The following is a 144,179-nucleotide window of genomic DNA, read 5'->3' on the forward strand; positions in this document are numbered from 1 at the left end:
TTCTCAACTTTATATGAAAAAACAAACAAACAAACAAACAAACAGAATTTCCAAAAAGATCTTGTACAACAACATATCATCTGCAGGTATCTCCGTCCCTTATCTCAAGCTGTACTACAGAGAAATAGTAATAAAAAGTGCATGGTATTGGCACAGAAACAGAATGGTGGAGCTGAGTAGGGGAACCAGAAATAAACCCACACAACTATGGATACGTGATATTTGACACAGAAGCCAAAACCATTCAGTGGGAAAAAAGATAGCATCTTCAACAAATTAGGCTGGTACAACTGGATGTCTACATGCAGAAAAGTGAAAATAGATCCATATTTATCACACTGCACAAAACTGAAGTCCAAGTGGATCAAAGACCTCGACACAAAACCATACATGTTTCAGATAGAAGAAAAAGTGGGGAAGAGCCTTTGAACTCATTGGCAGAGGAGACAACTTCCTGAACAGAACACCAACATCACAAGCTCTATGATCAACAATCAATAAATGGGACCTCATGAAACTGAAAAGCTTCTGTAAAGCAAAGAACACTGTCATCAGAACAAAACGACTGCCTACAGATTGGGAAAAGATCTTCACCCCATATTTGACAGAGAACTAATATCCAGAATATATAAATAACTAAAGAAGTTAAAAAACAACAAATCAAGTAATACAGCTAAAAATGGGGTACGGAGCTAAATAGGAAATTCTCTGTAGAGGAATATAGAATGACAGAGAAACACTTAAAGAAATGCTCAATGTCCTTAGCCATCAGAGCAGTGCAAATCAAAACAATCCTGAGATTTCAATTTACACCTATCAGAGTGGCTAAGAACAAAAACTCAAGTGACAACACATGCTGGAGAGGATGTGGAGAAAGGGGAACCCTCCTCCATTGCTGGTGGGAATATAAACTTGTACAACCACTTTGGAAATCACCTTGGCGCTTTCTCAGACAATTAGGAATAGTGCTTCCTGGAGATCCAACTATATAATTCCTAGGCATATATCCAAAATATGCTCAAGTACACAACAAGGACATTTCTTCAACCATGTTTGTAGCAGCTTTATTTCTAATAGCCAGAACCTGGAAACAACCCAGATGTCCCTCAGTTGAGGAATGGATACAGAAATTGTGGTACTTTTACACATTGGAATGATACGCAGCAATTAAAAATAAGGAAATCGTGAAATTTGCAGGCGAATGGTGGGATCTAGAAAAGATCATCCTGAATGAGGTGTCCCAGAAGCAGAAAGATACACATGCTTTATAATCACTCATAAGTGGATACTAGACCTGTAAGAGAGGAAAAACATATTAAAATCTATACACCTAAAGAAACTGAAAAAGAAGGAGGACCCAGGTAAGTGGATCAAACATCACTTGGAAAGACAAAATGGAAGGACATTGGAAGAAGGAGAATACAAGAATCAGGACAGGAGCCTTCCACTGAGGGCCTCTGAAAGACTCTACCCAGCAGTTTATCAAAGCAGACGCTGAGACTCATAACCAACTTCGGGCGGAGTGTAAGGAAACCTATGAAAGAAAGGGGAGTTAGTAAGACCTGGAGAGGACAGGAGTACCACAAGGAGAACAACAGAATCAAAATATCTGAGCCCAGGGGTATTTTCTGAGACTAATACTCCAACCAAGTTACATTCGTGGATATAACCTAGAAACTGTGCTCAGATGTAGCCCATGATACCTCAGTATCCAAGTGGGCTCCCTAGTAAATGGAAGAGGGACTATCTCTGACATGAACTCAGTGGCTGGCTCTTTGACCCTGAGGGATGAGCAGCCTTGCCAAGACACAGAGAAATATAATGCAGCCAGTCTTGAAAAGACCTGATAACCTAGGGTCAAATGGAAGGGTAGATGGACTTCTCCTATTAGTGGACTTGGAGAGGGACATGGGAGGAGATGAGAGAGGGAGGGTGGGGTTGCGAGGGAATGAGGTAGGGAGCTAAATCTAGGATGCAAAGCAAATAAAATGTAATTAATATAAAAAATAAAAATTAATTAAACAAACAAAGACAAAATACTTGGTCAATACATTTTTTTCCTTCTACATCACTTAGTGTTGTTGGTATAATAATCTGGGAACATGAAGGGCTGTCCATAGCAGCAGGCACTGGTGGCCCATCTGTGTTGACTTCACTTGCCAAACCCACTGGCTGTTGCTGTCCCTGAGCTTCCCATCTCCTCTGGAGCTGATCCAACGCTGGGCCTTCCTATAATTGTTGCTTCAAGACATGAACATATCACATAGGGTAGATTTTGAAATGGATAGCAGTACTTTCTTCCAGTAATAAGAGTATGTTTCCTCTGTACAGATATGGGTTTGCTTCTATTACAATCCATGATCAAAGGTCATAGAATTCCATGTTAACTATGGTGAGACCCAGACTCCAGCTGGAGACTGAAGGACCTTGAGGAATGCAGTGGCCTTGTGCTTCCTTGGCAATAATACACACCACATGTTCACATTTCCTTCAGACCTTCCTTCCTGAATGTGAGTAATAAGACTTCATTTGCTGAGAGACAGAATAGATGGAGGGCACCATGCACAGAACTCTCCATTTCATAGTGGCCTCAAACTCAAGCACACCAAACAAAAATTGTCTTATGTACACTACTGACAAGGGAAATTTTTACTTGCAGATTTAGACACATGTCTGTAGAGATGAAGATAGAATCATTATCATTGTTGTTAGTTCTAAAGGAGTGCATGCTCCACCACTTTCCCAAAGACAAAGAAATTCTATGGCGTTAAGCCATCAGAGAGATGCAAATCAAAACGACCCTGAGATTTCACCTTACACCCATCAAAAAGGTTAAAATCAAAAACTTAAATGACAACACATTCTGGAGAGGTTGTCAAGAATGGGGAACACTCCTCCATTGCTGATGGTAATGTAAACTGGTACAACCACTTTGGAAATCAATCTGGCACTTTCTCAGACATTTCGGAATAGTGCTTCCTCAAGACCCAGCTATACCACTTCTAGTCATATACCCAAAATTTGCTCAAGTACACAACAAGGACATTTCTTCTACCATGTTTGTAGCAGCTTTATTTGTAATAGCCAGAACCTGGAAACAACCCAGATGTCCATTAATGAAGTAATGGATACAGAAATTGTGGTATTTTTACACAATGGACTACCATTCAACAGTCAAAAACGAGGAAATCATGAAATTCGCAGGCAAATGGTGGGATCTAAAAAAGATCATTCTGAATGAGGTATCCCAGAAGGAGAAAGATACAAATGGTATATACTCACTTATATAGACCTATAAGATATGATAAACATAATGAAATCTATACACCTAAACAAGAAAGAAGACCCACGGTAAGATGATCAATCCTCACTTAGAAAGACAAATGGGATGGGCATTGGATGTAGGAGAAAACAAGTAACAGGACAGGAGCCTACTGCAGAATGCCTCTGAAAGTCTCTACCTAGCAGTGTATCAAAGCAGATACTAAGACTCATAACCAAACCTTCTGCAGAGTGCAGGGAATCATATAAAAGAAGGGGAGTTAGTAAGACGTGGAAAGGATAGGAGCTCCACAAGGACCAAATATATCTGGGCACAGGGTCTTTTCTGAGACTGATACTCCACCAAGGACCATGTATGGATATAATCTAGATCCCCTGCTCGGTTGTAGCTTGTGTTAGCTCAGTAACCAAGTGGGTTACCCTAGCAAAGGGAACAGGGACTATTTCTGACAGGAATTCAATGGCAGGCTCTTTGACCTCCCCACCCCTCAAGGGAGGAGCAATCTTGCTAAGCCACAGAGGAGGACATTGCAGCCAGTCCTGAAGATACCTCATAAAACAGGGTCAGATGAAAGGGGAGAAGGTCCTTCCCAATCAGTGGACTTTGAAAGGGGCTGGGAGGAGATGAGGGAGGGAGTGTGGGATTAGGAGGGAATGGGGGAGCAGGATACAGCTGGGATACAGAGTTAATAGAATGTAACTAATAATAAAAATTAAAAAAGAAAGAAGATACAGATGTCTCCCTAATGTTTACTTTTGCACTAGGACTTTGTATGTAATCATCTCACCCACATTATGAGGCCAGAAAGGATGATATGACTAAATTTAAATAGTGGATACTGATGAAAGAATGAGTGACTCACTTAAGTACACAATAGATTCTTATTGCACTTCAATACAGTATTGTAATCTCCCTAGATCCGAGATCCGCTCTAGCCTGATAAATATATCACATCAATAATGCAATGGTCAAGCCATTAATAGTTTCCATCACATTTCATTTGCACACTCTATCTCCTTAGAGCCATTCTGGGATTTAATGGTAGCATTCCTATGTGAGCTGGGTACTAATGTTGCCATGCCAATTAAAATTCAACACGGAATAATGCTTTTCATTTTTCATTGTTTGAATATGGAATATAATTCTGTGATGTTTAGTGAAGGAATTCTATATTTTTGTTCACTTTATTGCTAGTAATAGTATAAATAGTAAAATATATGTGGTACACAAGAAAGAAAAGGAATAATGACATAATCCCACCTGCAGAATTAGACACTTAGCAACTGGATTTTGAGAACAGTGAAACTCTTAATGGTTAAGAACACAGTGGGTGTATACTTTTTCCATGTCTTTTGCTTTTATTATGAGAAATATGATGTGATTGCTATTATTTATCAATCCAGTAATTTATTCATTATGGTGTTTCCAAAATTCCATTTACTGATTGTTGCTCTTAGAGCCTGTGCTGTTGGTGTTCTGTTCAGGAAGTAGTCTCCTGTACCAATGAGTTCTAGTGTTTTTCCCACTTTTTCTTCTCACTGATTTAATGTGTCTGGTTTTATGTTGAGGTCTTTGATCCACTTGGACTTTAAGAGGACCACCAGCTCAGTTGATAACATTATACTTAATGTTTATTTATTTAAAGATTGGAAACAAGGATGGAAAACTATATTGTCACTGTCTTATCCTACAAGTGAATGATGACAACTAGCTCTGCTTATTCAATTGTGGTGCTTGTTTCCATTGACCTAAAATAGATTTTTTACTTTCTTAATGAAAAAAAAAAGATACTCTTTGGCTATGCCTATAAATAAAAATTTAAATTAATATTTTTATTCTTAAAATTTATTTATTATTAATTACTGTTTATTCACTTTGTATCCCAACAGTAAACCATCTGTAGTGTAGCTTTTGTGACCTTGTCAATAATTGATGTGTATCAGTTTGTTTGATCGACTTAATATTTGCTGCATATCTGGGACACTTATCATTTTAGTTAAACCTTAATTTTACCAATAATGTGTTGTTAAAGGACAACATAACAATATCATAGATACAGTTTTGTATTGTCTTTAAAACAACTTCAACTGGAAACCGATAAGGTTTTAGTGTAAAAAGAACTTATGGGCTTGTTCTTAAACACTGAGTCCAAACTAATGGCACTGAATTGGAAAGCACTGAAGATACGTAGTTGCAAAATGCCTGAAAAAAGTGATTCTGTAGGTCATACCCTCCATTTTGATGGACTGTACAGCTTTCTTTAGATTCTATGCTTCCTCACCCTGGGTACAATAGCTGCTTCATATTACTCCTACAAGCCTTTCCTACCATGATGTACTATCATTTCTCAAATTGTAAACCAAAATGAACTCTCCTTGCCAAGTACTTGATCACTACAAGAAGAAAATGACTCAAGAGGGTAGCATGAAATTATCTGTGGGAAAATTTATGCTTAGTTTTTCTGTTAGGAATCTTAGTCTTATCTGTCAATTCTATAGATACTGTGTCATCAGCTTAAGAGAAGAAAAATCATTTATTAGAATTTGCTATTTCCTCATTGGTTAAGAGAGTGTGTTTCTCTTGCTGAGGATCTAAGTGAGGTACTCAAGAACCCTCATGATGGAATTTACAAGCTGTAATTCTAGCTTATTAGATCTCATACCCTCTTCTGGTCTCTGTGGGCCAATCATAAACATACAGCATATGATCACAAACATATAGCATACATTAAGAAAAAAGAAAATCTTTACAAATATCAACTTTATTGAACAATAATAATAGTACGATAAGGTGGATTACTAGAGTCATTAAATATTTTTGTGTTTCTCATATAGTATCTTAATAATTTAAAATTTTCAAATGTAAGAGTCAGTTTGGTGTTTAAATACGTAAGATGTAAATGATGTTTCATGTAAAGTTTGGCTTCTAACAGTAATAGGTGAAAAACTGAGTTTAATTCTAATTTAACAGCAGATGTTTTCATAATCTTCAAAAGACCCCAATAACATTGTTCTCCTTTTCACATTCTGTAACATATCTGCAAGCACAAGCTTATAGTTTCTGGTCCACACTTCTTTTGTTCAATTTAACTCAAAGTATGTTTTTATAAATTAAGATTTTTTTTTCTACATTCTGCTCTCATTGTCACTGCAAGATAATCAGATGTGGTTCATTAAGTTAATAACTATTCACATCTTAGGTTACTTCCCCAATTTATGTGATTACTTGATTTTCTCCTCCAAAGATTTCTATAGATTTCTCAAATGTCTGTATCTGTGAAAATTTTATTAAGATAGTTTGTAGAATTTCTCAGGAATGTTAATTAATTTGTTATTTATAGTAATGTTCTGGCATATGTGTTTGCCATGACATGTTTTTTTTCTGTTTCTATGTCTAAAGCATATACAGCTATCTAACTCAAAGTCTTTGAAGTGTTCGTTTTTTCCTGAATTCAGATATTCTTTCCTTGATATATTGGCTCATTTTCAAATAAGATTTTAATATCTGAATTCAAATCCATAATATGGTGGCTATATATCACTACTTTATATAATTATATATGGCAGAAGTTCAAAGGTGCTCTTTATTATAAACTTACTAGAAAATTAAATATTTATCTTATTTTGTTTAGAAATATTTTTAACATTCTGAGATTTTAGAAATATTTCCCTTTTAGAATAAAGAGTTAGAAGCCAGAAATTGATTTCCATAGGAAAAAAGAAATATGTTTCATCAAAGAAGAATTATAAAAACATGTTCCAATTTATGCTTGATGAGACTTCAGAAGGGGTCACAGTATTAAAGATGTTATGATTCATAAATTAAAGTTTCTAGGTACTTATTCCTTAAAATGAAGACTTCTGCTGTGTGGAAGATGATGCTTAAAGAATAAAAAAATGGCACAAATAGGGAGAAATAATTTGCATATCTGTTAAAAATTGTTTCTAAAATACAGTAATCCAAGATCTCACCATTAAAATGAGTAAGACATTTAAAGACTGATTAAGAGGTGTAAAGAGATAGCCCAGCAATGAAGATAAACTGAAGGATAATAACCATATGAGGGACTGTTCAATATTATGTGGTATCTATGAATTAATATTCGATATTACCATCCACCTACTAGGAAAACTAAAGTCCAAAATACTAAGAAAAATAAATGCAGAGGATTACAGAAAATTAGAAAACAGTACTCACTGCAGGATGGAATGAAAACCATACAGGCTTTTTGAAAGTTTTTTTAAATGTTTTTAAAATTTATTTATATTTACTATTTTTCTTTTTCAATTAAGTTTTTATTTTCTACATTAATTACATTTTATTCTCTTTGTATCCCAGCTGTAGCCCCCTCCCTCATTCCCTCCTAATCCCACTCTCCCTCCCTCATTTCCGCCCATGCCCCTCTCTAAATCCACTGATAGGGAGGTCCTCTTCTCCTTCCATCTGACCCTAGCCTATCAGGTCTCATTAGGATTGGCTGCATTGTCTTCCTCTGTGGCCTGGTAAGGCTGTTCCCCACTAAGTGGGAGGTGATCAAAGAGCCAGCCACATAGTTTATGTCAGAGACAACACCTGTTCCCCTTACTAGGGAACCTACTTGGACACTGAGCTGTTATGAGCTACATCTGTGCAGGGGTTCTAGGTTATCTCTATGAACTGTCCTTGGTTGGAGTATCAGTCTCATAAAAGACCCCTGGGCCCAGATTTTTTAATTCTGTTCCTCTCTTTGTAGAGCTCCAGACCCTTCTAGGTCTTTCTTTATCTCTGCATTCTTTCAGAAGATTTCCTGTACTCTGTCCAAAGTTTAGCTATGGGTCTCAGCATGTGCTTTGATACTCTGCTGGGTAGAGTCTTTCAGAGGCCTTCTGTGGTAGGCTGCTGGCCTGTTCCCTTTTTTCTCCTTCTTCTGATGTCCATCCCCATCCCATTTGCTTTCTGAATGAGGATTGATCATCTTACCCAGGCTCCTCCTTCTTGCTTAGCTTCTTCAGGATTTTATTATGTTTATCCTATATTACATATCTATTATCCACTTATAAGTGAATATATACCACGTGTGTCTTTCTGTTTCTGGGATACCTCACTCAGGATGATCTTTTCTACTTCTCATAATTTGCCTGTAAATTTCATGATTTCCTTGTTTTCAATTGATGAGTAGTATTGTATTGTGTAAATGTACCACAATTTCTGTATCCATTCCTCAGTTGAGGGATATCTAGTTTGTTTCCAGATTCTAGTAATAAAAAGTGCATGGTATTGGCATTGAAACAGAATAGTGGATGAATGGAATTAAATAGAAGACCCAGAAATAAACCCACAGACCTACGGATACTTGATTTTTGACAAAGAAGTCAAAACCACGCAATGGAAAAAAGATACGTTCTTTAACAAATGGTGCTGGTCTAACTGGATGTCCACATGTAGAAAACTGCAAATAGATCCATACTTATTACCTTTCACAAAAGTAAAGTCCAAGTGGATTCAAGACTTCAACATCAAACCAGACACACTAAATTTGTAGAAGAAAAATTGGGAAACAGCCTTGAACTCCTTGGTACAGGAGACATCTTCCTGAACAGAACTCCAACAGTAAAGGCTCTAAGATCAACATTTTGTAAGTTTTAAAGTAAAATTGTCCTTACTAGAAGATCTCGTTAGTGTTTGCCTATTTACTCAAATACCTTATGTCAAGAATCTGTATATTATTTTTATATTTATTTTATGTTATACGTATTATATGTTTTCATAATTCCTATAACCAAAAGCCACCAAGATGTCTATACAAAAATTAATGATATGTGGATATACTATAGGCATATCTATACAATAGGATAATATTTAGTGATTAAAATTATAATTAAGAATCAATTCCTGAAAAGATATGAGAAACCTACATGAAAATTACTGAAGTATAGAGTATAGTAAACTGTTCATACTATAAGAGGAGATCAGGGAAATTAGTTGGAAAATTTCAGCAGATGCATTTCAGAAAAGTGAATAAATTCTGTATAATACAAAATTGTTGAGAAGTGACACTGTAACTGTCATAATCAGTAGACAAAAAAATGCAAGTGGTAAACTTTATTTCATGCAAACTGAAAATAGAATTCACAGCAATGTATGGAGGAATTAGGGTTCTTTGACTGTGTGCTTGATCCTATAGCTTGGGCAGGAAATCTACAATATGAGACTAGAACACTTTAGAAAAAGAAAAAAATTAATTGTGCACAACAAACAACAAGAACCCAGCATTAGTGAGGTGATTCCAGGGTGACATAGAGATCAACCCAGAATTCTAGCTGGTTATAGGTAAAATAATTTGAACAACAAGTGCAGCATGTGATTAAAGAACCAGTGAGACACCTCACCAATAAAGCCGTTGCCTCCAAGCCTGACTGCCTGAGTTTGAAACCCAGATCCACATAATAGAAGGGAGTACCAATGCCTATAAATTGTCCTGGACTCCCACAGTCACAACATGGCGGGTACGTACCCATCTACCTACACAACACATAAAAAACAACCACAGGATTAACATGTGATGTTAACCCAACTTACGACACGAATTTACATAACTAAATGCTAACATAAATATGAACAAATCAGTGAAGAAGACAGAATTTCCCCACGAAACACATCAGAATTCTAACTGTGGGTGCTGTGCTTGGGGAAGGGGTCGTGAACACTCACTCATTTAGTTTGAATTGTACTTAGTGGAGATAAAAAGGCAGTGCATATGTATGCATGCATATATACACCAAATACTAAAAATAATAATAGTAATAATAAATATGATAAATTTTTCAGTCAGAAAGTTAAGATCTATTTCAACAGTAATACATTGTGCTTAGAGACAGTATCTATCATAATTCAATAAAAATTACCCTTAACTATTATGTTCTTCCCCCTCAAACTCAAAATCACACTATAGCTATAACTAAAAAGTATCAGGAGGACTGGAGAGACAGATCAGAGGTTAAGAGCACTGTCTGCTCTTCCAAAGAAGCTGGGTTCAACTCTCAGCACCCATATGGCAGCTCACAACTGTCTGTAACTCCAGTTCCAGGTAGTCTGATACCCTTACACCAATGTGCATAAAATAAAATTTATAAAAAAAAAGTATCAGAAAATCTCAGTGCAAGTTCTTGATTAATATTACTCAAAAACGTCATGTCATGAAAACAAATCTGCAGAAACTGTTTCAGCAAAAGATGATGTGTCCAGGCACATGACAATAAAATATTATCTGGATTCTGGTTGAATTTTAAACCAGAAACAAATATAAGGGAAAACAAATGAAATCTGGATGACATAAAATTTCACAATTACAGCTTAATATGTTTCATTTATTATAGTAAACATACTATACCATATGACTATTTATTTTTATGAGGTGTGCATGATGTACATTAGGTGCACACAGGCCGTGGTGTGTGTTTGGAGGTCTGAGGATAACCTTGTGGAGTTGATGCTCTTCTTCCACATTTATGTTGGCACTGGACATGGAAGGCAGGCTGCAAGGCAAGCACTTTACCACTGATCCCTCTTGCTGGCAGCATATTATGTGAGTAATATCTAGCACGCTAATAATAGGGAAAACTGCATGGTCTTTTTTTTTTTTTTTCTCAAGACATCTACACCATCATCAAATAAATAAGGCCTATCCTTAAAGTCTTTTTGACATTTCAGCATATTTTTAGTTGAGTGTGTTTACTGGCTGGGGTCTGCCCTGCCGTTCCCCTTCCCTTAAAATGCCCCAAAATTATCTAGTATTGCCTCCTTTGTTTCTTATCTTTTTCCCAAATATCATGTTTTCCCCACAAACACACAGCCCATATTTCAATGACCTAAATAATCTAAAGTTGTTGTTCTTAGTCTTTCTGATAATTTATGTATGATGTCATTGTATCATCATTATGTATGATGTCATTGGGTGTAATTTTTAAGGTAGTATGTTTTACTGATCTTCTTCACTTCTGAGATACCTCAGAGCATATAATCAACCACTGAGTGCCAAATAAACATCTCTGAATCCTGTCCTCTCTCTTCTGGGATTCAAACTAAATTAATAACAGGGCATTGTTGGCATTTTTATCTCTATTTTATTGGGTTCTTAGATATGTACTTTCCTTTTAACCTAATTCCACCCTAATCCCTTTCAACCCTCCAACTATATGCAGGAGAGAAAGATTAGAGAGGAAGGGGAGGCCTGGACCTTCCTGCAGATTAGGAAGGTAGAGTTTTGTGATGTAGGTCTAATCTTCATTGTCAGAATATCCAGCAGTCCAGCAAACCAGAAAACCAGCAAACCAGCAAGCAGTCCATCTATCCAGCAAAGCAAACACAACAGCAGGATGTACCAGAAACAGGATGGACAGGCCAGCAGCATGGGTTGGGGCAGCAACAGGTGAGCAGCAGCTACCATAGCCCCTCTCAGCCTCACTTATACCCTCCCCAGAGTTCCCAGAATTAACTTACCTTCAGGGGGCAAAGATCATTCCCCTGGTAGTTCACAAGCAAATCATACTCAATTTCAGTGAAGCAGTCTCTTATCCCACACCTGGATTAAAACAAAAACATAGTCATACAGTATAACTAGATATTTTAAAGAAAATAAAACTCACACTACAAGCCATTTGTATGACAGGTTGTCAAGTTTTTTCTTAACTCTTCCAAGTTAAAATGGGAAAACTTCTACGGACTTATTTTACCTTGCTCATTCTTTATTTTTCCCTCTCCAACCTTCTGTTAAAATTACGTTGTGTAATTGCTCTAAAATGAGCTTATTTAATTTATTATGCTGCTCATTTGACTCATTTGCGTGTGAGCACATTGTCTTCTGTTTTACTAGTTTCAGTTCTTTCTGTTCCATCATGACTTATTTCTTTATTAACTGTCTTTCTAAATCCCTTTCATTCTTTGGAATGAGTTATATGAGTTTGTGCTATAAGATCAACTCTCTCAGGAAATAACTAACATTTTCTTAATCCATAATATGTATGTTTGAAAAGAATGTAAGTTACAAATGAAATGCTTGTCGGGAGAATTTTTAGAAGACAGAGATAAATAAATCTTAGCCATAGTCGTTATACAAATCAGGATTATTATTTGCCTATTTAAATAATGGTAGAAGTCACTTAAATGTTCCCAAAACTTGCGTATCCAAAAACGGCTTTTTACATGTTCTTCTCTCCCCATTAACACGGCTGTTTTCTGATGCTGTGTTTGACACAATAGTTTTAATCATATATTGCATGTGATTCTTTTCTCTTTTGCACATTGTGGAACATCAGCTGCCTCCTTCAAGATCGTGTGACTGCACAGCCTACTAACTCCTGACTTTCAGAAACTCCCTCAATGTCACACAGAATAATAATACAGGTGATTTACACATATCCGCATTGACAAGTGTTAAAATGATACCCCTTATAAACTCACACACGTATTTCAGTACTACTCTTGGAGACCTCTACTTCATGGCCTTTCCCGAGTCTGGGGAAACAGAAGGGATGATCCTTACTGTGCATGATCTCAAGAACATGGTAGATGTAAAGATCATTAGTCTAAAAGAGACTCGAATTCAATTGTAAAAAATGTAGCAAAGCTAATTAATAAGAAAGTAGAATAACTGTATAGGTTCAAGGAAAGAAAGGAGCCTGCAAACAGGGACTGTAAGCCAAGTCAGGAATAAGCGTATGCATAGGAGGTGTTAAAGCTTACCCAGAAGAAGGGATACATGTACAGATAGCCAACAGAAATGATTTATATATGAAAACACCACAGGAAAAACTATTACTTTGCATTCTGATTTTAAAAGCTAATAAAAAAGAATTAATGATGTTTGGAAATGCTGCTCAATACGACTTGATCCATTTTAGGTTAAATTTTCTCAGCATTAAAATAAGAAGAATGTGGTGATTCTTATTACATAAGCATATAACAATAGATTCTAGACATGAGCCTTCTGTTGAATACGTTAATCTATGGGGAAAATATACACTTAAAAGCAAACGGCTTTAAGGAAAAGTATAATTTCTTATGCTCTTGGTCTCTACTTGTTAAGGAAAAAATACACTCATTAAAAAAAATCTTTTCATTTGTTCTTTGTGAACTTCACATCATATATCCCCCTCATCACCCCTGCCCTCAGACCCACTCTTCACCTTTGCAACCTCCCCCTTACAGAGAAAAGAAAAAAAAAATCATTGTAAAAGCTGAGTGTGTCACAACATCTCCTACAGTACAGTGTTTTGTCACACTTCTCTGTTTGAAAATTTTCATTGCAATGACTCATTGGTCTTGTTTGAGGCCTCTGGTTTCTTCTACTCTATCAATACTGGAACCTCACTGGGATGCCTCTTGGATATGCTGTTGTAGCCCTGCGTCACGGAGATCCTGTAGTTTGGATTTGGTCTGGCTCTTTACATAATCCAGAAGTTCACAGATGGGATATATGTTGTAGTGTCTCAATTTCCTGGATCTGGGCCTGAGAGATATATGAGTTGTTCAGCCCACTGGCTCTTCTGCAGTCATGCCCTCAAGGCTGACAACAACCTCCCTCCCCCATCCCCACTCCCGCAACCAGGCCCAGCTGGTAAGGGTCAATTCTCCCACTCTCATGATCCCCAGGCCAGCTCTCCAGGATAAGAAGCCTCACTTACAAGGATCTAGGATGTCCTGTTGCTTAAAATGAGATTGTGCAGGATCCCACAAGATGTCACTCATTGTTTCAGCTTGATTCATCATTACAAGGAAAATAAAGCCTTAAAACTACATTGAAAAGAATATATGTTAGGCGATAAAAAAGTTATGGTTATTTGCTAATAGAACATTTTGTATCTCTACGGAACGATTGTATTAATATAAAAATAAAATACAATCTCAAACTAAAAAAGCAGAATATAATATGCCTTACTATTTTAGCAGCATAAATTTTAAAATAAATTTCAAGTAATAATTGGTATAGTATATATCCTTTCGCATCTATAACCACACTTGTTATTACAATAACAGTAAGTTTCTCTTGAGAAATGAAATCCTGGTAGGTACTTTAGTTAAATGTTGGCCTTTGATGTTCATGCATTTAATGTTGCAGGCTTTGAGAACTGGCATGAAATACATGAAATGTGTGTTATATACAATATTTTGTGATTTGAAGGAAACAGAAATTGAGCAGGATATGGTTTTCAAAAGAAAGTATTGGGACTTGTCTTTTCTGGAGTTTATGACTGACATTATAAATGCCCTAAAAGAGGACCTACACCCCCTGCTCAGAGGAAGACATAGGCAGCTCAGTGTCCAAGCAGGCTCCCTAGTAAGGGGAACAGAGGCTGTCTCTGACATGAACTCAGTGGCCAGCTCTTTGTTCACCTCTCCTTAGAGGTGGTGGTGAGGGGTTTGCAGCTTTTTCAGGCCACAGAGGAAGATGATGCAGCCAGCCCTGGTGAGACCTGATAGGCTAGGGTCAGATGGAAGGGGTGGAGGTCCTACCTTATCAGGGGATTAGGAAAAGGGGCATAGGGAGAAAAGAGGGATAGTAGGTGGGAATAGGAGATGAGGGAGGGAACTACAGCAGGGATACAAAGTGAATAAATTACAATTATTTAATTTTTTTAAAAGACTTACTGAATTGGGACTTAGTGAAGGAGGTCTTCATATTTTTTCCTTCATCTGATCCATGAAGACTTACTTTTGAGAAGAAGTACAGTGGAAAATAAAGAAAAATGAAATGAAGCCAAAATAATTCACTTGAAGGGAGCTATCAATGGTGATGCTCTCAGTCAACACAAATGACACTGGTTTTTGTCCAGCCTCTTTCAAGTAAAAAATGTTGCTCTGTTTAAAACCACTGACATGGTGACACTGAAGTTACACTGAGGTTGTTTTCTCCCCTTGTATCTGTAGCACTCACACCATGAAGCACTAGAAAATGCACAGTGGTTGCTTATGGTCACTAGAAAGGAACAAAAATGTCTTTAAGGATGTGAAAAGATTTTAGGTAAGGAATACCTTCCTTCTAATTGTCTAAATAAATAAAGTACTTCTTATATTCCATCTTTCTATTGTCTAATTACTCAACTTATTCTAAATATATATAATAATCATGAGGCCAATGAGTGCTTTTTATTAAGCTTTTACTTGTAGAGTTGATAAATACAAAAAAAACTTGACTTAATGTTTATTTTTTATTAAAATTCCTTCAAATCCCACACATTTGTTTTTCTTGTATGCACACAAGCTTCTTGCATTAAGTGAGGCCAAATAATATGCTTTCTTTTTTTTTTGTATTTTGTATTTTTATTTTTATTTATTTATTTTTTCAATGCAGTTTATTCAGGAACCTTGAACAATCATCTGACCCTGGGGAAAGCCAGCCCACAGCTTAAATAGCCTCTGGGTAGTCAACCCCAGCATGCCACATGGGCAATGCAGATAGGTCCACATACTTGGAAGCAAGCCAGATCCTCAGCCTTAGCCAAATGTGGAATTGTTGGTGACAGAGAGCACTCACCGTCCGGAAGGTGGAAGGCGGAAACCAGCTCCATCTTTAAGGCATAGCATTCCGCAGCTCTCTACAGTTCCCCCTTTTTGTTTTAGACGCATCAGGCAAGAGTAGAGGTCTGATCTCTGATATTAGAAATAAATTGGGACTTTGTACCGATGTTTAGGTGTCATCCACCCAAAGAGCATCAGACCTGTCTGATACCTTTTTCTCAGAGGCGGGACCTGGGGCATCAACCCACATGCAATCAGACATGCTCTTCTCTGGGTCCAAAGCGGCTGACCCTGAGTGCAGTGCTTAGCCTCGCATCCTGAGCGTAACATTTTAGCTTTTTATGGTAGCCAACCATGCTTGGGGAGACTGTTCTGCTTCAATGGCTGTAAAGGCCTGAATGATCATGGCTGCATCACGCTGTTGTGAGACTCTAATCTTGCATATATACCACAGGCAAACCAAGGAGACCAACACCAGAAGGCCTGCTAACGCTCCCAAGCCTGCCCATTCCTTCAGATGATTCATGGCTGCAGCAATCCATGATGATAATCCTGTGGCTAGTCCTGCATCCACTCTGGTAGAATTTACTGTGACAATGGCCACTCTCAGCTGCTCCATCATAGTATCGAATTCTCCAGTCCAATTACCTAAAATATAGCAAGACAATTGTTTAGAAAGATTTGCAACATGGGAAAAATTCTCATATTGTATGCTAGTGACACAAAGTCCAGCATATTTTCATTGACAGCCAAGTTGAGCAATTTGCCATAGGGTATCAATTTGCTCCTGCACGAGGTCAATCCTCTGATTGAACACCATCAAGCTTCCTTTTAGTTGAGCATTAGAAAACATGGAGTTAGTCAATTCGCATGGAGCACGTCTCGCCCCTGGGGGCAATGGTCTCCTGAACCTACTCAGACCTCGGACACCACCACTGCTAGTTCTAGAACTGATGCAGGATGTTCCAACGAGGGGGTTAAGGCTTCTCAGAATATTTCCTATAAGCCCACACCTGTTTGTTTATATCCCCCATTTTTATTCATTATTAGCCAGATAGAGCCAAGTAATTGTGGTAATGATATTTGCTTTTTTGCCCAATGCTGGAATGCTAGTAAATTTAGGTATGCCCTGGTTACTCGCATGCCTCGCTGGGTGCCTGTGCCCGTTGATGCCCCTCACACTATGACTCTCTTCAGACAGAAAAGGGATCTTGGAACTACAGCCACCATTATTACTGCCATCTCATTGGCGGCTGTTGGAGCTACCACCGGGGCATTAGCCATGAGTCATACTGGGAAGACTGCTCAGACCCTGAATAATCATTTAGCCAATGTAGCTCATGCCTTAGTTGTACAAAAAGGAATAATATGCTTTCTATCCTGAGTGGCATAATTAAAGCAGAGCCAACCTCTGCAAGGAGTATGTAACAAAGAAGCACAAAGCAGTATTCATCATAAAAGTTTGCAATGCCCAATGCAGAAAACACAAGTAGTGAGGAGGCTGGGGCAGTTTGATGGCCATTAGTTCCACGTCAACCTTGACTAAAGTGTGCAGGCTCTATGTCATAATTAGCTAACTAATGAATTAATTAATAGATTATGAAAAAAGATTCCTTAGAAATTATGAATAGTTTGAGAATGAAATAGCATTAATCATTGAGCATCAGACAATCTTCAGTGTGACTGCAGACATATTAAGGCTGACCTTAGTAAAACCCCTGTGTGGACCAGGATGTTAGATCTCTATTCCCATGCTAGAAAGAGAGAGAACATAAGAAAAGCACTTCCCAGTGATCGTTACATTGCTGAAGGGAAAACAAGCAGGCAATGCACACATCAACACTGTTTTTATTTTGTATAATGTTCTGCTCAGTGATTCAAATTTCCCTCTGTTTGAGCAGTTGAAACCACCAAGAGCTTAGTGCCTGCGTCTTAGTGGTCTAACTCTATCATAGTTGAATCCCATACATTCAGAACAGGACAAACAAGACCAAGGAAAAAATATAGACAAAATGTCATGCTTTGTAAAACAATCTCACCTTAATGAACATTAAATAGCAGTGCAGGTGTTAATGGGTCCAGGAAGAGTATCTAGGGCTGTTTTGTTTTTAGCTTGCAAGGAAACAATTAGAAATTCTAGATTATTGGCAGTTTCAGAATAAGCAGTCAGGGTAGTGAGAATACATAAAAGAAAACTCTCCAAAAAATTCTAGAGCTTTACCTAAGGCAGTGGAGCTAGTAATCCTAGTAGTACAAAATCCAATGATAAAGTACAGGTCTGATAGACGACAATCTGAAACGTGGTAGCTCTCTGCTTTTCATGAAATCCAGGAGGAAAAACATATTCATCTGTTGCATATGTCTTCATGAAGAGACCATTATGCAGACATGTTTAAAGGATTATGTACTCTCACATCCTTCACTGACTATAACATGGTTAGCTTAATAATCAGTGAACACTTTACTGGCAAAATAGGAAAACTGTTGACTGCCTCCTATGTATCAGCAACTAGACTAGCATTGGCATAGCAGTACCCTTCAGTCCACTGCATGGAAGGGGGCACAATAGCAGAATCACATTACTGATGGGAAAACAAGTTAGAATAGTTATCTAACTTTCCAAGTCCACATTGTACCTAGTGTTGGAGCTGTAATTTGAAGCCAAGTCTGACTATATAATTTAAATCTGCAAAAAGCACAGATGTCATGTACACTCATGAATGTTACAGAGATCTTTTTCTGTTTCTTGCTGAAGATGCAGCCATCCCACACTCTGATTATTATTATGGTCTTAGGATGACTGTTTTTATTTTAAATAAACAGCTTCTTTTAGATTTAAAAAAGCGATTAGCATCAGAGAGGCAGATGGTTGTCCTGCCATTACTGTCCATCTAAAGGGAAAAAAGTACGTAATATATCCTATATTAGTCACACAATGAGTCACCATCTCAGCCTTCCATTTTAAAATTTCTTTCTCCCCTCACCATATATTAATACTTTCTGGTTATCTGACTGTATGCAGCATCAGCAAATAAAATGACATATTTAGAAAAGAGTTAGGACATTCGGAAGAACTTCATAAGCTCTTAGTCATGCCTGACGCATTACACAAGACTTCTTTTCAATGACTCATTTAAATGGCCAGTCAGAAATATGTTATACCCCACTTACTCTCTCCGGTGTAAGTACTAGATCCACTTTGGTGGGCTAAAGACAAAGAGAAGTAGAAGAATGCGTCAAATTGTTACATATGTTTTGGCCCAGTTACTATAATCTCATGATCATTTCTAAAACCTGAAAACTTAGGATCACAGCATTGGGTTTGTAGCATTTCTTTGTCCATTGTTTAGTAACAGTGGATTACCAGAAAAGGTACTGAGTGGGTGCTACTTCTTGGGCTAACTCTACCTGTCTACGGAACGGAACTTTTGATATTCACCTGACATATTGCAGTATTGGACTGATTACAATACGATGCTGTTAGTGGTGGTGACCCAAATTTTTCTTCCCAAGTTTTGTTGCTGATTGGCCTGGAGAGGATAGAGATTGTGCTCTAGAAGGAACATTACTTTTGGTGTGAAACTGAAATCTCTCACACAGAAAACAAAAGTATGTTATAGTGTCTGGATTAGTTTGCTCAGTAAAATAGTTCATACTGGGCAAGCATAAGGATCTGAGTTCAATCACAAGATCTACATAAGAGTGAGGTATGGTAGTGAGCAGAGAAAAACCCAGGGCTGAGAGTCAGATCATGTGGGTCTTAGGTGCTTTTGAGCCTGTCAGTCTAGCCAAATCCTTGAGCTTCTTAGTCAGTAAGAAACCCCGTCTTAAATGAGGTGGAGACTTCTGTCCTGTTCCCTATTTCCTCCCTCTATAGATAACGATGTCCATCCCATTTGCTTAAATGAGGATTGATCATCTTACCCAGAGTCAACCTTATTGCTTAGCTTCTTTAGGTGTACAGATTTTAGTATGTTTATCCTGTATTGTATGTCTAATATCCACTTATAAGTGAGCATAAACCATGTGTGTCTTTCTGCTTGTGGGATAACTGATTCAGGATGATCTTTTCTAGTTCCCACCATTTGCCCCAAATTTCATGATTTCCTTGTTTTTAATAGATGAGTAGTATTCCACTGTGTAAGTGTAGCACAATTTCTGTGTCCGTTCCTCAGTTGAGGGACATCTGGGTTTTGTTAGTCTTGTCAAAGCCTAAAGTTTTTGTTTTTTCCTTCATGCCTCTCTACTGATTTTAACACCTGAAATTTTGCACTCTGAGAGTGTGTTTCTAAAGGTCTCTTCTTTGTAATTTTAGCTTCTGCCTGTGAATTAGACATGTTCTCTCTTGCATGTACTTCCTGTCTTTGCCTTTTAGGACTCTTCCCAAAAGCAGGAGAGAAATGGCACATCTTTATCACTACTGTAATCCAGTGCACCATAATAAAACCTTTTTGCAAGAAAATCAAGTCTGCTTTTTTTTTTAAGTTATTGGAGTTGAGCACCACAGATATTTCTCCAAATAAACTCATAACAGATCCCCTACACCAGGTACTTTTATGCCAAGGTTGCATTTATAAGTCTGTATCCTTATGGGAAGAATATTTGTAAAAGAATACCATAAGATATTTCACAATGATGAATGTTATTATATTTTTATTGTGGAAATGGAAACATTAATGTTCTTGAAATATGATTACAGAGAATTATATACACATACAATTCCACTATCACTGGTACATGCAATCTTGGCAAAATTTGAAGGATGTTTGTAGATTTTATCATTATTAATGTCCCAGGGGTTCTCATTCAGTATGGATAACATCATAGTTACGCAAGATGTCCAAAACTTAGTTTTGTTTCATGTTAGTGTGATAAAAATACCTTAAGGAAATCAACTTAAGGGAAAAGATATTTATTTAACTCATGGTTTCAGGTCTCATTGCAGAGAAAGTCAGGGCAGCAGGAATTTAAACTGTTACATCACATGACACCCACAGAGAAAGCAGAACATGATAAATTGATGCATGCATACCAGCACTCAGCTTGCAGTATTCAAACTTATACAATACAGAATCTCTTGCTGAAGGATTTGGTGCCACCCACAGTGGGAGAATTGTCTCACTTTAATTAATGTAAACAAGTCAGTAAAGAACAAACATACTCTAGGTATCTATCTAGGCAATTTCTCACTGAGATTCTCTAAAAATCAAAATTATCATAGGGAAAAATATTAAGAATATTCAGGGCCTCTTGTCATTTTTTACATTGTCTTGAAAGTAAGTACTGTTGTTGTCAAATAAGAGAAACAGAAAAATATTTGTGAAGGATGCATTCTAACTTTAACATTAATTTAACATTAATCTGAAGCATCAGAAACATACATAAACCCAGATTTTAAGTTTCTCTACATTCTTTCATATAGAAAATCTTCCCATTTTCATATAAGGTTTTGTGTTGTTCCTCTCCATCACGTTTGCTCCATCAGGGGTTGTTTTCATGTCTGTCCCATGTGACCATTGTAGCCCATGCATCTTAGTTGCTCAGATAAGTCGATCATTCAAGCAGGAAGAATCTTTCCTTATCTGAAAGCCTATTGAATTTGGATTACATAACAAGTATTTTAGTTATTTCTCTTATCACCATGGCCAAATAAACAAAAGAAACAAAGAAGGAGTGATGTACTGTGGCTTGTGGTACAGGGCATATTGTCCACTATATGGCAGAGAAAGCAGGTGGCTGAGGAAGACTTTCCCTGACTTCAGGGTCTTATAGTGAGGCTTGTTATATGACACCAGACGTGAAGTAGAAAGCATAGACTCAACCTGGAGTTGACTTAGATGCCTCAGATACACATTTCAGTGATTCTCTTTGGCAAGACATCCCGCATCTCAAAGTTTCCTCAACCTTCTGAACTGCTTGTGGCTCAGGATCTAGTCATAAGTTACTGAGAGGGATAGGACATGTCTTTATGCATTAACATTCTTCCAGACGTACTTTACCTAATTTGCCTATGAAAACCCTCATGAAGAATTCTGTTTTTGGTAACTTATCCAGTCTTTTGTCATTTCAGAGGCTGATCATTAATAGACACTCACGAGTATGCTGCAGAGTTATGAAAACTACTATCAAATTAATATGGGGACAGAAGATTTAAATGTTGACAAAACAGGCATTCTTCCAAACATTTACAGAAGTATCATTCCTCTAAGAACTTAAGCATAATAAAGCTACAATTTCTTAAATCCTGTCTATATAACAAAGGATGCTGAGATAAATATATACATAGTAAAAACCAAAAAACAAAACAAAAACATTTCAGAAGCAAACATTATACATTTCTCCAAAATTAACTCAACAAAGATTTTAAATGTAAATGTAGGATTTTAAAATATAAAATTCCCAGAATACAGCATAGAAGAAAATCTTGATGAGATGGAACATAACAATGATTATTTTTATACATATACAAGAGATCCAAAAATCTTTGAAACAAAATTATTACATCTGAAAATGTATGCTCTGACACAAGCAATGCCAATAGATGAGACAAATTATAGTTTAAAAAAGGACTTGCAAATGACCAATTACAGTACTTAATCCAAATATACTAAGAATTGATAAAACTAAGAGGAGTACAATTAAAATGTAAATAAGGAACCTAAGCAGATTCTCTCTTCAGAAAAGACATCTTCCTGTCAAAAGTTCACATTTAATAATACTGGTCTTCAATGTGTAACACAGACTGGTCTAGCATTCAGGAACATCTGGCCTCAGGTTTCCAAATGCTGGGATGACAGGCAGACACTGCTACACCTGGTTATTACTTTTTAAAGTGAGTGTTCATTATGTATTGTGCTTTGTAGAGTGCTTTTTTTTTGTATTTAAGTATTGTATGGAAATACCGACTAAACAATTTCTTATTAAATTTTGGGCATTGTAAAAAGTGTATTTGCTTTCACCACACTCTTCTCAACTATAAAGAAAATCATCTTTTCATATTCTTCTGCAGTTCCCCATGACTTAGTAATACCTACTGGGAGTTATGAGAAGTGCCGCAAGAGAGGAAAAAAATAATCACTTTATTATTTTAGTATTCTAAACAAGTTTAGTAATTTTTTAATCATTAAAGACAGAGCAGTTTGTTCCCTTGATGAAAGTGATTCTAAAATTCAAGCTCATGGTGAGGATATTTATGAAGATAATACAAACCTATTATGGGGTTGATGACCCCAAATCCCTGTTCAATCAAGCCTTTTTGTTAGGGAATAAAAATGACTCATTTAATTGTCTAAATAACAATGTAGTATTAAAATGCAACACTGGAAATAACTATTTGTGCATGTTCTTTAAGGTAATTGTGAATCAGAAATGTTTTATGGAAAAAAAACTAGTTGGTTATGGATTAGTGAAGAAGCAAGTAATTCTTGATCTGAGCTACACCATTCTGTAGAGACACAGCTGAGGGCTTATTCATCCCCAGTGTCATAACTATTTGGATTGCTTCAAACACAAGGACTATAGGAGACTGGAAAATCTGCTGTCAAATTTGAAAGACATTTTCTTGAATTTTACTTAACTTCTTTGGTTCATGTTGACCCATATGTGTAATGGCTGTGTCTTAAATCAGAAAAAAAAATTGCCTTCATTTCTGAGATACGTTTCTGAGATAATATGAAATAACTGGCAAAGAATGATGTGATCAGTTAACACATTTATATATGAATGCAAGTACATAATCTGTTGGTGTTAAATTTTTAGTAAATTCAGAACATAATTTAAAAATCCATGTGTTAAATTTAGATTTATTATAAATAAACAACAAAAAATACCAAGTCTAGTCTGATACGACCAATTACAAAGGTACAGTAAAAACAAAACCTGAAAGGAATTGAACTCAAGTATAGGTAGGAATTTCTATGTAGCTAAAATAATTCTCAACAGCTGGGTGTGGTGACACACACCTGTAAATTCCAGAATTTGGAGGCAGAGGCAGGCGGATCTCTCTGAGTGTGAGGTCAGTCTAGTCTACAAAGAGAGGCCAGAACAGTCAAGGGTACACAGCAACACCCTGTCTCAAAAAATAATTCCCAACAATAATCTGAAAGTATATGAAGATTTAATACATAATATGATGATATGTTGAATTAGTGAAAAAATTTAATATTGGACCCATTAGTTGTTTTAGTTTTTCAAAGGTAAGAGCATAACTAATTTTATAACTCAGGATGGTCTCAAAAACACAATGTGCCTGCTAGGACCTTCAGAACACTGGAGGTGTACACCACCAGATCTTGCTCAGAATAGTAATTTATGCCATAGACTAGTAAATTTTCCAAATAGGTCAGAGAGAAAAAATGAACTTGAATACAGAAAAGGAAATTTGTAGAATTCCTGAAATTAAACATAGGTAGTATTTTGTATATCATAACGTGGTTAAAATCTTCCTATCTGTGCTTATATCTAAATATTAGACATGAGCTAAATGATAACCAAGTTACAATCCATAGACCCATAGAGGATAGGCATAGAGGAAGGGACTAGGTGTGGTGGACACAAGGATCTCCATGGGAGGGGGAAATAATATAGATTTTATGGGTTGGGAGACTGAATGTGAGGATCAGGTGAGAAGGGGGAAAGGAGACAGGACTGAGGAAGAGAATGAGGGAGAGACAGAATTGCAGGGTTTTGAGAAGGGTATGAAAACCCAGCTGTGAAAATATCCTGTAATTTATGAAGGCGATCCCAGTGCAGTCTCCAAACAATGCAGGAGACAGAACTCCAGCACTCCATCTCTTGTCACCAAGCAAACCTTCCAGTTATGGGACTGAGTTTTATCCAGTTGAAGTGTTGGCCAAAAGGGCAGCACAGAAATTGTCACGCAACCTAAGCTGCTGCCTAGACAATCAGTTGTTCTCTATAAACTGGCAGTGAGGCTTCATTGCTGAGGACAACTTTCACTCACCTCTTTGAACATGGAGAGGTTGAGTCAGTGCCTACATAGGACAACCTTCATTCTCATGTTCTAGAGTTTATGACACAGAAAAGTACTCCAGAGACTACCAAAATAAAAACGTAAACACCAGTGCAACCACAAAACATTTGATCAACACTCTGTCCTGTATCCGATATAAGCTCTTACAATGATTGGCACAGCCCTTATGGGATTAACCAACTGATGTCTGATTTGACTAAAGGCTCACTCCAAGAGACGGCACTTGTATACCTGACACTTCTTTGGTGACCAAGAACCAGAGACTAGATAACCCATAAACCTAGGATAAAACCAAATACATCTATTAAAAAAAATAACAATAAAGTGACTCCTAATAATATTCTGCTTTATTCATACATCATAGCCTTATTCAGCCATCACCAATGAGGCTTCCTCCTACAGCAAATGGGAATAAATATAGAAACATACAGCCAGACATTATGCAAAGAGAGAACTTGGAACACATGGCTCTAAATAAGATGTTTCCATCAAATCCCTCTTCTTAGAGAAGTCACAAGGATTGTGGAGCCAGAGGGAATAGAGGACATCTGGAAAACAAGATCTCTAAATCAGCTAATCAAAGGTCATGTAAACTCACAGAGACAGAAGCATCAAGTACAGGGACTGCATCGGCTGGCACCTGGTCCTCTGAGAAAATAGTATGGCTTTCAGTTGAGTATTTTTATGGAGCTCCTGAGTGTCCCCCTGATTATTGTGCCTTTTTCTGTTGGTTTGCCTTATCCAATTTTGATGCGTTAGTTTGTATTTTATTTTATTTTATTTTATTTTATTTTATTTTATTGCTGTCTCTTAGGAGACTGTTCTTTTCTAATGATAGTCAGAAAGGTTGTGTATCCCAATGGGGAAGAACTTGGAAGAGTAGAGGGAGTGAAGGATATATTTGAGAGAATAATCTATGTTTAATAAAAAGGTAAAAAATAAAACCTTCCTTTCTGCAACATACAATCTACGAGTTAGTGTATTGTCAGTCTAGTACTTGGGCAGATGTTCATTTTTATATTGAGAACTCATTGGTAGTTCTAACTTACTGCAAGCCTTCTTTTAAAATCACTAACTGGTATTCACTTCTGACAAACTTTTTACTTTTATCCATTGAAGCCATCAGTTTTCTTCATCAGTATGCTATAATTTCAAATATATTTATTTTCATATACTAAACCAACGCTTTTTTAGGAAGAAATTCAATCTCAATTACAATGAGTTATCCTTCTAAAATAGAACTCTATTTGCTTTTCTTATATCTCTCCTGTCCTTCTTCTATCCATCCCTCCCTCCTTTCGTTCATCTGTCTATCTTTCCTTTCTTCCTCCTTCCTTCTTTACTTTGTACCTTCCTTCCTTCGTTCCTTCTTTCATTCCTACGTTTGTTCATTCATTCGTTCCTTCCTTCCTTCTTTCCCTCATTACTTCCTCCTCGCCTGTCCCTTCTTGGGCCCTATGTAGGTTGCTACAGCTGGTAGATGTTCATTATTGCAATTTGCAGGTCCTAGACAGATATCAGTTGCACACTACTCATCCTCCAGGAACCACAACCTTCCACTCCACCTTCCTAGATGTCTCCAGGGCCATGTAGTGGGTGACATAGATATCATATTTTAGGCCAGGCACACAGTAGTCATTATTCTTAGCACTTTGACAGATTAGGGTTTCAAATTTAACAGTCACTCATTGCCAAAAGGGGATTCTTAGACTGACATTGAAAGATTCATGATCTGTGTGTGTAAGAAGGCAATTTAATGGATGTTTACTTGTGAAACCATCAACAGAAGGTTCCCCACACAGAACTTGTGACCTTCCTATAAAAAGGCTTTTGATCAGTTCAATAGTACCAGACATATATCTCAGTCATGTAGCGGACCTCAAATCCAGTCAGAAGATATAGTAGTTACCCCTAAACATCCTTTCCACTATTGTACTCGTTAGGGATTTTTGTCAGTAGTTGTTGAAGTTTTCCTGTGGAGACATGAACAAATGTCTATTTACCACACATGAGACATGAATACCACACCATAGATGTGATTTTTATCTAAGTGTATATAGTGAGCTAGAGAACTTATTGGTGTTAATTACCAGAGTTTAGGTTAAGATTTGTCTATCGGGCTATGTATTTGACTCAGCAAAATAACAACCTCAGCATTGGGTCATGATTTATGAAAGCTTCCTATCTATTTTTTTTCTTTTTTGGAGTTCAGCTCACATGATATTTAGAGTCTCTTCTCAGTAGCAATTCCAACTGTTTTGCTACTTTGAAAAGGAATTTTGTAAATATTAGTGTTCTTGAAGCTTTCTGAACCTTATGAGTTACAGTAGCTTCTCTTTTTGGTCCAGGAGAGGATGTTTAAAGGAAATAGGTATAAAATACATTACCTCTTGTTTTACTTCTTACATTACTCTTACCCATTTTTATATATGGTCCTCAAGCTTAGAAAGGACAATATAGATTTTTAACTAATACTTTCTGCTTATGACTAAACATTATGGTGCTATGTCACAACTGTCACTCATTTTCAGGGTGAGTATATATGAATCTTTGTATCTATTACAAGAAATCCATAATTCTCTTAGTGACTGAAAGAACAAGGTAGCATTATTGATTTGTGAGTGTAAATACAAATATTTATAGTACAATTTGACAAGCACATCATGGTTATTTATTAAAATAGCATCTGCTAAACCCATCAAAGCCTATACACTCATCCACCTACTGATCTAAAGATTTCTGCATTGGCTCACAGTACCAGATGACAGTTTCCTCCTGTATAGCTGGCCATAAATCTGTGCAAAAACAGTGTGGTTGCACCCATAGCAGCCATGTAACTGTTGTTCAAGTATGGCACAATTTGCCTGATACACTGAGACTGTAGCAGCTTATGTACATAGATGGGCTAAAAAAATAAAAAAATAAATATAGAAAGAAAGAAAGAAAGAAAGAAAAGAAAGAAAGAAAGAAAGAAAGAAAGAAAAGAAAAAAAGAAATCTTAGAAGCCCATATTGTAAAACTCAGCATTAGGAAAGCCAGCCAGCAGGGAAAGAGCTTGCAGCTGAGTCCCAGCTTGTTTTGTCCATGCTCTGCACCAAGATATATGGTATGTTAAAATAATTTTACTATGTAGCCTTACGTTCATTCAATGGCAGTCATAATAGCCTAAGTATTTGTGAGACCTTAGGGACATATCTGGCCAATAACTCATAGGGAGGCAATGCACCCCTGGTTTGAGAATCTATATGTAATAATATTAGTGTTCCTGGAATTGCCCATTTTTACTCAGGCCAGGTAACTGTGTTCATACTTTTTAACAGATTTTTTTTCTTTTTTTAAATTTATTTTAGCCAGTATCCCAAATCTGTAAGATACCTACAGGATAGCACTCTGTAAAGTAGGTTTTTATTTTTATTTTTTTTGACAGAGAATGGCTAGGACCTCGAAGGCTCGTTTCTAACTATTCTAAGCAAGTGTCAGGTGATGTTCAGTGACTAAGCAAACGCTTAAATGAAACGTTTGCTGTGCTCAATACACCACAGCAAGATCTCATCACTTGATTAGCTGTTTCATCAAGAGAACAACTTTAGGTATGTTGGCACGAAAAGGAAACCCCATTTTGCTCTCCACAGTGGCTATCAGTGGTAAGATATAGTGACCCCAGGATGAGGGGGCCGGATGGCTCATAGAAAATTACGTTAAGTAATCTTCTCTTGATAGTTTTGGCATTTTATGACTCAATCACATGCTAATTTAAGCCACTCAGACACATCAAAACATCTTTAAATCTTAAAGATGATAGCTCACCATGGGGCCCAACAAATCTAATAAAGACCTATACAATTTCAAAGTACCTACCGAACTAATTTTTATCTTTTCAGAAATCTCCCTAAAATACAGTCTTTTTTGGTCCAGTTAAAAGGGAACAAACCACTGCTCTCTTTGTGTCATTTATCTCAGTAATGTCCATGTTCCTTCTATTGTCCACTAGTCTGATATTTATGGTCCTCTCAGCTGGTGATAGCCAATTGTCTGTAACAGCTAATGGATCAGCATGCCATGGACTGATTATTCTCTCAAATTCTGCAGCATTTGTGTAAAAGAAGGACCTATGACTTAGCTTCTTAGTTTTCATGACAGATATCTTCTATCCATCCCCACGGCCTGTAGTTTCATAAGCTGTAAGAAGCGTTTTCTGCCATATTTAAAAGACTCTCCAAATATAAACATTCAGATACCTTGTTATTATAGTTCTCTGAGTTGGATCATTGTTACAACAACTATCTGAATAGTCAATCATGCATTCACATTCAAGATTTTAGCGAACAGCCATTCGCTAAAAATCTCATTATTCAAAGAGATAAATTATCTCATACCATACAGAGAAAGATAGCCTCTGTGTGAGATTACCTCTAATAATGCTCTAATTTCAGATAGCTTAGCCCTAGTCACATGTCTTGACACCCACCTCAGGATACGTGTAACTGTCACTTCAACAAGAAGATATATCACATTTTTCCTCATAGAAAAAATAGCCAAGTTATGATTACACTCATAGATGCTCAGATATATCAGCCTTAGTTGTATGTCTCATCATCCATCCAATGTGGCATATATATGTTTTCTATTTCACCTATTCTTGGTTTTGTTGGTATTTGTTTGGGAAGAAATTATATTGTATGATACTTCCTTGGAAGACATAAACAAATATCTGTTCTCTCCACCTATAACACAGAGAGCAGATCAAGAAAATTATTTAACCAAAGTCTGATTCACAAAAGTAAACATATTGGGGTTACTTAACAACAAACACACAAACAACAAAAACCAACCAAACAAATTTAATGAGGCAGTATTTGCAGAAGTTCAAGTGACTCAAAGGTAGCTACATTACTGAAACATTTTCTCCTACACAGGTAAAAATTGTAAAAGCTGAATCCATAGGCACTTCAACCTATAGGTTTTCTTATCTTTATCAGCTGTTACCACTTAAAGAGAGAGATTACGCATCTTGTAAGTTTCAGGAGCTTACTGAACCTCATAAGTTGTATGGGTTTCTTGAACCTTTTCATAACTCATAAGTTATGAGTTCCACATCATTTTTTCTTTCCTCAACAGGGACTTTTCCTTATTAAAGAAAATGTATATATAACAGTAATTGTTTTTTTCTGAAATATTTTTTCTAGTTTAGAAGTTAGTTAGCTTATTTTATAGAATGAGTTAGAAATGACCACAAATTCAACTAAAAACATTTCCACAGTTAATAATATCTGTTCTTTAATCATTTGATAGATGTATCTGGTGTCATTTTCTACTCCTAGAATTTAAGTTAGAATACAAAGTTCACTGATTGAGCATTTGCTTAGCATTTTGTTCAATCTCTAGCACAGCTTTTAAAAATGAGAAAGAGGAATAGAATGATTACGAAAAGGAGAAGAAGGAAGGCTAGAAAAGGAAGACAAAGATGGAAATGAAGAAAACAATGACTGAATTTCTTTTAAGACTTTAGTGATGACATAGACAGACAAATATATGATACTCAAAGATCAGTAAACAAGAATGCTCTGGAGAGCATTCTAATGAAATAGTCAAAGGCAAAAACAAAGAGAATTTTCAAAGTATCAAAGACAAAGTGATTCATCACTTACAAGAAAATTCCCATAGAACTATTAATGGATTTCTCAAAAAGGAAAAGTAACCTCATTATTCTAACTCATAAAACTTAGTTTAATAACCAAGTACTATTATATTACAAAAAGAAAAAAAATGGGATAATTTTCACTTTTTTTTTCATTTTTCCTCACTTATTTCTTTTATTCACTTAACTTCTTGTAGCCCCTTCCCTCCTTCCCTACTAGACCCACCCTCTCCTTTCCCTCTTTCTTTTTCATCAGAAAAGGAGAGCCCTTTGTCCCATCCACTCCAGCTCATAGAGTTTCAACGGGATTGAACTTGTCATTCTTCCCTGTGGCCTGTCAAGTTAGTCCTGCCAGGGAAAGGTGATCAAAAAGCTAGCAAGTGAGTTCATGCCTGATGCAGTCCCCATTTCCTTTACAAAAGGACCCATTTGAAAACTAAGATCCCCATATGCTATGTCCTTGTAGGGACCCTAGGTTCATTTCATGCACAAATCTTGGTTGATGCTTCAGTCTCAGCTTCTGGTCCCTGGTGAATTGATTCTGCTGTTTCTCTTGTGAAGCTTCTGTTACTGCCCAGTCCTTTTCTATTTCCTCCCACTATTCCCCAAGACTCCCTAGGCATTGACCAACGTTTGGATGTGAGTCTCAGCATCTGTTTTGAAGCGCTGCTGTGTAGAGTCTCTCAAAGGACAACTTTGACAGGCTACTGTCTACAGGATTAGCAGAGTATCATTCGTAGTGTCAGAGGTTGGCACTCTCTGATATGGTGGGTCTTTGGTTGGGTCAGGCATTGGTTGGGCATCCCCTCAATCTCTGTTCTATATGCTCTATGTTCATTCCTGTACATCTCATAGGCAGGGTAAATGTTTTGGGGTTGTGGGTGGATTGGTGTTCCCTGACCTTTACTAGAAGACTAGTCTACTTAGAGTTGTCCTCTTCAGTCCGTATGGTCTCTGCTTGGATACTCTTCATATCTGTCCAGGAATCTACCCTGACTTAGGTCTCCAGCTTGTCACAGAGCTGTCCCCACACTCAGTTTCTCTTTTCTCAAAAGGTCTTCTGTCTTATTGCCTTTGCTCTCATCAGGTCTGATCTCCACCCTTTTAACACTTTGTAACCCTCTCCTACCTTGTCCCCACTCTTCGCTATTACCTCCGTCTATTCTATGCCCCTTTCTGAGTGAGTTTATGTAACCTCACTTGGGTCCTCTTTATCTTCTTTGGGTATGTGCCTTGTAGTGTGTGTATCTTGTACTATATGGCTAAAATCCACTAATATGTGAGTGCATATCATGTGAGTCTTTCTGGGTCTGGGTTACTTCACTCAGGATGATCTTTGCTAGTTCCATCCATTTACCTGCAAGTTTCATGATTTCTTTGTTTTGGGGAGTATTCTATTATGCAAATGTGCCACAATTTCTTCATCCATTCTTCAGTTGAGGGGCATCTAGGTTGTTTCCAGATTCTGGCTATTACTAGTAAAGGTGCTATGAACTTAGCTGAGCAAATGTCCTTATTGCATGGTGGAGCATCTTTTGGGTATATTCCCAGGAGTGGTATAGCTGGCTCTTGCAGTAGCACTATTCTCATTTTTCTGAGAAAACAGCAGATTGATTTCCAAAGTGGTTGTATAAGTTTATATTCCCAACAACAATGGAGAAGAGGTTGCCTTTCTTGACACCCTTGCCAGCATGCGGTATCCCTTGAGATTTTTATCTTAGCCATTCTGTGAGGTGTGAGATGGAATCTCAGATTAATATCTTCTTCATTTTTATTTTTTAGAGACTTGAATTTCTTGTCATACAGGTCTTTCACTTGTTTGGTTCGAGTTACACCAAGATACTTTATATTATTTGTGGCTATTGTGAAAGGTGTAGTTCCCCTAATTTCTCTCAGGCAGATGTACATTTGTGTACAGGAGGGCTACTGATTTTTTTTAATTAATCCTGTAACTAGGCACTTCGCTGAAGACGTTTACCAGCTGTAGGAGTTCTCTGGTAAAACTATTTTGGGTTGCTTATGTATGCTATCATATCATCTGCAAATAACAATAGTTCGACTTACGCCTTCCTGATTTGTATGCCTTTGATCTCCTTTAGTTTTCATTTAGTTCTCCATACCTGTTTGAGTGAATATATTGAACAGGTATGGAGCAAGTGGGCAGCCTTGGCTTGTCCATGATATTAGTGTAATTGCTTAGAATTTTTCTCCATTTAATTTGATGTTGGCAATTGGCTTGCTGTATATAGCCTTTATTAAATAGGGGTTTTGTATCCCTGGTTTCTCCAAGACTTTCATTTGAAGAGATGTTGGATTTTGTCAAAAGCATTTCCTGCATTTAAATAAGATGATCATTGATTTTTTTTTTTCTTCTAATTTGTTTAGATGGTGGAGTACATTGATGGATTTTCATTATTTTGAACCATCACTGCCTCCTGGGATGAAACCACTTGATCATGGTGAATGATGTATTTGATGTGTTCTTGGGTTTGGTTTGCGAGTGTTTTATTGAGTACTTTTGTGTCAATGTTCATGAGTGAAATTTGTCTGAAGTTCTCTTTCTTTGCTGAGTTTTTGTGTGATTCAGGTATCAAGGTGACTGTGGCTTCCTAAAATAAATTTGGTAATGTTAGTTCAGTTTCTGTTTTGTGGAATAGTTTGAGAAGTATTGACATAAGCTCTTCTTTGAATATCTGGTAGAATTCCGCTCTAAAACTATCTGGATATGGGCTTTTTTTTTTTTTTTTTTTTGGTTGGGAGACGTTTGATGAATGATGAATGCTTTTATTTCTTTAGGAGTTATGGGACTGTTTAAACTGTTTACCTGGTATTGATTCATCTTTGGCATGTGAAATCTATCCAGAAAATCTTTCATTTCCTTTAGGATTCCAATTTTGTGGACTATAAGCCTTTCAAGTAAGATCTAATGATTTTTTTGAATTCCTTAGTGTCTGTTGTTATGTCACCCTTTTCATTTCTGTTTTTATTAGTTTGGATACTCTCCCTCTGCTTTTTAGTGAGTTTTGGTAAGGGTTTGTCTATCTTGTTGTCTAAAGCAGCTGAAAAGCAGCAAACCAAGTAATCCAATTAAAAGTAGATTTAACATTTTTGTTTGACTGATATAATGATTTCTTCAGTTAAATCTTCTGCATATGTGATTCTCTCTTCCATGTCTTGTATTCTGTTGGTGATGATTGTGTCTGTGTCTGTAGTTCCTGTTCTCTTCGCCAGGTTTTCCATCTACATGAGTTTCTCAGATTGTGTCTTTTTATTGCTTCTACCTCCATTTTTAGGTCTTATACAGTTTCATTCATTTCCTCTTTGATTGTAGTTTCTTTAAGGGATTTGTTCAATTCTTTCATTTGTTTGAATGCATTTTTCTGTGCTATCTTGAGGGCTTTACTTTCTTCCTTTAATGTCTCCATCATTTTCATAACCTCAGCTTTAAAACTTTTTTTTTTCTCTTTGGGTGTGATAGTATCTCCAGGATTTGCTGTAGTAGGTCTGATGGTTACCAATGGTGCCATATGGCTCTGGGTTTTGTTGTTTGTGTTCTTACACCAGCCTCTAGTCCTCTGGTTGACTCTGTTGTTTCCTGGCCTGATGGTCCCACTGTTGGGTCATTGGCTGTGTCCGATGTGGGCCAGGCAGCTGGGAAACAGGAGGAAAGACCTCAGAGCTGAGAGCTACTAGGGTGCCCCCCAGGCATCCTTGGGATGAGGGACAGGTCATGTGTCTAGCTCACCTCTGTTGGGTCCACTGACTCTACTGGGCTCACTGTTTCTGACCAATTTATACCAAAAGTTTGGCAAAGAAAACAACCAATAATGACATCAAACCAGTAGGCAGCATATTACTAAGTGAATGAATATATGAGACTATTTATTATGTGTTATTATGAGACAGTTATTATGTGTTGTGTATGTATGTACACATATGTCATATGTGTGTGTGTTTAGTCTGTGTAGGTAATTTTTATATGCTCTTATGTGTATGAATGCACACACATACATGTGAATGTTTGCATGTGGAAACCAGAGACTGCTGTTGAGTTGAGCACTATTTTACTTACTAAGGTAGCTTCTCTTACTGAGCTCTGAGTCCAACAATTTGGCTACATCTTCTAAATAAACATGGATCTCATGTTTCTGGTTCCTGTGACTGGGATTAAGGTAAGTATCCATGTTTGTTTGTTTGTTTGTTGTTTGTTTGTTTTGTTTTGTTTTTTAAAGCATGTGCATTATTAATATTTTTAATTTTGCTGGCATGGCTTAGAAAGAAGCCACTGCTGGTTCCAGTATAGCTGCATTGACTTTTCATGTGATGAGTCCTATATTGAGTAAATGAGACTAAGTAGCCAACCAGCTCAGTGAATGCACACAGCTCTTTGCTGTGCTATCAAGTAATGTAACCTTAGACTGCATTGTCACACCATCTAAAATGTCTAGCTCTCTTCGTAGACACTAAAAGTAACTGGCTTTGTCTCATTCAAGAATACCAATAGCTTAAAACAATTCAGTACTTCTGAGAATAACAGAAGTGCCCTTACCATTGAAGCTTAAGTTGAGAACAACTGTGAAGGCCTGGTCCTTTGTTTGGTTATCAGGATCTTGATTGAGAATATTTGAAAAGCTTGAAGATAATAGCTAGAAAACATGATCTTGTTTTTTTTTTTCTTCTTGTTTTCAATTACAGACAAGAAATATGAAGCTAAAAGAAATGCTTATAGGTATAGTCTAGGTTTCAGAAATAAGAGTAATAATCAGTTTCATAATAAAATGTCCAATTAGTGAAAGACTCACCTCTTCAACACCCTGTTTAAGACAACTATGGGCAGAAATAATGAACAATAATACAAAGAAAAACTTTTTCAAGGACTGTTCTAACTTAATTTCTGTTGTTTGATAAAACAGCATGGCCACAAGTAACTCATGGAAGAAAAATATTTATTTGGCTGACAATTCCATGTACCAGTCCACCGTTGAGGGAGGTCAGAGCAATAAATCAAGTATGATGGTAAAGCAAAGGCTGGAGAGATAGGTCATTTCTTAAGGGTACTGTCTTAATCAATGTTCTGTTGCTGAAGAGACAGCATGGCAACTGCAACTCTTATAAAGGAAAACTTTTATTGGATCTTGCTTACAGGATTAGAGATTTAGTCCATTATAATCATGACAAGAAACATGGCAATGAGTAAGCAGGTATGATGCTGGGGAATTAGCTCAGAGTTCTACATCTAGATCCACAGGAAGAGAGAGAGATTGGATCATGATTGGGCTTATAAAACCCCCAAACCCAACTCCAGTGACCCACTTCCACCTACAAGGCCACACCTCTTCCAACAAGACCATCCCCCCTAATCCTTGTCAAGTAGCATCATTATCTAATGAGCAATCTTCCAAAGATATGATCCTATTGGGGACCATTTCTATTCAAACCACCATAAGCACATACCACTTTTACAGTGGAACAGACTCCAGGTCCCAGCCTGTAATTTGTACTGTTCACAATTGCTTGTAACTACAGCACAAGAAAGTCTGATGTTGTTCTCTGGTTTCTTTGCATACCTTTCACTGGCCTGTAAATACTTACACACAACACAAACATGAATACAAATACAAACACAGATAGACACAGCCACACACACACACACATATAGACCGATATCCAGACACATACCTACATACACATAATTAAAATAAAATGATATTAAAAATAACTTAAGAGAGAAACCACAATTGAATATTTCATGCTGGCTTGCTTGAAGGATCATGCTTCTCTACCTTTCTTATTCAACTGAGGACCACATGCCCAGGAAATATTACCACCCACAGTGGTATGGGCCTTCCTTCATTGATTGACAATCATGATAATCTCTAAAGATAAAACCACAGTCTGATCTGATAGAGACAATCTCGCAATTAAAGCTAGGCAATGGCTAGTTGACAATTAAAGTTCATTAAAAGAGGGAGAGATTGATATAAGCTAGGCCTTAAATAAATTCTTTCATATATATAGGTTAAAAACTCTGATCTATAGATTATTTATGAATACTGAAATATTTAATATTACTTTTTCTTTGTATGAAGGGGTGAAGGAACATGAGTAATTGAATTTTCTTGATTGAAGTGATAATTTTTGGTACAATTAGACTATATACAAATATAGTAATATATTTTTGAGGTAAAAATTACCAACCTTAATTTTAGATTAGTTACTTTAGTTCACTTATAGCATTATTCAATAATTATATTAAGTATTATGGGATAATCAAATATTTAATATCCAGAAAATATAAACCACTACAAAGTTTATTTGGTTTTAGAAGTTATACAGATTGATGGCTCATATTTTGGTCCCATTTGAATAGAGATTGTGTATCCCAACACTTTCTCCTCTTAATTTTTTATCCAATACACTGACATGTCCAACATAGAGACTGAATGTTGTATCAAAAAAAAAAAACCCACAAATAGATTCTCATATTCAAGTGCCAGAAAGCAATGAAAAACAGAAAATGAGAGGAAAATATACAAATATTCAATGCTCTGAAGCTAAAACAGTGAACTGTAAGAGAAAAGTCCAAGTCAGGATCACAAAGTCTTCTGCAGGGTCACAGTAAAGAGAAAGGTTGAGAATAGAATCTCTGAAAGAGAATTTAGGCAATTACCTGTACACTGAAATACACATTTCAAAGTAGCGACTGTTAAGATTAATATTGATTCTCACCTTGACAGTATAAAGAATCACCTAGGAGATAAGCCTCTTCGATGCATTGCAGGCCTCATCTATATTAGTGGAGCATTGACCTTTGCTTGTGAGGGATTATTTTGATTAGGTTAATTGATGTGGGGTGTCTTATCATAAAAGTGGGCAGCACCATTCCCTAGGCTTGGTTCCTATACTGCACAAAGAGAGAAAACTAACTGAGCATCATCAATAATTTCTCTCTGCTTCCTGTGGATGCAGTTCTACCAGCTGCCTGAACCAGCTACCATGCAGACTCCCTACTCTGATGTTCTAAACCGCCAAACTGTGATCCAAAGTAAACCCTTCCTCTTTTGACAACAGCAACAAAAAGTAACTAAAACCTGATTTTAGCAGACTTCAACTTGTATCACACAGAGCTGGGAAGAAAAACGAAGTCATTCTTGTCAAATCTGAACATGTCAAGAAACTAACGAAACTCACTGAACGCAAGAATTTGGAGAGACCGTTTAAGCATTTACTTGATAGCAAATGGGAAGTGATTCTAGAGAAGTGATGATTAAACAAACAGATGGGCGAAACAAGTAGCGACATGCACAGTTTAAACAAACCAGCAGAGATAGATGTAGTCTTAGAAATGAAACTATCAAGAATGCTAAGGTTTACAACATACACCATGGACAGAAGCACAAGTTAATATGCATAATTATAAATAGAACAGTATGCACACATGTATTGTCTTTTAATCTCTTAAGATTTTCTTTTATACTCAGATTTCTTTCATGATATTCATGCATTAGAACTTGAATACCAGCTGTATCTTCACATTGCATGTAGTTGACACTTTAAAAATTCATTTTAAGTACCGCCTTAAATATAAAAACCGTTAAAAGAAAGCAATTCCATATTTCATTCACCATATTATCACATTCTATATTAGTGAAATTACTACTGCTACATTCTTATAAACTCGTCTGCCGATTTTTTCTCTTCTTAGTTACAAAGTTTTAGGTGATGATCTGTTTACCATGTATCCTCAGTGCCTGAACCACTGTAAGTATTAGTGGATGGGCAGACAATAGATTAAATATCATGATATGTATTGTGCTTTTCATAAATATGCATGCTACACATAATATGCAAAAAATACCATCATACCGTTATTGTGAAACTTTATGGATTCTTGAAAGTAATAATATGACTGAAAAACAGAGGGGCCCCTTGTTTTGGAGAAATTCAGTGCATAGGGATGAAAGAAGAGTGGTTTCCGAGGTCTGAGTAGGTTCAGGAGACCATTGCCCCCAGGGGCGAGACGTGCTCCATGCCAATTGACTAACTCCATGTTTTCCTCCACTTTTGAAAGTCATTTAAGGTTCTTAAATTATTTTTTTCCCTTTTTTTAAAAAATTTTTCATCAATTACACTTTATTCATTCTGCATCCCCCCATAAGCCCCTCCCTCCTCCCCTCCCAATCCCACCCTCCCTCCTCCCTCTGCTTGCATGCCACTCCCCAAGTCCACTGATAGGGGAGGTTCTCCTCTCCTTTCTGATCTTAGTCTGTCAGTTCACATCAAAAGTGGCTGCATTGTCCTCTACTATGGCCTGGTAAGGCTGCTCCCCCCCAGAGGGAGGTGATCAAAGAGCAGGCCAATCAGATTATGTCAGAGGCAGTCCCTCTTCACATTACTATGTAACCCAATTGGACTGTGAACTGCACTGGGCTACATCTGTGCAGGGGTTCTGGATTATCTCCATGAATAGTCCTTGGTTGGAGTATGAGTCTCTGGGAAGTTCCCTGTGTTCAAATTTTCTTGTTCTGTTGCTCTCCTTGTGGAGACCCTGTCCTCTCCAGCTACCACCACTGCTAGTTCTAGAACTGATGCAGGATGTTCCAACGAGGGGGTTAAGGCTTCTCATAATATTTCCTATAAGCCCACACCTGTTTGTCTATATCCCCCATTTTTATTCATTATTAGCCAGATAGAGCCAAGTAATTGTGGTAATGATACTTGCTTTTTTGCCCAATGCTGGAATGCTAGTGAATTTAGGTATGCCCTGGTTACTCGCATGCCTCACTGTGTGCCTGTGCCCGTTGATGCCCCTCACGCTATGACTCTCTTCAACAGAAAAGGGATCTTGGAACTACAGCCACCATTGTTACTACCATCTCATTGGCGGCTGTTGGAGCTACCACCGGGGCACTAGCCATGAGTCATACTGGGCAGACTGCTCAGACCCTGAACAATCATTTAGCCAATGTAGCTCATGCCTTAGTTGTACATAAAGGAATTAATGCTCAACTAAAAGGAAGCTTGATGGTGTTCAATCAGAGGATTGACCTCGTGCAGGAACGAATTGATACCCTATGGCAAATCGCTCAACTTGGCTGTCAATGAAAATATGCTGGACTTTGAGTCACTAGCATATAACATGAGAAGTTTTCCTGTGCTGCAAATCTGTCTAAACAATTGTCGAGCTATATTTTAGGTAATTGGACTGGAGAATTTGATACTACGATGGAGCAGCTGAGAGTGGCCATTGTCACAGTAAATTCTACCAGAGTGGACGCAGGACTAGCCACAGTATTATCATCATGGATTGCTGCAGCCATGAATCATCTGAAGGAATGGGCGGGCATGGGAGCGTTAGCAGGCCTTCTGGTGTTGGTCTCCTTGGTTTGCCTGTGGTATATATGCAAGATTAGAGTCTCACAACAGCGTGATGCAGCCATGATCATTCAGGCCTTTACAGCCATTGAAGCAGGACATTCTCCCCAAGCATGGTTGGATACCATAAAAAGCTAAAATGTTAGGAGGAAATCATGAAATTTGCAGGCAAATGGTGGGATCTAGAAAAGATCATTCTGAGTGAAGTATCCCAGAAGGAGAAAGACAAACATGGAATATACTCGCTTATATAGACCTAAAAGATAGGATAAACAAAATGAAATCTATACACCTAAAGAAGATAATCAAGAAAGCAGACACGGGGTATGATGAACTATCCTCATTTAGAAAGACAAATGAGATATGCATTGAACGTATGACAGGAGTCTACCGCAGAAAGCATCTGAAAGACTCTACCTAGCAGTGCTCCAAAATAGATACTAAGACTCACAACCAAACCTTCGGCAGAATGCAGGGAATCATATGAAAGAAGGGGAGTTTGAAGTGGAAAGGATAGGAGCTCCACAAGGACCAAACGTATCTGGGCACAGGGTCTTTTCTGAGATGGACACTCAACCAAAGTCCATGAGAGGATAAAACCTAGAACCTCTGCTCGGATGTGACCCGTGATAGCTCAGTAAGCAATTGGTTTCCCATAGTAAGGGGAACAAGGACTATTTCTAACATGAACTCAATAACTGGCTCTTTGACCTCCCCACCTCCCAAGGGAGGAGCAGTACTGTTAGCCCACAGAGGAGGACTTTGCAGCCAGCCCGGAAAATACTTGACAAAAGCGAGTCATATGAAAGGGGAGGAGGTCCTCCCCTATTAGTGGACTTGGAAAGGGGCAGGGAGGAGATGAGGGAGGGAGGGTGGGATTGGGGAGGGAATGAGGGATACAGCTGGGATACAGAATTAACAAAATGTAACTAATGAGAAAAATAAAATTATGGAAAAAAAAAAAGCTAAAATGTTACACTCAGGATGCGAGGCTAAGCATTGCACTCAGGGTCAGCTGCTTTGGACCCAGAGAAGAGCATGTCTGGTTGCATGCGGGTTGATGCCCCAGGTCCCACCTCTGAGAAAAAGGTATCGGACGGGTCTGATGCTCTTTGGGTGGATGACACCTAAATGAACATCTGTACAAAGTCCCAATTTATTTCTAATATCAGAGATCAGACCTCTACTCTTGCCTGATGCATCTAAAACAAAAAGGGGGAACTGTAGAGAGCTGCGGAATGCTATGCCTTAAAGATGGAGCTGGTTTCCGCCTTCCACCTTCCCGATGGTGAGTGCTCTCTGTCACGAACAATTCCACATTTGGCTAAGGCTGAGGATCTGGCTTGCTTCCATGTATGTGGACCTATCTGCATTGCCCACGTGGCACGCCTGGGTTGGCTACCCAGAGGCTATTTAAGCTGTGGGCTGGCTTTCCCCAGGGTCAGATGATTGTTCAAGGTTCCTGAATAAACTGCATTGAAAAAAAGAAAAGATGCTTAAGAACCCAAAATAAATTAGGTTTGGTGAAAAAAAAAAAAAAAAGAAAAGAAAAAAAAGAAAGAGGAAGTGGTACAGAAGTAGGAGGCAAACCCTGAGAAAGGAAAAACTTTGTACCTAGCTTTTGAATCTTTCAAAGAGCAAATTGTTGGAGACCAGAAGGACCTAGAAGGGTTTTGTGAGTAAAAATTCAGTGATTAAGGAGCTGTCATCTTAGCAGCATGTTCACTAGCACAGTGATAGTCCCTTCCAGCGACCACGCAACCTTCTGCCTACCTCATCTTTCAAGTAAACGTCATAGTGAGATTTCTATCACTGACACAAAACACGACCAAAGATAACTTGAGAGGAAATAAACTTGGCTTATTTTCTTTATTATTATTATTATCATTTATTACAATTTTTTCTATCTGTATCTCAGCTGTGGGCCCCTCCCTTGTCTTCTCCCATTCCCATACTTCCTCCCTCTTCTCTCTCTATGCCCCTCCCCTCCCTAGTCCATGGATAGTTTATTTTACAATTCCAACTAAATAGCTCATCATAGAGGGAACTCAGAATAGAAACTTAAGCCCAGAACCTGAAGGCCTGTTTTCTTCTTTCTTTCTTTCTTTCTTTCTTTCTTTCTTTCTTTCTTTCTTTCTTTCTTTCTTTCTTTCCTTCCTTCCTTCCTTCCTTCCTTCCTTCCTTCCTTCTTTCTTTCTTTCTTTCTTTCTTTCTTTCTTATTTATTAGTTAATTTATTCACTTTACATCCTAATCATAGCCCCCTCCCTCCTCTTCTCCCAGTACCACCTTCCCTCCCTCTTCACCATATCCTCCATCCCCTCCCCTTCAAAATAGAGGATCACACACACATACACACACATGCCTACCTTTCCCAGCACATCAAGTTGCATCAGGATTGAGGGATTCTTTCTCTCCTGTGGCTTGGTGAAGCAGCTCCACCAGGGGGAAGTGATTGAAAAGCAGGCAACAGACTCCATGTCAGAGACAGTCCCACTCCACTTTCTAGGGGAGCCACATGTCGTCCTAGCTACCAATTGTCTACATGTGTGTAAGGGATCTAAGATGAGTCCATGCATGGTTCTTGGTTGGTTCTCCATAATCCTCCCCTGTGTCTTGGTTAGTTGGCTCTGTTTATCATCTTGTGTTGCTCCTACCCACTCTGGTCCTTTTATCCTTCGATCATTCTTTTACAAGATTCCCTGAACTCTACCCAATGTGAGGCTCTGAGTCTTGGCATCTGCTTCCTTTTTATTCTTATCATTTTAATTTTATTTTTAATTTAAGTTTTTTTTAATTTATTCACTTTACATCCCATTGTAGTCCTCTCCCTCATCTCATCTCATTACTACACTCCTTCCCTCTTCCTTTCCTCTCCTTCTCCCTAGTCCTAGGAAAGGGGGAGCATACTTCCCTTATTAACTGACTTCAGCCTATCGATTCTCATCAGAACTGGCTGAATCATCTTCCTCTGTGGCCTGGCAAGATGACTGTACCAGGTGGAAATATTACCAAGGAGCAGGTAACACATACCATGTCAGAGGCGGCCCCTGCTCCCTATACTAGGGAACCTACTTTTAGACTGAACTGCCTATTGGCTACATCTGAGTAGTGAGCCTAGTTCCTCTCCATGCATAGTCCTTGGTTAGAGCATCAGTTACCTCAGGCCCCCCTGGGGTCAGATTTATTGGCTACGTTGGTCTTCTTGTGGAACTCCTGTCTCCTACAGGTTCTTCTATCCCTCCACTCTTCCATAAGACTACCAGCACTCTGCTCAAAGTTTGGTTTTGATTCTCAATATCTGTGTCTATCTAGTCAGTGGAGTCTTTCAGAGGACATCTATGGTAGGCTCCAGTCCTGTTCTCTCTCTTCAGCTGCTTCCAGTGTCTATTCTCCTTGCCCTTCTGAATGAGAATTAAGCATGCTCCCTAGGGTGCTCCTTGTTACTTAGCTTCTTTAAGTTTGTGGATTGTAGTATGGTTATCCCAACACTTAAATACACAACATCATTACTCATCATGGAAATGCAAATCAAAACAACTCTAAGATTCAATCTTATACCTATCAGAATGGTTAAGATCAAAACCTCCAGTGACAGCACATGCTGGAGAGGTTGTGGAGAAAGGGGAACCTTCCTCCATTGCTGGTGGGAGTGCAAATGTGTACAGTCACTTTGGGATGCAATCTGGCACTTTGTCAGAAAATTGGGAACAGCACCACCTCAAGACCCAGCAACAACACTCCTGGGCATACAACTCAAGGATGTTCTGCCATACAACAGAGATATTTGGTCAACTATGTTCATATAAGCTTTATTAATAATACCCGGAAACTGGATACAATGCAGATGTCCCTCAAAGAATGGATAAAGAAACTTGTACAACAACAAAATAGAATACTATTCAGCTATTAAAAACAAAGACATCATGAAACTTGCAGGTAATTGGATGAATCTGACAAAGATCATTCTGGGTGAGGTAACCTAGACTCAGAAAGACAAGCATGGTGTATACTCAGCATCTGTTTCTATCTGATGCTAGGTGGAGCCTCTCAAAGGAGGCTGGTATCTGCAGGCATTATAGTTGTTTTTGTTTTGTTTTGTTTTTCTTTCCCAATTTTTCAGTAATTGATTGTATTTACCAGGTTCACTCTGATTTCCGTTGTTCAAGTGGTTTTAATCTAGTATACAGTCAAGATGGAGCCACAGATACTTCCTTAATCATTGTCCTTTTTAAAGGAAAATGTTCTATATATGAGCTGAAGTTCTCCATCAACATCCTCACTCAGGCGAACTCAGAACTGACATTTTCCGCCATGTATACACTATGCTCTGGAGTTGAAACATGCTGTTAGAAGCATTCTATTATGTTTTGTGTTAAATCTCCATAATGCACAATGTTGGCACCTACTGATAAAAATAACAGGAGCAATAATAGCAATGGCAGTCAGAAGAGTAATTGGCAGAGCAAGCATAATTAGCACTGTGTGGAACACGGCCGACAAGTCTACAGTGAAGAGCTGTATTGATTTCCCCATGTGTTTTCTTATTTGCTAGCAGTTTTACAATGCATCTACATCAAAGGAAAACTCTAATCTGCTACTTCAATTTCTTCTTCTTAACTTCGGAAGGTCAGAGTATTAACACAGAAATCGATCCATGTACAGTTAATAGCTGACACCCAAAATATAAATTTACCTGAGAGTAAAATCAGTTAACACAACTCAAACATTTGCGTTTTTTTTTAAAATTTTTATTGTTACCTTCCAGGAAAGCTAGCTTAAAATTATCTCATATCAACCAAAAATCACTGAATTTATGGATAATAGTAGGCTGATATTTTATCAATTCATATTTGGAAATAGGAAAAAATTACCTTTCTTTGTATTATTAATTATTCTCTTGTCATAGGCATTGATGAATGTAGCAACCTTTGAAAATAGCCAGAATGAGATAATAAATAACTATTCAAAAATATTGGCAAGCTTATCAAATTAATCAATTTGGTTAATGACAAAGAATGACACTTGAACTTGGCTGTTTAGTTCTAGGCTTTGGTATAGTCTTCAACTCTATGGTCACAGTGGACAGCAAATGAATATCACTCAACTTACTCCTTTTTAAAATCTCCATCCCAGATTCTTTCTTCTAAGTTTTAAACTGGGTACTACTTACTGAATCTTCTATTACATCTTTAGGATACTTCCTCCTCTCTCACTGTAGAGTGCTGCTCTCATATACAGCAAGTGGTTTCCAAGGGCTTACCATCAGGTCATGAACCCCACTCCACCAAGATTTGTTCTGGCTGTATCACTTCTCTGATAATTGTCATTACTGTTCTTTTCCATCGTCTAAAGGTTACAATTTCGTCTTATTGGCAAACTGCATTTGTGAAAGCTGTCTTTAAAAAAGTGCATTTCCTTTCAGAGCCATCTGTGGTGGACTCGTGTCCAGTTCCCTGTCTTCTTCTGCTTCCAATATCTATCACATTTGCCCTTCTTAATGAGGATTGAGCATCTTCCCTAGTGTCTTCCTTGTTGTTTAGCTTTTTAAGACTATAGATGTTAGTATGTTTATCCTATATTATATGTATAGTAACCACTTATGAGTGAGTATATACTGTGTGTGTCTTCCACTGACCAAGGTATCAAAGCAGAAGCTGAGACTCATAGCCAAACTTTGGGCAGAATGCATGGAATTTTATGAAAGAAGGTGGAGATAGAAAGACCTGAAAGTGACAGGAGCTCCAAAAGGAGACCAAAAGAGCCAAAAAAAATTTTGGCCCTGGAAACCCTGCAGAGACTGATACCCCAACAAAGGAGCATGTGTGGAGAGGACCTAACCCCCCTGCTCAGATGTAGCCTATACACTCAGTCTCCAAGTGGGTTCCCTAGTAAGTGGAACAGGGACTTTCTCTGGCATGAACTCAGTGGCAGGCTCTCTGATCACCTCCTTTGGGGAGTGCAGCCTTGCCAGGTCACAGAGGAAGACAATTCAGCCAGTCCTAATGAGACCTGATAGGCTAGAGTCAGAGGGAAGGGGAAGAGGACCTCCTCTATCAGTGGACAAGGAGAGGGGTATAGGAGGAGAAGAGAAAGGGAGGGCGGTATTGGGAGGAAATGAGGGAGGGGGCCATAGCCAGGATACAAAGTGAATAAACTGTAATAAATCATAAAAATTAATAAAAAAGAAAAAAGTGCACTCCCTACCATTTTCTGGCTAGAGATGACATGAGAAAGCTTGCAGGACAAAGGTCTTGCTGTGTTCACTTATCACAGACTCTGTGGCACAGGGCAAGAAGAGGGTCAGCAGACTGGTGCTTATCTCAGATTCACACAGTTGCTTAGGTCTGGGTGTAGAAGGGCTTGCCTGCTTTGTGAGTTTTGCCCTCTCATTAAATAAAATGAGTTTTTATTCTAGACCCAGTTAATCATCGTAACAGAATAGAGTGTACCTTTGTTCTCAGGCACGTGAATGATCCTCACAGATGATAAACAATTAATACTGTTCTTGGTACTCTGCATGAGGGATTTACCTGCCAAGCAATTAATGTAGAAGAGTCTCACAGCAAATACTTTCGCTTTCCCTAAGTAAAGCGTGGGTAAATAACAAGAACTATGAAAACTATGCCTGTATATTTTAAAGACGTAATTTTTATTTTAATTTTGAGTATTTGGCTTACACATATGTAAGTGTACTTTATTCGTACAGTAAGTACCCTCGGAGCCCAGAAAATTTCAGATCCTTGACCTGGAGTTACACTGGTTTTAATTTGCCATGTGGGTGGTGGAATGCAAACGCTGGTCCTCTTGAAGAGCAGCCAGGACTTGTAAATGAAGAACCATTTCTCTAGTTTACTCCATACCCTACAGAAGCATGCATACTCATACACACATAGAGAAAATATAAACTCTGGGAAAACTAAAGTCTAATTAAATCATAGCAAGCCAGCAAAATTTTTGACAGAATTATTATATATTTTGCTCCTAAAATGTTTCATCTATGTACATATCTAATTACTGTTTATTTGAACATCTAGCTTAGAGCTGTCTTTATGTGCTGGTGAAATGATTTGAGCAGATTCAAGTTTGTTGCCTTCCCCAGGAGCCAGATTTTAGTAGCAAAATTGTTCACGTTGAGATTAAGTTCAAATGCAAAACCCATCAATATTATTATAGATTGTGTCCAACAAGATGTATCCTTAATAGCTTACTTTTATATATGTAATTTTACTTTTCCTCTTCAACTGGTTAAAGACATGTCTTCTCTGGAGTCACCTTCCTTGCCCCATTTCTACATCCATACTAGAGGAAATTGGCTGACCTAGTTTACATGGAAACAGCAAATATCTTTATTTTCTATACAGGATTGATTCTGCATTTTAGCACAAACCCCTCTGAAACCAATTAATACTGATTTCTGACCTACATAATAGATTGTGAACTCCCTCTTTTTCCTTTTTCTTATTGTTGTATTTCCTTCTTTTAAAGCAACACAATTTTTCAGAAGGCCGCATATCAGTCCCTCAGGTAAATGTATACCTGTATAGATCACATAAAACAGATTTCTAAAATGTTCTTTATCCAGTACTTTTACATTATTACATAAGTTTTAAAAGAAATGGCATCTCCCAAATTGCCCAATTCATTTTATATTTTCAAACTGGCAATGTTAAATCTGTCTGCTTACAGGAACAGGTCTTATGATAAAATGGCATAACATCATTCCCCTTCATATATCTTAAGAAACAATAGTCAGGTTTTTGCAATCTATGCATGTCTTTATTGTGCTTTGCACATAGATTTTTCAAATAAAGTGGAGGAGTGCTAATTTTTAGTATACTGGGGATTGATTTAACGCTTCTTACACAGTCTATTTTCTAAAATATTTTGAGCATACATAATACAATGTACTATATCTAATGATGGACTTCAAAGGTACATTGTAGACCTAGATCATTCATTTCTGTATATTTTTCAGATATTTCTGACATAGAATAATTATTTGCCTACATCATTTATTAACAGTTTGTTTTAGAACCTCCACAATCGGACAAGGTTTGCTCATTCATTTTTATAAATTTGTGATAATGTTGTTCTATACTTTAAGGCTTTAATTTGAAACTAAATGTTATTTCTCATAATTCTTCTGTTAAAATCATTGATGTTTACTTAATTACATATGCTGTCCTTTGGGTAACTTGTTCAGGATGAACTTACTTTTGATTTTTAATATTTTGAATAATTAGGATTGAATGATCTTTTACGAGAATGGTAGTTATTCACAATTTTAATGTTTTCTTTGATGACAATATTTTATGCCTTGTTTGTATATTAATTATAAGATTTTATTTCTTTGAAAATTAAAGTATAACTATTTGCCTTGTTTCACTTACTCCTTCTGAGTGTGTTTGTATCTGTGTTTATGCTGTATAAAGCATATTGAATATCTTCTTTTACAGAATGGTTAATTTATGTTTTTTTCTTTACATTTCAGTGTTGTGTTTGAATATAAATGGGTATTAGTTTTATTTAAATATCACGAGTCTAGAATATCTGTAAAAATAACTTGGAAGAGTTTCCTCCATTTTATGAGGTGTTACATATAGGTAGCAAGTTGAAGCTCCTTTGCATGTTTAAGAATTCCAGGCCCATTTGCATGGTGGGAAATGAAACTTCACACTCATAATAGGTTTGCTCATAATCACAAATACTAACAGCAGAGCATCCCCATACTCCCAGATCTACTCTATATACCTAAATGATCTAGTCAGCTCACTTGCTGGTTGGATTTTTTTTTTTTTTAATTTCTTTATTTTCTCCCACTTAGAACACTATACTGTGGTTCAGTGACTTTTTTTTTCTTGTGCAGTACTATTTTGAAAGCCATGCCTTGCAGACATGAGAATGCCTCCCTCTAAACTCCGGTTCTAGGTTACATGGACACAAATCTCTCTATGGACCTATCTGCATTGCCCCCGTGGCACGCCTGGGTTGGCTACCCAGAGGCTATTTAAGCTGTGGGCTGGCTTTCCCCGGGGTCCGAGGATTGTTCAATGTTCCTGAATAAACTGCATTGAAAAAAAAAAAAAAAAAAAAAAAAAGAAGTTGCCTCCTCATTAGAAGTCTTACATCCTGATGTCTTATGTGCCTTGTCACTTTTTGCACCTGGGGCTTTTATTTCTTCTTTTTTTTTTATTGATTACACTTTATTCACTTTGTATCCCCCCCCGTGGTTTCTCTCTTTCCTCCTGTCCCAATCCCTCCCTTCCTCCACCCTCTGCATACATGCCCCTCCCCAAGTCCACTGATAGGGGAGGACTTATTTTCCTTCCTTCTGATCCTAGTCAATTAGGTCTCATCAAGAGTGGATGCATTTTCTTCTTCTGTGGCCTGGTAATGCTGCTTCCCCCTCAGGGGGAGGTGATTAAAGAGCAGGCCAATCACTTCATGTCAGAGACAGTCCCTGTTCTTATTACAATGGAACCCACTTGGATACTGAACTGCCATGGGCTACATCTGTGCAGGGGTCTTAGGTTATCTCCATGCATGGTCATTATTTTATTTCTTTCTTAAGTTCAACTATGCTTCGATTGCGTACTTAGAATTTTTTTTTCCAAAATGTTGTCTGCCATGTGGCCCATTCTTTCTACATGTAGCAGCCAAAGTAATCTTTTCAAAATCACATGCTTCAAATCCCTTTAATATCATTCCAGTGATCCTAGGATTAAGACAAAGCCCTTAAAGAGGCCAACCAAAGCCTGTGTGCATATTTCTACCAGCTGCAGCTTGGTTTTCCACAATTTCATGTACTCTTTGCTATTCAGGAATTACAGTCTGCAGTCTTATTGTCCACACATGGAGATAACTTAGAACCCCTGCACAGATGTAGCACATGGCAGTTTAGTGTCCAAGTGGGTTCCATAGTAATGGGAACAGGGACTACCTCTTACATGAACTGATTGGCCTGCTCTTTGATCACCACCCCTGAGGGGGGAACAGCCTTACCAGGCCACAGAGGAAGACAATGCAGCCATTCCTGATGAGATCTGATAGAGGAGGATCAGAAGGAAGGAGAGGAAGACCTCCCCTATCAGCAGACTTGGGGAGAGGCATGAGTAGAGAAGGGGGAGGGAAGGTGGCATTGGGAGGAGAGGAGGGAGGGGTTTATGGGGGGATACAAAGTGAATAAAGTGTAATTAATAAAAATTAAGAAAAAGATACTTCTACATATTCTATATTTATGGGTTCAAAAAATTTTTTCTGAAGCCATAGCAAATGAAACAGTATCTATCTCATCAAATGGGCTAGGCTAAATTTTCTTTTCTTTTGGTATTTTTGAGACTGAGTTTCTCTTAAGTATAGCCCTGGATGTCCTGAAACTTGCTTTGTAGATCAGGCTGGCCTTGAACTCATAGAGATCTGCCTGCTTCTGCTTCCCAAGTGCTGGGATTAAAGGTGTTGGCCACCATGCCCAACAGGCAAAGTCTGGTTAATTTTCAAGCAAAAAGTCCCTTATCTATCTATCTGTCTATCTATCTATCTATCTATCTATCTATCTATCTATCTATCTAAACTGTATGTAAAGATCAAGTAAATATAGAAGAGTAAGGAACATGGAAATCTTGACCTGTATGATGTGTTAGTCCAGATTCTTCAGAGAACAGAACAAATAGAGAGAGTTGAGAGAGCAGGGATATTTTAAGACATGTAGATCTCGTGATCAGAGGGTGGGAATTGATTAATACAGTCCCTGAATTCGATAGAGCCAAATAAGCCTGATAGCATTGCTTAGTCAAGGAAATCAGTTTCTGAATCAGTGATGCAGACAACCCAGCCTCCATGAAAATGCCTAATACCTCTTGGATGGCTGCTATGCACATCACAGATTCTAGCATCAAGGGCTGCATTAGAAGAAACTCAATTTGTTACAATAGGAAGACACAGAAAATGAATGTTCCTAATCTCCTTTTCAATCCACTCCTTAGGCAATTAACTACTGGCACCCCATACTAAAGAAGGGTATTCTAGTCAGGTTTTTAATTTACAGAAACTTCTTTGACAACCTCACAGAATCACCCAAGAATAATCCTCCACCAGTTTCTAAACATCCCTCAGTCTACTAAAGTTGACGTCTCAGAGTAATCATCAATATGGATGAAAATGTGAAAATTGATTAAGCACCTGTTTCCCTTGTAATTCTGTATATGTATAAAACTTTTTGATAGCTAGTTTTTCCAAGTAGAAACATTCCTCTTGGGTGGAGGGAGGTATCACTCTAATATTTAGTAGGATCATTAAACTTAATTAGATTTAGGAGGCTCACAAAACACGCAAGGCTCATGAAGCTCAGAAATGTACATGACTCACAAGTTACTCTCCCCACCATCCCAGTGTGACACAAGCAGTAAACCACGGCATAGAAAGGAGGAAATTTTAGTGTGGCTGGCTACAAGTTGAAATCAATAGTGCAGTTTTTATTCAGTTATTAGCTGGGAAGGTCAGGGATTTCACTGACTCTTGCTTTCAGTCATACCTGCATTGATTAATAACCTTAATAAATGCATTATTTCTTTACATTAGATCTGAATGGAATGCTGCATTTAGTCTGTCCTCGGTACCTCTTCTAGACTGAACAGATGCCTATTATCTCTCTAGGAAGAGTCATACAACAGAATCAGATTCTGTCTTTTAGTCTTTATTTAGTCTTTAATTTTCTTTTCTTCCCCCCCCTCCTCCTCCTCCTCCTCCTCCTCCTTCTTCTTCTTCTCTCTCTCTCTCTCTCTCTCTCTCTCTCTCTTTCTCTCTCTCTCTCTCTTTTGATTTCTCAAGAAATGGTTTCTCTGTCTAACTTCAGCTGTCCTGGACTCATTATGTAGACTAGGATGACCTCACGTCATATACCATGTGTGTCTCTGGTTCTGGGTTACCTCACTCAGGAAGATCTTTTCTAGTTCCATCATTCACCTGCAAATTTCATGATTTCCTTGTTTTTAACTGGTGAGTAGTATTCCATTGTGTAAATGTGCCACAATTTCTGTATCTTCTTCAGCTGAAGGACATCTAACTTGTTTCTAAATTCTGGTGAATATTAGCCATATAATATAGGATAAACATACTAAAATCTATAGTCCTAAGGAAGCCAAACAGCAAGGAGGATCCTAGGGAAGAGGCTTAATCCTCATTCAGAAGGGCAAACAAGATAGACATCAGAGTAGGAGAAGACAGGGAACAGGACAGGATCCTTCCACAAGGGGCTTCTAAAAGATTCGAACCATTAGAATATCAAAGCAGATGCTGAGACTCATAGCCAAACTGGGAAGAATGCAGGGAATCTTATGGAAGAAGGGGAAGATAGAAAGATCTGGAGGGGAAAGGAGCTCTACAAGGAGACCAACAGAGCCAAAAAATCTGGGTTCAGAAGGGCCTTCAGAGACTGATAAATCAACCAAGGACCATGCATGGAGAGGACCTAGACTCCCTGCTCAGTTGTACCCCATAGGCAGCTCAGTCTCTTGTGCACTCCCTAGTAGGGGAACAGAGGCAGTAAGTGGCATGAACTCAATTGCCTGCTATTTGATCACCTCGGCCTGTGGAGGTGGCCTTACTAGGCCACAAAGAATGAGGATCCACACAGTCCTAATGAGACCTGATAGTCTAGGGTCAGAGAGTAGGGGAGGAGGACCTACCCCTCTCATTAGATTAGGGGAGGGATATCGGAGAGGAAGAGGGAGAAGATGAGGGAGGGGGCTACAGCCAGGATTCAAAGTGAATAAATTGCAATAAATAATAATAATAAAGAAATAATAATGATAATAACATTATTATTATTATAAATTATTATTTAGTGCCAGCCACACTAAAATTTCCTCTTTTTCATGCAGTGGTTTACTGCTTGTGTCACACTTGGATGGTGGGGAGGTAAACTTGTGAGAAATTATTAGAGAAATAATAATAATAAATATAATAATATAAACTCACACTGATCTGCTGCCTCTTCCTTTACCTCCGTAAGTGCTGGGTGTGCAACATCAAGCCTGATATTTTCTGTTAATTATCATTTTCTAATTTTTACATAGGATCTACAGGGAAACACTGCACCCAAGAAGAATATCCAAAAGACAGTACAAATCCGGAGTTCAGGTGACATTTTCTTTCAAGAAGAGTGTAAAGTAGTAATACAAATGCAAGAAATTGGGTTTATTTAAGAAAAGAAGACAGAAGCATATTTGAGATTAGAATTTGAATGCAAGCATACCACTATTAGAAAATAGTATCTAAGTGTGAATTGAGGGGGAAATCTGAGTACCTGCATCAAATGGTTACATGAGTACAGGATAGCTCTTTCCAGGTAAACTATTATATATCCACTGATATCAGTATAATTTTCAACTGAATTCTAGCGGGCAGAAAATAATTATTTTCTTCCTTCCTTCAGCTCTTTAATTCTCACCCTTGCAGGCCCTGAGCATGTTGACTTAGTCTCTCTTGGTTCATGTGTGGATGTTGATCCTGTTGATTTAGAGAGCTTTGATTTAGAGTCATTCCCTAATTCTCTTCCATTCATTCTGCCTCCTCTTCTTCAGGGTTCTCTGAGCCCTGACGAGAGAGACCTAATGGAGACATCTAGTTTAGGGATGGAGGTTCCACGATGTCTCACTCTGCATATTGTCTGGCTGTATCTGTATTTGTCCCCATTTGCTGCATGGGGAAGCTTCTCTGGTGACTGCAAGTGCTCTGAATATAGAAGAATGTCACTAGGAGTAATTTTATTGCTTCTTTTCTCTCTCTCCTTTTTTTTATTTTTTAAACAATAGCATTTGGTTTTATCCTTGGTCCTTCTGCTATCTAGTCTCAGGTTCTTGGTCACCCAAACAGCATCAAGTATGGTTTTCATCTTACAGAGTGAACTTTAAATCAAATCAGATATTGGTTGGCTGTGCCACCATGGCACTAACATCTCTTGAGGAAGGACACCACTGTACATCAAAGGGCACTGATAGGCATTCAGTGGCTGATTTGGCATATACCTTTCTCCTTGGGTAGCATGCAGAATACCTTCATGTACCAATGACACTAGCACTCACAAGTGAAGGCTGTAGCTAGGCGCTGGCTCGATTTTTCCACATTCAGTCAGTTATACAGGTGTCTTCAGCAATGGGTGCTTGGCTGCACTTTCTGGAGAGCAGCCTGTAATCTTAAGACTTCCTTGGCTAACAACTCAATTAAATGTCACCCATTCTCTTTACTGGAAGTTTCATTTGTTGGTAAGAGGTATCCAGTTGGGTCTCTGTCTTCCCCCATTATTTGGTGATTTAGGTTAGATTGCCTTCATAAATGTATGTCTGAAAGGAAGCTTCTACAGAATTAGGTTTTCATACTACCCCTCAAATGCTCCTTAATTTTCCCTGCATTCTCTCCCTTTTCCCCCTGTTCCATGACCTTCCCACTGGAACAGGAGGGTCCAGTGAAGTCTGTTTCTACCACACCACAAGGTACATAGCCTAAAACCGCATGATGTGAATGTTAAGATTTTGTCTTTTGTTTTTGGAATCATTTTATGCTGGAATATTTGTCTTCAGGTAAACATGTAGACAGGCATGTATTTGAGTTATGATGAATATGTAACATTGGAGAGTCAACTAGAAGAGACAGTCAGTAGTAAAAGCTAACGTGGGAAATGTCAGTAGGCATCATAATTTTGCAGTTGTGATATTCAGTTAAATAACTCCTAGTTTGGGGTGTGTGTGTGTGTGTGTGTGTGTGTATGAGAGAGAGAGAGAGAGAGAGAGAGAGAGAGAGAGAGAGAGAGAGAGAGTAAATTCACACTGGAAAAGGGTAATAAGAAACTTCCTGGAGTTTGTGGCTCTATTGGCTTATATGGGCAGTTGAATTATTGTACTACTATAAGCCTTGAAAACATAGACCTGTTTTTTGTTTTTGTTTTTGTTTTTTTGCCTGCTTGTTAGTAACAGGTGGGATTGGGAAATTTTTGACTCCTCATAGAAAAAGAAGGGACATGAATAAATCTGAACAGGAATTATGTGAGCTTTTCTTTAATCAAAATTTTCACAAACCTAGGGTAGTAATATCCAACAGAAATGTTACATTCATATTAATTCTGAGTCTTATTGATGAATTTGAAATTCGGCACAGCATTCTCCATTACATAACAGACAAGAGAACAAAGCACTGATTGAAACCACAAAATCTCTCCCTGTTCTGGCATAGATCCTTCCTCAGAATGGACCAGGTTGGATCATACAAGGGGACCATTTGCCAGAGACTGGATTTTCATAATGTGAGCCATTCTTTCTCTTGTAATTACAGATAATGTTGCTGGGAGAGCTGAAGACGCATGGAATAATGAATTCAACATTGCAGCTCTCTATTGTAGGGCCATGTAGACCAGCCTTGCTATTTATGTCCCATAGACTTCAAATGTGATTTGGGGTCAGTGCTTCCTAGTCTCTTCATCACATTTATCCACCCTTTTCCCATTCGCTCTGTGTGACATCTGTGCATATTTTCATGCTGTCTTAATAAATGTATATTGAAAATCAATGTTCACTCCTTCATCTAAACTCTTAACTTGGAAGAATTGATTTGTCAATAATGCAATAACTATGCATGTCTTTTATGAATTGCTTGTGCTACCTTTGGATGACGAAATCCATCAAAAATACATATGTGCTTGACATTCAACCTACAGAAGTATGTCTACTGAGACATAAAACTTAGCATGCCTCTGCAATGGATCTATACATGGGTTCAGCTTCAAAGGGGCACCAGGGCTGAGAAGCCCATTAAGAGACCACATCACTGGCACTTAAACTTCTTGTATTTTTAAAATTAATTTATTTTTTATTAATTACAATTTATTCATTTCGTATCCCAACTATAGCCCCTTAGTCCCTAGTCCCCTCCCAATTCTTCCCTTACCCCCTCTTCTCCCATCCTCCTCCCCAGTCCACTTTTCTTCTATGTTTTTGTGATGCAGAATATGTAAATTATGTGCTTTCACTATTTTTTCAGAACCCTTTCCTTGAAATAAGAATTAACTACTTTGTGTACTATTAATTTTTAAATGATAAACTTTCTTGTTTTAAGACACTATGATTTTTTTCTTACAGGCAGCCCTCTCACATCTTCAGCAAACACTCCCTTATATTTTTATTAGTCTCTCTGAAACTAATGTCTGATTTGCCAACTTCTCACCATCTTTTTGTAATTAATGAAAGAATGTTTTAACACAGTATACTCTGATCAAGGTTTCTCCTTCCCTAACCCCTCTCATATCTTCTCAAACTAACCTCTCCACGTATCCATCTTCTCTGTCTGTCTGTCTGTCTGTCTGTCTGTCTCTCTCTCTCTTTGTGTGTGTTTGTGTGTCTGTCTATTGAAAACAAAAAACTGGCAAGTAAACACACAAGAATTTTTTAAAACATGCACATACACTGGTGATGCCTTTATATATTTGGGGGTTTCCATGAAGCCCCTTTGGCCAGTGACTCAATCAGATGTAACTCATTGCTGGTACTGGAAGTTTCACTTGTTGGCTAGAGATTTCTAGTTGAGGCACTTTCTCTTCCTTTATTTGTTGACTTCATTTAGATTTCTTTATTTCTTGTTCTTAATTTCATATATTTATTTATTTATTTATTACAATTTATTCACTTTGTATCCCCACTGTAGTCCCCTTCCTCATTTCATCCCAGCCCCACCCACCCTCCTTCTACTCTTCTTATGCCCTTTTCCAAGTCCTCTGATAGAGGAGGACCTCCTCCCCTTCTATGTAACCCTAGTTTATCAGGTCTCATCAAGGCTGGCTTCATCATCTTCCTCTGTGGCCTGGCAAGGCTGCATCCCCCTCAGGGAGAGGTGATCAATGAGGCAGTCACTGAGTTCATGTCAGAAATAGCCCCTGTACCCCTTACTAGAGCACCCATTTGGAAACTGAGCAGCCAATGGGCTTCCTTTGAATAGGAGGTCGAGGTCTTTTCCATTCTTGGTTCTTACTTGGAGTATTGGTCTCTGCAGGCCCCACTTGGCCCAGGATTTTTGGCTCTGTTATTCTCCTCGTGGAGTTCCTGTCCATTACAGGTATTTCTATCTCCCTTTCCTTCCATAAGGATTCTGGCACTCTGCCCAAAGTTTGGCTATGAGTCTCAGTATCTCTTAACTGAAGAAGTTAAACACTAACAAACCAAGTAATCCAATTAAAACATGGGGTACAGAGCTAAACAGAGAATTCTCAACAGAGGAATATGGAATGTCGGAGAAACACTTAAAGAAATGCTCAACATCCTTAGGTATTAGAGAAATGCAAATCAAAACGACCCTGAGATTTCACCTCACACCCCTCAAAATGACTAAGATCAAAAACTCAAGAGATGATGCATGTTGGAGAGGTTGTGGAGATAGGGAAATCCTCCTCCACTGCTGGTGGGAATGTAACCTTTTACAACTTCTTTGGAAATCTTAGGAATAGTGCTACCTCAAGATCCAACTACCCCACTCCTGGGCCTGTACCCAAAAGTTGCCCCACCATTCAATAAGGTCATTTGTTCAACTATATTCATAGCAGCTTTCTTGTAATAGCCAGAATCTGGAAACAACCTAGATGTCTCTCAATGGAGGAATGGATACAGAAAATGTGGTACATTTACACAATAGTTTTCTTTCATATATGTAAATATTTCAAGAAGCTTATACACCTCAAATGGTCCTTTCCAATATTATTTTACTTACCACGCTCTTCTACAACTACTTCATTTAATTCATCTGTTCCTATCTCAACCCTTGTCTTTCCTTCCCTGAGAGATCCCCCCCCAACTCCTTGTCCCTTACGGTATACCTAACCTATGTGGTTGTATATATTGTGACAAATTTATTAAAGGCATAAAAGTGAACATCACTATCTCCCATGCCCCATTTAAGTCATATCCCAGTATCTCCAGTCTGGTAAACTTAAGAGCTAAGAATTTAACTCTGATTGACTTTTGGGATGAGGAATTTGGGCTTTAAAAACTCATTTGACCTTGATTATTAGGTGTATTCAAAGGTATGTTTTATTAAACTGAAACATTATATTGCCTTTAACTCATCCCTCACACTTCTCCACAGAACAACTATGATTAATTCAATTGTGAATCCCCTAAATTTTGAGTTATTTTACAGCTCAATGTAAATTTCCTTCCTTCCAAATCACTGCTAGAGGACTGACACAGGCCACTTTCTGAAACTGTTCAGCCTCTGTGCTGTGGAAGAATGCAGCGAAGCATTTTAGAGCAGAGGGACTAGAGAGAAGCAGCAGCTGGGGAACCCTCAGGCCCTCTTCCTAGAATTAATGCAAAAATAATTATTAATGCTAAATTATTAGTTAATAAATATTAATACTAGAATCAATATACAGTCTAAATTCAGGAGTCCTTTTTAAAACAATTTTAATGAATTCAACCACAAAACAAAGGAGAATAATGAATACTGGCTCAATTTTTTAAAATCCTCCTGAAAGTAAAGGAAATGATGTTGTACTTTCTCTGATTGGTTTATACAGGAGAAATCTAGACACTCTCATATTTATGCATGAGTTTTAATTCCCATTTCTTATATTTGAATTAAAATAATACCAAAGATTTGACTGCAAATAATTGCCTGAAGAATGTTCTCTTGAAGAAATAATTGAATTACATAAATTTCCTTTAAACAAAACACAAATAAAAACTCCAGTGATAATGAAACTATAATGCTGTGAAGTGAGACATTGAAATTAAAGATGAACATATTGGAAACAGTGTGTTATATTGCTTATGATTATAGACATTAACAGTGTGGGTTATGATTTATGTTATTACATTTAATAGGCATGGTGAGGCTGTCTTGAAGAGCAAGAGAGATCTTCACTGTGTTCATTTAATATAAGGCCTACTTTTCGAAAATTCTTTAAATACAGAAAAAAAAAGATGAGTGGGTAAAGACAGCTGAATAATAAGATCTCACTTCCATCATAGCCAGTGAATCCAACATTAACAACAAAGACAGGAAGTCAAACCAGATTGAGCCAACAAACCACATTAAGAAACAAAGCAAGGACATAAATAGACTTATTGTTTTCATCCTTACATTTGCACCTCTGTCAATACAGCCAACAGAACAAAAGAAAGAAAAGGTTTATGTCACTGATGATTTCATAGGTTTTACTCCACCTTGGCAGGGAAGGCACAGTCATGATGGGAGTGAGACAGCCCAGCTTGGTACATCAGAGCAGGCCTGAAAAGAGAGCTGTGGGAATCAGGAGCTCAGTCATGATCTTCATAGGCTGTGTGCCACCTAGGAAAAGCTCCAGATTCTCTCAAGTAGTAGTCCATATCAACCTCAGTGCCACAAGGGACAGTTCATATTCAATCCATAACAAATAAAGAGACCTTATTTTTATACATGATGGGAGATATATTAATGGATTTCCAAAGTTCTCAGTATTTAAACCATTCTGAGCATCATATCTTGCTTTCATTATACAGAGGAATAAAGAGTTAGGCATTGGACATCAACAGAGAATGCATAAAGGAAATCAACAAATAGAAGCTAATATTTCCTGCAAATAACAAATTTAGAGGGGCCTGTACGTAAATTAAACAGAAGAGGACAGAAAAAAGGAAGAGAGGAAAAGGCAGGAGAGGACAGGAAAGGTGAGAAAGGATAATAGAAGAGGAAAAGGGAGGGGAAGAAAGGGGAGAGGGGAAGAGGAGCTTTGGGGAAGAAGATATTAAGAAGAACTTAAATAGTAGACAAAATTTTAGTTCAAAGAAAGCATATATCAATGACACAATTTTTTTGTGTTTGCTCTATTTAATTACTGTAGCATCATTCTAATTTATAGTTAATTTAAATAAGCTTCTGAACATGAACACAACCCCCATCCTTAACTCAGAAGCAAATGAAAAATTAGCCTTCTTCAACAGAGTCTCACTGGGTATACTAACCTTGCTTAAAGCCAGGCCCCATGCACAGCAGCAGATGAATGTTCTTTGTCTCATAATGCTTTGTCAAGACTTTTTTTAAAAAAAAAAACTTTACAGGTTCTTTACATATACATTATGTTTTCTGGTTTTGTGTTTTAATGGAATTTCTATTTGTAAAAATGTGTGTGTATCTGTCTTCATGCTTTTCTTGGGGTTTTGATTTGACTCCCTGTTTTTGTTTTTGTTTTTGTTTTTCTGTTTTTGTCCTATTCTGGTTTATTTGTTCATTTGTTTTTATCTATTATGATTATTTTATTATTATTATTACTGTCACCCACTTGTATTCTATTGGAAGAGAAAATGAAAGGTTATGGATTTGGGTGGTTGCAGAAGTGGGGAAGAGTTTGGGAAGGGAAAACCATTATTTTAATTAACTAAACAAAAAGACAAGAAAGAAAGACAGAAGAAAAGGAAGGAAGGAAGGAAGGAAGGAAGGAAGGAAGGAAGGAAGGAAGGAAGGAAGGAAGGACCTTGCTGAGATAGCAACAAAGGAGCAAAGATCTGTGTAAACACAGTTCACTCTGGAACTGTGTGTCAGTTCCAGTGATATCATGTTAGTGACTATCACAGATTATGCTCTGAGATGCAGCCTCCAGACTACCCTTCCATAGTGGCAGAGCTGGGAGGCAGATAGTGAGTTAGAATGTTGTAGCTGGGAATAATTTGTGTGATACACAAACAAGGGTGGCCCACTAGAGGTAGGTCTAGCACCCGTATTCACTTGAGGGACAACAGACACAGGCCCTACATCTGTGCCTACATGATGCACAGCAGATAGGTTCTGCACCTTGCACAGTCCCTTTTCTTCACTTTTATTCTTTTATTTATTTTCTAGTCTTAATGTGTTGCAGTGGGACAGTGCTGTCCTGCCTTGCTCTGCCTCTGCCCCTTCTAGGATAGAGTTGGCCAAAGAAGCAGGTTGGCCTAGGGGGGCTGGGCTTCTTGCACTTCCTCCTGTGTTCAGTGTGCGTTTCTTTATCCCTCTTTCTTGCTTGTACCCTCTGCTGGAACTGTCTTATGAGTTTCTTTGTCATCAATATTTCCTTTTCTATTGACTTTTCCTTCTTCCCTTTTCTGTTGATTCTCTCCAGCTCCCACCAAGAATTTTATCCACCAAGAATTTCATCTTACTGAACATACAGACTTTTCACTGACCTTTGTTCTTTTAGTGCCTTTCAGATCATTTAACATCACCCTGCATTCCACAGTTTATCTTTATGAGCACTGCCCCATTCTCATTTTCTTCCTTTTCCTTCCCTGTTTTCATTTTACTAATATAGAAAATTGAAGGCCTTTGTTACACACAAGTTTGTAAGGTCTTCATCTCCCTCCACTGAGAACACACACTCCACCATACATTTTTAAATTGCTGACAAGCATCTCAGCTATGTTTTTAAGGCTGCCTAGAAACCATGCTACATTTTCCTAACCCATTACCACCCCCTGCTCTTCAAAACATCAAGTCCTTTCTTTCAGTGGTCTCATTAGATGATAATAAAATTTCCTATTTCAAGAGGAAAGAAATCAAAGTGAATGAAGAAAAATCACCACAGACTTCCATCACCATGTCCACCCACTCCTAGCATTCGTTTTCTTGGCCTTTTAGCATTTTATTGTAAATGGATTTTCCATCATGTCTCTGAAACCAATCATTCTATCCATAGCTAGAATCTGTACCTTCAATATTTCCTATAGCATAAAGACATGCTTTTATGTGTCTCATCTGAACAAGAAAAGGCCCTCTCCCAAATCCATCAGCTTTGACACATCATTTTTATTCCATTTTCTGAAAAACTTAAAGATGTCTATACAAATTCTGCACAGCTAATTTTCTCTTTTTCTCTCAAGCTACCGTGGTGGGACTTTTCTCATCGACTGTCCTGGAGCCATGATATCTTTGTGCCAAGGTCAATGGGAGATGATTAGCCCCATGATGTAGCATTGGACACCCCAGTCACTTCTTTTTGAATAAACCACACTTACACCGATTCCTGAACAACAGTTTTGCCTTTGTTTTTCTATATTACCACTGATTCTCCTTTGCCAGTGGCTGCTTTCTTTGACATTCTCCGCACTGAAGGACTCCACCTCTTGTGTATTCTTTTTACTACTCCTCTCTCCTGATATTTGCCATGATCCTATGACGTTTTGAAAAATATTCTCAGAGTAATGGAAGTCAACATGAAATATATGGTGTTGCTGGGGTGAAGTGGGATGTCCACACATTCAGGTAACTAATATCTTTTCAAGCTTTCAGATGATTGGAAAGCGACTAGGTTTCTTGATCTAAGTTTTGATAAATGAGACGCCTCCCTAATAATAATAATAATAATAATAATAATGAGAGGCCCAATTTTGGCAGCATGGAGACACTGAGAAAGTAAATAAGAATTCGAGCCATAATTAAATGTCATGGGCTCTGAAGACCGTCAAGTAAATCAGTTATCTGCTGCGAGATGTGGCCCAGCATTGTGGTCATGCTGCTTTGTTGAGCGATCGTCATCTGTCTACTCTTCCTCAGTATAAACTTAAATAGCATGCAGGAAATTATCCCATGCTAAGAGAGGCCGCATAATGAGGGCCCTGATACTCTAAAGCTCTCAGATGATTTGAGACTTTGTAATATAAAATGTCTGCAATTTGTGCTTGGTCCCTCACCATTTAAAAATATGTGTATGTGTTGAAAATCTACTATTTTCTTCCAAAGAACATAGTTTAAAACTTGGCTAAGTTCATAATAAGATACATTTGGCTCATGACAGTTGTTTTTAAAAATGAGATTTCTTTTTTTTTCTCAAGAGAAAAATATTAATGTAATGTGGTATGTTGGTTGCTATGGTAACCATACCTTTGTGTTTTATCCCCCCATAATGATTTGAACTAACTCCTAAACCTGAGGAAAAAAGAAACCATGTCTACAGAAGAGTTGAGTTGCTGCACCACTACAGGTCATTATTTCAGCCTCTCCCCATTCTCCTGCCCTCCAGACTCTGACCTGACACTACATCACCCTTAATCATGTTCAGTTCTCGTTGTTAACGCTGAAACACAATAAACCTCCTAACATGGGAGTCTGAGGTAAAATGAAGGTAAGTGTGGATTTATCCATTTCCTTCTGTTCATAGAAGAAACAAGTAAATTTGCTTCTTAAGCTTATCAAGCCTTCTTGATTTAGTGCATCAAGCCCAAGCCTGGTTTTCATGTTTTCCTTAGCTCCTTCCAGGTCCTCTCCAATTCCCTGCCCTTCCATTCTCATGCCTCACTTTTGCCTCTCTTAAAGAAACAAACAGACAAGTGAAAAATACAAACAAGACTAAAACAAACACACAAGATAAAGAGAGAGAGCATAAGAAATGTATACATACACAGAGACCTCAGGCTTTTTAATGGACATCTTCACTCAAGGAACAGTCAAGCCATACTCAGGTTCTACATAATTCTGAAATTACTGAAATGAGGCTTGGGCTATCCAAAGGCTAATGTGAAGTCTACTGCTCTCCTCCTTTAAAGAGCATCTATGCAATGCAGCAGGCTCTGCTGAAAACCCCTTATTCTGGCTTTTATGGCTTCATTAAAGCAAACCCTGAAATATTTGTGAACATGTATCCCAAATTTGTAGAATTATATCGGAAGTGAAGGGTTTTTTGTTTTGTTTTGTTTGGGTTTTCAATTATATTTGGACTTGACAATGTTATAATGGTAATTATTTTAAAACTCTCAGGAAGGTGGACTTCTAAATGCACCTTGTATTCTTAGTATATGGATTTAGATTTGTTTTCACATAGCTTTCAACACATTCACTATGTAATATATCTGAAGTTTTTCATGATGCGCTAAGTGTATAACAATATGCTTGATTTTTTTTTTCAATGAAGTTTATTCAGGAACCTTGAACAATCCTCGGACCCCGGGAAAAGCCAGCCCACAGCTTAAATAGCCTCTGGGTAGCCAACCCAGGCGTGCCACGTCGGCAATGCAGATAGGTCCACATACATGGAAGCAAGCCAGATCCTCAGCCTTAGCCAAATGTGGAGTTGTTCCTGACAGAGAGCACTCACCATCGGGAAGGTGGAAGGCAGAAACCAGCTCCATCTTTAAGGCGCGGCATTACGCAGCTCTCTACAGTTCCCCCTTTTTGTTTTAGACGCATCAGGCAAGAGTAGAGGTCTGATCTCTGATATTAGAAATAAATTGGGACTTTGTACAGATGTTCATTTAGGTGTCATCCACCCAAAGAGCATCAGACCGTCCGATACCTTTTTCTCAGAGGCGGGACCTGGGGCATCAACCCGCATGCAATCAGACATGCTCTTCTCTGGGTCCAAAGCGGCTGACCCTGAGTGCAGTGCTTAGCCTCGCATCCTGAGCGTATCATTTTAGCTTTTTATGGTATCCAACCATGCTTGATTTTAACATAGAAGAAGATGAACATAAAATTTTTAACCCAGGCACATGAGAAAAATGTACATGAAGTTTAGTGAATCTTTTGTTGTGGAGACTTGTGTGCTCAGTCATTCTGAATATAGAAATAGAGTTTAAATGGTTGAATAACAGTGTATACAGTTCCAACACTATTTAAGACAAGCAGATTCATACATTTTGAACCCAAGAATTTCATTCTGAATAGTTAAATGAAAAAATATACTGTATACATGTGAATTCATATGCATTGCCTATTTATGTACATATATTAGTAGATTGCTTTAAAAGCAAAATTAAAAAATGAATGTCTGTCATTGGTAATCCGAAATAAAAATTTAAACATTAAAATTATGTCACATTTTGTAAGGTTCATGTGTTATAGAGATGTATTCTCATATATATATTGTTGATGGAGTTACTTATGTTAGACACTTATATTTCTGGGACAGACCTTGGAAATAATACTTCTTTTAAGCTTAAATATGCATAGAAAATAAGAAAAGCATGGAATGTTTTTTTCAAAAACTTTATACATATTTATATATCATATATATGATATACTGTATTATATGGTTTTCATTATGCAATATAATGTTTTGTAATATAATGATTATGCAATATGTCATGTTACATATTTGCAGAATATATTTTCTGTATGTAATGTGTTTATAATACCTACAATGTATTCATTACAAAATATACTCAAAATCTGGAAGTTAAATTGAAAGTAAGAACAACTATCTTTTTTTTCATAATGACACACATGCAAACACATTGTTGAGAGACACTGCTTGTCACATCTTCAATCCCCAAACCCTTTCAGAAATCATAAGTTGACAGAGGAGACTGGCCTCATGACAGTTGGTTTCAGGATTCAGGAAGCAGTGGCGAACTTCTCTGTTAAGAAGTTTCAGGAGAAGTGAAAGACTTGGAGGGGACAGGAGCTCCACAAGGAGAGCAGCAGAAGCAAAAATTCTGGGCACAAGGGACTTTTCTGAGACTGATACCCCAACCAAGGACCATCTATGGAGATAACCTAGAACCCCTGCGCAGATGTAGGCCATGGCAGCTCAGTATCCAAATGGGTTCCATAGTAATGAGAACAGGGGCTGTCCCATGAACTCAGTGGCTGACTCTTTGACCACTGTCCCCTGAGGTGGTGGAGAGCCTTATCAGGCCACAGAGGAAGACAATGCAGCTAGTCTTAATGAGGCCTGATAGACTAGGGTCAGATGGAAGGGGAAGAGGACCTCCCCTTTCAGTGGACTGGGGAAGGGGCATGGAAGGAGAAGAGGGAGAGAGGGTAGGATTGGGAGGGGACAGGGACAAGGGAGGGGATACAAAGTGAATAAACTGCAAGTAATAAAAATTTTTTTTTAAATAAAATAAAATAAAAAATAAGTTTTTTTCCATGGTGTTTTAAGCCAAACATGGAGGTGTAATATATTTTAACCACTGTCTACCATGACAACCTCTCAAGCCTGGGGTAGACCATTAGGATACTTGGGAGATCTTACTCACTAAATTGTGTAGTATGTCATTTCTCACATAGATAATGTTATGTTTCAGAGAGCAATAGAGAATGGGAGACATGGCAAGACATGTCCTATATAGTGATGTCATATCTTCTGTAGTGATCCAGGTTAGCTAGAAAAATAAAACGTACATTCTCACATTCACACGTACATGCATGCATACACAATGTCTTGCTTAGTTCAATAGAGCCATCTGAGAAATGTTCTTAGTCAATTTAATTTACTTACATGACCTGGCATTACTAAGTGTATTTGGAGGATAGTAGCCATGTTGTGAGAATATTAATAAGGAATTCAGAGAAGTGAAAGAATGTACTTCTCAGATGTCCTCCTGTGCTGTTTAAGCTGTTATTTTCATAAGTTCTTATTATCAGTGCAATGTTTAGACTTGATCCTTTTATAAATTTTGGGAATTAGAAAGACTTAGAAGAAGAGGTCTGACTGTGGTGCTGCCGATTGCAGAAGTCCTTAAAGTAAGTGATAGCCAATCCCTGTTGTCAGGTTGGTGGGATCGAGAATCACCTATGTAACCTATCCCAGAGCATGTGTGTGTGGCATAAATGAGGTGGAAAGACGAACCCCGAATACGGGTAGGACTATTGGCTGTCCTAGACTGAATAAAAAAGGGAAAGCTATGGAAATGCCAGCATCCATCACCATGCTTCCTGACAGCAGAACCAATGTGAGCAGCTGCCTCATGCTCCTGCTCAATGCCTTCAGTATTTCAGAACTATATCTTGAAATACTTCACCTAATTATCTTTTCCTTCCTTAGGTTTGTGTTGTTGAGTATTTCATCATGGCTATGAGGAAAGTGACAAGCACCAATAGTGTGGGAGATAATGAATGTCACAAACTCAGTTGTAATGGGAATACAGAGGCACTCATTTAAATGAGAAATCAAGCAGATGAGTCCTAAGTTAATTAATGATTACATATCCAAATAAAAGCTGTTCTTAGCAGTAGTTTAGGGAGAATTTAAAAAGTCATACTGATATAGAATTGAGCTGGTTCCAAATTTTTGTAGCAATAAGGAGAATCCAAGGGAGGTGATATGAATCTCACTTGGAAGAGGAGAAAAGCAGACAAAGGTAGTGATTTAAGAGAGGGAACAAGGTAGAGAAGGGGGTGTAAAGATAAAGGGAGGGGAAATCAGACCTGGAAGAGGACAGAAGGCTTGTAGAGAAGAGAGAAACTGATGGTAGGGATATTTCTACGACAAGCTGGAGACCTAAGTCAGGGTAGGCTCCTGGGAGGATATGGGAGGCCCTAGAGCAGAGACGCCTACTAGATGATGCCATGGAGACCGAAGAGGATACCCACTAACTAAACTAGTCTTCTAGTAGAGGGAGGGGATCACCAACCCACCCACAAAGACTTCAACCCCAAATTTACCCTACCTATATACAAGATGGGCAAGGATAAAGATATAGCAGGTAGAGCAGAGATTGAGGAAATGCTCAACCAATGCCTGGCCCAACGTCCCACCATATGGGAGAGTACCAACCCCTGACAGTATGAACAAGAACAATACTCTGCTAAGCTTGCAGACTGGAGCCTGTCAGAATTGTCCTCTGAGAGACTCTACCCAGAAGCTCATCAAACCACGTGCTGAGACTCACAGCCAAACACTGGGGTATGAGCAGGGAGTATTGTGCAAAAGTGAGAGGAGAGAGAAAAGGACCTGCAGGTGACAGGAGCTCCATAAGAAGTTTAAAAGAGCCAACTATCCAGGGTCCAGAGGTTCTTGCTGAGATAAAAGCATCCACGAAGGACCATGCATGAACTGGACCTAGGCCCCTACCATGATGTAGCAGATGGGCAGCTTAGGCCTCATGTGGATCCTCTAGTAAGAAAATTGGGGACTGTATCAGACATGCTATGCTGGCTTTTTAATCACTCCCCACTGGTGGGACTGTTTTGCCAGGCCACAGGGAAAGAGGACAGGCTTCAGTCCAGATGAAGCTTGATGAAATGGGGTGGATAGAAAAGCTAGATCCCCTCTTCTGAGGAATAGATGAGGGGTGGAGAAGGGAAGGCCGGACTGTGAGAAGAGGAGGGATGGGGCTTCAATCAGTATGTAAAGTGAATAAAAATACATTATTAAAAGGAAAACATAAGGTAGAGAATGATTGAGAAAAGAAAAAAAAATTACCTTAACAAAGACTTGGGGTGTGTAGGAAGCAAGGTTTGAGGTCTTTTGCAGTGTTTATTTCTTCTGGAAAGTTTCTGCTACCCTGACTTGTGCACTACAGTGAAGAGTCTTTCCCTCCTTTCCCTCTTCTTCCATCAGATCGCTGCTGTATATTACTCAGAATCTTTGGCAGTGACTGTCACGGTGGAGACTATCTGGTTATAGTGTCAACCTTAGTCTTAGGTTGGCTTACTGTAGTCAAATCTTGAAGCAAAGCTCTTTCTGCTCACTCATATTTTCTGCACCTTTTAGTCCACGCTAGTTGTTTCCTGATTCTTACTGAATAGTAAGCAATCTGTAAAAATACTCAAAGAATGATCTGGTCTCAATGCTCCGTTTTGTCCTTCACTGAACCATTTTCAATGTCAGAAGATTTTCTTATTCCATCAAATCTCTATATACATGGAAAGATTGCTCTTATGACCTGAAGACTAACATTTATGTCACTTCTCTTTTTTTTATTCAGTTTATTTTCCTTACATCCCAAGGGTGCCCCCTTCCTCCAGTCCTCTCAGTCCCTCCCTTCCTGGACTTCCCCCTTCCCTTCTCCCTTTCCCTCCAGAAAAAGAGAGTCCTCTACACCCCCCCCCCATCAATCCTCCCCAGCATATCAAGTCACTTCAGGCCTGGGCATATACTCATTACCTGAGTCCAGGCCCCACTGCCAGGGGAAAGCAGGCCAAAAGCAGACACTAAAGTTCATGATACAACCCTCCCACCTCCACTTGCCAGGTGTCCCGTATGAAGACAAAGATGCCCGATTAGCCACACACTTGCAGGGGGCCTAGGTCTACACTGTGCATGCTCCTTAGTTGATGTCTCGGTCTCTGTAAGCCTCCATGGGACTGGGTTAACATTTATGTCCCTTCTCTTTTTTCATTATTATTATTAATTACAATTTGTTCAATTTGTATTTTGACTGTAGCCCCCTTCCTCATCTTTCCCTGGTCCCACATTCCTTCCCTCTTCCCAGTTATGTCTCTCCCCTAGACCACTGATAGGGGAGGTCCTCCTCTCCTACTATCTGACCTTGTCCTATCAGGTCTCATCAGGAGTGCCCGGATCTTCTTTCTCTGTGGCCTAGTAAGGCCACCTCAGCAGGGGGAGTGATAAAGAGCAGCCAACATAGTTCACTGCCCCTGCTCCCCTTACTAGAAGACCCACATAGAGACTGAGCTGCCTATGGGCTAAATCTGGGCAGGGGAGTAAGGGGACCTAGGTCTTCTCCATGCATGGTTCTTGGTTGGAGCATCAGCCTCTGCAGGTCCCCCTGGGTCCAGATTAGTTTGCTCTGTTGGTTTTCTTCCGGAGCTCCTGTCCTCTCCAGGTCTTTCTATTTCCCCCTTCTTCCATAACTTCCCTGCATTCTGCCCAGAGTTCGGCTATGAGTCTCTGCATCAGCTTCGACATCTTGGTAGGTGGAGTCTTTCAGAGATCCTCTGTGGAAGGCTCCTGTCCTGTTCCCTGTCTCCTCTTACTTCCGATGTCTAGCCTGTTTGCCCTTCTAAATGAGGATTAAGCCTCTTCAATAGGGTCCATATCCCTTCTAAAAGAATGATCTTAGTGAACAAGTAAATTTAGAAGCCTTTCTGATACTTTCACCAGTGAGGGAATGTTTATCTGAGCCTTGTTACTTTTTCAGGAGCACCCAGAAAGGCTTTATGGCAAAAGACCTGGCAAGATGGATTCCTCTTTGGGGTGGGTCTCCCAAGAGTTGTTTCTTATGCTAACCTATACTAACCAATACTTTTTCATTAGCCCTCATGTCTCTACTGTCTTCTTCTCATAGCTTACTTCCTGTAAGCTCTTTGCCCATGCAATTTCATTTTTTTTTTCATGGAGAAAGTCATCACTGTTATTGCTTAGATTCCACACTGCTCGTGTGGCATTGTGACCTCAGCCTCTGAAAGTATGACTTTATAGTTTATCCTATTTTTTTTTCCTTTTTCAGGATGGGAGCAATACACTTTCTTCTGCTTGAGGCAGAAGTAGAAATTCCTGTTTTTCTTTCATAGATTTAACTTAATTTTCTTCTCAACTGAAACATAGCCAAAAGGAGTTAAAATTTTTTCTTATAACACCACTGATCTATACAGACAAGAACAACTCTTACTGATTCTCTTTCCTAAGTCCCTTTAATTTCACTTGCACAATTTTACCACCTATTAGAACAGAAATTCAGTATTCTGCGGGGTTTTGGGGCTCAAGAAACTACTCATCGTCCAGTAGATTGTCCTACACCCATGCACATTGAGGTGGTATTAAATGGACTCAGTGTATATTTAAAAAGATCCCAAGAAGTTTGAATGGAGGCTGGGGGGCACTCAAGGACAGATTGGAGAGGAGGGATCAATGGTTAATCAACTTTACAGTGATTAAAGATTAAAACACTTTATGTACATGTGTAAAATTCACAAAAAGAATTGTACAAAGAAAGAAGTCTCCAGCAGCATGTCATAGATGGACATAATAATAAATAATATGGTCACCTAAATGAAAATGACAACACCAGATGACTTGCCAGCATGGCTGGGGGAAATTTCACAAGATGGGTGAAAATTATTTCCTATAGTATTCATGAATAAAATTTTAAAATATAAGAGGAGTAAATAGATAATTTTTTATCACTAGGAACTTAAGTAGGAAATCAAGTGAATATTATAAGAAATGATTTTAGAGTGTACACAGGCACTCACTGTGTTAGGTAAGATCATAATGCACATAACACCCATACATACACACACACAAATATATATACACATAGGCACACATGAATGGGTAGAAACACCTCAAAGATGCACATTTGGAGGTGAATAAAGAGTGATTGCACAGTTGGGTAAAGAAAAACACAATAAGCAAATTGTCTTTGACGACATATTTCAACCATGGAATAAATGATTAAAGTGTGTGTGTGTGTGTGTGTGTGTGTGTGTAGAGAGAGAGAGAGAGAGAGAAAGAGAGAGAGTCACACAGACAGAGACAGAGAGATAAAAGAAAAGACAGGTGCACATATTCAGAGACACTTGTATGTCTGAGAACTGAATAATACTTTCCTTTTACTTAGTTACTTTATGGAGAGACTGAGTGGTCTAGAGAGGAATAAAATAATCTTACAAAACTCAAGTGTGAAACAGCCCCTGAGAAAACTGATATCTGCCACTTGGTCATGTTTAGTCACAAATAAATTGTTAGACAGCAGCTCACTTTGTTATGAGTTTAATGTTGAAAATTTCACACCTAATAAGAAATGCTTACTCAATGGAGTAGAAGCTACAATTCAGTATTACTTTTGTCAGTTCAAGTTTAATTTATGGTCAGGAAAGACCTTTATCTAAAGAAGGTTGTAAGTTTGGGGCATTGGAAGAGCTTCAGTAACAGGTGTGGTAAAGGAGAAATTTCTTTCTGTATTTTTAAAGCTACAAAGCTCTTTGATTTCTCATAAAAACCACTGTTGAGATAGACTTAATCCATAATTTACTATTTTACCTTCTTTTTAAAGAGATGTAATTTATTTCTGAATTTGAGAATTCACACTGTGAGTGATACAAATGCAAATGTTGGCAGAATTCCAATGGGTACCCCATAGAACACACTCCAGGATAAAAAAGTACAATGGACTGAATTAATTAAAATTTCAAAATTTTTCCATAATACTTTAATACAAATATGTTTTCCTGTTCTGACCAGATATTAAAACAAATTGTTAATCATAATTTTTCTGTTTTCATTTAAAGAGGAAAGGAAACTCTTTTTAAGATTTGAACGTGAAACAGACAGGGATGACAGCATGCCACTGACCAGGTTTCCATGGTGGAAAATCTCCTGCCATAAGATGCTAGAGCTTAAATATCACATCTAATACTCTTCAATAATGACCCAGAATTTCAAGGGGAAAGGTTTAAAAATCTAAGGATACTAGAGAAAAGCTATTGTGTCACTCATTTTGGGTTTTTTTTTTTCTTCTTGTGACAAAATCCTTGAGATAAGTAAATGAAAGAAAGAAAGATAGACTTTTGCTGGTGGTTTTAGATATTTCACTCATTTTAAGGTTTTCTGGTTCCATGTTTTTTAATCCTGTGGCATGTGGCAATCTCGTGGCAGGAAAACATGGGAGAAGAAAGCTATTCACCTCATAAAATGTGCGAAGCAGAAAGACAGCACAAGCAGAGGAGTCGAGATAAACTCATTCTGGATCATCTGCAATGGCATGACGCTCATCTCCTGGGTCCCACAACCACGTAACACCATCAGTGATGATGTCAGACTCCTTTTAGGCCAGGTTCTTCCCCAAGTCCCATCACCTGGCCTCAAAGCCTTTAATAGCTATGCCTTTGGGAGATGGTTCAGATTTCAACCATAATAAACAAACTCCCGTTGGCAATTTCCTTTTCAGTCTTCAATGCAGAATGTTCAATGAAAAGCCTGTCAAATGTTTACAGTTATACTTCACTTTCAGTGCCATAAACCCTATATTATTATTATTGTTATTGTTATTGTTATTATTATTATTATTCTGGAACTTGAAATATTGTCTCACTAAATTTTCTAAACCTCCCAGTTGCATAACTTTTAACTTGAAACTTTGTTTCTTTTATTGATCATAGTGTCATCATGCCACAGTTTTCACGTGGAAGTCAGAGGATAATTTGCAGGAGTTCTTTCACTCCAAAATGGGCTTTTCCATGACAGAACTCAGATGGTCAAGATTGGTGGTGAATGCTGCAACCTCCAAAACTATTTTGCTATTATATTAGCTTTATGATTATGGCATGACTGCCCATGCCAAAGGAAATACTGTGGTTTTTGTATTATGTTGTTTTAGTCTATGAAGAGTCTCATGATCTGAAAAGACTGGTTTTCTTCCTTCCATATTAGTGTGAATCTCCTATCATGCTTTCCTCGATAATTTATCTAAAGAAAGATATAAAGCCTACAGAATAAAAGCTCAATCTGAGACAGATTTTTTTTTGTAGAAATAGTGAATATTTACATCAGATAATTATGGAAGAAGTTTAATCTCAAGGATTCTCAAGAGTAGAAACAATTAAAACCTGAACAGAGGGACCACTGCAGTATTTCTACAATCCTTTCCCTTAAATTTCCTCCTTAAATCAGTTTATTAGATATTGAAGAGAACACTTGACAGGCTGCCAACCATTTAATGCGCATGCATAAATGCATGTACATATGTTGAATATATAATGTCTTTGAAAACTGTTCCTCTCTGATAGTTCAGGGAGGAACAAATTCATTGCTTCCTGACCTTAGATTTCTATGTCAGCGGGGAAAAAGTGTTTGGGTGAGTGTTTATGCATTAATTTTGTCAGATATGGAATGTAGGAGTGTCTATGTGTATTTCTTATTGTCTCTAGACTTCCAGAGGTTTGTTGCTAGGTAGGCTAATAAGCACTGAGGAAAACAAAGCCACGTGAGCACAGACTCATAGGCATTTTAACTGCAGTCATCGCCACCATTTTCTTGTAGCCTATCATGTTTATGTGTCTTCAAACTTAAAATTGGTTTCCTCTGAGAACTATGGTAGACACATACCTTGGATTCCATTCTTTTTTCTCAATGCCCAGACCAAGGAAAGAGAGACATCCCCAAAATTGTAACTTTAAGTGAGTGATGGGTCCATAAATAAATTCTGGAGTACCTAGTTCATACTGAAGTGTGGGCAACTCACATTATTTTTTAACTTATTTATTATTTGTTATAAATTTATTTATTATTTATTTATTATTCACTTTTTATCCAGGCTGTAGGCCCATCCCTCATCTCCTCCCAGTCCCACCCTCTCTCCTTGTTCTTTCCCTATGTCCCCCCCAATAGACCTCCTCCCCTTCTAGCTGACCCTAGCCTATCAGGTCTCATCAGGACTGGAGGCACAGGCAACTCACATTCTTTGTTTTTTTTTTTTTTTTCTTAACTCTTTTTTTTATGTTTATCATATCTTTTTAAATTTTTATTATTTACAATTTATTCACTTTGTATCTCCCCTGTAGCTCCCTTTCTCCTCCCCTCCTAATCCCACCCTCCCTCCCTCTTCTCCACCCATGTTCCCCCCCCCCCCGAAGTCCACTGATAGGGGAGGTCCTCCTCCCCTTCCTTCTGATCTTAGTCAATCAGGTCTCATCAGGAGTGGCTGCATTGTCTCCTCTGTGGCTTGTTAAGGCTGCTCCCCCTTCAAGGGGAGGTGATCAAACAGCAAGCCAATTAGTTCATGTCAGAGACAGTCCCTGTTCCCATTACTATAGAACCCACTTGGACACTGAACTGCCATGGGCTACATCTGTGCAGGGATTCTAAGTTAACTCCATGAATGGTCCTTGGTTGTAGTAACTGTCTCAGAAAAGACCCCTGTGCCCAGATTTTTAGTTTCTGTTACTCTCCTTGTGGAGCTCCAGTCCTCTCCAGTCTTACTATTTCCCACTTCTTTCATAAGATTCCCTGTACTCTGCCCAAAAGTTCACCACAATTCTCAGCATCTGCTTTGATACCCTGTGGGGTAAAGCCTTTCAGAAACCCTCTGTTAGGAATAACACTTCCTTAAGATCCAGCCATACCACTCCTAGGCATATATCCAAAAGAGGCTCAAGTACACAATAAGGACATTTGTTCAACGATGTTTGTAGCAGCTCTATTTGTAATATCCAGAAGCTGGAAACAGCCCAGATGCTCCTCAAGTAAGGAATGGATACAGAAATTGTGGTACATCTACACAATGGAATATTACTCAGCAATGAAAAAAGGAAATCATGAAATTTACAGGTAAATGGTGGGAACTGGAAAAGATCATCCTGAGTGAGCTATCCCAGAGGCAGAAAGACACACAGGGCATAAACTGACTCATAAGTGGATATATTAGATATGTAATTAAGGATAATCATACTAAAATCTGTATACCTAAAGACACTAATCAAGAAAGAGGACTCTGGCTAAGATGCTCAATCCCCATTCAGAAAGGCAGAGAGGATAGACATCAGAAGAAGGAGAAAACAGGGAACAGGACAGCAACTCACATTCTTAAGAAGTGTTCCTTCTCTCTGCGGAGAAACTCAAGCACAGCCGTGAGCCAGCGTTAGCAGTACAGCAGTGATTCCCCACTGAAGATGAGTATCAGCCATATTCTGTTACAATAAGTTTCCAGCTTATGCCAGTGTTGCTGATTTGGACCAAGCATGGCTAACGAAGTTTATAGCAAGTTTATAGCATTAGTCAAAGTTCCCCGCCCAGTTGCTCAGGTGATAACATTTTTACACTAACAAGCCTCTTTTTTATCATAGGAGAATGTGCATGTAAAAAAGCAAATGCAAATATTATCCTAACTCAGTTTAAAGAGAATGTTCTAAGCAGCTGTATTTTTAGACATTCATAACTATAACATGATACTCAAAAGTAACCCTTCTCCATACACTTCCAAACATAGAATGGAAAGAAGAGAAGGGAGTGGAGAAGTGAGCCCTGAGATATGCTACTGTATCACCTGCTTTCTCACCTCCTCTTAGCACCCATCTGCCACATCCCACAGCACAGAAGATTTGTTTATTCTTTGCTCTTTTCCAAGTAGGTTCTTCCCACTAGTAACTCTAACAAGACAGGATGTTACACTAAATGCTATTTAGCAGCAGCACCAATTCTGAACTAGATCTAACTTGGAATTAGTCTCTGAAATGAGGTATTGGGCTCCCATTTGGTAAGCAGGTATCGGTTTCTAATTCAGATCTGAAATCATCTTGAGTTATTACACCTGGCAACATACGCTTCTCTCTCTCTTCCTCTCTCTGTCTCTCTTTCATTATACCATAAAAGTTCTGCCCTTACATGCTAACCAAGGTAGAACACCTTGGGAAGAGAATTGTATAAGCCTAATAAAAAAAATTCACACAGACTGTCTAGGAATTTTCATGCCTTTGCCCCAAACACCAGGTTACTGTGCTTGGACAATAACAGATATACTGTGCTAGGTTTCATCACATACCTCTACTCATCGGCATTTGGTCTGAAGATATGAACCTATTGCACTGTGAGAAGTACATCATGTCTTCTCAAAGATGACAGTGAAATTTTAACCATTTCTTACTCAACCTCTCAAAGTCTACACTAGATAAAAGAAATAATAAAATATGTTCAAAATATAAAAATAAAATGGAAAAATATCCTGCTGGGTGGAGTCTTTCAGAGGTCATCTGTGGCAGTCTCCCATCCTTTTCCCTCTTTTCTTCTGTTTCCTATCTCTATCTTGTTTGCCCTTCTGAATGAGAATTAAGCCTCTTCCTTAGAGTCCTTTTTGTTGTTTAGCTTCTTTAGGTTTATAGATTTCAGTATGTTTATCCTATATTATACGGCTAATATCCACTTATAAAGTGAGTATATATCCTTTCTGTCTTTCTGCTCCTGGGTTAGTCAGCAAATTTCATGATTTCCTTGTTTTTAATAGCTGAGTAGTATTCCACTGTATAAATGTACCACAATTTCTGTATCCATTCCTCAACTGAGGGACATTTGGATTGTTTCCAGATTCTGGTTATGATGAATAAAGCTGCTATAAACATAATTGAGCAAATGTCCTTGTTGTATGGTTGAACATCTTTTGGATATATGTCCAGGAATGGCATAACTGGGCATTGAGGGAGAACTGTTCCCACTTTTCTGAGAAAGCGCAAGAGTGGTTCCAAAGTGGTTGTACAAGTTTACATTCCCACCAGCAATAGAGGAGGGTTTCCCTTTCTCCACATCCTCTCCAGTATGTGTTGTTACTTGATTTGATCTTAGCCATTCTGATCCTTGTAAGATGGAATCTCGGAGTTACTTTGATTTGCATTTCCTTTATGACTAAGGATGTTAAACATTTCTTTAAGTGTTTCTCTGTCATTTGATATTCCTCTGTTGAGAATTTTCTGTTTAACTTTGTACCCAATTTTCTAATTGGATTATTTGGTTTGTTGGTGTTTAATTTCTTGAGTTCTTTAGATATTCTGGATATTAGCCCTCTGTCATATGTAGGGTTGTTAAAGATCTTTTCCATTCTTTAAGCTGTCATTTTGTTCTGTTGACCATGTTCTTTGCTTTAGAGAAGCTTTGCAATTTCATGAGGACCCACTTATGGAGAGTTGATTTCAGAGTCTGTGCTGTTGGTATTTTGTTCAGGGAGTTATCACCTGTGCCATTGAGAAAAAGGTTCTTCCCCACTTTTTATAATAACAGATTTAGTTTATCTGTTTTTATTTTTGTTGTTGTTGTAAACATACATTTAGACCAGCAACATTTGTTAAAGATGCTTTTTTCCATATTTTTGGTTTTGGCTCTTTTGTCAAAATTCAGGTGCTTGTAGGTGAATGGGTTTATTTTTGGGTCAATTCAATGCCATTGATCCACCAATCTGATTCCATGCCAGTATGATACTGTTTTTGTTACTGTTGAGATAGTATAGAGATAGTACAGCTTGAGATCAGGGATTGAGATACCTCCACATGATCTTTTATTGTACATGATTGCTTCAGCCATTTTTTTCCTCATGAAGTTGAGAATTTTCTTTCAAGGTCTGTAAAAAATTGTGTTGGTAATTTAATGGGAATTGCATCTTCAGCAACAGGGTCCCACTTCAGCTTTTTAGAATCAACCAAGGGTTACATCTATAATATATATTGTTTTAGGAACTATTGAACTAATGTAATAAACCAATGAAAAGAAGATTTCTTGTGCCTGACATTGGTCTTTCCTTGGTTAGTCTACAGTTCTTTTGGAGCGTATGGGAGCCATCACAGAAAGCCACAACTGAATACTATGCAGAGATCAAGAGTTCACAAGCAGCCTAGCTCCACTGGCTACATGTATGTCATAGCTCCTACATTTATGTCTCAGGAAACATCATAGCAGAGTTGGAAGCTAGGCAGTAAGAGCCAGAATACCAGCAAATCAGCTTTGAAATAGACTCCTCTGGAAATTGTTTCATTAGCAATACTATAATAATGGCAATATCAATAGACGTGTTAACATGAAAGAGAGGAGATTTTACAGACTCTAACAGTAGACAAGGCTAATAATGACTGCTGAGGAGAAGAATTAGGCTATCCTAAGCAGTAACACTTGTTGGTTTCCCAGTTCAGAATGGTGAGCCCTGAAAGGATGTACACATAAAATGGACTCTGCAGCTTTGTTTACATGTATTTATTCATTAACATACATATGTATGTTACACTATAAATTAAATATTCTATTAAGATAAAGGTGACCTTATGAAAAATTAGAATAAAGGTAAATAGGAACAACTGGACGGAAGAAAGGGGTAAATCCTGAGATGCAATTCTATTTCAATTAAAAACATATATTAAAAAGTAAGTTTGCCTCTTACTAATTAAGGGTCTGATCCAGGAAGTCATGAGAAAACTTGTAGCACCAAGATTCAGCCAGAGTGCCCTGAGAAGTTCTCTGAAGAATTTCTGTCTGAGAAGTGAATTGTAGAAAAACTAAGACCAGAGAAGCAATGTGGAACCTTTTCTCCCTGACTGTGGGCTTCTATTTATCCCTTCTCAGAGTCCACACAAGGCTGTTTATCCAGCTGGCAAAAACCATGGCCCTAGCACAAGACTGCTTCCAACAAAACACCACAAACCATCACATGTCCATTTTCAACTGAGGATGTACTAAAAACATTTCCACATCCTGGAACATTTGGGACCAAAACAAAACAAAACAAACAAACAAACAAAAACATAAGAAACCAAAACTTTCACTACAAAAACTTTGTCCATAAATACTACCTAACATTTCTATCTTTCCTCTATGCATACATAACCTTGATAACATTTCAATTACAAATTGGGATCAATAAGAAAGTGAAAATTATGAAAGACCATCCTCAGTGAGGTATCCCGGAAGCAGAAAGACACACAGGGTATATACTCACTTAAAAGTAGATACTAGACCTATAATATAGGATAAACTATAATCTGTCCACTTAAAGAAGCTAAGCAAAAAAGAGGAACCTGGGTAAGACGATCAGTCCTCACTCAGAAAGGCAAATGGGGTGGACATCAGAAGAGGGAGAAAACAGGAAACAGGACAGGAGCCTACCACAGAAGGCCTCGGAAAGACTCTACCCAGCAGGTTATCAAAGCAGATGCTGAGGCTCATAGCCAAACTTTGGTCAGAGTGCAAGTAATCTTATGAAAGAAGGGGGAGATAGAAAGACCTGGAGGGGAAGGGAGCTCTACAAGGAAAGTAACAGAACCATGAAACCTGGGCACATGGGTCTTTTCTGAGATTGATACTATAACCAAGTCCCATGCATGGAGATAACTTAGAACCTCTGCATAGATGTAGCCCATGGCAGCTCAGTCTCTAAGTGTGTTCTCTAGTAAGGGGAACACAGACTATCTCTGACATGAACTCAGTGGCTGGCTCTTTGATCACCTCCCCTTGAGGGGGGAGCAGCCTTACCAGGCCACAGAGGAAGGCAATGCAGCCAGTCCTGATGAGACCTGATAGGCTAGGATCAAATGGAAGGGGGGAAGACCTCCCCTATCAGTGGACTTGGGGAAGTGCATGAGAGGAGATAAGGGAAGGAGGGTGGGATTGGAAGGAAATGAGGGTGGGGGCCACAGCTGGGATACAAAGTGAATAAGCTATAATTAAAAAAATTAAAATTAAAATTAAAAAAGAAATAGAACTATTACAAGAACATGCTGTAATTAAAAACCTAATCAGATGTCTGTGTTAAAATTTTCTGAACTTCTACATTTTCACATTTCTGTCTTTATAAAGAAAGTACTATATAACTTCTCTTTGTTATATGTAAAGTTCCAGTAGAATTGATCTTTCGTTTGGGGTTGTTATTAAGTTATATGATGGGTATTTGAAAAAAAAAAACTGGACAGAGATTTCTTAGATCTCCTTTAAATGTTAGGAGGAAGGCAGCTTATTTGAGGTTTACATAGTAAACCAAGGATGGTTTCCTACCATGGTACATGGTTATGGAGACAACAGAATATTTCATCATGCTACTAAGACATATATGCACATGAAAATTTAGAAATTATTTATAGAAATTTCCATGTTATGTTTTCAGGTATCAGTTGTTGGAAATCACAAATTAAGGAGAGAGTTATTATACCCCTAAATTCTGTCATTTTTTAATTAAATATGAATGCAGCTGTTCTTTAAGCAACATTAAGAATAATAGAGATTTATGATTACTCTAATTAACACAAAACATACCTATTTATGCTACCTAAGTTATAAGATATTTGCTAATTACCTTTACATTACTTAGTGTTTACCTGCAGATAAGATCAATTTTTCTATCATATAATTAAATAAGCCATTCTTTAAATACAATACTTTTCTTGCAGTTTCTGTGTGGCCTCTTATCAGAGTAGTTTTATGTCTTTCTTTTAAGAATCAATCAAGAATAATTTCCTGTCTTTCATTTCTACTTCCCCCCTAAAGCACTAAGCATCTTTGGGAGCTCACTTGCTATTATGGGTCATGTCAGCAGAGCGTGACCTAATCAGGTGTTATCTCTTGGTGATGTTTCTTAAGATGTATTGATACTCAGATGAGAAAAGACCTATCGGCTTCATTTGTAATAGCCAGAGACTGGAAACAACCCAGATGTCCCTCAACCGAAGAATGGATAAAGAAATAGTGCTACATTTATACAATGGAATACTATTAAGCTACTAGAAACAAGGACATCTAAAAATTTGAAGGCAAATGAATGGATCTGGAAAAAATCATCCTGACCCAGAAAGACATGCATGATATATACCCACTTATAAACAGATATTAGCTATACAATATAGGATAATCATACTATAATCCACAGACCCAAAGAAATGTAACAAGGAGGACCATGAGGAAGAAGCTTAATTTTCAATCAGAAGGGAAAATAGAATAGACACCAGAAGTGGTTGAAGAGAGGTAATAGGATGGTAGCCTTTCATGGATGTCCTCTGAAAAACTCTACCCATCAGAGGATTGAAGCACATGCTGAGACTCAGTCAAACTTTGGGCAAAGTGCTGGGAGTCTAATGGAGGAGTGGGGGTGGAGAGATAGAAGGACCCAGAGAGGACAGGAGCTCCACAAGACCAACAAAGCCAACAAATCTGGACTCTGGGGTACCTGCCAAGACTGATGCACTAACCAAGGACCATGCAGGAGAGGACCCAAGCCCCCTGCTCAGATGTAGCCCGTAGATACCTTAGTCTCCATGTAGGTCACTTAGGAAGGGGACCAGGGACTGTCTCTGATATGAACTCTGTTGCCTGCTCTCCAATCACTTGCCCTGGGGAAGGCATCTTTGCCAGGCAACAGAAGAGAAGGATGCAGGCAGTCCTGAAAAGGCTTGATAGTCTGGAGTCAGTGGGTAAGGGAGGAGGGCTTCCCCTTCCTGAGGAGGAGGAGACAGGAAGAGAGAGGGAGAAGGAGGGAGAGGGAGGGAAGGTGAGACCCAGAGAAGACAAGGGAGGGACTACGATTGAGATATAATTTAAATAAATTAATAAAAGAACTTCAGTGTCTCTGTCTCATTCCTTTCTGTTAGTAGCTTAACATACATGTTGATGTAACATAATCTAGGAAATACATGTACAATGCCTTGAGAGCACCATTGACTACTTTTGTTTAACTATAATTTCATAAACATAATGGAAAGCAACGAATAATCCGTTTCTAAATACTTGTTTAATATGTTATAAAAATTATAGTCTGTTTCTTTTCAAATAGTCTTGCTTTAGTTTAAAATTAAGGTAATCATGGAGAATGTCTTTTATGGCTTTATAAATGTTACATTCAGTAAAGAAATTATAGTGGAGGACTGTAGAGATGACTGAGCAATTAAGATTGCTTGTGGTCTTCAAGAAGACCCAAGACAGTTACCCCTGACAGAAAATTACATTTAAAACATCAGAGAAGTTAATGAATCTCTACTTAGATTTACCAAGAACAAATACACAAATTAACTACAGTAAGTAATGCATGTAAAAACAATTACATATTCTATGATTATTTGCACAATACTAAAAATATATCATCAAAAACTATGTCAACTAATGGAAAACAAATAAAATGAACACAATTTCTTAATTGATGCATTGTGCATGGGCAGACAATGCAGTTGCAATTTTCAATCTCCCCAGGAAGAAAATTCAGAGAATATGTAGTTTTATTACAAATTCTGTCAAATTATTAAAGAAATAATGCTACTGCTCCATGTTAACATTTTTCAAAAAATAAAGGACAAGAGGGCTGGTGAGATAGCTTAGCAGGTGGAAGTACTTGTCTCATAAGTCTGATGACCTAAGTTCACTCTCCAGGACACACAGTGGAAGGAAAGAACTAACTCCTGAATGTTTTCCCTGACCTCTGTGATACACTTGCCTCTCTACACATCATACATAAACACATAATAATGACTATTTGAAGGTCATTTCCTAAAAAGGGAAAAGAAAGGGCAAGGGAACATGTCATTATGCTATCAATAGTAGTCTCAAAACTTCCAGTAGTATAAATTGCATAACACACTATAATATAATATCCTTCATGGGCATAAATATACACTTCATTGTATTAGAAGAAAGAAAAATGCTTTGACAGTTTAAAAAATGAATGGCTCATCATGACAAAGGCAAGAAAAGGCTTCGAACCCATTGCTAGGTTCATGGTTGAGACACCTATAAAAAATAATAGACTGCAAAAAGAAAATCATATAAGGTTGTTTAATATAAGTTTTATGTGACATCAGAAACAAAAGAAAATAAAAACCATGAAAATGCAGGAAATAAAAAGCATTTTTATTTACATTGATGAGGCAATATGAGGGAGATAAGTATATGATTTCATGGCATTATGATTTGGATCTTAGATGTCTTCCCAAGGCCATGTTTAAAGCTTACTCACTGCCCTACGGAAGTAGTGGGAGGAGGCAGAACCTTTAAAAGATGAAGCGATTTAAAGGATGAAACTAACTGAATTCACCAAAGTGGGAAACAGAAAATATCCTTAAATAGAACATTCTACTTCACAAAATCGGATGTAGTGCTACTTCACTAGGTAAAAGAAAAGTAAATAAAAGTCAGTGTGGATTTGATGACTTGAAATCCAACATTAAATAAGCCTACTTCTTTCTTTCTTTGCTTCATAGAAAACAGGAAGGGAGCATCTTTAACATTTACTCCATGATGTCCTGCCTCACCACCAGAGGTCCCAAAGTAGAAACTAAATAACCTTTGAGTAGGATCTGTGAGCTAAAATAAACCTAACATGCTCTCTATCTCTCTCTTCCTCCATTCCCCTCCCTCCATCTCTCCTGTAAATTGATGCTTTTTGGTAATTTGAAATAGCAACAAATGCCCAATTAACACACAAATCATCGTAAACTGGGGAGACTTAGGGAGGTCTGTTTGTTCAGGCTCTGCTCCGTGTCCTTACCTTTCCACAGAAAGGAAGCTTCTTCTGTGCGTAGGTTGGGCTTCTCTCATTTAGCAGCTTATGTCTTCTACAGTGGGGAAAGCAAGAGTGAGCCACTGCTTTTTCAGCTCTTCTGACGAAAACACCCATGTTTTGAAGTGATCTGTCCTTACCACAGAAAAGATTAACTGAAGATCTCACAAGGAATGTGAAGTTCAGCTTAAGATTTGAAAATTGACCAATATAAATATTCAGGCTAACTAAGTAACAAAGAACAAGGGTTAGAAGATCTGAGTGTTGTTAACAATTATCTGAAGCGATTTGACATGTATTCATCATAAAAACAAAACAAAACAAAACAAAACACAGAAAGCTCAAAAGAGACGGAGAATTCCCAGAGTTACTTAAATTCATGTACAGGTTCACAAATAATGTGTTTTAAGGTCAAACGTAAGGGTAAGATACTCTATTTTTGTTCACAAAGTACTGGATGATCACAATAATAATGATGGGATTATGGAAGAGCTCAGATGTGTGCCTATTCAAAAATTTAAAAACAAAGTAAATATTCATATTCACAGAATCAACTTAGTATTTATACAAAAAAAATATGGAGACCCTGCAGCTAGTATTTAGGAAAGTTACATGATAAGTCCACAGAAACTCATTATATTTTTGCACATTAGCAGTAACAACTGGAAATAAGAATTTTAAAATAGCATTTTCATTTTCGTTACACCTGATATCAAGAAATATTTCATATGCCTAACAAGCCTATATAAGACTTTAAAAAGAGAAACTTACTAAGTTTAAAATAAATTAAATAACAGAATTGGAAATATGAAGACCTGAATTTGATTCGGAGAATTCACAACAAAATGCCAGGTAGGCGCACAAGCTTAGAGCCCCAGTGTTGGGGAAGCTTGCCCAGGCTCATTGGCAAGCTCCAGACAAGTGACAGAGTCTGATCAAAATACAAGGTTCAATACATATAGGAATAGCACTCGATGTTTTCCTTTGGCCTTCTCACTAACAGACATGTATGTATACATATGCTCACTCATTCACAGACACACATTTATACACACTAAAAATATATGTGATACAAAGCTTCTAAATGGCTATTTTGATAAAGAATGAACTCTAAGTTTCAACCATCATATAATGAAGAAAGTCTATACAAACATATCTAAAAATAGAAAATACTCATTTGCAGAGAGTAGAAATAAATAGAAGTGCAAGGGACATGACATATAAAACGTGAATAAAGTAATTGCATTTCAAGACTTCATAAGAAAACTACATAATGTGTTAAAATGAATGATGCTGATGTTAAAACGAACAAGTTGACGGGGTAGATTAGCAGGTCAGTTGACTCTGTAAAATGGTGCAAAGCTTTAAATAAGAAAAAATATATCTATCTTGTTACTTTAAGAATTGTATAAGAAACAATACAATATTCCTTCATAATCTGTATTTACATCTACACTGGGCATTTCTGTATACTGTATACAGCTAGATAAAACCTTATGGGCAAGTTCTCTGCCTTTGTTACAGCAAGATTTCTAAGAAAACAGGGTTCTGGTAACTTGAGTATAGCAAATTTAATATGTCAAGTATGTCTACTAAATATATTCCTTGGTGTCTATCTGTTCACATGAAGAGACTACATGAATATGATTAACTATCCCATCATCCTCAGCACCTGTGGGGTGTAGTATAGGAAAATGGTGAAGGTATTTGCAGTTGTGGCAGCAGTTCCTGATTTTGTGATAATCTCTATATTGCACAGCTTTAAACACAATTGCAAGGATATATGGGGGTCTCTGAAACCAATTTAAGGAGTGAATTTTATCTTAGCACAGTTTCTGTAGCTTCGTTGCACTCTGTACTCTGAAGCCTGTGATCCAAAAGCACTAACCATCATACTTTACCTTGATTACTGACCAGATGGAAACCTTTAATTTTATAAGTTTCATGTACATAAATATCTGTACGGGGGAGTCAGAGATACCAACAGGCAGATTTATTAACTAGATTTAATTTACAATATGGACTACAGGCTATTAAAACAAAAGCATGTGGGGCACTTGCCCCAGTGATGCTGGTCAGGGGTACCTGGAGACCATTAAAAGGGTATAGGCAGGGCTGGAGAGATGGCTCAGAGGTTAAGAGCACTGGCTGCTCTTCCAGAGGTCCTGAGTTCAATTCCCAGCAGCCACATGGCAGCTCATCACCACCTATAATGAGATCTGGTGCCCTCTTCTGGAAAGCAGACAGAACACTGTATACGAAATAAAAGAGTATAGGCTATTGACATTGCTCTTGGTTCCCTAGAGCAATGTGATAGTAAAACAATACTACTGAAAACACAGCACTCTTTGAACAGAGAACAGGGAAAAATTAAAGTGATACTATGAAGGAATTCCCTTTGTACCAGCTAGCTTTCACTGTACTTCAAGGTAGAATGTAGGCTCCTGAGGAAAGGAAAGATATGCCCATCAAACCATGCTCTAAATGTGTATCTTTCTATCATAAGTTAGTGAAACACTGAGACTTTAAGAGAAGAGATTTTCTGTGCTGTGGTTGTCAGTTAATATAGAAACCAATATCTGGTCAAACTGCAGAATATTAGTGACGAAAGTAAGTACAGTGTTCAGCCATAAATAAAACAACTACATCACTTCTCTCCCTCCAAGGCTCAGGGGCAGTTGAAGAAAAGGTGGAAAGAAAGCCTGGAAGATATAGCTATTGGGAAAAAACTGACTGAAAATTTGTCTTCTGGATATGACAACACCATTTCACTCATGAACTCACAGCATCTGAGTTGACTGCAGAAGTTTAAGCCAGTCAGCATTCTAGCATGGAAGTGTGAATAGATCAGAAGCCTTTAAATTAAATTAGGAGCTATTGACAGTTAATGGCTTCTGGATGAGAGAGGGTTAGTTTTCTCTAAGGGTGTGGCCCCTAGTAGGTCTCCATATTCTCATGGATGCTCACATATCAAGAGTAAACAGGCAGCACAACTTGGAATTGATGGTTTATTAGCAACAATATAAAAAAGAAGACACTAATTCGGAAGCAAACAGGGAAGTGGGTATGGATATTGAAGGAGTTAGAGAGAGGAATAAGGAATAGGGGGTGAATATGATCAAAATATATGATGTGGATATAGGAAATTCTCAAATAATTAATAAATGTGTCATATTACAATATAATTAAACTGGTTTTGATGATGCACATCTGTAAATCAAGTACATGGATCTGGATGTAGAAGGACCTCAAATTATAGGTCAGCTTGGGCTACACAGTTCAAGGGTAACCTGAGCCATCCACTAACACCCTTGTGTCAGTTTACAGCGCTGGGGCACATTCCAGCGGTATAGCGCATGCCTAGCTCCCGAAAGGCAGGTGCATGGATCCTTACCACTGCTCGTGCACAGAAAGAGAACTACAATGCACACTGAATTAATATTCATCCAGAACAATCTGAGCTAAAATTCATACAAAGTAACAAATCACTCAGTGAGTTCAACATCATAAAGTAGATTTCAGAACAACGTACCTGGGTTGTGAAAGCAGGGAGAAGGGGAAAATGTGGTTCATTGTCGTCATCACAAAATATTCAACAAAGGCAACAAGCTAGAAAGCTACAAATACTTTTTTGATTAGAGAATTTATTTATTTCCATAATGTCTTATTGGAACCAAATTATTTTCATTCCCTGGGAATTTTTTTGAAATATATATATATGTATTTGTGTGTGTATGTGTTATCTAGATGGAGTGAGTTTACATTTATTTGTGAGCATCTGCCATTCTTGAGATGTTTTGTTGAAGATTGAAATATGAAGATGAATAATATACCAAATTAGAGTCCCTGCTTTGTGCAGTATCAGGAGTGAAAGGCATCCCGAGCAGGAAAAAAGTTGATGAAATAGTATGGCAGCATAGCTGTGGAACTCTAGGGAAAGTCTTTCTCCAAAAAAATAAGTTCAGAAGTGAACTGTAAGTAAATAGCAATTTGAATTTTCCTGCTACAAAACTAGAGTAAGAACATTCAAAACAAAAATAATACAGTCTATAAAAAAAACTGACAGCAACATTGTTCCCACCTCGCTTTTAACTGGAGACTGTGACATACAGAAGTAACTATAATGTCATCATAAATTTTATTATCATGAATTAACTAATTTAAGTAATAGCTTAAAATGTATCAGAGAAAACTTACTCAAGCTACACATAACAATTACATAGAGGACTTCTGGGACGGAAGAAAAGAGAAGTGTTACAGAAGCCTTGAAGCTGTAGATTCTTTTATTGCTCAGATGGGAGTCATTACATGGAAAAGAAGGATCGAATCTTTAATGAAAGGTAGACAGGAATTACAAAATGGTTTTCTTGTTTTTTTCTTTTTTACATAGCACATATTTCTTCTGTTAAGAAGGGACCCAAATTACACTGTATATACAAGGGTATTTTCAGAGCAATTAAACAATTTTTGACAGAACTATGGTGACATTCTCAAAGCAGCCTGGAATAGTGACAGAGGACCATTATTCAAGATGCCAGCTTCAATGCCTTCCGGAGGTCCTCCTGTCGATAGGCTAAAGGTAGCAAATTATAGATAGCAACCAATAACACCTTGATATTTCTACACCATGAATCAAGGCCTTTGTGTCCTGTTGGTGGTGATGACCTTCCATTTTCAGATGTCCTGCATGATAGTATCAGTGTGAAGATTATAACTGATGTGGATCACATGAGCTGGATTTAACATTAAAGTATATTCTCTGTCAAATCAAAATAAAGAATTACTTTTTAGTAGATTATTGGCTCTGAGAAAAATCAATGTGTCAGCCCTTGAGTTAAGCATTTACAACATTTGCAGGCATCCAGAGTCATAGACTTCAGACAATCTCTCCTTTATTAAAGACAGAGGGAGAAATTAAATTGGGGTCAACTAACCACTAACCTTATATTTTCAGCCCAGGAAATATTTGAAGGTGCCTTCAAGTATTTGTTCTAAAAAAAAATCCGTGAAAATTTTGACAATGTGGAAATGCTTAGATTAAAATAAGAAGCCATCAAGCAATCTTCTTGTTATTATTGTGGTTGATGTCATTGTTTTAATGAGGACTGATGACAGACTGAGCAAAGGAAAACACAGGCAGTGTGTGAGAAACCATTACACGGCAGGGAGATATGCTAAGATTGTCCATTAGGCCCTTTTCTCTTGAGTTATTTAACTCTCAGTGGGACAGTATATACCATGAAGCACAGTGCAGACATTATCCTGTACTATTAAATCAACTACTATTCCAGGGCTTAATATTTACTCATGTGTTTTTTTTTTTTAAATGCATATAGGAGTTGCTGTGTTTTTTCTGTGTGTGTGTGTGTGTGTGTGTGTGTGTGTGTGTGTGTGTAGGGTGTTGCTTGCAAGCATGTGCACATCTGTGCATGTAGTAGAGGCCAGAGATCAACATCAGGTGCTTCCCTTAGTCCCTCTCCATCTAATTTATTATATCTCTCACTGAGTTTAGAGAACGTTGCTTGGCTTGGTTTGTTCAGATGGCTAGCAAGTCCCTGAGATCAAACTACTAGCTTTGCTTCCTAGCACTTGGATTACAAAGATATACCATCAGGCATGATTTCTTTTAGATGGTTGTTAAGAATTGGAGTTCAGGTCCTCCCAGGCCCATTTATAAACCCTGTTCCTGTTGAGACAATTCTCCAGCCCTGACTCTAAATTTTTGAACACCAACATTTCTTAAATATCCTACAACTGTCAGGTATGAACTCTATAAAGGCAATATGAACTTACTTGCTTAGGATGGGGCTGAAGCTATTGAGCTATTTTGAGCCAAACATTAGGTTGGGTGTTTTCCTAGTAAATAACTAGATAAGTGTATTGTTTTGATAGAATTCTATCCCAATATTATATATGAGGAAGTTTATGTCGTTGACTTTAATGTACTCTGCATAGCCTAATAAACAAAGAATAAATATAGTAATGTATGTATAAATGACATTGGGTATTAGACCAGTAATTCCTTCAAAATAGTTTAATGATTTGTTTTCTGTTATAGAATTTTTTAAATCATCAGAAACCAATTTTTTCAAACTATGTTAAGTATCTCAAGTGGTCAGTATTTTATATATTTCCAAATTATATTTTACTGCCTATTTGTAATGACAGTTCTGACAAGGAGATGAGTGACAGCAGTTAATGTTTTTCTTGTAAAACAAGGCAATGAGAATGAGAATGAGAAAGGATCAGGAAAAAAAAGACCTGGCCCAATAAAGATGTCATGAATATTTTCTATTTTCTTTTATTAAATGAAAAGTAATGAATCATCATTTCATCCCTATGTAGAGATGTTATTGTTCTGGTAAGGAGAAAAATGATGTGGGGACCTGAAGTTTCCTCATGGGATAGAAACTATGTTTTCAGCTCTAGGTAATGTTATAAAAAAATGAGGTCTAAGTAGAAAACAACAGTCTTCAAAGTTTAAATTGGATTCAACTTTAATTATGGAAACATAGTAAAAATAGAAAAGGGCCCATTGGAACTTTGTCCTACCATGCATGGTTGATTAGTCAGGATATGGAATAGTCACATACATGTGGAAATGATCTTCTTGCTTTCAGTTAGAGAAAGAATAGGAAATAAAAGCTTCCAGTATTTAGCCAGCAGGAGTAAGTTAAGTAGAACCTAGCTTCATGAGGTTTTCTTTCTGGAGTCAGTCATGGGAGTGCAATGAGAAACTCCAACAGAAAGATACCTGTGAGATAGCCCCACTTTTGTGTTTCTTCACATGTCCTGATATTGTTCTCTTATCACAAATCTACCAGTGGACTAATTCAGTGATTATAGAAATAGAGGATGGAAATGGTTACACAACAATAAGATTGTACAGAATGTGACTAAAGTATACACTTGTAAGTCCTAAAATGATAAATGTTATTTTATATATGAAAGCATGTGTGTAATATATCTTTACATTTAAAAGTTCTTCACTGAAGTATAGTTTGAAATAATTTCTTTCTGTTACTGGCAAATAACTGCTGGAATGTCAAATAAAAACTACTAGCTATTAAATGAAAAAGTTGACCTATAATACTGTACATTACTAATGCTAACTGTAATTTTTCTCTGCATAAGTACCAATAGCTCTTCTCTACTACCATGGAGAGAAAGAGTGACATTTTGTTTTATTTACACTTGTCTTAAAGAGATTTTGATTAGATGCATGAGGTAAAATGGCATGCTAGCAAGAACAAACAATGCTTCCTCAAGGAACCTCAGATTTCAAATGGTAAGATAAAATGTGTCAAGTGGTTGAGACGGAAATACTTTATTTGCAGGATATTTTTTCTTTTCTAAAGTTTATTTATTTATTTACATCCTGAATGCAGCCCTTTGCTCCCTTCCCAATCCCACCCTCACATCCTCTTCTCCCTTTCTCCCTCCCCATCTCTACAGAAAAAGGGTCCCCCACCTTTGTAACCAACCCACCCAGACATATCTAGTTGCAACAGGATTAAGCACATCCTCTTCACTAAGGTCAGAGAAGGCAGCCCAGCTAGGGAAAAGTCATATAAAAAGCAGGCCACCAAGTCCATGTCAGAGAGGGGCCCCTGTTCCACTTGACATGAAGACCAAACTGCCTATCAATAACATATGTATCAGGAGCCTAGTGTCAGTCCATGAATGTTCTTTGGTTGTTGCTTCAGTCTCTGTAAGGCCCTGTAGGTCTTGATTAGTTGACTTTGTTAGTCTTCTTGTGGAGTTCTTGTCCCCTCCTATTCCTTCTATCCTCTCCCTCTCTCTTCCAAAAGACTCCCTGGGCTCAGTCTAATGTTTGGCTCTTAATCTCAGAATCTGATTCCTTCCACTGTTGGATCAAAGTTCAGAAACAGAGTTTTAGTTTTCTTTTGCTAGTATATTGTAGGCATCACAGATTCCCCTATTCCATCATCATTTTTTCCAATGGTGATGCTACTTCTGAAGAAATACTGTATGTATGTGTACATATGTGTATATATATATATATATATATATATATATATATATGCATATATATATGCAGGTGTGTGTACTTACTATTTACATTTTTTTAAAAAATGACTTAATATTTGAAGAATGGAGAGTGTGGATAAATATATGGTGATAATAGGTATAACAATAAATTGAAAATCATGTAAAAATTACAGATGGCTTGTGAACATGAGATCAGTTTTGCCATTTTTATTTTCTTTTTTAATATTTTTATTATCATTTATTACAATTTATTCAATCTATGTCCCGGCTGTGGCCCCCTCCCTCATGTGCTCCCAATCCTACCCTCCCTCCCCCTTCTCCCCTTATGTCTTTCCCCTAGTCATGTTTGTAGTAGCCAGAAGCTGGAAACCACCTAGATGTACCTCAATGGAGGAATGGATACAGAAACTATGTTACATTTACACAATAGAATACTACTCAGCTGTTAAAAACAAGGAAATCATGAAATTTGCGGGCAAATGGTGGGATCTAGAAAAGATCATCTTGAGTGAGGCAACTCAGAAGCAGAAAGATACACATGGTATATATTCATTCATAAGTAGATATTAGACATATAACCTAGGATAAACATACTAAAATCTGTTGTCCTTAAGTAGCTAAACAACAAGGAAGATCCTAGGGTAGATGCTCAATCCTCATTCAGAAGGACTAATGACATCGGAAGCAGGAGAAGACAGGGAATGGGACAGGAGCCTACCCCAGGCGGCCTCTGAAAGACTCTACTGATGGAGGTATTAAAGCAGAGGCTGAGACTCACGGCCAAACTTTGGGCAGAGTGCAGGGAATCTTGTGTTTTGCCATTTTTAGGGTCATGTTGGGCCCTTTAGTTCATTTAGAAAATCAGTTAATTTTTCCAAAGCATTCAAAGATAAAATATGTACGTTACCAAAAAAGTTAATGTGTGAATTAGCCATTGACTCTCCTGTGTTATTTTTTTCCTGTGTGAGAGGATGTTAAACCATATGTAGAATTACCACTGTGAGAAAACCAATCAAATACATTTGTATCTATGTGTGTGAAAGTGTGCATGTACTCTCCATCCCAAGACGTTATCATTTGCCCTGGTGGTATAGGAAAAATATTGTCTCTGTTGGATTTTACTATTGCTTTAGCCTTGTCATCTCACCTTTCTTTATAACCATTCATTTAGAAAAACAATAGTTAGGCTTTGTGCAACTGTTGAGAAATTCTAGCTTTTTTTTATGGGATCTCAGTGAAAAGTTCACCTTTGAGTTTCAGAAGAGGTGTTGAACTTTCTCTTTTATTCTTTTTGTTGCTTCATTGAGATGGTGTGGTATCTAATATAGATTGTAAACTTGATAGTTAGGAGAATCAGTGAAGACAGAAATAACTGATTTTTGTCACAAGGCTGTGGCCCACCCTGATAATGAATATGTGAACGTCACCATTTCTCGTACTGGAATTTCAGGTTGCATAAAAAGGAGAAAAATAAGCTATCAACTAATCTTCCTCTTTCTCTCTCTCTTTCTCTCATCTTCTCTCTTCATATCCCACCTCCCTCCGTTTTGTCTCTCCTCTGCTGCCTGAGTTTGTATGCAAAATGAGCAGTTGCTTCATGATCCTGCCATGTTTCCTGGAAGGAGCATTTTCTATCCACGCAGGGAAATTTTGCCCAAATTTCTTATAATTTATATTCATAATGAGTTTATGCACTGTTTATTATATTTTTAATTAGTGTAGAACTAGTAGAGTCCTGAGTTTACCTACTCTCTATGCCATCATCTCCTATATTCTCTATCTCTCTACTCCATCCTGAGTTAAACATTCAGCCCAAAGTGAATACCTAGTCATTTCAAGTCACTCGTGCTTTTCTCTTTACTCTGATTATGACTTTTAATTGTGTTCCAATGTCATAGATCATAGAGCTTTTACACTTGCCCTTCATTTTGATTAGGCCTGCTTGTATCTTCATTTCTCGAGCTACCAATCCTTTCCATGTTTGAATCTTTGTGCTGCCAATAGTCTCACTCTCTGCTTTCATTTTTATCTAAATTTTACAATCTTTTAATGTGTGTCTTCCCACAGGATCTTATTTCTTATTACATAACTGCAACAAGCAAAGTGCTTTTTTAACCTCTGTTCCTTGTTAAGATTCCATCCAACTTTTGATCCTACCTAGATGTTTCCCTAAGTTTCTACATCCATGATTAATGTGTCAGGCCAATTGCCTTGTCATTTATGAGACTATTGCCTTGTCATTTCCAAAACTGTTTCAAACAGCCTTCTCATTTGTTGAAACTCCTTGCTCCCTTGACTTCCACGGTGTCATGCTTAACCTTTTGTTCCTGGTTATATTGTTCCCTCTCATTCTGTCTCGTCCCCCTGACAGTGGATGCAATGTGACCGGCTCCCTCCATGACCTATTTATGACCTGTTTCTCCTTCCATCCAACACTACTTTTTAAAATCTAGTCCCGATTCATCTAACCAAGCCCAAACACAAATCTCCTTTTCTTTAATTCACTGCTCCTGTTTATTTTTCTTTAATTGTCCTCAGCTTAATCAAGAACAAATATTATTCTAAAATCCATTGTTTTTGGTGAAGTTATTATCATTTGTGTATCCTTAAAACACAACTTTAATCATACTTTTATATATTTATAAAAGGTCCTTCTCAGTTTCTTACAAGACCTCTCTTCCATCTGAAAACAAACGACTCACTTGTCTATACTTGTGCATAGGAAAATATGTGAGAGAAAAAAAAATACACACCATTATGAGTAGATTCATTTCAGAATAAAAAATTAAATCAGAAAAATTCTGAACACTGGCATCAATTTGGACACAACACTACACAATACCGTTGGCTGGCAAGTTCACTTGTCGACTCCAGCATGCCTCCTTCATACTTCTAGCACTAGTTGCTAATGACTTCTCGGCATACTTCTTCAGGAAAACAGAATCAGCAGATGAGAACTGACTTGTCTAAAAATACCAGCGAGAGCTGCAGCATAAGTACCACCTGCCCGCACGCTTGTTGTCCCTTCTGCTAGAGTGAGAGAATGTTTCTGCTGAAATTTAAATCTCTTCTCTCCAGATTTTACTTCAATTTCCTTCTATGTCACATTCAAAAGGACTTTTTACAGTTCCCTTTGTCTCATTTAGATTTCTTTTTTCTCACCTTTCTCCACCAGAAACACTTCAGATGACTTTCTTGTGTCTCTGTCTCTGTTGTCTTCTCTTGCCTTTTTAGTTGGCTTTCATAGGGCAATTTTCTGTATAACATAGCTAAAAAGGCTTTTATTACAATCAGCTGAATCACACACACATACTCACATGAGGGAGAGAGAGAAAAAGAGAAAGAGAAACAGGCAAACTGGATAATTTTCAGCAGCATTTCAACAAACTAAACATTAAACAGTTGATTATTCTCTTTTGAGATTTGGCCAGTTTATACTTCCATCATTTTGTTTGGTTGTTTGTTTTATTCCTCTGAGTTCCCTTTCTACAATTTCCATGTTCACTTCTCCTTCAGTGAGGATTTCTAAGCAAGTCATATTCAAGATATCTTTTTGGGCTTTCTTTTCTGTCTACCTCATTTCTTTAACTGAATTCACCTAGCAATATGATGAAAAATAATTTTCATAACTGAATTCTTTCAACATTGACAGAGGCAATTTGACATTTAAGTGTGAGTTGTTTCTTGGTGATTTCTTGACTGGAGGCTTTTGAATGACCTCTATGTCATTTAGATGAAAAGTGATGGCATAACACAAATCCAAGTTCTAGCTTTCATTACCTTCTTGTTTTCTTCCAGTATCCTCCCTGCTATCCCTATATTGTGACTACAGTGGAATCCTTAATTTTTTTTAAGCCAGAGTCAGGTTCCTGCACCCTTCCTGGCCCATTCTCTGTAGGAACCACTGTTCCCACAAGTGTCCACATGGCTGACTCTAACTACCTTCAAATTCTGTTAAAATGTCACCTTGTTAAAATCACGTCCCCTTTGGTATAGGAAATGTGTTATTCGAAACTTGAAGAAAGGTCATCCTTGTTATAAAATGGCAAAGAACTTGGCTGAATTGTGTTCGTGTCCTTCTCATCCATGAAAGGCACAGTTTAGGAACAATGAACCAGGAATCTTAATCAGGACAATCAGAATCAACCTATAAACAATACCTCTGGTGTGGCATGATTTCTCTTGATTGCTTTATAGTAATTAATCAGATAAGAGAAATAAAATAAGATTGGATTTTTTAACAAAAGAGAAGAACATCTTAAGGATTTGGAAATTTCCTAACATGGCCATGTTTTCTTAAGAGGGAACACACATACTCGGAAAAGAACAGAGATAAAGCTTACTAATCAGAAGTTTACTAGGTGGGTAGAATTTTGATAATGTATTCATTGCAAACTCAAATGAGCCAATGGCCAGCAGATACAACTCTCTCAAAAGAAGTGCCTCAGACATGCATAGGATCCCACCGCTTTTTGCCTGAGCTAGCTCAGTGCCCTCCTTTGCACATCCTGATAGACCTTCCTTGATCAACACAATAGGGGCTCAACTCAATAAGGCTCTGGTAGGCTCAAGTGGTAAGCCATAGCATTATCATTTTATTGTTCTCTCCATGACTGTACAAAGTCCAAAATCTGCAAGGGAGTGACTTTCTCCTTACATATTGCTAAAGATGGCCAATGAATCTCCTGACTTAGACAGGAAGCTTTCACATGCAATGCTATGACAAAAGCCCACATGAGGCCTAGGAAGCAATGGCTGTGAGACCACTGTATAGATCACCTACTAGGAAAAAGTCCAGTGGAAAGGTAAAGCCCCTGAAGACATAGCTAATAAGTGAGATGTGAAGAGGGCTGCTTCCATGACCTAAGAGGGAAAGAGCTACCCAGGATCCCTGAAGATCCCTTCCCTGCCCTAGTCTACCTGGAAGGTAGAACAGGAGGTTAAAAAAAGAAAAAGAAAACCTCTTTCACAATTTTAAGATACAATGTTTGCCTTATGTTCTAGACAAACTTGGGAATTGTCTTTTTCTTTTTTTCTCTGTCTTGTCTGGGCAGAAGAACAGGTATCCTGAGGCTACTCCATCTGTGTAATTTAGAAATACATAATTTAACTTTTCTGTATGTCCAGTGAGGCCTTCCCAGTAACTGATAGGTTGTCGGTTTATTGCAGATCCGAGGGTGAGGGTAATTAAGTTCTACATGGATCTCTGACTCACAGAATCTGTGAGAAAAGTCTCTACAATTACCAATGGTTGGGGGCATCTTAAAGCTGGGCTGTTGGCAATGAGAACTGTATCATTGACAGTTTTAAGTGCCTTAAAGTTCTGAAGAGCTTGGCACGGGACTCAGCAGAGTTAAGTACAAAGTTTCATGCTCCACCATCAATCAGCTCATGAAAAACTAAAAATTCAAAAAATTATTATAGAATTCAGACTTTAATGCTGTTACTGATGTAGACTTAAGAGGTGAGCAAGACAAAAGTCTGATTAGCCCTTAGGAGCCAAGGGAGCCTTATTTTGTAGAAACAGAGTTTATCAATGCTGTTTCTGGCAATCATGGGAAATAGAGGATGTGAGTGGAGAGTTCCAGGACCTAGCAAGGCAGTTGCCAGTGCGCAATGTTCAAGGTGTCTCAGGTGGTGGTGGTGGGGGTTGGGGGAGGATTATAGTAAAATATGAGAAGTGTAAGGTAAATCATGATAAAGCTTTAATCAAGCAAAGCACCAGCCAGGCTAGTTGGCCTTCAAATCTTCAGCCTCCCTAGTGAACAAAAAAGTAGAAAATGCCTTTTGAATGAAGATCAAACAGGTCTCAGAATTCAAAGTTAATACGCACATACCAACTCTATGACTGTAGTAGCTACTTTTGTGTAGGAGGCTATGAAATGCCTGTTCAGAAAGGAAGATATCTGAAAAACAAATGGCCAATGACTTCAGAGGTTGCAGCACTACAGGGTTGCTTGACTCCATCGCTCCTGGGTCTATGGTGAGACAGAACCATGGTAGGAGGACTCAGTGGATGAGGGGGCTGTGTGACTCATAGTGGACACAGAGCAGGAAGTGAGCAAAACTTCTTAAGAAAATGATCTGCTTCCTCCAACCAAGTCCTCCCGCCTAAAGCTTCTACCCTTTCCCAAAATAGTTCTACCAACTGCAGAGTACTAAGTGTTCAAAGAAAGAGTCATGGGAAGTTCCATATTCAAGCCTTAGCTGACTAGACAGTAAAAATAAACAATGAGATAACAAAGTTTCAAAAATATACTTTATAATTATTTCAAAAATATTACGTACACTGGCTAGGGAAAGGACTCAGAGGAGGCATGCTTGCTTCTAACGTGTGAGACTCTAGTTTTGATAGTCACAGAAAAGGTCATGGGAATGAACTTAGCAAATACATGTAGGATCAACAGACAGAACCTCAGAAAACATTGTTGTAAGCAAATAAGAGTAAAAAACAAAGCTCTTTATCAACAAAAGGAAACACACATTATTTCACGCATGCCTAAACTGGGCTGTAGATTTGATACCATCTCAATCAATTTCCCTTCAATTGATTTCGGAATTTGGTAACTTTTTAAAAATTTTTAGTAAAATATGATTTTTGGTATTTTATTAGCTATAAAAAGTGAAAAGAAAATTGAAAAACTCACATGTACTGAGATCAAGACAAATCCTAACAATGAAATAATGAAATAGTTAAAATAATCTTCCTTATTGTCTTGATATAATTTAGTTGAACAATCAGAACAGAAACAGCAATCCTCACATACAAAAAAAATGTTTTCAAAAAGTATGTGCAAAGACAATTTGATGAGTAAATTTATCAATAAATTATTTTTGAATACATAGTGCTCTATGTGGATAAAGACAAACAAGGAAGGACAAGATCCTTATCTCACAACAAGGATGAGTTATTACCACCTTGGAGCTCTAAATGTATGAGCAAAACCTTCTAAAACTTTTACTTCAAAAGCTAAAATAAAAAGTAGAAAACTTCAGAAGGAAATGAAAATGTAGGTTGTGTTTAAAAGAAAAGAAAAATCATTTATGGAGGAAATAAAAGGCAAAAATATTCATCACTATCATTATATATAAAGATCTCAGAAAAATGAGGTTATATGTGAACTGCATTCCCAGACAAGAGAAGGAAATATCCATAGGATAACAAGCTGAACTTCATGAGTAATTAGAGGAATTCAAATTAAAATGCCAGGCCTGGAGAGACAACTTAGTGGATAAAATGCCGGTAGCCCAAGAAATAGAGCCTGAACTGGCTTCCCAAGATCCCTGTAAAACTCAGGTTTGATGGTGTGTACCTGTAATCCTAGCACTGGAAAGTCAGAGGCAGGGAGATTTCAAAGGACCTGCTGGTCAGCCAGTCTGATTCAACTAGTGAGCTACAGGAATAGTGAAAGCTATGTCTGAAAAACAAGGTGGAAGAGAATAAAGAAAGAAAGCCAATGCTAACCTGTGACTTCCATACACGTGCACAGGTGACATGCTCTCACACACACACAGATTTCTTTTCCTTTGTCTTTTTTTTTTTTTTTTTTTTTTACTTTGAGACAGGGTTTCTTGGTGCTGTCTTGGCTGTCCAAGAATCACTTTGTACACTAGGCTGTCCTCGAACTCACTGAGATCTGCCTGCCTCTGCCTCCCTGAGTGCTGAGATTACAGGCTTGCACCACCATGCCTAGCTCAAATTTCTTTTTATACAACACACACAGACAGACAAATACACACACACTTCCACAAATGGAATACATTTTGAAGAAATGACTAATATTATTTTGTTTTGAAGATGAGAAACAAAGAAACCTCCAATATAGTGTAACCAGTTGTTACAGAATTGGATAGGGTTACCTTTTGATTACAAAACCAAACTAACTCCTGTGACCCTAAATTTCATCCCTTAAGTACTTAACCAAGAACAGTAGAAAGAAATGTTTTAACAGACAATATGAAACATATTGTCTAAATATTAAAACTAGTATGGTACAGTTGAATCATATCTCCGATTATAAGAAATTCTGTGAGTTTGAATGTCCCTTAGTACACACACAATCTTCTATGTAACAGGGTTGATAGAGGGGTCCTCTCTTACAGATGGTTTAGGGACATCACAAGTATAGTTATGGTGGGACTGGGGTTCTGATAAAATCTGGTAAATCCCTTCTCCAGACCTATGATATCCTCCAAAATTTTAGGATGGAGCAAAAGCCCCACCAGTGTCATCTCCTTAGCTCTATGCTTTTTTTTGTTTCCAGAACTGGAAGAATTAATGTATTAGCTGTTGTTCAACACCAAAGGCATTTTATCATGATTCATCAGATTCAAGCAACATTACTTGACATATGTATATACCTGATGGCAAAGGCACTATACATTTTTCCTGTTTCCTTTCAAAGGAGCATTAGTATTCAATCCCATTAAAACATATCCCCTGAAAGTATTAAGTTGAAACATGTTCATTTATGTTTTAAAATAACATTTTAAAAGTGATTTCATTGCATAAAATGTTCCAAATATAGCTTTTTAATTAACATGCATTAATCATACATACTAATGAGTTTCAATGTGATATTTCACCACAAGCATATAGCGTTTTCCTTATTAAATTACTTAGTCTGTGGTATTCTATTACAGAAATAATAAACACAGTGAAATAAGTGTACATTATACATACATATATATGAAATATACAAAAAATAAAGCATATGAATGCCTTCTAAAGGAATATTGAGTAAGAAAACAAACTTTAAAGCATAATACCTGGGGTAAAGTTAGATATCAGTTTTATAAACATATACATATATGTAAAATCATCAAAATGAATAATTGAAATATATTTATTTAACTGTATACAAATTAAAACGAGATAATTTTGATTTTGAAAGCAAAGAGCAGTTGTGTTCTGGCTCCCTCTCTCCCTAATGTACATGTGTGGTGAATTTCATTGGCTTTTGTAAACCATAAAACATATAAATAATATTATCTACTCATGGAATTGTTATGGGCGACAATATACATAATATATATGCCTGGGTGTGTAGAGAAAATGAATATTATCTATCACACAATTATTAGTTTTATGCTTTCTTAAATGTGTTGAAAATTTATTTAAAAATGTAATATTAGCCATCACCCCACCTGTCAGACATTTAAGATTTTATTAGAGCTAATAGGACTGATATCAGTGGTAATGAAAAAAGTGTAAGGAAATTAAAGGAATGTATGTATGCATATTTATATATACATATCTGTATATATACTGTATATATATATTTATGCATTTTTCTTCATGTGTGTGTATGTGTGCTCAAAGATGTATCATTGTTCCTGTATATTTGTGTACATGGCATACGAAGACTAACTTCAGGTGTCCTTCCCTCTAGCTGTGTATTATTGGCTGGAAACAGGGTCTCTACTGTCTAGACAGTCTGACCAGCAAACTCTAGCAACAGTTTTCCTTCGCTGGCCACAGCCCTCGACTTACAGGCACCCATGGTTACAACAGGCAGGTCCTGAGATTCACTATCTGTTCCTCACATTTGTGCAGTGCACACTCTCACCTGGTGAACTACATAGCCTCTTCCCAGGACGGATGTTTTGACTCAGAATAAGTAACAGCATTTGCAACGCACACTCACTGATAGTCAGAATGAGTGGCCACTCCACAGAGGTGAATTTTCGGGGTTGCGAGGCTGAAGCAGAGCTGTGGACACCTGTTAAGCATATGAATGAAGAGTGACATTGATGCTGCTGAGGGGGACTTGAAGGACGTCTTCATTTGTGAGGAAGCTTGTGGAAAACTATCATGGCTTTTCTTTTGAGTATCATCAGAGCGGCTTAATTGTTTGACATTTAGGATGTATTTATCTGTAGACTCTCCTCTGAATGAAAACTTCTGCTATTAAAATAAGCATTTAAATTTCCCTGCTAGATATGATATTTTGCACTTAAAGTGTTTTGTGTGGACACGTGTGGTATGTTCACACATTTGCATGTCCACGTGTGCAAGAGTGCAAGTCTCTCAGCAGAACCTGGAGCTGGCTGGCATGACTCATCTTGGCATCAGCTTGCCCTGGAAGTCCATTTCCTACTGTTCGAACTGGAAGAAATATTGTTTTCAGCTACTGAGAATTTACATGGGCCTTGGGGACCGAAAATCCAGTTTCCATGCTTGTGCTGAAAGCACTTAATCCACAGAATCATCTCCCCTGTTCCTTAAAGTTACTTGAAAAACTAAAGAATTATAATGACTTCCTAGACTGGATTGATGTGTGGCTTGTACACGTACGTCCCACAGGACAAACACAACACATGTATTTGTAGCATGCAATGCACTCATCACAGAATAAACTCCTAAGACATGCAAGAGCTCAAAGAAAATGTGATGACATTAAACGTGCCTTCCCAAAGCTCAGAGAAAACTGGCCGCGGCAGTGTGCTTTCTACTTCATGCAGCTCTGAATTGCGTCCTTCCGGGAGCGGCACACTGCTGCATTTAGCCTCCCATTTCAGCTTCCAGAGCTTCATTCCATCACTCAACAGCTCACTGATGCACAGTGCTGTCACTGGAAAGCAAAACTGAAGAACTTCAGTCTATTTTTCTAAGTGCCGCTCCGTGTTAATGGCTACATTTTCAAACGCCCAAAAGGAAACTATTTTTTTAAGGGCATACACGACATAATTATTTTTAAGAAAATCTGAAGGCTTTCCAAACTTTTAGAGGATAAACATGGTCATTTAAAGATTAATTATCTCTGGTATATTCTTTCTCGTAGCTGGAGGGCAATGACTGCCGGTGTTATATACACATGTTTATGGCTTTGGAAAATAACGTTGCAATTATGAAGAACTGGTTTTTTGTTGTTGTTGTTGTATTTCTGGTTAATAGCTCAATGCTTTATAAGTCTGGTCACTTGAGGAGGGATGATCCATTCTGTCAAATCACAAAGAATGGTTTCCTAATCACAAACATTAGCACCAGGTGAGGAGTGCATACTCTTTAGTAAAGATAGTACCTACTATTCTGTCTCAGAGTTTTAAGATCTGTGATTGACTCTGGAATAGAGGAAAACACACTAGTAAGTTAGGTATTTGCTTGAAATCATGTAATCTTATGAGAATTAAAGACAAATTAGTAATTTGGTGTTACCTATTCTTTTTTATTATAATTTATTCACTTTATTCAAGCACATGTTGTAATTCTTTAGGGTCTACAGACTTATCAATCACTTCAGTAAAAAAGCAGGAAGCAAAAGAGATTAATCAGTCAACCAATTATCTATAATTTAATTTAATTTATCAGAGTTTCCCCTCACTACTTACTTCATGGCTCATTAGGACTCTACCAGAGGGTGACATGTGGGAAACTGAAAACAAAAACAAAAATCAAAATATCCATAGTTTCACAGCAACTATGAGGAGGATGAACTGAAATGACATCAGTGTGAAGCTTTTACACCCCTGACTATTTTATGACTGGGTCACATCTCCTTCCAAAATCAGTTCATTACATAACTGTCCAGTTAAATGCCTAAAAGTGATTATTTTATGTTAGTGGGGTCGTATTCTAGAAACTGTTATCAGATCTTGACGGAAGTAATGAGAAATGAGGCACTGGGGAGGTAACTGGTAAAAGTCAAACAAGCCTGAAGATCTGAGGGTGAGCTTTAGAGTCCACGTAAAAAAGCCAGATAGGCTTGCAATTCCAGCCTTGGAAGTGAGACGCAGGTGGATGGGGGGGGGGGGCTCACAGGCCATACAGCTATAATTACTTGATGAGTTTTCGGATATCGAGTGACTTTATATCAATAAACTTGCCTTTGGTTCATCTCTGATGAACATGCATGACCCCCCCATACCCACAGAACATCCTCTCCAACAACTATAGCACCCCCTAAAAAATACTGAAAAGAATGTGACTTTGGAATCAGACATAAAAAAAAAATAAAAATAACGGAACTGGAGGATGTGATCAACTATGATCCAGACAAGAGCCCAGTTCTTCACTGGTGCCCTGAACTTATTCAGGTATTAGCCCATCTTGAGAGACAATATAGGGCATTCTTCCCCACTGCAGCAAAGCCTTTAAAGGTGAAGGGGACAGGAGCCCCACAAGTAGAACAACAAAGCTAAAGTATCTGAGCCCAGGGGGTCCTGCAGAGTCTGATGCACCAACCAAGGACCATGCAGGGAGAGGAGCTAGACCCCCTGATAAATGTAGCACATTGGCAGCTCAGTCTCCACTTGGCTCCCCGAGTGAGGAGAGCAGGAGCTGCCTCTGTCATGAACTCTCTTGCCTGCTCTTTAATCACTTGCCCCTGGCGCTGAGGCCTTACCAGACCACAGAGGAAGAGGATCTAGGCAGTCCTGATGAGACTTGATAAGCTATGGATGGATGGCAAAGGAAATCTCCTCCTTTCAGTGGACTAGGGGAAGGAGATGGTGGGGGGTGGGGGTGGGGGGGAGAAGGAGGGAGGGTAGGGCTGGAGGGAGTTAAGTGAGAAGGCTTCAATAGGGATATAAAATGAACAAAATATAAAATAAATTTTAATTTTTCACTAAAAATATTAAAGGAAGTGAAAGCAAATAAATGCAACTACTTCACATTTATTACAGGCATCATTATTGTTATGGGCAGCTGGGTGGTTGTTACACCATTTCTCATCACAGGCTATTTCTCTCTGTTCCTATCAACTGTGACTTTATTCACCCAACTACGACATGGTGCATAGATAAAAGAAAAAAAAAAAAAAAACCTAATAGGTACTTCTTTACAGTCTCTTCCGTAGTTTATTCTAAAAGTATTCTGTGAAATGTCTCATATAATAGAAAAGTAAATAATAGTAAAAAAAAAAATCTACAAAGGTTTTTTATCATAGTGATTATAAGGCAGAAACGTAACGCTTTTTCCGTTTATTTTTTTTGCTTAAATAGAACTAGGTAAATCCTTTATGGCAAATAAAGTACTTGACAATGATATAAATATTAGATTAAAGAGTAACATGTGATTTTCCTTGGGAAATATTAATCCCACCGAAAAAAGGTTGAATTAATAATCTAGCCTCATAAAGTATTGAGTTTATTGGATTTACAGGGCGTAGGTGAGGGGTTACATGCAAATGTATAGCTCAAAGGCCTGCCTGTCTATCATCAATCGTACACCCTAGGTTGGGGAATGAGTTTCAGAAGCTGCATCCCTGTGAGTTCTCTGCACATCCCGAAGGCATTTTTAACTCTTAAAAGATCTCATCTACACAGGGGAATATTGCTGAGCGATAAAAAACAAGGAAATCGTGAAATTTGCACGTAAATGGTGGGAACTGGAAAAGATCATCCTGAGTGAGGTATCCCAGAAGCAGAAAGACACACATGGTATATACTCACTCATAACTGGATATTAGACATATAACATAGGATAAACATACGAAAATCTGTACATCTAAAGAAACTAATCAGGAAGGAGGACTCTGGCTAAGATGCTCAATCCCCATTCAGAAAGGCAAAGAGGATGGACATCAAAAGAGGGAGAAAACAGGGAACAGGACAGGAGCCTACCACAGAGGGCCTCTGAAAGAGTCTACCCTGTCTACCCTGCAGGGTATCGAGGCAGATGCTGAGACTCATAGCCAAAGTTTGGGCAGAGTGCAGGGAATCTTATGTAAGAAGTGAGAAAGAGTAAGAACTGGAGTTGACAGGAGCTCCACAAGGACAGCAACAGATCCAAAAGGTCTGGGCACAGGAGTCTTTTCTGAATCTGGTACTCCAGCCAAGAACCACTCATGGAGATGACCTCAAACCCCTGCACAAAGGTAGCCCATGGCAGTTCAGTATCAAAGTGGGCTCCATAGTAATAGGGACAGGGACTGTCTCTGACAAGAACTGATTTGCCTGCTCTTTGATCACCTCCCCCTGAGGGGGGAACAGCCTTACCAGGCCACAGAAGATGACAGTGCAGCCACTCCTGATGAGACCTGATAGACTAGGATCAGAGGGAAGGGGAGGAGGACCTCCTTTATCAGTGGACTTGGGGAGAGGGACAATGGTGGAGAAGAGGGAGGGTGGGATTAGGAGGGTAGGAGGGAGGGAAGTACAGAGGGATACAAAGTAAATAAAGTAATTAATAAAAATAAAAGTAAAAAATAAATTAAAAAAATATTCAATAATCAATTCAGTTTTATCTAAGAAAACATAAATTTGGCTAATTAAAAGAAAAAGATCTCTTTCTATGACAGTTGTGACTACTTTTGTATAATGTTAGGGAGGAACCCTGCTGTGAGTCTTGTGTTGTTTCAGGAGCTCCCTGATTTGTGAGGATGGTTTACTTTCTGGTTCTTTATAAACTGTTTAACCTGCTGCACAGTAGTGGGAGTCTAAAATATTTAGAAAGTTGTACGGATAAACATTGCTGTGTCCTTGGTATATTATTCTTATAGTCATGACAGCTAGATTATATTGTGTTATGTCTTATGGGTCTGACAATTCTTTTACCTGTGTCACATTGCATGTAAAGAAACAAACAAACAAACAAGAGTGTTATTTGGGGTAATTTCAATTATCTAGGGAATATTAATATACAAAAGAATTTCCTGTCTTTTCCACTATTCTGTTTCTGAGGAAACTCAATGTAAGTGTAGAGAACAATACAGTGACTGTGAATATTGTCACTAACAAAAATTCCACGATGAACAGAAACTGTTTGCCCACAATATCATGAAAGAGATTGTGCATTGTGTTTGTTTAAACATTATGCTTACTCCAGTGGCAGGCGTTCTTCAATTAGTAGTTTATCTTTTCATTTTCCATTTGATTTTATCAAATGTCAAGCTAAATAGCAAAGTGCAAATTGCTAAGTAATGTGAGCTTTTCTGTGAATGAGCTCACAGAGGAAGAGCATGTCTTTTCATATTTGCATGTTATTTGGCCCAAAGAGAAAGCTTCTAAAGGTAAAAGAAAATCTCAGGTAATTTGTTTTGAAAAGCCATCATTTGTGGCAGGGCAACAATTGACATCTATTCATTGGTAGAAGTAGTATACACAACAAATAACCCCATGCCAGAGGCCAGCTGTTATTTTAGGACTTATGTAGCAATCCTTTAAAAGAGTTCTTACTTCAATCGCATGTATCACACTGTCTTGTGTTGCAACTGTCTTCATTTTGAAATAGGGTTTCATCATATAGTTAAGACTGTTTACACATCACTATGTAGCCCAGGTTACCCTTAAAACTGAAATCTTCCTTTCCCAGCCTACTAAACACTGGACTTACAAGTGTGTACTACCAAGAAAAGTCTGCAATAATCCTTACTGTGAGCTTTATACAGACAGTACATCTCTTAGTTTCGTGGTTTTTTGGTCTGTGGCTTTGACACCTATCTTGATATTGACAATTTATACAGAGAGCAGAGTTTGAAAGATGAGATTGCTCCATATTTGTAGACTTAATAACCTACATTTCTAAATTGTTTTTAACTTAAAGATAACAACATCAAAGGAATAAATGCTAAATATTTTATTTACTGTCCTCAAAATGTAACATTAAATAATTTTTCAAGCACAATCTTTACATTTAATATTTCATATCTTGTCAAAATGTAAAGCAGTGGTTCTCAACCTGTGTGTCACAATATCTTAAGGGTCACATATCAGATATCTTGCATATCAGGTATTTAATAATGATTCATAACAGCACCAAAATTACAGTTATTAAGTAGCAACATAATTTATGGCTTGGGATCACTACAACTGTATTAAAGGGTCTCCGCATTAGGAAGGTTGAAAACCACTCACCTAAAGTCTCTCTGAGGTCACCAAGCCAAAAACTGTTCATCAAATACAACGAACTGAAAATCTTTTGTTCAGTCTTAAAAACCTTAAAATCGATCCCGAAGAGACAACTCCTATTTCTAAACTCTGATAGATTAAATCTAATTAGTAATAAGAAGAAGATGAAAAGTCATTTGTGAAATGTCCATGACCCAGGACTCACATTGTTTCAGTACATGCCTTCAAAATCTATACAAGTTGTGTTAATATCACTCCAGAAAATAATATGAAGTATAGAATGAATTTGTTTATACAAAATTATAGAAGCAAAAATCTCTTCACCATACATGTCACCCTGATAACCATTGTAGACAAAGGTAACATGCAATGGTAGAATCTTGTTCGGTCATCATGTTTAATTAGAAAGTGGGATATGTATTTGAAAGAATAAGGATAGTGATATCAGAAAGCTGAGTTTAAGCTCTATCCATAAGCTTAATTATGATTATGCCGTTTGAAAATGCAGTTAACGTTCACCAGTCTAAATTAATTAACTTACTTATAAAATGGTCTAGTGATACTATATGTTTCAGAGAACCAGTATAAAAATGAAATGTAAATTTACATTAGCCTTTAGAATAATTAAGCATTCAATGAATGCATGTTAACTTTTTATCAGTATATCTCAAATATATGCACTTAAGAGGCAGGAGGTATATTAGAGGTATGTATTTGGTCCTAAAATAGTTTCCCAATCACTAAACTCTAAATATGTGCTCCTAATATGCTTTTGCTATAAATTTCAAATATATTTTCAATATCTACTCTAAATTTCAAAGTCAAACAGTTTGGAGACAGAAAAGAAAAATTGTTAATTGTTGAATTCAAGACCTTGGATTTAAAAATAAAACAGAATCATAGAAAATATTTCAATTGTAAGTCTAGCTATTGCAAGATAACACAAAATTGTCTCTATAGAATATGTATACACAGGAGACACAAAACCACCATGAATAATCACTTTATAGAAAGAAAACCCCTTTCCACACTATGTAAGTAAATCTGGCATTTGAACCCTTGGCTTTACTCAGGTATGGTATATATTTAGCTTGTCAGTGAAAAGAAGCCTGATTGCTTCTAACTTAGATTTAGTTCTCTCTTTGTGGACATGAATTCTTAGTCAAGAGTGAAATATGTTATGTAGGTGGACAAGAATTTATAAAATGGTTCCCTTTCCTTCCATCATTTCTCACCATGAAAGTTGTTTATTGCCATAGTCAGTCTTCAAGTCTAAGCTTATTTCTCCATAAAGTAGAATTTGTTCCTAGTTTGATCCTGCTATGAATCATAATACTATATTTGCAAACTCCTAAGGCTATTGTCAACTCATTTTGGAATGATCCCTTACAACCAGACAGATATTGGGGAAAGAAATACTTAAATAAGTCAGGCAGTATCTTCAGGCAATAAATGAACCACGATCATTTATCTCTGATAATCTTGTATGAAAGCTTCATGTCATTTCTTTTAAGAACAGTTGTTCTCATTTATGCCACCTCGTAAAAGATAAATTGTAATAAATGAATGACTATTCATGACACTTATTAGTGGCATAGTTTACTTGTGTGTAAGTGGATACATTTGTTTTCTAGGACTGTCACAACAGAGTACCAGACTAGATGTCTTAATCAACAGAACTTTATTGAATTAACAGTCTTGGAGGTTGACAACCCAGGTTCAAATGTCCTTATGACTGGTTAACTTGAAGGCCTTCAGGGAAAGTTGATTATTGATTAATCTGGTGATCTCCCTATTACCCAAAGGTATTAAACTTCTTTCTATATCTTTGTAGAGCCTTGTATTTGACTCTATTTCCTCTCTCCATGAGCACACCAGTCATGGTAGATAAACATCCATTTTAACCTTTAACTTTTAAACATTTTTAACATTTTAACTTTGTTATTGCTACAAAGCCCTTGTATAAAGTTTCCATTTTGTTATTGAGCTGTAAAATGTTGGCATATTAACTGTTCATGATTTTTTTTTCTACAGAGGTAAGGTTTCAATTATGTTTACCTGCTCAATAAGTTCTTTCCATTTTGCTAATAAGTTCTTGAATAAAAAAAAAATTTATTCTCTCTTTTCTCCTTCTTCTGATGGAACAAGTCAGAAGCCTGACACAGAGGAACTCTGAAAGCCTCTGCCCTGCAGACTATCAATGCAGATGCTGAGACTTATGGGCAACCTTTGGGGCAGAGTGCAGGGAATCTTAGGAAAGAAGTGGGAAACAGTAAGATCTGGAGAGGACAGGACCTCCACAAGGAGAGCAACAGAACCAGAAAATCTAAGCACAGGGTTCTTTCCTGAGACTGATACTCCATCCAAGGACCATGCATGGAGATAACCTAAGACCCCTGCACAGATGTAGCCCATGGCAGTTTAGTATTCAAGTTCCATTGTAATAGGGACTGTCTCTGACATGAACTTATTGGCCTGCTCTTTAATTACTCCCCCCCCCCCCGAGGGGGAAGCAGCACTACCAGGCCAAAGAAGAGGACAAGGCAGCCACTCCTGATGAGACCTAATTGACTAGGATCAGAAGGAAGGAAAAGAAGTCCTCCCCTATCAGTGGACTTGGGAAGGGGCATGCATGCAGAGGGTGGAGGAAGGGAGGGATTGGGATGGGAGGGGGAAGGAGGGGATACAAACTGAATAATGTGTAATTAATAAAGAATTTTTAAAAATTTATAATTTTGGTGGGATCACTATAATGGGCCTCTCTCCTTTTACTGTTTGGGTTTTGATATCATGTCTAAAAAATAACATCATTGCAGGAATGAAAAACACACTCTGTTTCAAGACTTTTAGTTGAAGCTTATATATATTATTTTGGTGTCTGAATCATTTTGAGTTTATCTTTATATAGGATGAGATTTTTAAGGATGACTGGCTATTTTTTCATATACGATATTCAATTTTCACAGCATCATATATTCAAAGAACTGCTCTTTTCTGTTAAATTTTCTTATCACAATTACCCAAAGTCACTTGATAATTAATTAAAAGCCTATTTTATGAAAATTAAGTTCTAGTTCTCTGAGTCCATCATCACACTTTCTTAATTACTTCAGACTTTCATTAAATAGTTCAACAAACCAAGTATAAGATATTCATCTTTACCCTTTTTAAAGATTGCGTTGAGCTTTCTTAATTTTTTACATTTTCATGTAAAATTTATAAATTTCTTATAAAATTCCAGTTTTACAAAGAAGATTTGGATTATCATAGGAATTATATCGAGTCTGGAAGTCAATTTGGGAAATATAGACTTCTTTAACTTGTCTTCCAATCCAAAGATATGAGATGCCAATTTATGCTTTCTACAGTTGTAAACTTTTTCTATAATAGTTAACAATTAAGTTTGTCTTAAATGTCTTTTGTGTATTTGTCTAGAGTTGTTTTTACAACCTTATATTTTATTCTATTATAAACAAGAATTTATTGAGTTTATTTCTGGATTGTCCATTGCTGGTTTATAAATCGAACTTAATTTTGTGTGTAATGAATATTAACCTAGAAGCTCTGCCACTTAATTTGATAAACCTACAATTGTTTTCCAGTGGTTTCTATATACATAATCATATTGTATATAAGCAGAAAACTTTCTAATCTGGAAAGTATTTCTTTTCTGTTATAGTCTAAATTTGTTGCATAGAATTAAACAAATAAAAGAAAGTATAAAGAAAACATGTCTCACCTTGCTTTCTATCTTGGAGGAAGATCAGCAAACTGGTGGAACTCAGCACTGAACAGCAGAGTAGGTCTTGGATTTTAGTACATGCTAACTATTTTATTTACTTTTACATAGCTATGACTACATGAGAGAGAAGAATTTTACTGAAGGGGTCATGTTTTCAGAGTCTATCTTGTCAAGTAGAGCATGGTGATGCAGATTATTTCACAAAAAGCAAAAAAAAAAAAAAAAAAAAAGATCCACTAGAAGGCTAGGTTTGATAAAAATATCAATAAGTGCCCCCATGACTCACACACCTGAGTCAGGACTCACCTTCTCTCTGTCACAATCTCCTAATAACAGTATTGTATTATAAACCCATTAATGTATTTTTTCTATTTCTTTTTCTTCATTAGATTTTTATTTTTTTACATTAAATACATTTTATTCGCGTTGCATCCCAGCTGTAGCTCCCTCCCTTGTTCCCTCCCAATCCCACCCTTCCTTCTTCATCTCCTCCCCTGCCCCTATCCAAGTCCACTGATAGAGGAACCTCCCCTTCCATCTGACCCTAGCCTGTCAGGTGTCATTAAGACTGGCTGAACTGTCTTCCTCTGTAGCCCAGTAAGACTGCTCCTCCCTCAGGGCGGGGGGGGGGGGGTGTAAAAAGAGCTAGCCACTGACTTCATATCAGAGACAGTCTCTCTTCATCTTACTAGGGAACCCACTTGGATACTGAGCTGCTATGGGCTACATATAGCCAAACTTTGTGCAGAGTGCAGGGAATCATATGAAAGAAGAGGTAGTTAGTGAGACCTGGAGAATACAGCAGCTCCAAGGGGAGCAACAGAACCAAAATATCTAGGCTCAGGGGTATTTTCTGAGACTGATACTGTAACCAAGGTCCCTTCATGGATATAACTTACTTAAAAACCATTACTGTATTAACTCCTTGATTCTATTAGTGCCCTCACAAGTATCTGCATTCATAGAATCATCATTATAGACACACCCAGTTGTGCTTTTTTGATCTTTTAGGCATTTTTTAATACTGTGAAGTTGACCGTCAAGATTAATAATCATTCTGATCCCTTTCCTTAAATTTAATTACTTTCTGCAAGTTCAGTCTTCTGATATTCCATTACTTGGGGTGGAGGTTTTAGCTATGGGATCTGAGGAGAGAATACAAATATATTTAGTCCATAACTAAAGGAACTGCTTCTTCTCAATTAATTTATTCCTTTTCAGGAATGTATTTTAATAATTTTTTCTTTTGTTTGTCAATTCTGCTTGGATCTATTGCTTTTGCTCTACTCTGTTCAGAGAATTGGTGGTGCTGATTGTTAAGAAAGAAGCTGAAAATTTGAACACAGGGGTCTTCCCAGAGGCTCATACTCCAACCAAGTACCATGCATGGAGATAACCTAGAACCCCTGCACAGATGTAGTCCATGGCAGTGTAGTGTCCAAGTGGGTTCCATAGTAATGGGAAGAGGGACTGCCTCTGACATAATCTGATTGGCCTGCTCTTTGATCACCTCCCCCTGAGGGGGGAGCCGCCTTACCAGACCACAGAAGATGACAATGCAGCCTTTCCTGATGTGATCTGATATACTAAGATCAGAAGGAAGGAGAGGAGGACCTCCCCTATCAGTGGACTTGGGGAGGGGCATGAGTGAAGAAGGGGGAGGAGGGTGGGATCAGGAGGGGAGGAAGGAGGGGTTTATGGGGGGGATACAAAGTGAATGAACTGTAATTAATAAAAAAATAAAATAAAATAAAATATTAAATAAAAGAAAGAAAGAAGCTGTGCCATGTGTTTTCCTAGACAGTATTTCCCTGAGCACTCAGAGCTATCACCAAGAATGTCTAGGAAAAACTTGATTTTCTTTAACTGAAAAAGGAGTTAGATCTTGGATAAGGCATTTGTGCATGAGGAGATAAAATTAGGACTCAGCACTTGTCCTTTGATTCCATATAAGGCCCTTGACAATTTATTATAGCTGTTTATCACAATAAGAGAGTGTTAATATCATATAAATTATCTTACACTTCTTAAAAGAAAAGTCTGTGGTGGTAAATTTATTTCATTAAATCTTTTAAAATATATTTTTCCACTTTCGTTCACCTATGATTTCTTCATACTCCTTCCCCACATTATTCTTCATTATTCTCATTCCACTGACCACTCTCCTCTTTCAACAAAGTCTCTTTCATAGTTTTTAATGACTTGTTGAGATATAAGCAGGGGTTTAGGGTTATTTAATGGAGTATGTACAATTTACCAGCTGCTGTGCAACTGAAGAAAATGACGCCCTTCTTTAGAAGTGATTAGCCAGCACTGGCTCTCCAGCTGAGGTAGGGTCTCACAAGCCCCTCTCTCACCTATGATGGAATGCTGGCAGGTTTACTCCTGTGTAAGTCTGGTGCAGGTCCTCAGAGCTGTTGGGAATTCGTGAATGCAGTGACCACTTAACATCTAGAAGACATTTACTGCAAGTTGTTTCTGTAGTCTAGCTGGATATCCTCTTTCTGGCTTCTCTTCCGTCATGTTCCATAACCTCACAGAGGGTGATATAGTCATCTTCTTTAGGGTCAAGCCCTCAGCAGTCACTTGTTCTCAGCCCTGACGAGTTATGTGTCTGCATTACCCACCTACCACTGTGGTCGGAAGAGTGCGGGGAATCATATGAAAGAAGGGGGAGTTAGTATGACCTGGAGAGGACAGGAGCTCCACAAGGACCAAATATATCTGGGCACAGTGATCTTTTATGAGACTGTGTCTCCACTCAAGGACTATGTATTGATATAATCTAGAACCCCTGCTCGGATGTAGCCCATGGTAGCTCAGTATACAAGTGGGTACCCTAGTAAGGGATACAGGGACTATTTCTGACATGAACTCAGTGGCTGGTTCTTTGACCCCCCCCCACCACACCCTGCTAGGCTACAGAGGAGGAAATTGCAGCCGGTCCTGAAGAGACCTGATAAGCTAGGGTCAGATGAAAGGGGAGGATGTCCTCCCCTATCAGTGGACTTGGAAAGGGGCAGGGAGGAGATGAGAAAGGGAGGGTGAGATTGGGAGGGACTGAAGGAACAGGCTACGGCTGGAATACAAAGTTAATAAACTGTAACTAATATTTAGAAAAGAAAAGAAAAAAAGAATAAATAAAAATTAAAGTTAAAAACAAAAGAGAAAAAAAAGGCATTTAGGAGGATTGAAGCAAACACGCATGAACAGCCATCATAGTACTTAACACGTGAAGGGTATTCATCGTGAAAATAAGGAAATAAAAGATGAGGATGTCTCATCTTTATTTCCACAAGAAATATCATTTACTTCCAAGATACGGCAAGCACAAAATCCAGATAGCTATTTAAAACTCGGTGTGCTCCCTTCTTTGTGGTCCTGTTTCCAAGGTGGTTTCCTAACATGTGACATCATAAGCACGTCTTTAGTGTTCTTCACCTCCAATTTTCTTTCTTTCTCCTCTGTTTCAGCTATTTACTTATTTATTTATTTAGTGTAATAATTTTTTCTTTGTTCTCTACTTAACAAATCTTGCTATGAATTTCCCAAAATATTGGTTGATTATAAGAAAATAACCTTAAGTGTTAATTGTCCAGCCACATTTTCATTTTAATAGGAAACTCATTGGAGAATGAAAAATAATTCAGCCTATGGGAAATGAATTACAATGTGTCATTTCAAGGAACACATCAAATTGTGGAGAAAAGGCTTCTGACATGAGGATTTTAAAATGTTAGAAAGCACACACAATGTCCGTGCTACTGGTGTGAGGGTGATACCTGTGACTAACACTGATGCTCTCTGGAGTTCAGGGATTCAGAATTGGCCATGGTCTCCTCTGATACCAAAATCTGATAAATAATTAGTGAATTAGAAAAAGTCTCAGCAAGCAAGCATGTGTATTTTAACACAGAGGAATAATTGAAAAAAAATTCTTACCATGTTATCTAGTCTTAAATGAAAATCATTGCTGGTAGTCCTCAAATGTGTCATAAAAATGGGATGAGAGTAACAAATTCATAGACTCTCAATTGTTTCTCTATCTCCTTTTCATTTTCTCCTCTATGTGTTTGTAGGTACATATCTGTGTAAAGGCCAGATTTCAACCTCAGGATTCATCAGCCTTATTTTGTGACACAGGGTTTCTTAAGGCCCTGGGAAATTTTTATTTGTCTAGACTTCCTTGCCAATGAGCCTCAGGGATCCCCTGTTTCTGCTGCCCCAGTGCTGAAGTCACATGCATGTGCCAACATGTCCAAATTTTCACATGGGTGCTTGACACTTCAGGCCCTCATGCTTGAAGAGGACTGTGCCACTGTAGCTAATGAACCATTTCTTCAGCCCTACTTTTGCTTTTGAGACAGAATCTTGCTATGTAGCAAAAGCTGCCCTAAAACTGACTGAGTAGATCAGGCTGGTCTCAAATTAAAAAACAAACAAACAACAACAACAAAAAAAAACCCTACATTTGCTACCCAGCTGTTGAGTGTTGGGGTTAAGGCATTAAGATCCATCTAAATTTACTTAGTTTTAGTTCTTTAAAATTTTTGTTTGTTTGTTTGTTTGTTTCTTTCTTTCTTTCTTTCTTTTGCAGTGCTAAATACCAGTCCAAGGTCAGACACATGCTAAGCAATCACTCTACTGCAGAGATATAAACCAGGTCCTAATTTTGAGTTCTTAATATAATTAAGATTATTTGTTTATCTTTTAGTTTGATTCCTTGGGAATCAGATATTTTTTTTTGCCCTTAAGAATAAAAAAAAGTAATATCTCCCATCAAAGCTTAAAATCAATGACTGTTTCATTTATATATTTGTTTTTGAGACAGCATCTCATGTTGAAGGCTGTCCTCCAATTTTCAATAGAAAAGAGATGACCTTGAACTCTTGTTCCTCCTTCTTCCAACTCCAAAATGTTGGTACTACTGGTCTTTGTGCCTACACATGATTTTATGAAGTGGTGAGGGTCAATCCTAGGGTCTTCTGCATAGCACATTTTTCTTTCTCAAGATTTAGTACTCCTACAATGACTGCGGTTGTCTGACCCTGACATTGTAAAAATGCATGCTTTCCAAAGGCAGCAAAACCTTCACCTAGAGACATTGCCAGTCAGAGTTCTGAGAGCACTTCACACATGGCTTTCAAGCAACAGTTCAAGAAAGCACGGAACAATAGAAAAATCAAGATAAACAGTGTGTGTCAGTCGATGTAGATAACTGGTATTTCCTTCCCAAGATGATAAATCAGCTTCTCAGATTGCTAAGTTTTACAAGAAAAATTAAACACCTAGAACTTTGTGGATTTAGTTGGGAATTTCTCATTTGATTCTTGGAACAGATTGGGAAAATTTTCAATATAGTCTACCATTCTCTGTTACTAACAAAATGTTTTAAAAATATAATATCTGGGTTATATCACAATTCTAAAATTGACTACAGTAAATCCATCTCTCTAGACATTAAAACCTGTTCAAGTTTTATTTCCTGAATAGTCTTCTGCTTTATGATGTAGTGATATTTTTGGCTGATAGTCTCCTTTCCACACATGAATACATGGGTTGACTTAGTTTCATCTTCAAATATAGGATACGGGATCCCAGGAAGGGGATGCGATATCTTAATTCTCTTTCAGTTTTCAGCTGGGAACATGGCATGATATTTTTTCTCCGCTCTTCTAGCTTTTCATGTTTCCTTTCAAAGAGTTTGAATTTGTAGTGAACTCATGAGGCCATATATTCCACCTTGATCGGGTGTGGAGTACCCCTTGGCATCTGTGGAAAATACCACTGGAGGACTGAGAAGGATGTTGGCTGTAAGAAAACTTCATAAATGGACAAGCATGTCCATCTGATTTTGAGAGCACCATTAGGACCCTCAACAGAGATGTTATTAAATCAGACAAGAGGGAGCATCAGGGGGATTTTCTTCCTTCAGATGTGACTAAAACAAGAAAAGAACCAAACTGCCTATTTCTTGCTTTAAGGAACGTTAGCACCAGAATGGGAAAGATTTGAAGGAATTTCTCAGCTGCAAAATTTCACTCCAGGGACTATTTCTTTGAGTCGACTCTGGCTACTTAAATTGAAAATGAAATTAAGCATTTTCAGAGAATTTTCTATTCCTCCCCTGCCAGCAGCTCCCAAATGCCTGCACTAGCAAATGAGGAGCCTGGTAAAATATGGCCAGCAAAGGTCTCCCACCCTCTCTCTTCCTTTCAAGGGACAGTGGTTATTTATAAAATTTTAGTCAATCTGTTGCATGCACTTTTCTTTCTAAGATACAATTCAAATTCATTAAAAAATTAAGGTTCCCACCTTCCACCTTCCCGATGGTGAGTGCTCTCTGTCACAAACAACTCCACATTTGGCTAAGGCTGAGGATCTGGCTTGCTTCCATGTATGTGGACCTATCTGCATTGCCCACGTGGCATGCTGAGGTTGGCTACCCAGAGGCTATTTAAGCTGTGGGCTGGCTTTACCCAGGGTCAGATGATTGTTCAAGGTTCCTGAATAAACTGCATTGAAAAAAAAATTAAAAACACTTACTAATTACTGATATTGAAAATGACTCAGCTGGAATATTTAATATCTAATTTTAGAACACATTGATGTACCTCAGTCTCTAACTAATTGTGTTTTGAGACAATGGTCTTATTTCTTTCAGACTCCCTCATGGCTCCCAAAGTACCCAGTAGTTGACTGGAAATGTTTATCTACATAGACCAAATTTGCTAAGAGACAGTAGTATCCTATTTTCTCTTCTCAGTAAAACCAGAACATCATTGTGAGATGACATGAATTGTATGCAGGAACCTTCTTTTCCTATACGTTTTCTTTGCTTTGAAATTCCTTATCTCATTGTTCTGCTCTACATCCTGGCTTTTTTTTCCCTCTTAAGATCCCTGGAAAGAGCAGTGGAAGAGCCTTCGGTCACTGGAGTCATGCCCTAAAGAATAATGTTGCATTGTGTTCTCTTCCTCTCTTTTGCTTCCTGGGCATGAGGTATCATTTTATCCTGCCATACTTCTGTTATGCTATGCTTCTTCATGACAGCCTCAAGGCAAAGGGCCATCTCATTGTGGATTGCAACTGTCAAAAGTATAAAACAAAACAACCTTTTCTGGTTTTAAGGCAATTTTTCTTGTAATTCTGTTATCATAACAGACAGCTTAGTGATACACATGTTTTTTTGTGGACTCATGTATATGACATGTTTCCTAGGAACCCGCTCTACTGTTTCTCACTTTCCCTAGGCTGTGACAATTAAGTTGACTATTGGCTAGTCCCTCAATATGTCAAAGATGCTCTGATGTCATCTTTATGGTCCACACTGTTTCGTTTAGGTCCTTCTTACATGCTATTTCATTGAAAGAGGAATTGTGGTCTAATTGTCAAATTTAAATGCTGTGTTCCTACCATCTCATTAGTGTGTGTGATATTTTGCAGTAAAGAGATAAGGGATGCTAATGCATGAGCATTGACTGCACACTCTTCACACAGGGAGACCCATACATGATGATTGATCTTTAGCTTTAAAGATAATTAACTGATGAGAAAAGGCCATCTTTCAACTACGTCACAACCAATATTTGTCCATATTTTCTTATAATTAACCTTCCGTGGAAACATTTCAGAGGGAGAAGCCTAACTTGTTCATGTGTTTTCAATGTATCCTAAGCGGTGATGAAAGATGCCTGTGGATTGATGATTATTGAGGTAGTGACAGTCAGAACCTTCATGTGAAATGGTCTCATTCAGTTCATTAATAACAGTAAAATCTGTAAGATCTGCTTTTGATCATCTTACCCCATGTCCGCTCTCTTGATTATCTTTTTTAGGTGTATAGATTTTATTATGTTTATCATATCTTATAGGTCTATATAAGTGAGTATATACCGTGTTTGTCTTTCTCTTTTTGAACGTATGACAGGAGTCTACTGAGCGCATCTGAAAGACTCTAACTAGCAGTGTTGTCAAAGCAGATACAAAGACTCATGACCAAACCTTTGGCAGAGTACAGGGAATCATATGAAAGAAGGGGAGTTAGTATGATGAGGAAAGGATAGGAGCTCCACAAGGACCAAATATATCTGGGCATAGGGGTCTTTTCTGAGACTGACACTCCACCAAGGACCATGTATGGATATAACCTAGAACCTCTACTCGGATGTAGCCCATGGTAGCTCAGTAACCAATTGGTTTCCCATAGGGAGGGGAACAAGGACTATTTCTAACAAGAACTCAATGACTGGCTCTTTGACCTTCCCACCCCCCAAGGGAAGAGCAGTCCTGTTACGCCACAGAGGAGGGCTTCACAGCCAGTCCTGAAGATACCTGATAAAACAGGATCGGATGAATGGAGAGGAGGTCCCCCCCTATCAGTGGACTTGGAAAGGGGCACAGTGGAGATGAGGGAGGGAGGGTGAGATTGGGAGGGAATGAGGGAGCAGGACACGGCTGGGATACAGAGTTAATAAAATGTAACTGATAAGAAAAAAATAAAATTATAAAAAAAGAGATCTGCTTTTGAGGTTGCTTATATACTGTGTTAAGTACACAAATAATACACATTGTTTAGATTCTTTGAAAACCCATGACTAAACAACTTTTATATCTGTATTTGCAATATATTAATCTATTCAATTCTGTATGTTTTAGGCATGTATATATATATATATATATATATATATATATATCCTTTATATATAAAGGCTTTCATCTTACATTTTTCTTCTCCTTGATGTTTTTGCCTTTTTTGAATTTTTGAATTTTGCTTAAGACTAGTATCAATCATATTTATGTATTATAATCCTTCTCAATGCTTTTAAATCTAAATTCTCCTTTTAACATAGCAAGTTAACATATTCTTTATTTACTCTCTCCACCTTTCTTTGTTTGCACAACTGCTTGCCTTAGGCTCCCTGTGCATGATCTCTAAAGAGGTCCTGGAACTCTCTCTCTCTCTCTTTCATCCATCTATATTGCTTTCTGATTACTCTGCTTCCCCATCCTCCCTTACTCCTCCCCTTTTCATATCATTCCATTTTCTTGGACAGTGGTATTTCATAATCAATGTCTAAGCACTTGGTGTGCCTTTAATTTGAATATTTCTAGGCAATTTAAATTAATTAATTATGTGATATATAAAATCACATTGGTAGGTTAAAAATGGCCATAGAGAATTTTCTCCCTCTCTTCTCATTTTGGGTCATCCATATTCTTAGTAGGACTCATTGTGAAATGTGTGAATCCCAACCACCAATATCTAATCACTTGCTCATAAGATTACTGTTCCTACTACCAAACTCATTCTATGAAGCCACAGTCACCTTAATACCTAAACCACACAAAGACCCAACAAAAAAAGAGAACTTCAGGCCTATCTCTCTTATGAACATTGACACAAAAATACTCAATAAAATACTTGCAAACCGAATCCAAGAACACATCAAAGATATCATCCAAACAACCCAGATGTCCATCAACGGTGGAATGGGTACAGAAATTGTGGTATTTTTATACAATGAAATACTACTCAGCAATCAAAAAGGAGGAAATCATGAAATTTGCAGGCAAATGGTGGGATCTAGAAAAGATCATTCTGAGTGAAATATCCCAGAAGGAGAAAGACAAACATGGGATATACTCACTTATATAGACCTATATGATATGATAAACATAATGAAATCTATACACCTAAAAAAGATAATCAATTGAGCGGACATGGGGTAAGATGATCAATCCTCGTTTAGAAAAACAGATGGGATGTGCATTGAACGTATGACAGGAGTCTACTGAGCGCATCTGAAAGACTCTAACTAGCAGTGTTGTCAAAGCAAAGACTCATGACCAAACCTTTGGCAGAGTACAGGGAATCATAAGAAAGAAGGGGAGTTAGTCTGATGGGGAAAGGATAGGAGCTCCACAAGGACCAAATATATCTGGGCACAGGGTCTTTTCTGAGACTGACATTCAACCAAGGACCATGTATGGATATAACCTAGAACCTCCACTCAGATGTAGCCTGTGGTAGCTCAGTAACCAATTGGTTTCCCAAAGTGAGGGGAACAGGGACTATTTCTAACAGGAACTCAATGACTGGCTCTTTGGTCTCCCCACCCCCGAAGGGAGGAGCAGTCCTGTTAGGCCACAGAGGAGGGCTTTGCAGCCAGTCCTGAAGATACCTGATAAAACAGGATCAGATGAATGGGGAGGAGGTCCCCCCTATCAGTGGACTTGGAAAGGGGCACGGTGGAGATGAGGGAGGGAGGGAGGGAGGGACTGGGAGGGAATGAGGGATCGGGACACGGCTGGGATACAGAGTTAATAAAATGTAATTGATAAAAAAAATAAAAAATAAAAAAACAGATATCTTTATCATCACAATCTATATGTCATGTAAATAGGCATGAAGAAATGAAGTAATAGATGGTTAAGTACCTTTGAACAGTGAAATTCCAGAATGTGACTTTGTAGAAAAATTTTCCGCTAGGCTGGGAAAATCCAAGCATGTGGATAGCTCATGGGTGACAACATTCAAATTTAAGCATGATTTGACCACTTACAAAGTTATTATATTAACTAAAAAAATATCATTTTTTTCTGCTCATACATTTATTTGTGATTAAAAAAAAAAAAAGATTACTGTTCCTATTCCTGCCCACTTGCCATTGCTACAGGTAAGCATTTTACTGGCTTCTGGAAAAGAACTTGCTCTCAAATTTGTTCTCATTTATTTTCTTCATGAAGCCTACTACTTTGATTGTACTGTTTTAATATATATCTTTATCAATTCAATTCATAGAGAGCTATGCCCTAGTTTTTAAGCTCTTATTAATGTACCAACAAATTAAAAATGTATTTTTATAATTTATCATTATTGAGTGTTTTTTGTTTATGCATATGTGTACAGTGTCATGTGTGGAGGTCAAAGGTCAACCTTCTTTTCTTCCTATCATGCATTTCTATATTTCTCTAGCCATCTCTTGCAGCAGAGCACTAAGGCAGATTCATCTCTATTGAGATTGCAACGACCACTGCAGTGAATACGCTGGTTATTGTAATTTTTTTTTTAAATAGTGAATGTACATCTTCAAAGTAAAAATCTAGAAATTGAGCATGTAGTTTTGTTATAGATAATCAATGACCTTTTTGTTTTGTTTTGTAAAAACGTTCACATAAAATCAAACTCTATATTAGAAAGAATTGGATGTTGTCTAATAGAAGTCAAGTGTCTGCAAGGCCCCAGGTTTCACCCCAGGATTAGAAAGCATTTTGAGGAAGGTTCCCCTTTCTCCACATCCTCTCCAGCATGAACCTACTATAAGAGGGTCCTCTGAATGGCTCCAGCCCAACAGGGGATCACAGTAGATGCTGAGACTCAAAGTCGTACTTTGGGCAGGGCACAATGAGTCTTATGAAAGAAGAGGGGGGTGGGGATAGAGGGACATTGAGAGGACAGGAACCCCCCAGGAGAACTACAAAGCTACAAAAACAGGAACCCCCCAGGAGAACTACAAAGCTACAAAATCTGAGCCCCGAGGTCCTGCAGAGACTGCTGGAACTGAGGACCATGCATGGAGAGGACCTAGAGCCCCTGCTCAGATGTGGCCTATTGGCAGCTCAGTCTCTGTATGGATACCTGAGTAAGGGGAGCAGGGGCTGCCTCTGTCATGAACTCAGTTGCCTGCCCTTTGATCATTTGCCCCTGGCGATGCGGCCTTACTAGGCCTCAAAGAAAGAGGATCCAGCCAGTCCTGATGAGACTTGAAAAGCTATGGGTAGATGGCAAAGGAGGAGAACTCCCTTCTTTCAGTGGACTAGGGGAAAGGGATAAGGTGGAAGAGGGAGGGACGGTGGGACTGGGAGGAGCTGAGAGAGGAGGCTTTAATGGGAATATATAATGAATAAATTGTGAAAAAAATAAAATTAAAAAACGTTTTGAGTCTGTTTTCTTGATTTATTTCTTTTTCATTCCTTATAACAGTATTTATTTCATGTTTAATATCTTCTGTTATATAATTCTTGTAATGTAATTATTATGATCTTTATTCATTTACTTCACATACACTTTATCAACCTGTTAAAAAACCACCCATCTTCTCAAAATTGGATTAAATTGCTCTGCTTATGTCCATAATTTGATATTATGTCTATAATATCAAATGCTAATCAGAGGACACCTCTATTGTTTTGGTGCTCATTTAACCATTTCCTTTTATAACAGGGACCTAGAATTTAGTAGCAATTAAACGTGGTTCTGACTTAAATATTCTTTCCATTTTTATCCAGATCTTCCCCCAATAGCCTGAAAAGTGAATGATTTCTTTTATCTGAAGCTTTTAAAGGAGTTGTATTGTGGAAATAAGAGAAAAAAATTGGGGACATTCCTTCACTTATTTGGTAATATTGTTAAAACCATCCACCCTTGAGTGTTTTCTCTTATCACATAGGAATGCAATAAAAGATATAAGATAATAAAATATTTAAAAACTTAAAAAATAAAATATTTAAAACATGTACCTTTGAATATAAGATGATCATGTTCATTATGTCACTATGAGCCATTTCTAGAACCAGAATTAAAATCCAAAATATAATAATGAAATAATGTTCTCATATATATATTGCATTAGTATAATACAAGAGTATAGTCTTATTTAATGTTCTCTTTAATAATTTTATATATATATCCAAGATTGTACAATATACTCAAAGAGCTTTAATCATAGACCTTCAAAATGTCTTGTCAGAAATGTGGCTTAAAACTGCTCTTTTCTACAACTACAGAAGGATGCATACTACAGCCATGGGACAGACCTCACAACCTCACAAACGTTTGCACTGGGAAGCTGACACTCAGAGACACTCCACCTGACATTCCTAAAGTAAACACAAGAACTATTTAAAAACGGTGCTTCTAAAGTTCCTGAAAGTCTGGACACCAAGGAGAGATACATGGCTAAAGTTCATCTCCTCCAGGAGCTTCCTCCACACTTCTCAGCTGCCTCTGCCAATTGTAACTGCAAAGACAAGACCATTAATAACGATGTCCTAGTTGTTGCCAAGTGACCAAGAATAAGCCAACATTTATAGCATTATGGGCTGGCTGCGTTGCCAGAGACAATCAGGGAATACATATCTATCTCAGAGCACTTGAGAGGTCTTTATGAGAACAGTAGTTTAAAAGCTATTTTAAATTTTATCACATAATGTGTCAATCCATGTGACAGTTCATATTTAAATACTAATTGATGGGGAACATTCTTAGGAAACGTTATTATTCATGTTGGCTAATTCACAACTAACCAGGTGGCACAAATTCGGATTTTATGTTCAATTACTTTAGAATGCTGTTTGTCTTCAGTTTCTGTCACCAGCCAAATGTTTCTTTGTCTTATATGTGTAATGAATTTTTATGGTGATTATGGAACCATAAATCACCATGATTTTGACCTTCTGCAACATGTTTTCTCTGCCTAATATCAATTAATTCATAAATTTACAATTTCTAAATGCCATCAAAATGTTTTAAAAGTCAGAACTTTGAGAATAATTTAAATATTGTTTACAGGTATATGTAATTCAAATTTAAAGATTATGTTCTCCTCCATAAATCCCATCAGCATGAAAGTGGATACAATGTCATGTGAAAACAATGTAGATTATTTCCATCTTCTTAAAGTTATTCTTGTTTGGCATAATAAAAGACATTTTTTTCATGAATTTTTTTTTCAGTGAAAGGCGACAGATAATTTTTATTATAATTTCCTTCCAAAAATACCAACCTCACTGACATTTTCCTTCACATTTTAGCTATGAATTTAGGTCTTAGGAGTGAGGCTTTGAAAATATTCTGTTTCAGTGGAAAATTTCACTGTAATGTTGAATGGATTATCATGCCTTGGGCAACAGCTCCCTCTATGCTCCATCACCCAGAAAATGACTGTACATCTTCTGCAACACGGTGGGCACTGCCTTTTGTGACAAATACTGCCTTTTGTGACAAATAAATACTCTCTTAGAAACAATACGAAGATGATGCAGAACATCAGCAGTATAGGTTTTGGTTTGCTTTCTTTTGTGTTTCTTCAAAAATGTCTCCTAGTATTTAAACATCTCTTCAGTTATTTTGTTGTTTTTTAGATTTTGTTTACTCAATTCTAATTTTAATTATATTTCATACATACAACTAGATAGTTATATAATAAATAACCAGGGTCAAGAGGCACAATCCCAAATTGGATAAAGTTTTTTTTTTTTTTTTTCTGAAATTGAACATTTTCATTTGTATTGATGTTTCAGTAGTAGGATAATACTATGCTGGCTAGAAACTTTGAAATAAATAAAATAAGGGTAAGGGGAACAATTATTAAAATAGAAATGAAATGTATATGCCAGCAAGAAGAAAGAACTGAGGATTCATTCATTCTGGCCACTTCTAGCATAACTACGCCATCATGAAGGGCTTACATTGTTGCTTAGGAAACTGCAGTGAAACCAGCTGCACAAAGTGAAATCCCGCAGCTAGCTTTGCTTGTGTTGGGGAGAGCAGAATCATAATGGCAGAACAGTCCAGCCATTCCTCTTTGGACACCCACATCGTTCATTCCTGTGTATTTAAGACTCAACTTTGTAATCTTGCAAACAATCCTAGAAGTAACATGGACATCAGATTCGACAGAACTAAGTTCTAATTACTATTCTGCAGTGGGTAACATGTCCTTATGTTTCCTGATAACAGATGCATTCTTGAAACTTACATGTAATACTTCTATATAAAGATTTTTTTTCTTGCATGGAAGTCGTTATTTTCTAGATTTTAGTTAAATTTTATTTTATTCTGCCTTTGTATATCAAATTTATAATGTAATTTCTGATAAGAAACCTCTAAAGAAGAAACATGAATACACATACATACACATATATACACAGAGGTGCAGGGGAGAGGGAGGAAGAGAGGGATATAAAAGGACATTGTACCAGGGGGCAACAAATTAGAATAATTTTTTTCTAAAGCAAGTATTTGTAATCACCCTAAAAGTAAATTAATACCCTCAATTTCTTATTCAAATTATTACCGTCCACTTGATTTTCTATCTGCTTTAGCATCAGGTCCTCTGGAACTGGATTTAAAGGTGGTTGTGAGTGCTGTATGTGGGTGCTAAGAACTGAGCTAGGGTCGTTTGCAAGAATAGTATGTGTCATTCCTCCAAGATTATCTTTCTCTCTTCTTTTGTAATTGATAAATATTATATAAATAAACCAGTATATATATATATATATACACACACACACACATATGTAATATTTGCTCATTTTCTGATAGCAAACTTGAAATGCAACCAAGAACTACATGGCTCTCAAGTATTTCCTCATTCTTTTTTATAAGTTTTTATGCATATGAGTTTTCCTTGTATGTATGTGCGTGTGCCTCATGTGTGTGTATATGTGTGTGGATGTATGCATGCACACACACAGGCGTGCAGGTGACTAACTACAAAGTCCAGAAAAGGGCATCATATCTTTTGGAACTGAAGTTACCGAGGATGGCTAAGCCGACCCTCGTGTGCTAATAACTAAACGTGACGCCTCTACAATTGTAGCTTGTGCTTTTAACATCTGAGTCATTTCTCCAACTCCATCAAGAGATGTTATTCTTAATCTTCCTGAGACACTGTCTTTTTCTTGTGACATTTCCTTTTTTGTGTTTCAATCAGCTCCTCTTCAGGGTACTCGTTTGGCTTTGTTGGTCTTCTGTGGAGCTCTTGTCACCTTTTCTTTCCTCCCACTTTTTCACAAGATGCCCTATGCATCATCCACTCAATGCTTGGCTGTGAGTCTTGGCATTTGTTTTGAGGCACTGCTGGGTCATGCTTCTTAGATGACAACTCTGTCAGGCTGCAGTCTCACGTTTAGCGTCACTCATAGTTCAGGGGTTGGCACTCTCCAATAGGGTGGGGTTTTGGTTGGGACAGGCATTGGCTGTGCTCCCTCAGTCTCTGCTCTATTTCTATCCCTGCACATCTTGTAGGCCTGGTAAATTTTGGGTCAAAGTTATTGTGGGTGGGTTGGTATTCCCATCTCTCTGTTAGACCAGTTAGAAGGTGTCCTCTTCAGTCTCTATGGTCTCTGCTGCTAGGAGTCTCTGCTTGAGTATCCCTGATCCTCCTCAGGAGCCTACCCTGACTTAGTTCTCCAGCGTGTCACAGAGATGCCCTCACCCTCAGCTTCTATTTTTTTCTATTGTCCTTCTGTCCAATATCACATATGTCACATGTAAAATATGAAATATATAAATTTTTTTGATTATTTTCTGCATAAATTAATTATTTAAACAATTTTTTTTTCTGGAGAGAAAGATATTTGTTAAGTGAATCACTTAAATTGCTAAGAATTATAATATAAGAAATAAGCCTCACAGTGAAAACTACATTTTCATGGCCAATAATAGAAAATGTAAATATATTTGATCATACTTATCATAAATGTAAAACACATATATACACATACAGAACATATACACACACAAAGGGGAAAGAGAGAGGGAGACAGAGGAAGAGGGAGAAGAAGGAGAGAGAGATATCTTTGGGATTTTTAAAATACATTTTATCTCAACATTTGTCTCTATTTTAATCAAAATGAGTATTAATGCCACATTGTTGTAAGAATGCATAAAACTTCTTTAAATTAAAAAATACTTTAAGAGACAGTGATCACTATTGTTTCTGAGAAAGAATAAGTGGAATCTACAAATTATGGAGAATACTCAGCATTATATGAGGGAAAATTAGAGGTCACACCTCATTAAAAAATAATTAAACATCAATTATAATGAGAATTGTTAAGTAATAGAAGCTACAAATGATTATAAGAATGAGAAAATTTGTTTACATTAAATTCTACTTTTGTGTTTTTAATTTTTTTTTGCTTGTTAAAAAATCATAAAGCAGCTTTTCAAAAGTAACATTACTTTTCTTATTGGAGAATTAGACTTGGCCGTCTTCCCATTAAGGACCTAGAGTGAACTGATGAAAAGATTAGAACTCAAAATAAAGTAGCAAATTAGATGGTGTTTTCAAGGGTTCTAAGTTACATTATAAAATTATAGCAGTAAAACAAAATCAAGTTTAGAAAAATTCATGTGTGCATGCATATGAAAAATGGATACAAAAATTGTGGTACATCTACACAATGGAATATTACTCAGCAATGAAAAATAAGGAAATCATGAAATTTGCAGGTAAATGGTGGGATCTGGAAAGGATCATCCTGAGTGAGTTGTCCCAGAAGCAAAAAGACACACATGGTATATACTCACTCATATAGACATACAACATAGGACAAACCCACTAAAACCTGTGCATCTAAAGAAACTAAGCAAGAGAGAGGACCCTAACTAAAACGTCCAGTCCCCATCCAGAAAGGCAAAGAGGATGGACATCAGAAGAAGAAGAAAACAGGAAACAACCTAGGAACCTACCACAGAGGGCCTCTGAAAGCCTCTGCCCTTCAGACTATCAAAGCAGATGCTGAGCCGGATGGGCTACTGTTGGGCAGGTGACTGGAATTTTAGGTAAGAACTGGGAAATAGTAAGAGCTGGAGAGGACAGGGTCTCCACAAGGAGAGCAACAGAACAAGAAAATTTGAACACAGGGAACTTCCCAGAGACTCATACTCCAACCAAGGACTATTCATAGACATAACCCAGAACCCCTGCACAGATGTAGCCCAGGGCAGTTCAGAGTCCAATTGGGTTACATAGTAATGTGAAGAGGGACTGCCTCTGACATTATCTGATTGGCCTGCTCTTTGATCACCTCCCCCTGGGGGGGGAGCAGCCTTACCAGGCCATAGTAGAGGACAATGCAGCCACTTTTGATGTGAACTGAGGGACTAAGATCAGAAAGGAGAGGGGAACCTCCCCTATCAGTGGACTTGGGGAGTGGCATGCATGCAGAGGGAGGAGAGAAGGTGGGATTGGGAGGGAAGGAGGGAGGGGCTTATGGGGGGATGCAGAATGAATAAAGTGTAATTGATGAAAAATTAAAAAAAATTTAAAAGGAATAAAAATATGGAAAAAAAATAAAAAAAGAAAAAGCTAATCATATGTTGTTATCCTACTTTTATCAGTCCTCAAATGAAATACATAATCCCAAAGATCAAGGAGATGTCTTAGGCAGATAAATCTCCCCAATATACATATGCATGTATGTAAATATGAAGAGTCAATAATCAATTATCAAGAGGCTATTTCCATCGTTAGCATGACAGATATGTCAGTTACTACAAGAAAGTCTTTTATTTAATTTGATATTAATATTAACTAACTGAACAGTATTGAATTAGCTTACTTTATTGTCAGAGGATTTAGAAATCTTTTGAACAGATATATCTCTCATGAATCTAAGTTGTTTCAGGCATGGTTGTAAATCCGTAGATCCAATTATTTTCAAATACATATTTCTTGATAAACATCAGTATTCATCCCTTTTTAGCATGAGGAAACTTTAATATCCTGTTGATAACTCAAGGAAACTTGTTAAATATGGAATATATATATATATATATATATATATATATATATATATATGCGCTAAGGTAGATGTTTCTGAATGGTATTCTGTGATTACTATTTTAAGTGACATTACAGTTGTAAATTTGTGTTTCTTTGGTTGATTGACCTAAGCCTGGTGACCTGAGAATGGTCATGATTCTAAGAAAATTATTTCAAGTAGAGGTACAGATAAATTCAACATCTTGAGCTGATAATTTAGAAGCAAGAAAGTTTCAATCAAAAGAAATCCTGGAAGCTGCAGAAATAGCTCATCAGTTAAGAGCACAGGCTGCACTTGCAGAGGACATGAGTTCTGTTTCCAGCACCCCCATAAGGAACATTGAAGTTACTACCTGTAATTCCATCTCCAGAAAACTCAATGTCTTCTTTCTGCCCTCTGCAGACACGTGCACACATATGTGCATATATGCATATAGACACAAACACATACACATAATCATAAATTAAGACTAAATCTAAAGAAAGGAATTATGATAGCAAAAAAATTACAAGTAGTTCCATCCATTTGCCTCTAAATTTCATGATTTCCTTGTTTTTAATAGCTGAGTAGCCTTACCCTGTGTAAATATATCCCAGTTTCTGTATCTATTTTTCAGTTGAGGGACACCTAGGTTGTTTCTAGTTTCTGGCTGTTATGAATAAAGCCACTGTGAATATAGCTGAGCGTCTTCATTGTGTGGCGGTGAAAGGGTTAGGCTAACTTTGTAACCTATATGTCTTCTAAAGCCTATTGAGTTTTAGGTCCAGGTTAAGCTAACCTGGACCTCTTAGTACCTTTCCAGAGAGTGAAGAAATGTGACCCTATCCGTGAGGACAGATATAAAAAAAGGGCAAGCAAGCAATGACCTTCACTCAGCAAAAGAAGGACCAGACCCTTGTCCTTGAGATAGCGTTTCTTAGCAACGAACCTAGACTTCTTCTGATTAGCTTTTGACCTCCAGCCAAGAGTCCGCAGCCCCTAATCTTCAAGGATGAGCTAACCACCCCCACCTTAAATTGCAGTTGCATCCACACTTGGCAGGACTGGCCAAGCTTGAGCATCTAAGCCTAACCAATTATCTTACTTTATAGCTTCCTCATCCAATCCTAAATTGCCAAAACTTAAACTTCAAATTTCCCGCAATTTTTCTTTTAAAAACCTAAAGGCCTTTGTCTCCCGGTGCCACTTTGCTGACCAGCGGGGGTGACCCCATTGTACAATGGTAAATAAACCTCTTGCTTTTGCAACGAGTCTTGGTCTGGGGGAGTTTCCTGGAAGGTCGCGATTGAACTCCTGAGCTGTGAGACCCCAGGTCTTATAGTGGAGCACTTTTTGGGTCTATGCCCAAGAGTGGTATAACTGGGTCTTGAGATAGAATTATTCCCACTGTTCTGAGAAAAGGCCAGATTGATTTCCAGGGAGGCTGTACAAGTTTGCACTCCCACCAGAAATGGAGGAGGGTTCCCTTTTCTCCACATCCTCTCCAGCATGTTGCCACTTGATGAAACTAGAAAAGATCATCCTAAGTGACGCGACCCAGACCCAGAAAGACACACGTGGTATGTACTCACTTATAAGAAGCGGATATTACAGGATAACCATACTACAATCCATGATCCAAAGAAGCTAAGTAACAAGGAGGGCCCAAAGGAGGGTGCTGGAATGTCACTCAGAAGGAGAAATAGAAAAGACAGCAAAAGTGGATGAAGAGAGGGAACTGGGCAGGAAATGGAATGGGGAGGGAGGAAAGGTGGGTATCAGAGGTGGGGAGAATGGGAGTGGGAGGTGAGAGGGCTGGGAACAAGAAAGGAAAGGGAGGGAGGTCAATTCTTTGTCAAGCTGGAGGCCTGCTACAGGGCGTGCTCCTGGGCGGACAGGGGTGTGTGACTCTAGCTGAGACCCCTGACAGGAGTTGGGTGATGGGTGCATGGAAGCTGAAGTGCCCACCCCTAGACAGGCTGGACTAGAGGAAGGAGGGGAACAACAACTCACTGACAAAACCTCTGATCTAAAAATTAATCTGCCTACAAGAAGTACGGAGATAAAGAGGGAGCAAAGATTGATGAGGAAATGTCCAACCAACAATTGACCCGACTTGAGACCCACCCCACTGAGATCCAACTCCTGACACTATTAAGGATGTTCTGCTATGCTTGCAGACAGGAGCCTAACTTGACTGTCATCTGAGAGGCTCAAACCAGCAGCAGATTGAGACAGATGCTGAGACATGCAGCCAACCATGGGGCAGAGTTCCAGTGGTAATGGGGACTTACGGGAGAAAAATGAAAGGACATGGAGGAAACCAAAGTCAAGGGGGTAATCTGGACTGTAATGAGCTTCTTTAGTTGAGATTTGATATTCAAATAAAGTCAAACTCTTCTATGCAAATGGCCAAGTCATCCTGCTTAAAAACCAAAAGTCAGACATAAACAAAGCAAAAGAACCAAAAGTGGAAGTTTGCAGGTAGAAATTTATTGACTACATGACTTGAAGAAGGTACAGATTGCTTCTCTTGGGATGTTTTCTGAAATATCTCTAAACCTCAAATATCACCTATTATCAAATTGAAAAGCCATGTAAGATTTGTTGACATTTCCTCTCAACAGTTTAGGAGGGGTGATTCAGATAGGCACAGGCATAAGTGGACTGAAGAATATACTTCACTTTTGAAATTGAAAAAAAGGTAAGAAAAATAAAACAAGCATAATAAAAGTGAGTGCAGGATGCATTTGTGGAATTTAAGAAGATAAAAGGAGACATTTCTAGTCCTGTGAGGCTGAAAACATGCTTTGTATTAGACATTTTATTCTAAGGACTAGGTTTTAGACTAAAAGGGACTTAAGCTATATCAAAAAGAAATAAGTGCTGGAGGAGATTTGAAAGTAAGGTAGTGTGTGTGTGAGTGTGTGTATGTGTGTGTGTGTGTAGAATTATATCATTGTTTTGTCTTTTCTGTCATTTGGATCAAAGATCATCAATAGTAATTTACTTTGGCATTGTTCTTCTGTTATAATCTATTACATTTAGGTCATCACCCAATGTTACCAAAGGTATCCTCAAAACAAACAACAACAGATCTTGATGCTGAGTGTGGTGGTGCTTTCTTTTTAACCCAGTCCAACCAGGGCTACATAGTGAGACTCCATCTCAAAAAGCAATCAACCCAATATATATTTAATTAGAAGGGACTTCAAACTTACATCAAGAAGAAATACACACACATATAACATATATAGATAGATATAGATATATATGACATATAGATATAGATATATGTTACAGTGTCTCACCATAGGTGCAGCTGACATTTCAGGCTGTAATTTCTTAATGTTTTCCACATCTTCACAGTCAACTTTCAAAACACTCTGATAGGAAACACTGCTCTTAGCTTAAAGCAGTTCCTGTTACTCTTTTCTTTCTTTTTTTTTTTTTTTCAATGCAGTTTATTCAGGAACCTTGAAAAATCCTCAGGCCCTGGGGAAAGCCAGCCAACAGCTTAAATAGCCTCTGGGTAGCCAACCCAGGCATGCCACGGGGGCAATGCAGATAGGTCCACATACATGGAAGCAAGCCAGATCCTCAGCCTTAGCCAAATGTGGAATTGTTCGTGACAGAGAGCACTCACCATCGGGAAGGTGGAAGGCAGAAACCAGCTCCATCTTTAAGGCATAGCATTCCGCAGCTCTCTACAGTTCCCCCTTTTTGTTTTAGACGCATCAGGCAAGACTAGAGGTCTGATCTCTGGTATTAGAAATAAATTGGGACTTTGTACCGATGTTCATTTAGGTGTCATCCACCCAAAGAGCATCAGACCCGTCTGATACCTTTTTCTCAGAGGCGGGACCTGGGGCATCAACCCGCATGCAATCAGACATGCTCTTCTCTGGGTCCAAAGCGGCTGACACTGAGTGCAGTGCTTAGTCTCACATCCTGAGCGTAACATTTTAGCTTTTTATGGTAGCCAACCATGCTTGGGGAGACTGTCCTGCTTCAATGGCTGTAAAGGCCTGAATGATCATGGCTGCATCACACTGTTGTAAAACTCTAATCTTGCATATATACTACAGGCAAACCAAAGAGACCAACACCAGAATGCTTGCTAACGCTCCCATGCCCGCCCATTCCTTCAGATGGTTCATGGTTGCAGCAATCCATGATGATAATCCTGTGGCTAGTCCTGCGTCCACTCTGGTAGAATTTACTGTGACAATGGCCACTCTCAGCTGCTCCATCGTAGTATTGAATTCTCCAGTCCAATTACCTAAAACATAGCTCGACAATTGTTTAGACAGATTTGCAGCACAGGAAAAATTCTCATGTTATATGCTAGTGACTCAAAGTCCAGCATATTTTCATTGACAGCCAAGGTGAGCAATTTGCCATAGGGTATCAATTTGCTCCTGCATGAGGTCAATCCTCTGATTGAACACCATCAAGCTTCCTTTTAGTTGAGCATTAATTCCTTTATGTACAACTAAGGCATGAGCTACATTGGCTAAATGATTATTCAGGGTCTGAGCAGTCTGCCCAGTATGACTCATGGCTAATGCCCTGGTGGTAGCTCCAACAGCCGCCAATGAGATGGTAGTAACAATGGTGGCTGTAGTTCCAAGATCCCTTTTCTGTCTGAAGAGAGTCATAGTGTGAGGGGCATCAACGGGCACAGGCACCCAGTGAGGCATGCGAGTAACCAGGGCATACCTAACTTTACTAGCATTCCAGCATTGGGCAAAAAAGCAAGTATCATTACCACAATTACTTGGCTCTATCTGGCTAATAATGAATAAAAATGGGGGATATAGACAAACAGGTGTGGGCTTATAGGAAATATTATGAGAAGCCTTAAACCCCTCGTTGGAACATCCTGTGTCAGTTCTAGAACTAGCAGTGGTGGTGTCCGAGGTCTGAGTAGGTTCAGGAGACCATTGCCCCCCGGGGCGAGACGTGCTCCATGCCAATTGACTAACTCCATGTTTTCCTCCACTTTTGAAAGTCATTTAAGGTTCTTAAATTATTTTCCCCCTTTTTTTTTAAATTTTTCATCAATTACACTTTATTCATTCTGCATCCCCCCATAAGCCCCTCCCTCCTCCCCTCTCAATCCCACTCTCCCTCCTCCCTCTGCTTGCATGCCACTCCCCAAGTCCACTAATAGGGGAGGTTCTCCTCTCCTTTCTAATCTTAGTCTGTCAGTTCACATCAAAAGTGGCTGCATTGTCCTCTACTATGGCCTGGTAAGGCTGCTCCCCCCCAGGGGGAGGTGATCAAAGAGCAGGCCAATCAGATTATGTCAGAAGCAGTCCCTCTTCCCATTACTATGTAACCCAATTGGACTCTGAACTGCCCTGGGCTACATCTGTGCAGGGGTTCTGGGTTATCTCCATGAATAGTCCTTGGCTGGAGTATGAGTCTCTGGGAAGTTCCCTGTGTTCAAATTTTCTTGTTCTGTTGCTCTCCTTGTGGAGACCCTGTCCTCTCCAGCTCTTACTATTTCCCAGTTCTTACCTAAAATTCCATTCACTCTGCCCAACAGTTGCCCATCAGGCTCAGCATCTGCTTTGATAGTCTGAAGGGCAAAGGCTTTCAGAGGCCCTCTGTGGTAGGTTCCTAGGTTGTTTCCTGTTTTCTTCTTCTTCTGATGTCCATCCTCTTTGCCTTTCTGGATGGGGACTGGACATTTTAGTTAGGGTCCTCTCTCTTGCTTAGTTTCTTTAGATGCACAGGTTTTAGTGGGTTTGTCCTATGTTGTATGTCTATATGAGTGAGTATATACCATGTGTGTCTTTTGGCTTCTAGGACAACTCACTCAGGATGATCCTTTCCAGATCCCACCATTTACCTGCAAATTTCATGATTTCCTTATTTTTCATTGCTGAGTAATATTCCATTGTGTAGATGTACCACAATTTCTGCATCCATTCTTCAGTTGAGGGGCATTTGGGTTGTTTCCAGCTTCTGGCAATTACAAGTAAAGCTGCTACAAACATGGTTGAGCAAATGTCCTTTTTGTGTACTTGAGCCTCTTTTGGATATATGCCCAGGAGTGGTATGGCTGGATCTTGAGGAAGCGCTATTCCTAGTTGTCTGAGAAAGTCCCAGATTGATTTCCAGAGTGGTTGTACAAGTTTACATTCCCACCAGCAGTGGAGAAGGGTTCCCCTTTCCTTTCTCCACAACCTCTCCAGCATGTGTTGTCACTTGAGTTTTTGATCTTGGCCATTCTCATGGGTGTAAGGTGAAATCTCAGGGTTGTTTTGATTTGCATTTCCCTAATGGCTAGTGAGGTTGAGCATTTCTTTAAGTGCTTCTCTGCCATTCGGTATTCCTCTACAGAGAATTCTCTGTTTAGCTCTGTTCCCCATTTTTTAAGTGGATTACTTGGTTTGCTGCTTTTCAGCTTCTTTAGTTCTTTATATATACTGGATATGAGTCCTCTGTCAGATAAAGGGTTGGTGAAGATTCTTTCCCAATCTGTAGGTGGTCGCTTTGTTTTGATGATGGTGTCCTTTGCTTTACAGAAGCTTTTCAGTTTCATGAGGTCCCATTTATTGACTGTTGCTCTTAGAGCCTGTGCTGTTGGTGTTCTGTTCAGGAAGTTTTCCCCTGTACCAATGAGTTCTAGGGTATTTCCCACTTTTTTTTCCAAGCCAATTTAATGTGTCTGTTTTTATGTTGAGGTCTTTGATCCACTTGGACTTCAGTTTTGTGCAGGGTGACAAGTATGGATCTATTTTCATTTTTCTACATGTAGACATCCAGTTAGACCACCACCATTTGTTGAAGATGCTATCTATTTTCCATTGTATGGTTTTGGCGTCTTTGTCAAAGATCAGGTGTCCATAAGTGTGTGGGTTTATTTTTGGGTCCTCTGTTCGGTTCCATTGATCCACCATTCTGTTTCTATGCCAGCACCATGCAGTTTTTAAAACTGTTGCTCTTTAGTACAACTTAAGATCAGGGATGGAGATACCTCTGGAAGATCTTTTATTGTAGAGGATTGTTTTAGCAATTCTGGGTTTCTTGTTATTCCATATGAAGTTGAGAATTTTTCTTTCCAGTTCTGTAAAGAATTGTGTTGGTAATTTGATGGGCATTGCATTGAATCTGTAGATTGCTTTTGGTAAGATGACCATTTTTACTATGTTAATCTTGCCAAGCCATGAGCATGGGAGATCTTTCCATCTTCTCATATCTTCTAATTCTTTCTTCAGAGATTTGAAATTTTTTTCATACAAGTCTTTGACTTCCTTGGTTAAGGTTACTCTGAGGTACCTTATGTCATTTGTGGCTATTGTGAAGGGTGTTCTTTCCCTAATTTCTTTCTCAGCCCTTTTGTCTTTTGTATACAGGAGGGCTACTGATTTTTTTGAGTTAATTTTGTATCCGGCCACTTTGCTGAAGGTGTTTATCAGCTGTAGGAGTTCCCTGGTAGAGTTTTTGGCGTCACTCACGTATACTATCATATCATCTGCAAATAGTGATAATTTGACTTCTTCCTTTCCAATTTGTATCCCCTTGATCTCCTTCAACTGTCTTATTGCTCTAGCAAGGACTTCCAGAACTATGTTGAAGAGATATGGAGAGAGTGGGCAGCCTTGCCTTGTCCCTGATTTCAGTGGGATTGCTTTAAGTTTCTCTCCGTTCAGTTTGATGTTGGCTATAGGCTTGCTGTATATCGCCTTTACTATGTTTAGATATGTGCCTTGTATCCCTGATCTCTCCAATACTTTGAACATGAATGGATGTTGGATTTTGTCAAAAGCTTTTTCAGCATCTAGGGAGATTATCATGTGGTTTTTTTCTTTCAGTTTGTTAATATGGTGGATCACCTGTTACTCTTTTCAAAGTCACAGTGGTCCTTCATTATATTTCTACAAAAACTGTGCATACTCATTACTCTTCTCTTTTGTTCTTCCATTTTCTTTTCTTTTTTCTCTCCTTTCTTTTACTTTTCTTTCCTTCCTTTCTTCACAAGATTTTCTCCTCCTTCTGTTCTTTTCTTTTCTTTCCTAATCACATTACTCTTACATTGTATAGTCAAATCTTTAAACTACATTTACACAAACCATGTTCCAAAATACCGTCTACTGAATGCCAGCAGTTGCAGGGATTTATTTTTCTCAGTTGAAGGTGCTTTGCATCCTGCTCATGTACGATGCTTTCTTACTGTATCTTCACTTGGTGCTACTGCTACAGGAACTCTCTGAAGCTTCTGTGGTGAAGGGTCTGTTACACTTCATGAGGACCCTACACCCATGACCTAATTGCCTTTCAAATTTGCTAACTACTAATACCATCACAGGGGTCATTAGATTTCTGCTCAAGAACTTTAGAGGGAAACAAGGAACCAGAACATAGTGCCATCGTATCTCAGATCATTGCAATGCCCTGAGTAGGCACACAGGGACTTTACCTAAACATTAGGTGATTCAGAGATGCTTCCATCCAGTCAGGCATGCCATTCACAATGAATATTCTACAGCGCAGTGACAAGGGCATGACAATGATTTTAGTTTGTTTTGATCTATTAAATGCGTAACGTTTTTTAGATTATTCATTAGGGAGGTCAACTTTAAGAACAAGTGCAAAATAATGCTGGATAAATAGCTCAGTGTTTAACAGCATGAGATGCACTTCCAAAGGAAGTACCCGAGTTCAATCCCAGCAGTGGCATGGTGGGTCAGAATCATCCATAATTCCAGTTCCAGGATATCCAATGCTCCCTTCTGGCCTTTGAGGATACTAGCTGTACATATTGTGAACAAACCATATAAGCATTCAAACACATAAAATGATAAAATCAATACATAAGAAAAAGAAAATGACAAAATTAAAGAAAAGCGTAGAAAATGACTATCTGCTTTAAATGAGGATATAAATAATACACGTTTATTTTAAATTATTTTGGTCAAATTAATTGAAGTATTGTTTTAGCTGCTTTTATTGTTGTGACAAAATGCCTGAAAAGAAGCTATTTGTAAGAAGAGACGTATATTCAGCTTTTTTTTTTTTTTTTGAGAAGGTAAAGCCTATCTTGTCAGGAAGGTCTGGCAGCAGGAGGAAATTCTGTGTTATCAGGAAGGTAGGTAGCATGCCTGGCCTCATATCTTGGTAGAACAAGCAGCAAAGAGTCAACAGGAAGTAGAAGCAGACCTTAAAATCACAGGCTCCTCTCTCAGTGGTTCATTGCCACCAGAAAGGCTCCACTTTTTGAAGTCTCCACAATTTCTCAGCTGAAGCCTACTCTCCTAATACTTGATCCTGTCAGGCATGTCACACACCACAGACTTATATACTTATGAAGCATGAGGGTGTTTTTTGAAGTTTTTTTTTAAATTAATGAACTCAATTCACATCTCATTCATAGACCCCTCCCTACTCTCCTCCCAGTCCCACCCTCCATCCTACATCCCCTGTCCCCTATTCTTCAGAATAGTGGGGCCCCCCTACCCAGACATTTCAACTCGTCTATTCACATGAAAACTGAATTCCTTTTTCTCCCCTGTGTCCTTGTAGGGAAGTCCCATCAAGGGAAGTGATCAAAAAGCAGGCAATACAGTCTATGTAGAAATATTCCATACTCCCCCAACTTGTTGGCCCAGGTGAAGCCTAAGATTCCCATTGGATTTAGCTTCTTGGGGTCTGCACATTGTAGAATGTCTGTCCTGTACTATATGACTAAAATCCACATTGAAGTGAGTATATACCATGTGTGTCTTTCCGCTTAAGGTTTACCTCAGCATGATATTTTCTAGTTTCATCAATTTACCTGCAAATTTAATGAGTTCCTGTTTTTAACAGTTTTGTAGTGCTCCACTGTGTAAATGTACCACTGTTTCTTTATCTATTCTTTGTTTGAGTGACGTCTAGGTTGTTTCCAGTTTCTGGCTATTACAAAGAGAGCTTCTATGAATATGTTTGAACAAATGTCCTTGTTGTATGGTAGAGCCTCTTTTAGGTGTATGCCCAGAATTGGTAGAGCTGGCTCATAAAGTATGGCTATTTCCAGTATTCTCAGTAAGTGTCATATTGATTTCCAAAGGATTTGTACAAACTTGCACTCTCACCAGCAATTGAGGAGCGCTCTCCTTTCTCCACTTCCTAGCTAGCATGTGTTGTCACTTGAGATTTTGATATTAGCCATGCTGACAGGTGTAAGATAGAATCTCAGAGTTGTTTTGATTTGCATTTCTCAGATGACTAAGGATGTTGAACATTTTAAGTGCTTCTCCACCATTCAAGATTCCCCTTTTTCCCCCAGCATTTTTAATTTTCTTTAATTTTATAATTTATTCACTTTGTATCCCAGCTGTAGCCTCCTTCCTTGTCCCCGCCCAATACTGTCCTCCCTCCCTCTTCTCCCCTGCACCTCACCAAGTTCACTGGTAGGGGAGGTCTATTCAGCAATTAAAAACAAGGAAATCTGCTTTGATACCCTGTAGGGTAGAGCCTTTCAGAGGCCCTCTGTGGTAGGCTCCTGTCCTGTTCCATATTTTCTACCTCTTCTGATGTCTATCCTCTTTTTTCGCCAGAGTCCTCCTTCCTGATTAGTTTCTTTGGGTATATAGATGGTACTGAGACTCATAGCCAAACTTTGGGCAGAGTGCAGGGAATCTTATGAAGGAAGAGGAGATACTAAGACCTGGAGAGGACAAGAGCTCTACAAGGAGAGCAACAGAACCAAAATATCTGGGCACAGGGGTCTTTTCTGAGAATGATACTCCAACCAAGGACCATTCCTGGAGAAAACCTAGAACTCCTGCACAGATGTAGCCCATGGCAGTTCAGTGTCCAAATGGGTTCCGTAGAAATGGGAACAGAGACTTTCTCTGACATGAGCTGACTGGCCTGCTCTTTGATCACCTCCCCCTGAGTAGGGAGGAGTCTTACCAGGCCATAGAGGAAGACAAGGCAGCAACTCCTAATGAGACCTTACAGACTAGGATCAGAAGGAAGGAGAGGAAGACCTCCTCTATCAGTGGACTGGGAGAGGGGTATGGGTAGAGAAGGAGGAGGGAAGGTGAGGTTGGGAGGGAAGGAGGGAACTACAGGAGGGATACAAAGTAAATAAACTGTAATTAATAAAAATAAAAATGAAAAAAAAAACCAAGTAAATTATGAAATTTTCAGGCAAATGGTACTAACTGGAAAAGATCATCCTGAGTGAGGTAACCCAGAAACAGAAAGACACACATGTTATACACTCACTTATAAGTGGATATTGGACATATAATATAGGATAATCATACTCAAATCTGTACACCTAAAGGAGCTAAACAGGAAGGAAAACAATGGGGAAAAATGCTCAATCCTCATGCAGAAAGGCAAATGGGAAAGTCATTGGAAGAGGGAGAAAACAGGGAACAGACAAGGAGCCTACCATAGAGGGCCTCTTAATGGCTCTACCAGGCAAAGCAGATGCTGAAACTCATAGCCAAATTTTGGGCAGAGTACTCGGAATCTTATGAAAGAAGGGGAAGATAGAAAGACATGGAAGGTACAGGAGAGAATAGAGCCAAAATGTCTGGGCCCATGGGTCTTTTCTGATACTGATACTCCAACCAAGAACCATGTATGGAGATAACCTAGAAGCCCTGCACAGATATATCCTATGACAACTCAGTGTCCAAGTGGGTTCCCTAGTAAAGGGAAGAAGGGCAATCTCTGACATGAACTCAGTGGCTGGCACTTTACTCACCTCCCCATGAGGCGGTTGGGGTAGCCTTAACAGTCCACAGAGGAAGAAAATATAGCCAGTCCTGATGAGACGTGATAGGTTAGAGTCAGATGAAAGGGGAGGAGGACCTCCCCTATCGAGATATTTCTTTTGAGAATTCTCTGTTTATCTCTGTATTCCATTTTTAATTGGATATTTGGTTTGTTGGTGTTTAATTTCTTGAGTTCTTTATAAATTCTGGATATTAGCCCTTTATTAGGTGTAAGATTGATGGAGATCATTTCCCAATCTGAATACTACTGTTTCATTCTACTGATAGTGTCCTTTGCTTTACAAAAGCTTTCAGTTTCAGGAGTTCACATTTATTAATTGAAGATCTTTGAACTTGAGCTGTTGGTGTGTTCTTTTCAGGAAGTTTTCTTCTGTGCCAATGAGTGCAAGGCTCTTATGCACTTTCTCCTCTAGCAGATTTAATGTATCTGGTCTTATGTTGAAGTCTTTGATCCACTTGGACTTGAGATTTTGGGAAGCATGATAAATATAGATCTATTTGCATTTTTGTACATATAGACAGTCTTGGAGAGCTTAGGGATACAAAGCCCATACCTAAACATAATAAGGGCTATATAGAGCTTGCTGATAACTAATATCAAACTAAATAGAGAAAAACTCAAAGAAATCCCCTAAACTCAGGGCAAGAGTAGGTTGCCCACTGTCTCCATAACTCTTCAATATAGTACTAGAAGTTCTAGCTAGAGAAATAAGACAACTAAAGGAGATCAAAGGGATACAAATGGGAAAGGAAAAGTTGAAGGATCACTGTTCACAGATGATATGATAGTATACATAAGTGACACCCAAAATTCCACCAACAACTCCTGCAGCTGATTCTCCCCTTCAGGAAAGTGGCTGGATACAAGATTAATTAAAAAAAAAAAAAAAGAATCAGTAGCTATCCTGTATACAAATGGCATACTGTATTTTTTAATTTTAAGTTAATTTGACAAGTGTGCAGTCTCACACTGTTCATCATAGCTGCAAATATTAGACATTTAAAACCCTCAATGTCCTCTTCACCATCTGAGGCCCAGTCATTTCCTCTGTACTTAAATTATGGCAACATTTAACATTCTGAGACTGCTGTCTTCATTTCATTAAAGTACAAATTCCCTGGATTTTATGTCTGTTTATTTATTTGATATTTACAAGACAAATCTATATATTATGCTATATCATATTTTCCATTTTGTGGATCTGAATGTATGTACTTATCCCTTAAATATTCTACTTATAAGTTTTTTTGATAAGTGTTTTTAATTACAGTTTATTCACTTTGTAACCCCCCTGTAGCTCCCTCCCTCCTCCCTTCCCAATCCCACCCTCATTTCCCCTTCTCCACCATTTCCCTGTCTAAGTCTACTGATGTGGGAGGTCCTCCTCCCTTTCTTTCTGATCCTAGTCTATCAGGTCTCATCAGGAGTGGTTGCATTGTCCTCCTATGTGGCCTGGTAAGGCTGCTCCCCATTCAGGGAGAGATGATGCAAGAGCAGGCCAATCAGACCATATCAGAGACAGTCCCTGTCCCCATTACTAGGGAATCCACTTGGACACTGAACTGCCATGGGCTACATCTGTGCAGGGGTTCTAGGTTATACCCATAAATGGTCCTTAGTTGGAGTATCAGTCTCAGAAAAGACCCCTGTGCCCAGGTTTTTTGGTTCTGTTGCTCTCCTTGTGGAGCTCTTGTCCTCTCCAAGTCTTACTTTCTCTCCCTACCTTCATAAGATTCCCTGCACTCTACCCAAAGTTTGGCTATGAGTCTCAGCATCTGCCTTGATACCCTGCAGGGTAGAGTCTTTCAGAGACCCTCTGTAGTAGGCTCCTGTCCTGTTCCCTATTTTCTCCCTCTTCTGATGTCCATCCTCTTTGCCTTTATGAATGGGGATTGAGCAACTTAGCCAGAATCCTCCTTGATTCGTTTCTTTAGGTGTACAGATTTTAGTATGTTTATCCTATACTATATGTCTAATATGCACTTATGAGTGAGTATATATCCTGTGTGTCTTTCTGCTAAGTTAATGGACATTTGAAAATCCTCACTTAGCAGTGGTTACAGGTGCTATTTCTTCTCCATGTATGAGTCTTTGTATAGACATAAGGCTTATATCCTTCCATGGAGTGACATTGCTTTCTCATATGAATAAAATTAATATCTGAAGTATTAATATAGAACCTTAGTTTTCTTGATTTCCAAAGAAACTGTAAGGGTTTACACCACACTAACAATTCAGGAATTTTGGGTCTTTGACACTCTTCCCACCCCTGCTTATTTTAAGCATTTTCACTTCTGTCTCTCTAACATGGAGTACCCCATGATGAGTTTGAATCTTTTTTTTAAGTGAAGGATAGTTTTAAACCTTTTCCCATTGAAATTCTTATGTGTCTGTTGTCATTTGAGAAGCACTATTCAAACTTCTTGGCACAGCTCGTATTTAAAGATATAACTGTCACACAGCCTTCCATTTTAGGAATATTTTCTCTACTTATGGGTTGCATATTCTTTAGAAATTTCTTTTGAAGATATAAAGTTGATAATATCAAACTCATGGTTATTCATTTAGAAGTCTTGTCTTCTCCCATACCCCTCTCCAAGTCCACTGATAGGGGAGGTCCTCCTTCCCTTCCATCTGACCGTAGCCTATCAGGTCTCATCAGGAATGGCTGCATAGTTTTCCTCTGTGGCCTGGCAAGGATTCTCTCCTCTCAGGGGAAGTGATCAAGGAGCTAGCCACTGAGTTCATGTCAGAGACAGCTGGTTTCCCGTAGTAGGGAGCCCACTTTGATACTGAGTTGCCATGAGCTACATCTGTGCAGGGGTTCTAGATTATCTGTATGCATGGTCCTTGGTTGGAGTATCAGTCTCAGAAAAGACTGCTGTGCTCAGATTTTTTGGTTCTGTTGCTCTCCTTGTAGAGCTCCAGACCCTTCCAGGACTTTTTATC

At 38.0% G+C, this 144,179-nt stretch overlaps 1 long non-coding RNA gene across 1 annotated transcript; it reads right to left on the reverse strand.

Moving 5' to 3' along the window:
- Window positions 1-17,838: 17,838 nt before the first annotated feature.
- On the reverse strand, window positions 17,839-75,113 carry LOC132649362 (uncharacterized). The gene is made up of 3 exons (XR_009587807.1): window positions 74,976-75,113; window positions 18,950-18,985; window positions 17,839-17,890 (listed from the first exon to the last, which is right to left on the reverse strand). It is a non-coding gene; the product is annotated as an uncharacterized LOC132649362 (long non-coding RNA).
- Between the last annotated feature and the right edge of the window lie 69,066 nt (window positions 75,114-144,179).

The sequence above is a fragment of the Meriones unguiculatus genome, chromosome 19 (genome assembly GCF_030254825.1).
Source record: "Meriones unguiculatus strain TT.TT164.6M chromosome 19, Bangor_MerUng_6.1, whole genome shotgun sequence".
NCBI lineage: Eukaryota > Metazoa > Chordata > Mammalia > Rodentia > Muridae > Meriones > Meriones unguiculatus.